This window comes from Xyrauchen texanus, chromosome 23 (assembly GCF_025860055.1).
Source record: "Xyrauchen texanus isolate HMW12.3.18 chromosome 23, RBS_HiC_50CHRs, whole genome shotgun sequence".
NCBI lineage: Eukaryota > Metazoa > Chordata > Actinopteri > Cypriniformes > Catostomidae > Xyrauchen > Xyrauchen texanus.
The window spans coordinates 11,881,372-12,025,550 of record NC_068298.1 but is presented as its reverse complement, the minus strand read 5'-3'; the positions used below and the strand labels follow the sequence as shown (position 1 = coordinate 12,025,550).

Here is a 144,179-nt window from a genome sequence, read left to right as displayed (position 1 = left end):
TAACCACATTTGAAGATAGGCTTACTTTGTCATTTAGCAGACATTTTATTCAAAGTCACTCACAAATGAGAGAGACACAACGTCCATAAAAATTATATTAAAATCAATTATGTGCATAGTGCAAGTATTGGACACTTGATGATTTAAATTATAGTTCTGTGTGTTTTGCAGTATTACTAGTTTAATTTTAAAATAATACAGTTTGATATATGCAACGTTTACTTTTGACCCACTGCCCTCAATCAAGTTTGATTTTTGGCCCTTCATAGGAGAAATATTGTGCACCTCTGGTCTAAGCATTCTCTTTTCAAACTAACCTTTTCAGTCATACCAGTATTGTATAGTATTGTTGGTCTGAAAGATAAGTCATCAACCTTTCAAACATTTAACAACAGGAAGGCGTTTATACTCTTCCACTCTTCTTTCTATTCTTGTCATCAATTCATTCATCATTACAATTCAGAAAAGAGCCTGTTGCTCAGAATCCTCAAAGTGTTTTAAAACATGATGTAGACCTACATAAATAGCTTGATTTGTTCATAGAAAATTAAAGATTATCTGTGAAATACAGACTCATGCACAATCTCCAGGACATGCGACTGGACACAATAAAACCTAATATTGTGAATAAATGCATATATAGTTTGCTTAAGTCTTGGAATTATTATTTTACTTTTTTCTCTGCTGATGCTAAGATAAAATTATGTAGTACTGAAGCATCTGCCTGTTTTCTAAGAAATGTTGTTATCAAACAATGTCATTTCAGCTTTCCGGAAACAAAAATTGTTTTTGTTTGTTTTTTCAGCATAACTTGTCAATTGTGAAGCTCTTTCATATTTGGCCACCTTATATTGTTTTTTCTGCAGCAAACACCAACATTACCACTAGCCGTTAATTTAATGTGTGTAAATTTTCACTTTTCTTTGGATGAAGATTGTTCACCAAGTTTGTTCGCTTCAGATTGTGCGCTCTTTCTTTGCACCCCCATGTGTTTCACTTGCAGCCCGATTATTGGCTTGTCTGTTTTCAGAGGTCCATTTACGGGTAATACTAAATCATGGTCAGTTATGTTCTAAGATTGGTTCCAAAAAGCATTACCTCTGATTCTTCTCTTTAAATTAAATTCCATTAAATGTATTTCTGTTCCTGATTGTCTTATTTGTAGTTTTCAGTCACAGTACAACTTTACATTTTAAATCCTCTCCTGGCCTATGCAGTGCAATGCAATCCCTGTCTCTTACAACCACATTTAAGGATCTAAATTTAATTCTAATTCTTTTTCCTTCAAAGCTCGAAGCTTTCCCAATAAATGGTGCTAATAACTCTTTATGGTACTTCATTTTATGGTCTAATTGGTCAGTGTACCAAACTGTTTCTTCATTGTAAAGAATTTTTGCTTCTATTACTTGCATTGTATCATTTGGAGTTCACTGTCTTGCTTTCCTGTGCCACTGATAACCCATTTCGCGAGCATGCTCGAAATCATTGCTCCAATTGTGTTTCTGCAGAACCATTTCATTCAAGAGGAGCAATCTTTTTCACTGAAGTGTCTTTGAGATCCAGACTTGTATCGACGGATTGTCCTTCTGGGGACTTTTTGATTCGCTTTGTTCCTCTTTTCCCACTGATTTGAATTTCCATCATTTTAAAACCATGTCCCAGAAACTGACCAATGATGGTGCTCAAAAAGGCTTTGCTGTTGGCCGTGGCCTTCTGGCAGCTGCAGAGACTTTGAACTTTAGTATGGGTGAGGCACACTCGGATCCCTACAGCTCTGTTTCTCAGTCCCATAGTGGCATGGCTGGTTTAATTGGAGGGGAGGGAAAAGACCATGACTCTCAGCTGCCCCACCGAGCAGGCAACCACATTAGCAATACCATGAAACTCTTCTCCAGCCTAGGTCTGTCACCAACTGACCTGGATGCTCTCGCACAGATTCCAGAGGAGAACATCAGCGTGGAGACCTTGCCCCATCTTATCATGCAACTTAAGAACCGCAAGATGGAAGTTGGCCGCCGCATACCTGGCGATCCATCAAGACTTTCTTCAGAGACTTCCTACAGAGGTGGGCGAGAGGATTGGGGTGACATGCAAGGCGGAAGACTGGACCGTTCCAACGGCCAGAGTCAAAGCCGCTCACAAGGCGACTTCGGTTATAGTTCCATTCGCGATACATCTGGTCAAGGGTATGACATGTTAGATTACAGCAGCAGTGGCGGCAGAGATGGCCAATATTCTGAGCTTTCCCACGACTCCTACATTGGCATGTCCACATCATCGGCATCTGATGACATGTTCATGCAGAGAAGAATGGGTACCCCGTCCCAGGGAAAAGTGCAAGATTTCTTGGGAGTCATGCCTCCTATGTTTCCCCATGTGTGTGCCCTTTGTGATTTTGATGTTCACTCTGTCATGGTGAGTAATTCAAGCCACTTGCCTCTTGCACACACACACACACACTTCCTTTTCTTGTCCAAGTGTCCCACATGTTTGAGAAGACCTTTTCTTTTTAAATAATATATATATATATGTATATGTTGAGTCTTATTGTTGCTTAGTTAACAGTATTGCACTAAATGTGATTGAGGAGCACATTGGACGTCTATAGTATACACTTGTTAAAGAGTTTTGGTCTTTATTCTTGTCTCCAATTAGGAATCCTGTACCTTGTACATATTCCAGGCTCATTTCTGAACTCATTTATCAGTGGCACTTATAGGCAATAATCAAAGCTGATGGGTAGCTGAGGGATAATTTGACAATGTTCAACTTGTCAAGTTAGCTTTGATCCAATAGGATAAGGCTTTCACTTGTTTAGTTCTAGGATTAAATTTACTGTCAGATACAGGTCATTTTGTTGCTGTATTCAGTATATTTATTTGATCCTTTTCTGTGTTTGTGAAGGAATGGACTCGGCACACAACTGGGATTCGTCATTCCGAAAACCGCAGACTCCTTCTGCAAATGTAAGTGGACTGTTCTGTGAAAAGTGTCCAAATGTCCTGTTCAGATGTTTAAACCATGCTGATAGCGTTTAGAAACATTGTAAAATGTTACAATCCTAAACTGTTAATTATTCTGGGTTTTACTGTGTAATTGGCCTCAACTTCCAGTTATAGTATTCTTTGGATTAATCATTTTCTAATGGAGACTGTTCTGTTCATACTGAAATACATTTGGATTATCAACCGTAATGTATGATCAAGAAATATTTTCTACTCATATTCATATTTATAATATCTTTTGCATTTCATTAACAACAAAAAATATACATTTTAAGGTGAACTTTGAGATTTACATATAGTAAATGAATAATCGTGATTTCCTTGAACTTCGTAATCTTTAAAATACATAAAATTAAGTTTTGTAGTACTACTAACTCAAAAACTCAAGTACAAAACTGAGGTTGTGGGGAATACCCTGACTGCAGTTATTTTCTTTAAAACCACGGAAATTAAGTTGAAACAGCGATATAAATGTTAATTTGAACTTGCTCTTAGTTGCTAGATCATTTTTGTGTGACATACATTTTTAAGTAAACAAAGTTTACTTTTGTGTATATCTAAAAAAAAAAAATGGGTTTCTAGTTGTGCTGACATAAAATTACCATAAGTTTAATTTTTCTTAAAAGAGTGAGTCAAACATTTTGTTATTGTAAAGGCAGTTCTATGGAAAGGAGGAGGCGAGAACCGGCTTGACAATATAAATAATAGTTTAATGAAGAACTAAACCAAAAGACACAAACACACATAGGACGGACAGCTGCCCTTAAACATTCTCTCTCTGTTGCACCACCGCCTGGAGTCCGCCTTTATCCCTCTCAGAGGCTTGATTAGCCTGATAAGGGACCGGTTGTGTAAAATCACGACCCCGCCTTCCCCGTCACAGTTATATTTTAAGTAAATTCAACAGAAATGATTTTTTCAGTGCATGGTGATAACCAGAAGTGTTGTTTAATAACCTTCAAGGGACAATTCAACCAAAAATTGTAATGATCTTTTACCCACCATCTGCCTTTCCAAATCCAAATAACCTTCTGTAGAACACACAAGGAGATGTTCGGCAGAATGTTCATGCTCAACTTTTCCATTGTGTGTCCATGGGCTGTCGAGCTCCCAAAAAGACAGAAAGCCCCATAAATTTAGTTCAAATTAATCTTTGTGTGGGAAATAAAGCTATTATAATGATTATCTTTCCCTTCATTATAGCTCTCATATCTCACTAATGTGGCATATAAATAAATGCAAATGTGATTTAAGAACAAAAATTCAGTGAATAACAGTTTAAATAAAGAATTCCTTGGAAAGCCATTTAATGGTTTCAAAATACTTGGACACTAAAAAGAACCATAAAATTAGTCAATACAACTTGTGGTTATATTCCATCTCCTTTCACTTACATTTTATAAAAGTCAATTTTTCAGGAACAATGGGTTTGGCGCAGCATAATTTGGGATCAGATCACATTTGAAACTACTGTATTAAGTAAATCAAAGTTGAAGCTTACACTGAACTCTGTGCAAATTTGTATTCGTTTTTAACATTTAGAGCTCAAGAATTCTAAAGCAACTGCCAACTGTTTCCTGTTGTTTTACAGGTACCCGGACTGGGATCCTCACTTGCCCTCTACTCGCATGTATGTCACTGTCACATTCTCACATTCACTGTCAAACACTGCCTCAATGATTTTGAGACATTTTGCATTTTTGTTTACAAAAATTGCTTGTCTGTGTAATCTCCATGAAGAAAAGAGTAGTTAATCCTAGTTATGGGACAATATATTGAATTTCAAAATATTGCAAACCAAAATATATGACAAACCATATCAAAGCAAAAATTTCATGTTTTTAAATTTGCAGCATTGTTTTTAGTCCATATGATCATAAATGACTGTGCTTGAATTTAGCTTTTAGAAATTGAAGCACTGGAATACCTGGGAAATCACCTTGTTTTGTTAAGTCCTTGAAGGTAAAATGGAGCATTTTTTCTTTGTAATGTGTGTCCATCAAAGATGAGATCCACGCTAGGCACTTTCATAGAATAATGTCTTTTAATATCCATGCTATCCTTTACAGTCAAATGTTCATCAGCAAGTAAAAATTCTGAAAGTAATTTTTATCACAGAATGGATGCGGTAAAGAAACTGTGAAACTGTTCTCGTTAACGTGCACTAAACTGAAACACTGAGGTGCCAGCTGAACTGCCGCCATTCTTAAAGAGACTGTACCAATTAAGCACTTGTAATACAACTGAATGTAAGCTCCATAAATACTTGTAAATTGTGTACTTGTATTTAGCGCTGACCGCATGTGATCCGATCACCAAAAATGCATCTTTATACCAGGTGGAATCATGGTCGTGTCTTAAGTATTGTTAAATCAAATTGAGATTATATCGAATCTTGAACCTCATAACATCGCGCGATTAGTGAGAACCTTATTGTCCCACCCCTGGAAAAAAAAAAAACATTAAAATGAATTTCCCTTAGGTCGACTTCCCTTTCATTGGACACAAAGAGTCGTCAAGATGGATTGCTGGGAGCAGCTCCAATGGGTGCTGGTCTACAAAGATCAGGGATGAGCTCCAACTGGGGTAATAAATCTTTCTGAGAAAGTAGTCTGACAAAGCAAAATGTATTTTCTTTAGCAGACATCGTTTTTGTTATCTTTTTACAAAAGCACTGTTTTGCTGAATCAGCATTCCACTTTCATAAAATTGTCAAACTGCAGAATTTAGTGCAGTAGATTTCTGTGGATTTTCCTCATTCTGTTGTTAAAGCTCCACTAAGTAATTACATTTTTCTAATATATGTTTTAGCCCTAAAATTATGAATAGATCTTTTTGACAAATGTTTGAAAAAATGGACAATAAGAAGTCATATTCTACTTGCACCCAAACAGCTACCTTATCAAGAACTTGAAAATAACATACACTTTTCTTATGATATATTGGCTAATTTATATCACTCTTTTTAAGGGGCTGATTCCAGTATGGGAATGAAAAATAAAATGTCATCATATTCAGCGGCTCCTAAGGTAATAATTTACCAATATTTGTGCTGCTGAGAAATACTGACATATATTTGATTGGAGGGTATTCATTTGATTTCAATAATGGCATTTCACTTGTGCACTCATCAATATTTTTTCCCCCTAATTTTAGATAAGAAGTAGAGTGGTTGTGGCAAAATATGACAGGAAACCACTGTCACCAAATAGTCTATTTGCTTTGGCGAAACCCTTTGGTACCATCCGTGTGCATCTAGTGCTGAATAACAAGGTATTAGCCCATAGCTATATATATATATATATATCACTCTGTTTCAAGTCTGTTTACAAGCTGCTGTCGTTTTCTTTTCTTTGCAGTATGATTGCAGATATTTCGTATACAGTGACCCCTTAAAATGTATGAATCATTGCAGGCAAAATATTAACCAAGTGGCATCTACAAACAAAATGATGCTAGACCTTTTCTTAGAACTAACTTACCTTTTCTTAGCTACTTTTTAATTCCTTAATCAACTGGTCATTTTATTGGATGTATGAGGTCTGTTCCCCTCAAGTGCACACAGGTGCCCTAGCTGAGTAACCACAGATGTAGTTCATAGGATTTACTATGGACATGTTCCACTAAGATTAATAACCAGAAAGTGTCTGAACTTCAACTAAATACATTTTTATATTTTAAACATATTTTTTTATATTTTAAACATTCTTTGTTATATAATGCAAAGACATTCATACATTTTAATTGTGGTTTAAAGGGATGGTTCACTCAAATTAAAATTCTGTTATTTAATCACCCTCATGCTATCCGATGTGTATGGCTTTCTTCTACAGAACACAAAGATTTTTTGGAGAAAATCTCTGCTCTGTCCTTCCGTACAATGCTAGTAAATGGTGACCAAAACTTTGAAGCTCCAAAAAGCACAATAAGGCAGCATAAAGAAATCCATACAATTCCAGTGGTGTAGTCCATGTCTTCTGGAGCAATCAAGTCAGTTTTGGGTGAGAACAGACCAAAATGTAACTCATAATGTCACTATAAATCTTGACAGCAGTCTTCTTGGCGATCATGATTTCAAGCTTCATTACACTTCCTAGTGCCATCTAGCGCTCTGCACATGCGTCAAGCACTAGGAAGTGTAATAAAGCTTGAAATCATGATCGTGCCTAGAGACTACAATGCCAAGATGTACAATGAGAAAAGAGTGACATTTTGGTCTTTTTTCACCCAAAACCAATTGGATCAATTCAGAAGACATGGGTTAAACCACTGGAGTCTTATGGTTTACGTTTATGTTGTCTAGAGCTTCAAATTTAGGTCACCATTCACATGTATTGTATGACCCAACAGAGCTCAACTTTATTTAGAAAGCTCTTTAGAAACCACAAGAGTAGACCAAAGTGCCGTACAGAGATATACATTTACAACATTACAAGGAAAAAAGACAGATTAAAATAATTATCACAATAAATACAATTAACAATATTCAAATACTTATTCAAAAGCCAATGTGATTAAATAAGTCTTGAGGCCGAATTTAAAAGCACCAACGCAGGTAGCAGATTTAATAGACAGGCAAATCATTCCACAATCTAGTGGCTACAATGGAAAAAGGACAGTCACCCTTGCACTTCAGGTGAGACAGAGGAAACGTGAGGCACAGCTAGTCAATAGAATGCAAAGATTTTTGGGATTGGTGAAGGTTGATTAAATCTTTTATGTACACAGCCACCAAAGGCTTTAAAAATGATTAGTAGCACATTATATTGGATTCAATTTTAGCCAATGTAATGATGCCAAAACAGGTGTAATATGATCCCGTTTTTGGTATTTGTTAAGACGTGCTGCAGCATTTTGCACAAGCTGCAGGTGAGAAACAGAGGACTGACTAATACCTAAATACAGGGCATTACAGTAGTCCAAATGGGTAGAAATAAAAGCGTGCATAACTTTTCCAAATCTTTAAAAGAAAGGATAGATTTTAGCTTTGAAATAGATCTTAACCGAAAGAAACCATTTTTTCACAACAGCATTTATCTGCCGATCAAATTAAAGCAAAAAAATTACTCCTAATTTAGTTTTACATGAGTGCTTATTACCAGGCAATAAACCAAAGCTATCATAAGAAGTCGTCTTTTTCAGGTTTGAAATAATATCCTTTAAATGTGAAAAGGACAAAACGACATAAGTTTTAATAAACGGATTTAGTACTTTATTTACGGTGTCAAACTGAACTCCAGATTGCTATTTCATGAGATAATGCCTGAGAAATAGGTAGATCTAGCAACCTTAACTCTTTGATAAACTAATAAACATTCTTTCTGAATATCATAAAACACCTGTAATTTGTCTTTCAGCCACTTAATTTCAGCTTTTCCATGTTCTTGTCCAAGGGTCCGTCCGAGTAGTACCATTTAAGAAGAGGGCTTGTCTCTGCAACATTTAGCCATGTTTCAGTAGCAAATAAAAAAATCTAATTCATGTGAAAGATAAAAGAGTTTTGTTGACGAGATTGTGCATTACCAAAGCCATTTGCACTGAAGTGGATTGAAGAGGCAGATTAGAAAAGGTACCTTTTAATTCCGTCGGTGTTCCGCCACACAGAGAGCAAAGATTTGAGCGATTTACTCCTCTGTTTTTATTCCTTGTCAGAACAATCATTGACATAGAGGGAACTGGAAAGACAGGCAGCAGGTATGAGCATCTAAACATCATCTGCACAACAGCGCAAGCTCCCTCTCGTTTACCACATTTCCTGTGGCGTTTCTTGCTCAAGTATATGCAGCCAGACATACAAAAATAATGAAAACGTATCAACTAAACAGGGAGCAATGGCATGCCAACATATACAACCTGGCGCCATCTTGCTGCTTGGTTAATATAGCTCAATAGCTGAGATATTCTTCTAAAACTCTTCGTTTATGTTCTGCAGAAGAAAGTCATACACGTATGGGATGATATTAGGGTGAATAAATAAGAGAATTTTCATTTTTGGGTGAACTATTCCAAATAATTTTTGAGCCACTCTTTATTCCAATTTACATGGTGCAATGACCTTTTTTTTTTTTTTTTTTTTGTGCACTCATTATCTCTGGATTATTTTTCAAAGGCTTTCCTGGAGCTGCAGACACATGAGGAAGCTTTGGCTATGGCTAATTACTACCAGCGCAAACCTGCCATTTTACAAGGGAAAGAGATACAAATTTATTTGTCTAAGGAACTGATGGTAATAAAGGTAAGATGGCATAAAATATTTAGGGTTTCAAAGTCAGAAAGTAGTTAAAATCAACCTATTAGCTGTTAAATAGACCAATACAGCTTCTTTGGTTTTATCAATTCAGAAATCTGGAAGACCAGACAGAGACACTAAACCTGTGAAGGAAGGAGAGAGCCAGGTGGTGTTTTTCTCCAATTTGCCACAAGGGAGTGACAAGAAAATGGAGCTCCTTACAGTAGCTCGTAGATTTGGCACTGTTGAGAAACATCTTTTCCTAAATGCTCAGGTATGTTGCAAATACAGCATTTTTTAGACAAATATCATGTTTAAATGTGCTGCAAGTTATTTATTAAATTATTTGCAATAAACATCCCTATTACCCATTTTCCCTATTTTTTAAAGATACGTCTTTTTTAAATGATCAAGGCATGTTGTACACAATTTTATCTACTAAACAAATTGTTTAATATTTTTTAATTTCTATGCACCACTATAAATATTCATTAGCAGGAATATTTGCATGCAGATATTTTTTCCAAAACATTTTATTACATGTAAAATGAAGGGAAATAAACAATAATCGTTTGATGCAGCTTGCAGGAGAAAAGGCTCCTTACAATAATTTTGATATTCACAATTTTGCTCCACAATTAGCACCTCTAAATCTGAGGCCATGGTTCTCTCAGGTCATGAAGGATGGGTCATGACCGAAAGAACTAGGTTGCGAGTACAAGCGGCCGAAATGGGCTTCTCCCTTAGAGATAGGGTGAGGAGCTCAGTTATCCGTGAGGAGCTCGGAGTAGAGCTGCTGCTCCTTTGAGGTGGAGTCAGTTGAGGTGGTTTGGGCATCTGGTAAGGATGCCCCCTGGCCGCCTCCCTAGGGAGGTGTTTCAGGCACATCCAGCTGGGAGGAGGCCTCGGGGAAGACCCAGGATTAGGTTGAGAGATTACATCTCCACACTGGCCTGGGAACGCCTCGGGGTCCCCCAGTCAGAGCTGGTTAATGTGGCTCGGGATAGGGAAGTTTGGGGCCCCCTGCTGGAGTAGCTGCCCCCGCGACCCGACTTCGGATAAGCGGTTGAAGATGGATGGATGGACAATTTTGCTCCAGTTAATCATTGCAAATATATCATGAATTTTCAATTATATTGCCCATCCTTAATCTCTTTTCCACTTTGACTTGTTTTATAAAGGCTTTTGTTCAATTCCGCAATCATGAAGATGCAGAGATGTTGGTCAAGTACTACACTCTCCATCATTTGACTATCAGTGGAAGATCCATCCGACTGAACATCTGCACAAAGTACAAGACACTAACGTAAGTTAGTCTTTCCTGGGAAACCATTGATATCTTCAGAATGAAAATAAGCCAAATGTGTAATATGTTCTTTTGATATTTCAGGGTCCCACCAGGCAAAGATGGCCAAGGAAAGGAAGAACATACCCGCAAGAGCAGCAGTAGCAGCGGCACCAGTAGAACTGGTGACAAACCTTCATCAAGGAGCCAGAGATCCTCTAGCTCCAAAGCAAAGGAGAGCTCAGATGAGAAAAAAGTGGAATCAAAGCCTGAAGATGAAGATGCAGTCCAGGGAGATAGATCAAATGATGAAGAAGCTGATGTTATGGAAGCACGTGATGGAGACGAAGAGGATTTTGATGAAGGGCCCTCTGCAGATGATGTCAATTCATCTCATGATCCAGAGCAAGCCAGTACCCAGCCAGAAGATATTGACACCACCGTAGAGGATGAGGACCCTGAAGCACAGCAAACCAAAGATGGTACAGATGATGCAGAGACTGCGGAGAAACAAGACGACGTTAATGAAAAACAGGTTGAGACTATGCTGGAGAAACCTGTGGGATCTGAGGGTGAGCAGGAGGAGATTACCGCTGAGCTTCCTAAAGAGCTAGAGGAACAAAATGATGAACAACCTGAAGATGATGTTGCTGAAGAGGACAAAACAGAGCAGGCAGGACCTTTTGCACATCAGCATCTACACTACCCATTTATTTCTTAAAGGAAAAGTTCACCCAAATATTAGAATTTCTTTCATTTACTACCACTCTTGTTGCTCAACCTGTATAACTTTCTTCTGTGGAAAACAAAAGGAGATTTCTTTTCTTTTTTCACAATGTTGAGGCAGCTCTTTTCCATACTGCAACATATTGTATGGAAATATTGTGACCATGACTGTCAAGATTAATAAAGGTGATAAAGTAGTCCATATGACTTGTTCTCAATTTTCCAAGTGTTCTGAATCTGAAACCATATGGTGGCTTTGTGTGAGAAACAGACTGAAATTTAAGTTGTTTTTCGCTGGTATGCTCATTTTCAAACTTTAAACCAACTTAGTTCTGTCTGTTTCAGCACAAAGCTGTCATGTATCTTCAGAAGACTTAATGGTGTATATTAAGAGTTGTGTGGACTTTTTTTCAAATCTTTTTTCCAACATGACAGCACTGGTCATTATTTTTCCATTGTATTGAAAAGAACAGCATCATCAACGTTCTTTATGTTCCACAGAAGTCAGAAAACAGCACAATGCTGCGTAAATGACAGAATATTAATTTTTGTGTGAACTATTCTTTGAACAATAATATTGAACTGTTCTGACCTGCATTTCTGTTGACTACCTGTCTTATACTAGGAGGATCAAGGTGAAACTGACTTCCCTGAAAACATAGATGAGTTTGTTACTCTTGATGAGATAGCAGAAGAAGAGGATGCTGAGAAACAATACTCCAAGTCCAAAGCTAAAAAATCAGGTAGTGCCTTTTAAAGATTATCAGCCTAACAGCCAAACTGTATTTATAAAATGTTTATTATGTAGGTCTTAGAGGACAAGCAAGAATTTTCTAAAGTCAGTCCATTAAACAAGCGCCCTTGTATATCTTTTCTGTTTTAGGAAGCGCCAAGGAAAGCGGAGTAAGTGAAGTTTAATTTATTCGTTGCTGTGTGCACTATATAAAATGTTTACACTATTAATTGCTTGGCGCATTTATATACGCATATGCTTTTAAACCAGTACTAATGAGGGTTTTCTAATTGTAGGGGTTGAGAGTTGTCAATGTTGTTGGGTTTAAACGTGGCTACAGTTATCTTGATGAACTCCTTGCTCTTGCGAAGCCATTTGGGAGAGTGGTCCGGCACCTGATCTTGGATGTGAGGCCTGAGGTAACTTGGATATTCCGCTGCTTAAAGGTTCAGCACACTGTGTTTGCAATGGCTTAATTGTAATTATTAGACTATCAAACTAGGTCACCGCTGTGTGGTAGGAACCTTTTTTTGTAGGAATAATGTGTGTATTGGCAGATTTTTATCGCCACAACTACTGGGCGATCAATACACACACACACACACATTATTATTGGTGGCAAATGAGGTGCATAATATTGCTTGAGTACAATGAGTTGATTTCAAGGTATTTGTATAATTTATTTCAAAGTTCACTAAAAAGAGCTCAAAATTGGTGTGAATCGTAAACCTTTCTGGGCAAAATGTGTTTTTCTAGGGCTGGGAATCGATTAAAATTGTTTAACTAATTAATCGCACAATTTTCTGTAATTAATCGCGAGTAAATTATGGTACATTACAATAAACATTTTTACATGAATATATTTACTAAATTATGTACATGTTCAAATGTTCCTTTTTTCTTTTTTTTTTATCTCTTCTGCCGTTTTACAGTGGACTTTGTTTAATAATAGGATCAAATGGGCAGATTCAATTTAATTCAAGCTTTATTGGCAAGATAAGCTTAAGTGTACTGTACGTTGACAATGCATTATTAGACACTATACATACAGATATAAACCATATTGAATGCTGAAGTTTAATTTGCTGAAGTTTAAAATCTCAGAACTATTATTTTCTCTAGCTGCCATTCCATCTCTACAAGTATACCTGTCTGCAGCTGCCTGAATGGACAGGTCCTTCAGTCTCTATCACACGCACACATGGGGTCTCTCTTTCACGGTTCCACTTTTGAAACTGGTTCAGACAACAGTAGTTGGGCATTTACAGGCTTGTATCTCTTTGTGTGCCTGGTTCACGTGAAGTCTCCATGCAGTAAATCCGCTCCCGTGTTTATTATGCCCGGGAAATGCATCGCGTGTAACTAAGAATGCACTGCTCCACACAATTAGTTTCTGTGTTAAGACGTATAGTCATGTCGAGTGTGTACCTCCTGAAAATGTGTATATGCCAATTAACCACAGAAAGTGGGGAAAAACATCAGTTTCACATTGTACACAGGTGACTATTTTCCAGGCAAGCAGCAGATGCTCTAACCCCACCACCACCCTATTCCTAACCATATGGAGCCTGTAAGGCAGAGTAGCCTGCCAGGAACAACTAGGCTCAGGAAGGGGGGGGGGGCATACTGCATTAATTGTGTTCTTTTTTTTTTACATGTTAAAAATATTGATCGCAGAAATGTGCATGTTAAATTTCCCAGCCCTAAATATTTCTTAATTTTTGTTGTTGTGATCTGTGTTAAAGGCCTTTCTTGAGCTCTCCAGCGAACAAGAGGCAAGAGCAATGTCTAGTTTCTACAGTGGAAATGTCATCGCATCTGTGTGTGGAAAACCAGTGAAAGTTTACCATTCACACACCTATCCAACCATCCAGGTAAGACCTGTTAACTCACCCTGAATCAAGTGCTTCTGAATCTACAAGGATTAAACTTTCTAACTCCCATGTTTATGCAACATCTGCAGACTGGCAAAGTTATCTACGTTGGCAATGTTCCACCTTTTAAAACATCAGATGCATCCATTCTGAAAATCGCTGAACCATTTGGAAAAGTCAGAAGATATTTTGTTAATCGATTACGCAATGAGGTAATGGATCTGTTTCTAAGGGGTGCAAAAGGAGAAAATAAATGATATAATGCAGTATTTCTTGCTCTTCTGTCCTACAGTGACAGTGTCAGAAAAATCAGATTTTACCAAAGTTTGCATTCAAATTTGAATGTATTGTGTCTTTCTCTTGTGTTGTTTTTCTGGCTTTAAACAAAACAAATATGCAGCCTGACCTCTGTATTGATTCACAAATTACCCTTTCTGGCCGGTTCTCATAATGAATCAGTCGAAAAAACACATTAAAGAGCAGTTTCTTATTCTTCTTCTCCTACTTAAAATGAAACAAGGACTGTTAACTTGGTTTGGTTACTTAACCGTTCATGGACCACATTATGAAATATGGTTTGTGAGACTTAAATATTTATAATTACTGGCTTGTTGTTTATATAATAATCATAGGCCTAGTTTAAGATACAAAATCTAGTTGTTTTTTAGTTTTTTTTGTAATGAATGGTTATTGGAATTTTGTAGATAACAATGTTGTGATGTTTATCATGTTTGTTCAGTGCTTCATTGAGATGGAAAAAGGGGAAGATGCTGAGAAAATGGTAGAGGCCTACAAGGAAAATGCACCTAAATTTGAAGGCAAACGATTACTTGTCTACAAAAGCAGGAAATATAAGCAACTTAAACATGGGTCAGTTTGACATTCAGGTCCTCTTTTTTTGCTTGAAAAATAGCTGTTGTCTTTGAGCATGTGTCTTATAGTTTTGTCTGTTTTACCAATATAATCTCCTCTCTTGCAGACACAGACCTCCATCCCCAGAAACGGACGATAAAAAGCCATCCAAGAGGGAGCGCTCTGGAGATGCTGAGGCCCAGAGCAGCAACTCTGGCAAAAATAATGGCAAGAAAGAGGAAGAACCCTCTGCCAAGAAGATCAAAGTGGAAATTCCTGCCACAGATAAACCTGAGGTAGAGAACCAGGAAGAAAGTGAAAGGCAAAGTGTTTCAGAAGAAGCTGCTCCTGAGGTGGAGAAAGAGCCAGAGGAGGAACCAAGCAAAGACACAGCAGAGGTCCAAAACATGGAGACTGAAACTGTGAGTGGCCTCATTTGATGAGGATGGCATGCTTAGAGATCCCATGAAATGTAATTTTGACTTTTAGTCAAAAGCTTTGAGGCCATCTGTAAGCAAGTGTACTCCTAAAAGTTGATTCAACTTTTAGCAGGTGTATGCTTTTAAAATACTCTCTTCCAGTAAAATGAATCAAAAATATTAATGACTCATCTTGACAAAGTTTTATCTGATAAAATGCTGTCTATTATAAAAATTTCCCCCCTCCTAATACCATTTGCCTCCAAATAGCAATAGTAAATCAAGATTCAAGGCTGTCACGTAACCTACATTTTGTTGGCTTTTTGAAAAATTTACTAACTATTTTATATGTTCTTTGCAACAAAGGACAGAAAACTAAACTTATCTAGCAATATCATTCGGTCATTAAAACCCCCTGGCTCATGCTTGTTAATATAAGTTTATCACTTAATCACAAGTAAATGTAAAAAGATACAGTACTATTACATTGCCAACCAAAATGCACCTGCTTTATCCAGTGATTTCCTGTGCTGTTTTTTAAACAGGAGGCTAAAGATGAAGAGGCTGTTGCCACTCCACCTGTTGTTGAATTGGAGAAGAGTATGGAGACTGAGGAAAAAGCCACTACACCCACACAAACACCACCACTGTCTGAAACTAAGCTTGAAATGAAGCCTGAAACTGAAATTAAGCCTGAAACCAAGCCTGAAACAAGCCTTGCTACTCTTGGGGCACATGACCCTAATGTCCCAGTAGGTAAGATGACTTGAGGTGGTCTTTGTGACCCACTGTATTTTTCTTTAATGGGAAACTGTTGCCTAGTGCAGTGTAATCTTTAAAGACAAATTTTTACTAATAAATCACATTTAACATTGTTTATTCATTATTTTAGGTGTGGAGTTCGTAAAGATGGGATACTACTGCAGAGTCTGTTTCCTGTTTTACTCCAATGAGGATACTGCTAAGAAAGTTCACTGCTGTAGCCAAGCACACTATGATAAACTTAAGGTGACCCCATTTCTCCAAAACAAAGTTACTTTCATTTAGTTACTTGTAGTACTGTGACTGTAAAAGCCATACCCCAAGAACCATCACTGGTTAGGGTGCTTATCAAGTTGTCAGAACAGGATTCTGATCTGTGTAACATTGGAATTTCTGTATTACATCTTCATGATACCTTTATGATTTTGTTTAACCTACAAATTTAATAATATCAGATCAGATGCTAAATGGTGAGGCTACAGCAACTCTGCAAAATTGTTATTTCCCACAAGGCATTGTTGTGTTGAAATGTTTCTTGCAATACAATGTGATTCTCAAACAAATATGTTCTGTTTTTCTCACCAGAAACATCTGGAGAAGGAGAAGGCCAAAGTGCAGAGTAATGTGACAAAGAAGTGAACCATTAACGCTGGAACATCTCTCGATATGTCTGTTATGCTATTGACTTTCATCTACTTTTAGTATGACCTGAGGGATCGCTTATGTGGTAATTAGAAAGTTTTTATGTAGTAAAACTGACACATCAGTAATACTTAACTGTTTAGTTATCTTAATGTAGATGTGCAGTTATTTTATGCCTTTATTGCTACTACGGTGTCCTTCTGTTTTCCCTTTTTTTTTTTATTAAACTAAGAATTCCTCAGACTCTGCCTGTTGTCATAATTTTCTCTTGTGATTTTTTTTTTTTTTTTTTTTTTTATAATTCTCTTTGTAAAAGGAAAATAAAATTCTTGGCCTCACAAATTCAGTGATATAATGTAATATAGGAGATTTCTACAGGTTATATTTAGGTCCTGGAAATCAAATGTAATAAAAAGGGAGGGTTATCACAGGTTTAGAGTTTAAAACTTCTAGCCACAGTCTTTTTTTTTTTTTTCCATCTGCACTTGCAGAGTAATGGTATGCTTAAGGCTTTGGAAATTTGGCAAGCTTTCTTTTTGGACCACTGACACACTGAATGTCAAAAAATATATCTAGATTGCTAATATTGGACTTGGTTCCCCAATTTCTGTAAATCAATCTGATCTGTAAATTTTGGGTCTTTTTATTTTTTATTAATTTATTTTCATCGCCTTTTCTCACAAATTTGGAATGCCCAATTCCCACTTAGTAGGTTACTCCCCAGTGGTGGACAGTAACGAAGTAAATGTAATTCGTTACTGTACTTAAGTAGCTTTTTTGCGTATCTGTACTTTACTGAAGTATTTAAATTTGGGGAGACTTTTACTTTAACTCCACTACATTTCAAAGTCAAATATCTTACTTTTTACTCTACTACATTTTCAAAATCAGTCGTTCCTTTTTATTTATGAGTGTATAAAAACGTAACTGGTCAAACGAGCCACCAATCACAGTAGCCTACAGCGCGCGCGCTTTGTTTTGAACTTGCCTTGGCGGCATAGTAAGCGCGAACCAGGGGTGCGTTTCCCAAAAGCATCGTTAGCCAACTATGGTCGCAAGTTCCGTCGTTATCATCATAGTTCAAGGAGTCGGTGTTTCCCGAAACCATCGTTCCAATGAACATTCGCAAACAGCATCACAGAGTTGTGTGGTTAGAAGCAGAGTTTCTTGTTATTATAACATGTGGGCTTAATAAATTATTATCTTGAGCCAAATTAGCAAGATGACATTCAGTACAATCAGTATCTTTTATTTAGAAGACATACAAATGTCCTTTAGTTTGTCAATAGTTCCCTATCGAGAGGTCTCTCCTATTGCGTAAGTAGCTTACGCTATGGGAAAACTCCGTTTCTCGAGAAATATTGAAGTCTTTATGTAAAACGCATTGCAGCTGCACAGCAGACAGCGATGAGCGAGGCAGCTCGGTCATTGGCTGTGCCGCGGCAACTGCTCGAACCAATGACGGGGCGACTCTGGTCACGCGCCTCGCGTTCGCGCGCTCAGAGCCTGCCGAAATTAGCATAGGCAGGCTATATAATGGGCACCCCATCATGCGAGTTCCTTTAGATTTAATCTCCTTCAGCGAAGGCCTTCTCTTCGCTGGATCCTCCGGATTGTTGGAGTCTTTCGCCGCCGTTGACAAGCTTACAGCGGGACTGCTAAGAGGACGCCGGCGCCTTCAGCCGCCTTCGAAGCCTTCTGCTACGCCATCCGGCGCGCATCGCATATCCTTTACTGCAAGCGCTCGCCCCCGCGACGCTTTTAAAAGTAAAAGAGTAATTTTCCAAGGCGTTGTTTCAAATGCCTTCAGCCTGCGCCTCGTGCAGAGGCCCTCTTAACGACGGAGATCGGCACATCATCTGCACTCGCTGCCTGGGTCTGGACCACGCAGAAGCTGCACTCATTCAGGGCGGATGCCCCGAATGCAACTCCTTGGGCCTCGCCGAGCTGCGCGCTCGCTTTGCCGTTTTCACCGCAAACGAGCCGGCTTCCACTGTGCTGCCACCTCCGTTCGAGCCGCGCAAGAAAAAGCGCCGCTCACAGAGGCAGCCAGAGCACGTCGACTTCGGTGACGTCACGCCGGCCCAGTCCCCGCGTGCATCACCGCTACCAGAAATCTCCCCGCCGCCAGTCCATTTCACGAGAGCGGACCTGCACCCCTCCAACAAAGCGGTGGGTCTCATCTCGTTCAGCACATCAGGGGATGACGATGGAAAGGATGACAGCCTCTCTCTTGACGCTGCATCCGACGACTGGCCGGGCTCGTTCGACCCCGCGCCATCGACATCAGCGGACACGAACGCGGGCACCAGCATGGACTCGGAAATCGTCCGTATCCTGTCAAAAGCCGTGGAAGACCTCGGGCTCGACTGGTCTTTCCCGGAAGAACCCGCCCGCAGCCGGCTGGACGAGTGGTTCCTGCAGGGGCGCCGGCAGGCCCCCCGACAGAGACCCTCTCCTTTCTTCCCTGAGGTCCACGACGAGCTCACAAAGTCGTGGAAAGCCCCGCACTCTGCTCGCCTAAAGCCTTCTTTTTCTTCCTCGCTCTCCTCAGTGGACGCGCGAGAGAAAGAGGCTACGAGGCAACTCCGCCCCTCGAGGAGACCGTGGCCAACCATCTATGCCCACCCTCCACCGCTGGATGGAAGGCCAGAGCTTCTCACCCCTCGAAGCCCTGCAGAACCACCTCAGCTCTCGCCGGTCATGCATACACCGCCGCCGGCCAAGCTGCGTCAGTGCTGCATTCGATGGCGGTCCTACAAGTTTTTCAGGCCAAACTGCTCCGCACCATGGACGAGTCTGGACCTGAACCCGAGGCTTTCAAGGACCTGCGCAGCGCTACGGACGTAGCCCTGTGAGCCACAAAGGCCACCGCCCAATCCATCGGCCGGGCCATGGCTAATTTGACCGTCCTTGAGCGCCATCTGTGGCTAACGCTAACGGAGATGAAGGACGCGGATAAGGCACCATTTCTTGACGCGCCTGTCACTCCAAGTGGCCTGTTCGGACCGGCGGTGAGAGAATTCACTGAGTGCTTCACTGAGGCTCGGAAGGATTCGCAAGCTATGCATCACTTCCTGCCCAAGCGCTCCAGCTCATCTCAGAAACCGCCCCAGCAGCAGCTGCGAGCCAGGGCAGAGCCGCCCGTCTCCCAGCCGAAGAGCAGACCTGAAAAGGACGCTCGACGCCACTCGCGTTCCGCTGGCCGAAGAAAGCCGCACGAGCAACGAGGTCCTCGGCCCAGAATCACTCTGAACACGGAGCCTCGTAAGTCTTCCTAGCAACAGGAAGAAAAAGAGAGAGTACGTGTCTCGCAAAAGCCGGACCGTTCTCTCTCAAACATCTAAAACATTACCCAGTCCCCTTACAGGCGGCTGGAAATGTCTATACAGCAGTCAATGGGCCAGTCATAAAACTCACTCACCTGCAATCAAACGCCGTTTTTACGGCGACACACAGAAATCACGAAGAGTCATTTTCTGCCTGTGTCACTAAGGGTTCACATGTCCACACTAAAGTGCGCATTCCCACATGTCAATACTGTCCAAACAGTGCCAAATACCTCCCCAGTTCAGGCTGGATGTCCCAAAAATGTAGATCGTGTGCCTATTGTCATGTATGCACCACTACACACAAGCACTGTTCCCACAGTTATAAACACTTCCCCAGTAAAAACGGGAAATACTATAAGTGTAGCGCGTGTGCCTGCTGTACTGCACGCACCCCTACACACAGCTACCCATACAGTTTCAAACAGCTCTCTATTTCATGCCGCAAGCATCACAGATGCAATGCGCGAGCAAAGAAACTCCCCGCTAAATGCGGAAAGCTTTATGAATGTGGCGCGTGTGCCTATTATGATGTATGCACCCCCACCCCAAAACACTGTTCATACAGTTTCAAGCATCTCTCCAACTCATGCTGTGAGCATCTCGGAGATAGCGCACGTGCCTGTACTCTCTCACGCACCCCTGCACTCGGCACTCAATACGGCTGCTCAGCACGCACCTGCGCCTCTGAGAGCCGTAGACTCGGTGTTAGCACAAAGCGATTTGCCGGTGGGGCCCATACATCACTGCGACGCCCCCAGCCAGCATTCAGCCCATATCTGTGCGAGCAGAAGCCTGGGAAAAAATCCCTGACATGCCGAAATGGGTTTTGAACATAATAAAGCACGGATACTCCCTTCAGTTCGCTCGCAGACCACCCCGCTTTTCAGCGGTGGTCGAGACGAAAGTGAGAAAAGATGTGTCACATGTTCTACGCACCGAGGTGCTCAAACTGATAGAGAAGGGCTCTATAGAAACTGTTCCTCCCTCTTTGAGCGAGGCGGGTTTTTACAGCCGCTATTTTCTCGTCCGAAAAGGACGGTGGCCTTCGCCCCATCCTGGATCTCAGACATCTGAACAAAGCTTTAATGATTCGCTCGTTCAGAATGTTAACAACCAAACATATCCTCGCGCAAGTTCGCCCCGGGGATTGGTTTCTATCAGTGGATTTGAAAGACGCTTACGTTCACATTCCGATAGCGCCTCATTACAGGCCCTTTCTGAGATTCGCTTTCGAGGGACAGTCATACCAGTACACAGTACTACCATTCGGCCTATCATTGGCCCCCCGTACATTCACGAAATGGACGCGGCACTTTCCCCCCTGAGACAGCGGGGAGTGCGAATACTGAATTACCTCAACGATTGGCTAATCATAGCACAATCAGAGGACCAGTTAATGACGCACAGATCTTGGATTATCAGCCATCTAGAATGCCTGGGTCTGAGAATCAATTTTGCAAAGAGCGTGCTATCCCCCAGTCAGCATATCTCTTTTCTGGGAATAGTGCTAGACTCAGTGCAGATGACAGTGCGCCTCTCATCAGAGCGCGTGCTCTCTATTCGACGCCTTGCAACATCGTTCAGAACGGGCGCGCACGCCCCCGTCAAACGATTTCAAAGAATGCTCGGTCTCATGGCCTCGGCATCAGCTGTACTCCAGCTAGGATTGTTGCACATGCGTCCTCTCCAGCGCTGGCTCAAGAGCCGTGTCCCCACTCACGCGTGGCGCTCGGGCCACTTTTTGATCAGAGCGAATCACGGCTGTATAAAAGCCCTGACGCCCTGGAAAGCCATCAACTGGTATCAAACCGGCGTGAGTCTGGGCGTGAGTACGCGGAGAAAAATGATCATGACAGATGCCTCCAAAATAGGATGGGGGCCCTTTATGAGGGCAGGCCTGTCTCCGGGTTTTGGTCAAACCCGAAAAGCTCTACACATAAACTGTCTGGTAATGAAAGCGGTCGCCTTGGCTCTCAGAGCCCTGCTTCCGTACCTAAAAATCGAACACGCCCTGGTCCGAACGGACAACATGACGGTAGTTTCAGTATATAAATCGCCAAGGTGGACTTCAGGTCGAGCTCCCTGCACTCTATGGCCAGGGAGCTCATCCTATGGTCACAACACCACCTGCACTCACTAAGGGCAGCGCACGTGTCAGGTGTCCTGAACCAAGGAGCGGACATGCTATCCAGAGACAAGGTTCTCCCAGGAGAATGGTCTATCCACCCTCTGATGGTTCAGTGGTTATGGCAAACCTTTGGCGAGGCAGAGGTCGACCTCTTCGCCTCCAAGGAAAACGCCAGACTGCCCTCTCTTCTCTCAAAAGCACGGACGCGCTCGCCCAAGTTTGGCCGAGCCGCCCTTGTATGCTTTTCCCCGATCGCGATGCTACCTCAGGTCATCAGTCGGATCAGGGAGGTGAAATGTGCAGTGCTCCTGGTAGCCCCACTCTGGAAAAACCAGACGTGGTTTCCAGAACTGATACAGATGATGCAATCTGCCCCATGGCCGATTCCGCTGAGGCAAGACCTCCTCGGACAGGCCAGCGGGATGATTCTTCATCCCCGCCCCGATCTGTGGACCCTCCATGCATGGCCCCTCAACGGGTTCCAGAGAACCTCCCCAGTGGAGTTTTGAGAACCATTACTGAGGCGCGACGCCTCTACGAGGCGCTTGTATGCCCGAAAGTGGAAAGTGTTCAGTGACTGGTGTGATACCAAGAGTTTGAACCCCAAAACGTGCGAGATACCAAGTGTACTCGCCTTTTTGCAGGAGCTGCTGGAGGCGGGCCGCACACCCTCCACGCTCAAAGTCTATGTGGCTGCCATAGCGTCGTCACACAATCCTGATAAAGGACATTCATTAGGGAAAAACGATCTGATCGTTCCTTTCCTAAGAGGCTCTAGGAGGATGAACCCTCCTCGCCCACCTTCGGTGCCAATCTGGGACCTGGCCACGGTCCTGGACGCACTCAAGGGTGCCCCGTTCGAACCTCTCCGAACCGTGCACCTGTAGCAGCTCTCGCTCAAAACCGCGCTCTTGCTGGCGCTCGCTTCAGTTAAAAGAGTGGGCGACCTGCACGCGCTGTCATCAAGCGCTGCTTGCCTGGAATTTGGACCTAACGACTGCAGAGTTGTCCTTAGGCCAAAGCACGGGTATATTCCTAAAGTGCTCTCTACACCCTTCAGAGCACAGGTGATATCTCTGGCAGCCTATCGTCCCCAGCAGACGAAGGCGACGCAAATTTACTCTGCCCGGTCAGGGCGCTCAGAGTATATTTGGAACGTTCTGCCCTGTTCAGACAGATGGAACAATTATTCGTATGCTTTGGCGGCCGAACTAAGGGTCTCGCTGTCTCAAAGCAAAGAATATCAGCTGGATAGTGGATGCTATAGGCTGGCTTATGGAGCCAAGAGCCTTCAATGCCCCTTAGGCATCAGAGCTCACTCTACGAGGAGCATGGCCTCCTCGTGGGCGTGGTCGAGTGGGATACCCATTGAAGATATTTGTGCGGCGTCAGGCTGGGCCTCGCCTTCGACATTTATCAGGTTTTATAACCTACAGGTCCCCTCATTGCATTTCAACATTCTATCAGCCTGACTATAGAATGGAATAAAGTGTGTGTATGCTGGGCATCACCTCCTCCCTTATAAGGTCCGTCTCTGACCGACTTGGAGGATTTATTATGCGTACCAGTACATAAAAAGCTCAGTACATAAGATGTGTGCTTGTGTTTGTACAAAGAGCGCCCCGCCTTGGGCAAGGACGCTCTGTAATATCCCAGTATATAGCTCGCCGTTGGCCGGCTCGGGGAATAATCACTTTGCTTTAAAGCTCAGGCACCTGCCTCTGGTTTTATAGAGCGAAGTCAGCATGCACAGCGTTTTACATGGTGTTCCCATAGCGTAAGCTACTTACGCAATAGGAGAGACCTCTCGATAGGGAACGAGTCGGTTACTAGCGTAACCTCGGTTCCCAGCGTAACCTCGGTTCCCTGAGAGGAGGGAACGAGTATTGCGTAAGCTGCCGTGCTTGTGCTTGGTCAGTTCGCTTCAGTCGATTGAACCTAAAGGAACTCGCATGACGGGGTGCCCATTTTATAGCCTGCCTATGCTAATTTCGGCAGGCTCTGAGCGCGCGAACGCGAGGCGCGCGCCCATTGGTCGTGCGTTCAGAATCGCCCCGTCATTGGTTCGAGCAGTTGCCGCGGCACAGCCAATGACCGAGCTGCCTCGCTCATCCTGCTGTGCAGCTGCAATGCGTTTTACATAAAGACTTCAATATTTCTCGAGAAACTGAGTTTTCCCATAGCGTAAGCTACTTACGCAATACTCGTTCCCTCCTCTCAGGGAACCGAGGTTACGCTAGTAACCGTGTCGATTTAAAGCACCGTTTTTGAAGAGTGCGCATGTGTGAACGTGATCTAGTGCGTAAGAACGAGCCTATGATTGAATCTGGAAATAAAGCAAATAACTGAGAAAAATATGAGATAGTCCTCAGATGACATGTCCGTAATTTATAGCAAAACATCTAGCATTAATTCGATCGCAAACAGATTCATTAAAAGTAGTTTTTACTCCTCCACATGTGTGACATCATTAACCAACGTGGTTGAACAACCAATTTGCGACAATACGGTTTCGGGAAACAGTCGTGACTAGCAAGTTGATTTCTTCAACAGTGCATCGTACTACGGTAGTGGAGCAGCAAGTTACGTCGTTGTACGGGAAACGCACCCCAGAGCCGTTAAATATGAGAGTTGCGAAACATAGACGGTTGCGACAGTGATCTCGCCGCCGCGCGGTCACGTGATTCGTGTAGCTCTCAATAGTTCCAAATAAATTGCGTTGCCAATGATTTTAAGCAGGGCAGAGAGCAGCAGCTATTATTGCAGCAATTATCAGTAAATATTGACACATAATGTACATTGCTTATTATGTTGACAGTAAAATGACTTGCATATAATAGCATTTTTTTTCTGGGAGTAACAGAAACACTGCATTAATATGTTTTTGTGTTTAATTTTGGAGGAAATTGGCTGCTCCCATAACATAGAAAATATATATATATATATATATATATATATATATATATATATATATATATATATATATATATATGTATGTGTGTGTGTGTGTGTTATATATATATATATTTAATGGCGTTGTGCAGGTTTATGTGAATGTATCATAACATTAGGATGTTAATAATTATGACCATAGACACTCGAGAAAAATATATACAGTACATACTGTAAATGTATTATAGCTTATGGGAACAGTCCCCTTCCCTCCAAAATTAAACACACAAAAAATGTATTCAATTCAAATATATATATATATATATACACATCTGACTAATTAATGTCATTTTATTAATAGATTGGTGTGCCAAGAGTGACATTAGTCTTCATGTAGACTGAGTTAAGCAAGAGTCTTGTGACAAATTATAATAGGATATTATGGCCATAAAAAATCATAGTACTTGGATACTTAAGTACATTTGAAGGCAAATACTTTTGTACTTTTACTCAAGTAAATGTTTAAAGGCAGCACTTTTACTTGAGTAATATTTTACCTTGAGTATTTTTACTTTAACTCAAGTACATGGTATGTGTACTTTGTCCACCACTGTTACTCCCCTCAATCCAGGTGGCGGAGGACAATTCTCAGTTGCCTCTGCTTCTGAGACCGTATCTGCGCATCTTATCACGTGTCTTGTTGAGCATGACATACATGTGGAAGCTCATGCTACTCTCGGCCCATGCTACTCTCAGCAATCCACGCACAACTTTCCACGCGGCACATTGAAAGTGAGAAGCACTAATCGGGACCACGAGGAGGTTACCCCATGTGACTCTACCCTCCCTAGCAACCATACAATTTGATTGCTTAGGAGACCTGGCTGGAGTCACTCAGCATGCCCTGGTCTCCAGGGGTGGTAGTCAGTGTCAATACTCGCGGAGCTACCCCAAATGCGGGCCTTTTTTTAAAAGATATATTTCATGTATTTATTGGATGGAATGATAACATAGGCATTACAAAAATGTACCATGGTAACCATAGTTTCTGGCAAAAACAGTAGTTACTACAGTTGTTACTAATCTTAAAATCATAAATTAATACGGAACTTTCTACAATTAGTATATGTAGCGATTAAAACCAGCATTTTTCACCTTTTTTTTTTATTGGGCGAAAACTATGGTTACCATGGTCAAGTTTTGTTCGAGAGTATCACTGCGCATTAAGGTCATTCTTAAATGCCATTTTTTAATTTAGTGTAATGTTTTCTTGCTTGAAATAATCACATTGTACGAACGACATTTTCTGTGTTGGGGACTTTTATTTTGAAACATCCGGTTGAAGAAGGGGGAAATGGCTAGACTACAGCCGCTGCTTTACATTGGTGATCAGATATTTTACATCAGCTTGTGTTGGTGAGTTACATAGCTGAATATAAATATGTTAATAATAAATGTCTATAATTTGGTGATACTTATTTCGACGGTTATTACATGTGCGGTGGTATGACGGTTAGCATGAGGCCCAAACAGCAATTCACCATAAGCCGAACAAAGAGATTAATCTAATATTTACCGTCACCTTTAACTTTTGAAACGGGGTTTTCCTAATTTCTTACACATGTTTATATATTTTATATTTGTAACTTCATATATATTTATATGAAAACGCCTATTTGTTATTTCATAATACATTTGTCGCACTGCTGAACCATTTAAAATGAATTCGTGAATGACAAGGTTTTTTAAGAATGATATACTTAAGATTCACATATTTCTTTTAACATATGTGAACACGTTAACCTAAATTATTGCTGTTGAAACCTTTATGGACATGTTATATAGTATGCCAGCAACGCATTTATTCAAGTTCCACCGGCAATATTTACCTGCTATGTGTTAGGGGTGGGAATCCCAAGGTAACTTGCTATATGAAATAATATCGATATTTTGGTCACGAAATGATATTATTGCGATTCTTTATTGTTGGTGTATTGCAATTCAAAACCTCGATTTATTACGGTATTTCCGGATTTAAGAAAACTGCTTCTAAATCACCAAATGCTTTTTGATAAATTAATATAAAAGTGCCAGTTTACAAAACAAGGCCAGTTTATTTCCTAATATCTAAGTATGTATAACGCAAAGCCATAAGCATTAAATACCATAATGCCTCCCTATTTCTGTGGTACGGTCAATGTAGCTACTTTTTCTAAAAATACAATAGTAGCCTAAACACTTAAAAAAAAAAATGTTTTATTACAGCACAAGTATAATAGATTTCACCTAAAGGGTTTGTCTATTTTATATGATACAGTGAAAGTACCTCAGTTAAAGGTGCTATATGTCATATTTACTGTACTAAATAATAAAATGACCATAATGTGTCAGAATTAAGAAACATGCAAAGTTGAATTATTGGCTTCTCTGAAAACAATGCTGCAGCCAGAATATTCTACTTTGAAGTTTTCATTCCGGGCTGGAATTTCTGTTTGTTTTGGCCTGTGTGATCCCACCCACTGCCCACTCACCAATAGTATTTCAACACCGCTGGGTTTTCAGATTTGAACTGCAGCCATGGAAGCCAGCAAACAAACTGGGTCAGAGATAACAGATTCCACCCAACCTAAAATGCTCACCATCTGTCTAAAACCAGCATGATCAGAGGCGTAGTAAAACAAGGATAAATATTGGAGAACCCTTTGGAAGATGGAGACAGCTTAAAGCCCAGAAATCCTTTAAAACGGATGCTGAGTTGGCTAATTTGCATGTCAAAATTCTGGCAACCCCCATGAGCTTGGAGTCTGGGGTGAGGCAGACAACTCTCCAATATTTTTAATTTGGACTGCAGTACCCATTTCAAAGGCTTGTTGTCAATCTTACATATAGCACTTATCATGTTACTACTGTAAAATCATTTATAAAAAATATAGTAAGGGAGTGGGATTGTGTAAACCATGATTTCCCATTACCACAATATTAATGTGGAAAAATGTAAATAATAATATTGACATTTGGCATGTAAATATCAATACAATATCACAAGGAAAAATATCACGATACTTTCACATATCAATATTTTTTCCCACCTCTACTCTTTGCCCTATTGCTGGTGTTAAGGTTTAATAAACCAACAGACATTGCAGCACATCCACCAAGTGTGAATGATTTGATTTCTCATCTCAAGGTAAGATTGATCAAGACGACACCTCATTGGATTCACCGGCAGACTTTCCACCTGAGGCTGATCTCTTCAATATTATATTATCAGTATAAGGAGAAGATATTCTCCTTATTCTCCACCTTTTTGACAGGTGAACAGTTACCATTATTGCACAGAGCTACGTTGCTTGGCAGTGCCAGAAAGGTCCTACACACCTTGATCATCGTTGGATTTGTTTTCATACAATTATCTTGACTTTCGAACATGTCTTACAATCATCCGTTCCGAAACCCACCAGATAATATGTACTCTGACTCACAACGTATGTATCCCCGAGAGTCCAGCACTTACAGGTCAAGAATTAGGACCACATCTCCAGATCATACTCAGTCCTCTTCCGAAGCCACTGTCCTTCCACCTGGTAAGGCTTTGTCCTTTCTACACAGCTGCGGACTAGATGCCGAGGACCTTAAATCTCTTGCCGAGCTCCCTGAGCATCTCATCACATCTGAGACACTTCCTGACCTGCTTGCACAGATCAAGAAGAAGAAAGCAGCCAACACAACATCATCCAGGTGCAGTTTATCAGCTTACTCCTGGAATGATAGGAGCGACACTCAAACGGTTGAGTGTCCGGTGGATTTGCCTTTCCGTCAGGCATATCATCGTGAGCAAGTAATGACTTGGGAAGACCAATGGGGAAATGTCCAGAAAACCAGCTCACCAACACGTTCATACACCAGTTCTGAGTCAAACTATGTAATTGAGTACAACCATCTGAAAAACAAAGAGTCTATTTATTTTGATAAAGCAGCTTATGCAACAGAACCATCAAGACTGAAAACATCGGTGGTCTCGCAGTCTTACACTAACTACAGCAGAGATGATAGTCAACCTTCATATCTGTCCAGCAGAGACATCGGTGAGTCCACAAACCGGTCCAGCAGAGACCTCAGTCAGTCCACAAACCAGTCCAGCAGAGACATCAGTCAGTCCTCTATCCGGTCCAGCAGAGACATCGGTCAGTCCTCTATCCGGTCCAGCAGAGGCATCGGTCAGTCCTCTAACCGGTCCAGCAGAGGCGTCGGTCAGTCCTCTAACCGGTCCAGCAGAGGCATTGGTCAGTCCTCAATCCGGTCCAGCAGAGACATTGGTATTCCACCACTCCTGTCCAGCAGAGACATTGGTATTCCACCACTCCTGTCCAGCAGAGACATTGGTATTCCACCACTCCTGTCCAGCAGAAACATCAGAATTCCCCCACTCCTGTCCGGCAGAGATGTTAGTCAAACCTCACACATTTCAAGCATTCCCCCACTCCTTTCCAGCAGAGACATAGGTCAACCTGCACATCACCGGAGGACTGAGATGGTTCATAAAGTACCTACCAGGAAGGAGGCGTCAGATTTCCATGGGAAAATCCCACCAGTGTTTCCCTATGCGTGTGTACTCTGTGAAATCACCGTCCTCTCTAACAATGTAAGTAGCCTTTTCACTCTCACAGATCTTGCCTTACCAGCTGTTTGACTCTTTTCAGTGAAATACAGATGGACGTATTGTGGCATATGAGGTAAGTCAAACCAGCATGTTACCCATGTATTGATTTATTAAATTAATATTTTACAAATTATTTTAATTCTGGCTTCATTTCCGCCTGTATGACTTATTCTGATTTTCATGCTTCTATTTTTTATGCTATGAAAGCAGACAATGAACATTTGTTATCAAGCTGGTCAAAAAAAGCATCATAACAGTGGTCCATATGACTTGATTGCTGTTTTCTAAAGCTATATAGTTAGTCTGTGTTAGGAACAGACCAAAAATGTAAATTTGGACTTCTGTATATTAAAACTTAAAAATCTGTGTTTGGTTATAAGCACGAGAACCAATGTTGTTTGGTGGTATTTATGGCACATTTACCATAACACGGCTTGCATAGTTGAATTTGTGCATACGGGAATGAGAATTGAAAGCTATGACAGGAGAAGATTTTCAGTGAATTACTGAAATTTTGCTCTCTACCTCACAAAAATAATCTATTGCTTCAGAAGGATGTATTGAACACTTTGCTACTTTTATGGTGGTGTTTTGTTAGTTACTGTATGCTTTTTTATAATGGAAAAGAGCAGCGTTCATATTCCTCAGAATTTCTCCTTTAGTGTTCTACAGAAGAAGGTCATATTGAGTTGGAAATTACATGAGGGTGAACAAATGATGACAGAATTAAAATGTTTGTGTGAACTATACCTTTAATAGAAAGAATAGCCAAAATTCAAGAAGATCCTTAATTTGAATTTACAGACTTCTGCAATTGGAGAGCCTGTGGTTTCTCACTATGAACTCTGCTGTTGTCTGTACATATAACGTTTGTAAATGCTTAAAAGAATTGTAATCATTTGGACTATAAACTGCAGGATATGGACTGTGTACTATAGGCTTTCATACTATAGATTTAAATGTTGAGTTATGAATACATTTTGAGAGTTACGTTTTTAAAAAGGGTGATTCTCTTGTTATAGGACTGGTCTGTGCATATAAATGGAGCTCAACATGCTAACAGTCAACTCAGTCTTGTGGAAAAGTAAGTTATCTTTAGTTTAGTTATTTTAAGATTTATTCTTAAACTTCAAAAACAACCTTGTGCTGTAATTGTTTCCAATGACTATGTGTACATGCACAAGATAATCCCAGTATTATTCAGAGTTTGATAGTATTCCAGTTCTGTATGTGTCATGTCAATGTGTTAACCTTTGTAAGGCTATTATTCTGTAACACTATTCTGTGTTTTATCCCTCTTAAAGAAAAGCTTGCGTAGCTGTAAAATAAGTGGAATTTGATGTCACTTAAACATTTCAGAATATTCACTGACTATTACATAATAGTTATTTATAACGCATAACCAGATAAATATTTTGGGTGCTGCTATGTTTCAAAGAATTGGTAAAAGAATGTACAGGTCATAGTTTATTTGTGCAATGCTAAATATCATGTACAGGAATATTCCTATAGCTGTGGATCATGCTTTCCTTTAGTTTTTTTCTAGAATAAAGAACACCAGATTATGAAGCTTAATTAGAAAATGATGTGCATGTAAATGCAGTAACAATGAGCAGCTCATATTTGGATGTTTGTTTCTGAACTGATAGCGCTAAACCAGCACTGTCTAGATAAAGCATGCTTAATTTTAATACATTTTACTCTGAAGTAACTACTCTGGATACATTTTCTTTTTTTCATTGATGTTTTATTAATATTAAATGTGTACATTCAGCCAAGTTTTACACAGATATACTTGTCATTAGGTATCCAGAATGGGATCAAAAGGTCCGGTCTGCTCGAAGGTAGAGTGATTCCAGTATAATATCATTTATCAAACAGCACATTTTCATTAATTTTATGTAACATGCTAAATTGATTCATTGTAACAGAAATGAGTCCGTTCCTGAAAGATCACAGCCTAGAGCCACGCAGGAACGAGGTAAAATCTTTCTTTTTCATTGTAATTTAAGCATTCTCTGTATGAATTTTCTTGTATTTTGACTTTGTTGTATTTAATCTTAGGTGGAAAATCAGGCAGTAGAAATGGATCGTCAAGCAACAGAAGTGGATCGTCAAGCAGTAAAAGAAAATCGTCGAGCAGTAACCAGAATAAAACTGAAGCAAGCGAGAAGGTCAGGTTTTGTCATGAAATTTACTTTCTGCTGTAATATTTATTTTTCTATAAATTACATTGATGATAAATTTATAAATTTCAAATGATTAATTATATTTGAATACAGTGCAAAGTGGTGTGTGTGAAGTTTGAAGCAGTTGAAGTTGATGAAGCATACCTGAAAAAGTTGCTTGGCCAATTTGGACCGATTGTCAAAATGATCATGTTTCCTAAACTGGTATGGCATGTTAGATTTTATACTTAAATTATTTAAATGGGGTAATACTTGTAATTTATTGTAGATAAACGCTTAATCCTTGTAGGCTTTTGCGGAGATGGGATCAGCAGAACAGGCGGAGGATATAGTTAAATACTTCTTACACAACCCCTTGAGGATCAAAGGACAAATCCTAGATTTCACACTGTCTTCAGCGTTCAGTTTTCTACAGGTGAATAATGCTCATTAAAAATTTGATTAATTACATTTTAAATGCTCGGCATCAGGAGAAAGATTAAAGGTGACTTGCATTCATTTGTTCGTTTCAATTTAGATCGATGTCTGTAATACAGATTGAATAATTTCTTGTATTTTTGCATGTTTTAGAGTTCCAGTGTAGTGAGCTTTTCACCATTGCCTGCTGGAGATAGCATAAGCTCCGAGTTGATGGCCGTTGCTAAGCGTTTCGGATCAGTAAAACATTCCCTGTTTTTACCAAGCCGGGTAGCCAAACTATTTAATCATAATCATGCAGATATTTTCTCGGCTATATAATGTAATGACTCATTGCCTCTTTTGCAGGGTTATGTGGAGATGGCCAATCCGGAAGAGGCTAGCAAATTGGTTGAGCATTATTCAACCAATTTACTCAAATTAAAAGGAAAAACCATTAATGTTTGCTTCTCATCTGAGTACAAGACACTTGGGTAAACCTGTTCTTCTGATCTTGTGTTTACTTATAAAGACAATTCTGTTTGAATTATGTTACAAAAGGTTCTTTATTGAAGATAATGTTTGTAATTGTTTTAATGCTGAAATATATTCTCCTATACAAGCTTGAAGACTCCATGAAATATCTTGATGTGTGCACAGTTTCACGTCATACTTATAGAAATATTTTCATATGCAGAGACAACTATAAGTAAGCCATTCATAGTTTGAGTCCCCCAGAATGTGTAACCCTGTGTCTCTGTGGCACTATCAAAATATTGTTCCGTTTGTCTGAGCATCTCAACCAGTCCAACACAGCAATATTGAGTCAACCAATGGCATGAGTTTGTAGCGAAACTATCTGTATGTTGTTGATTTTGCATTTCTGTGGTGCAGAAATTACACACTTCACCTTTAATTAAATGTTCATTCTGTTTTGTTTTTTCATTCTCCTGCTAATATTATAACAAGTTTGAAATTTCTCTTCATCTAGTGAAAAAGAAATATCACCAATACCTCAAAGCAGCTCCAGAAGGAGGAGGAGGAGTGCAAGCCCACAAAAGAGATCCCACAGTTCTCGAAGAGACTCTCCCAGCCCCAAACGAAGATCCTCAGAAGAGAGATCCAGGTCTCGCAGGAGTTCAAACTCTAAGAAACGAGATGATGGGCAACGATCTAAGGAGAGCTCTAGACGAGTGAGCTCTAGACGGGACAGCTCTTCCAAAGCTCATTCCAAAAAGTCTTCTAAAGACCAGAGCAAAAAAACAGATGAGAGTGCGAAGAAGATTGATGAAAACAAGGATCAGTCTGACACCATGGAAGATGATACCATAGATCAGTCCAAGACTATGGAAGATGATACCATGGATCAGTCCGAGATTATGGAAGATGATGTCAATTATCAGTCCGACATTATGGAAGATGATAGTGACCTTGAAGGAGTGGCAGTTATAGCAGATGATGGTGAAGCGTTGAACTCAGAAAATGAAGAGCTCAAAGAAGATGCTGAACCAGACCATCAGGTACAAGATGCCTCAGCAGAACTTACTCAACAAGAAACATCTGAGGAAATGCCAAATGTGGAACAGTCAAATGACCAAACTATATTGCAAGACATGGACGCATCAAACAAACATCCAGAGATGTCAGAGCATGTTCTAGATGCTACAACTACAAATGGATCATGTGACCCTAAGGAAGCCCAAGAACTTAAACAAGAAACCCTAAAAGATCAAACTGTGGCAATGGATGAGGTAAACACAATTAAAAGTAAATGTTAACTTCATATTTTAGTGTTGGGAATGCAACAGAACAAAAATCATGTTCCCTGATACCATTTGTCTCGCTCTGTTATATATTTAAAAAGTGAAAAAACAAACAAATCCACCCTCCTTTGTTTGTGTAGGAAATTGAAGATTTTCCGAAGAGTCTAGATAACTGCATCACCTTAGATGAATTTAAGGAGAAAATGGTGGAAGAACATGAGACTGAACAAGGTATTTCTCTAATGCAGTTCATATAAAACTTCTGCTGTAGATTTTTCTAGAAGTCATTCTTTATCATTTATTTTTAGTCATAATGATATTTCAAAGATAATCGAGGTACCAAGTTAACATTTTCCATTTTATTTTAGGTGATGACCAAGAGATCTTAGCTTCAAGCACTGAGGTTCGTCTGTTTTCCCCTTCAAAGTTTGTGAGTGTATGTATATGAGAGAAATGCAAAGAAAATTATGATGTCTATTTTTTTATTTGAGAATTAAATTTTTTAGGAAAAGTTTGGCAAAGTCCTTGAGGTGATTGGTTTTCCTGTGGCTAAAAAATATTCTGAAGCTGATTTGCTGAACATCGGGAAAAAATATGGAGATGTGACCGACTGTTGTCTGGTTCGCAACAATGGAAAGGTAAAGATTTAAGCATTTCAACTACATATGCAAAGTGGTCACAAAAAACTTTTTGGACCACATTTACACCTGGTATGATTTGTCTGCAGAATACATGCAGGAGTTGGGCACTAAAACAATTCTAATCTTACTTTAATTGCAGGTGGAGAAGGCATTAATTGAGATGGTGAATGCTGCTGACGCTGCGAAAATTGAAGCTGAGTCTAGTAAGAAGAAAATTAAACTAGGTGGCAGAATCTTGAGGATAACTGTGTCAAAGACATACATCCAAGTGAAAGAAGGGTAACATAATTTATATAGTTTTTAATGTGCTCAAGTATTCTGATCTTACAGATCATGTGTGAAAAACACAAGATGATGTTTGAATGATTCTATTCCAGGAAAAGTGTTGACTCTGAATCTGGAAAAGTGGAATGTGAAGAACAAGATGATGAGATTAAAAAGGAGTTCTTACACTCCGAGACTTCCTGTGAGGAGAATTCAGGAGTGCTTGAAGAGACCGTAAAGGCCTCTGAAGAAGGTGCTGAAGCTTCAGTGGAGAGCAACATGGACACAGTCATGCAAATGTCTAGTGATGAGGAGGTAACATCAAGAAATAATTGTGTTATTGAAATAATACAAGGCACAAAATTTATTTTTGGCCACACCTGTCAATGGTGGGTGAATTTAGGAATAATTTTCCAATTGGTACCCGGTTAGAACTAAATAAAACCACAGTTAATAGCGTTCTTTAAAAAAATAAATAAAAGTACTCTGTGATAAGGGTGGGTGAAATAACAGTTGCAGTGTTGCCAAATCTCACAAGAGAAACAAGTGACCTGTTCTGGAAAAACAAGCCCAAAATAAGCCACTTGCCTCACTTGTAAATAAGCAATTACAGTTTTTCCTGTGGTGGATTTATCCACATAGAAATCATAACAAGCATACAATGAATTCAATTCTCATTTTAATTACAGCTCTGCTTCTCGGTCAAAACCCGGCTGCATTAAATCTGTATTAATGCATCATTACATTTACATTTATGCATTTGGCAGATGCTTTTATCCAAAGTGACTTACAGTGCATTACTTGTATACATTTGATAAATTTGTGTGTTTCCTGGGAACCAAACCCATGATCCTGGCATTGCTAGCGTCATGCTATACTATTTGAACTACAGGAACAATATCATATCGAACAATAATTCCGTGAAGACTGAGACTGAAGACTGTACTTTTCACTTGTAAAAATATTTTCTTGTATCTTCAATAGCCATGCATGTATAGTATATGTAGTAATTATACATAGTTGTAAAAATGTCTTCATTCAGAGAAGGCAATATCCATAATGAGCAATTAGGCAAAGAAATATGTTATGAAGCTATTTCCTTCAGGTAATCACAAATATCACAAAAGTGATAAATCCTTGGGCATTTGATTTCATGAAAAGTTATCTGAATGAAATTAACCGGTTATAAATGGTTACCAGAATTTAAAATTTAAAGTGATGGAAAATGTCTTTGTTCCCATTTACGTTCTGCAAATAGTTCTGTTTGTTTTCGTTTTTCGTTCTGGTTCCTTGAAAGAAAGGAAAAGCCCTTGCTTTTCGTCATACATTTTTTTACTGGCCACGAAACTGTATTTTGTATTATTTGTATTTTACAAACTTTATAGGCTATATACTTTTGTCCTTATGACAATGGGATTATTTGGATTTTTTTTTGGTTTGTTTGATTACATATTTGAAATAGATTTAAACCAATTAATGTTGCCTGTCCTAATAAAGTGAACTGGCCTGTAACTTGCATATTTGTACTGCATTTGGAGCTTTGCGGGCATAATTTTGGGCCCTGACTTCATGTTAATATGATTTCACATGTGTTTTTAGCTGAATATGTGTGTGTCTTGGTTCTTCTGGGAGCAAAACATCTATTAACATGACAGTGTTTCTCTTGATTAAAAACTCTAACACTGTGTTTTGCCTCTTTAAAATACTTCAGGAAGACTACGGCAAAGTTCTCTGGATCAGAAACCTTCCACTGGCTAATGAATACAGTGATGCAGATTTTCTGAGCATTGCAGAAACGTACGGGAAAGTAGCACGCCATTGGCTGCTTCGCACCCATCGAACGGTTAGTAGATAAACTGACATACATATATAATGCACATTTTTAGCAAAGATTAAGTGGTTCCAAATAATAATATCTGGCAACTATCTTTTGTTCCAGGGACTGATTGAAATGGAAAATGCTTCTGATGCTGAAAAGGTTGTAGCTGCTGCCAACATGAAGGAAATTACAATAGCTGGAAAACATCCTATGATTGCAGTGTCAACAAAACACAGACATTTAAATAAAAGGTACTGGGAAATAATTTTTGCAATTGCTCTATTCTGTCTAGAACAATCCTTAAGGATCTCCATAAGAGTTTGTTACTTAATACATATTGCGAACATTGTAACCACTTTGAGAAACATGCTGTACTTGTTAGTTATTTGGATCTGATCTGATTCTACCTTTTTTTTTGTCAGCCGTTATTGTTTCCTGAATACCAACCGCACAAGTTACTTTTTTTTATTGTCTCCTAGGTACTTTCACCAAGGATCCAGTGATGAAACTGTTCAACAAACACTTGCTGAGTTGGAGGCTGCTGAGAATGGATCCAAGACACACAACAATATTTCTGACCAGTTGTCAGAATCAGTCAAGGTAAATTTGGGTTTGGCACTGTTTGGCAGGAATTTTGCAACTAAATTTGAACAGAATGACAAATTTCAGTGCTACAGATGACTTTTAGAGAAATTACTCTAGTACAAATTTCAGTATACCAGGAATTAAATATTAAAATATACTGTATTTGTAAGTCATGTTGGATAAAAGCTTCTGCTAAATTACTAAATGTAAATGTAGCAATACAGTTCTTGGATAAGTAGCTTAATGACAAATTACACTGATTTTAGGAGTCCTCTAATGATGAACAAGATATCAACTCAAAAGGGGATGAAAAGCAGCTTTCTGCATCTGATGACTTAACAGAAACGATGGTGGAAAATTCTGACAGTTCAGAGACACAGACACATCTAAACGATCCAGCAGGTAAGAGCGTATTTCACAGCTCTCAAACGAGCAGCAGCCCTCTGAAATCATGATAAGAGCCCAAGTCTGAAAGAGTTGTACTGTGTTTCCACAGTCATTGAAAACCTAGAAATATCAGGGCTATTTAAAACTGTGGTTTCCAGGCAAGTACATTTCTGTACTGAATTAAAATTGTGTTTTTACCAACAGGAACGGAGTTTATTCGACCTGTGGTGGGCTACTTTTGCAGCTTGTGTAATGCCATCTATGCCAGTGAGGAAGAGGCCAAGAATGAACACTGCAGAACTGTCATGCACCATCAAAAGCTAAAGGTAAACGGTTTCCTGATTATTTGCCTGAGTATTTACTCTGGCGGACAATAGTTTGGAATAATGTACAGATTTTTTTGTTTGGGAAGGAAATTGGTACTTTAATTCAAAGTGGCATTCAACTGATCACAAAGTATAGTCAGGACATTGCTGATGTAAAAAAAACAGCACCATCACTATTCAAAAAAAGTAATTTTTTATTAAATCTAGACAGGCTCCATTTCCAGCAGCCATCACTCCAACACCTTATCCTTGAATAATCATGCTAAATTGGTACTAGAAAATCACTTGTCATTATATCAAACACAGTTGAAAGCTATTTGGTTCATTAAATAAAGCTTAACTTTGTCTTTGTGTTTGTTTTTGAGTTGCCACATTATGCAATAGACTGGCATGTCTTAAGTTCAGTATTAGTTCAAAATTGTAAAAAAGAAACGGCTTTCTCTAGAAACTGGTCAGTCAATCATTGTTTTGAGGAATGAAGGCTATACAATGCTTGAAATTGCCAAAAAACTGAAGATTTCATACAAAGGTGTACACTACAGTCTTCAAAGACAAAGGACAACTGGCTCTAACATGGACAGAATGAGATGTGGAAGGCCAGATGTACAACTAAACAAGATGATAAGCACATCAGAGACTCTAGTTTGAGAAATAGGCACCTCATATGTCCTCAGCTGACAGCTTCATTGAATTCTACCCGCTCAACACCAGTATCATGTACAACAGTAAAGAGAAGACTCAGGGGTGCAGGCTTTATGAGAAGAATTGCAAAGAAAAAGCCACTTTTGAAACAGAAAATCAAAAAGAAAAGGTTAGAGTGGTCAAAGAAAAACAGACATTGGACAACAGATAATTGGAAGAGTGTTATGGATCTTCTTATGTGAAAAGAAATTCACATAATTGTTTTAGTAATTTTTCACGTTATCAATGTTCTGACTATACATTGTGATATGTAGAATGCTACTTTGGTGAATAAAAGTACCAATTGCTTTCCATAAGAGCAAAATTTGTATGTTATTCCAAACTTTTGGCCGCCAGTGTAGTTTTTCAATTTTAATGTGGTAAAAGAATACTGAACTGACACATCTTATTCTCTTTCTCCTAGGAATGCATGGAGCAAAAAAGCTCAACATAAACCTCACATTAAACTGCCTAATCCAGAATTGATTCACAAACCTTAATAAATAATTGTCCTTACATAGTTAATGTACATTGTCGATTTTAACAGATAAAACTTTTCAAAATAAATTCGCTTAACATAAAAAATGTCACATTGTTTATAAGTAGTAATTTGTCCTTGATATATGAAACTCCTGGTTGTAGTAAATAAAACATGTTCTGTGTTTTACTGTATTGTAATACATATAAACAGTCATATAAATTCTGACCAAATAAAATAATAATTCAACTCCCAAACTGCTCGTTTCTTGGTGTGTTCTGTTTGGACTTCTGGTGGTTGTTGCCGCCCGCAGATTGCCGTTTCCATGGCGATCCAAAATGGCGGCCCCCGGTAAGCGCTCTTTTTACGTAGTGGAGGGGATTTGTCCGTAACTGGTGTCAATTTTAGGCCGAAATTGTAAAAGACTAGCTTGTATTTTATGAATAAGGATTATGTTTTTTATTACACCAAATTAAGTGTCCCGCGAAACCGCAAGCAGTCAAATAATTATTTAGATTCGGAATAAGGTGAGAGCTCTCTTGGCTAATGTTAGCCAGAAATGTTTCAACACTACCGTCTTTTTGTTACACAAATAAATATGTAAGAATAATCTTGAACGGTAATTGGTAGCCCTTAAATGAATTCGAAACATTAATTTAAACGCACACTTTAGGTTACTTTTAAAACCACGTTATGTTAATTAATTTAATTTCGCTTTTCTTTCAGGACGGCAACCCATCGTATCCTTTCATACGATATTTCTTACCTAAATTCATGCCAGCTTCCTTAAACTTTAATGGTGGTGTATTATTCTGTACGGTTTCTTAACAAAGTCTCAGCTGTCTTCCACTCCACTGCAGATCCTGTTATATCTGAATGGCTGGTATTTTGCTGCTTTCTTCATCGCGGAGATTCTTATGTTTGTATACAAAGGTGAGAAACAGGGTCATGAAAAGATCTAGAAGTTTAGTTGTATGTCTTTCATATGGAACGTAATCTCTCTAACGTTTGTAGGAGTGTTACTCCCATACCCTCAAGCAAATCTGATATTGGATATTGTTCTGCTGATCCTCTTCTTGGGCCTTGAAACCCTCAGACTCTTCTATGGTATGTGTGCTGATATGTAGAATGCTTCTTGCTGAGAGATATATATATATATATATATATATATATATATATATATATATATATATATATATATATATATATATATATATATATATATATATATATATATATATAGATTATATATATAATTTCTATAGGTGTTAATTCAAACATTCTAATGTTTCTGGAACACATTGTGTATATGATGACATGTTCAGGCTATGGGTAATTCAAACTTACAAAATGAAATGTGGTATTAAGAACTACACTTTACTCAATTTGGAATTTATTTGGATTTAGTAATTTTTTTTTACTTGAATTCTAATTCGAATTATACATTTACATCCTGTTTTCTTTCTCAGTTAAATTCTGGAGCTGACATTTAAAATGCATTCTCAATTTAATTTTGAATAGGGGAATGTGGCCATCCTTTGATTTCATCAAAAGATTGATTACCCTGTTTGTTGTGTAAATTTGTACTTAAATAATGTCATGTCAAATATCACTTTCAGGCTATAAAGGAAACCTTTGTCAGCACTCTCTTGCACTGTGTGTCAGTGTTGGTGTTCTGGTGCCCTGTGCTGTGCTGAGTGTCTACTATCTGCTACTCCAGACCTTTGTTTTGCGGCTTGAGTTTGTACTCAATGCTGTGTTGCTCTGCTTTTACAGCATAGAGCTGGTTCTGGGGCTGATGACTGTCTCTGTTTTTTCAAGGTAACTTGTTTCTGTTTTGTTTGTTTCTCACCAAAGTTTTCATGTTTATCTAGGGCTGCACAATTGATCAAATAAATAATTAACTGCCACAATCAACTAATTGTGAAAAGGGTCAATTACAGAATTCCATTTAGATCTACTCCAATTCCATACATTTTCTAATTCCTTTTTTTTTTTTTTTTTTGAGTGGTTAAGAAATGTAACCAATCACAGAAGTCTTGATTTGTGTATAATTTACACTGATCAGACACAACATTAAAACCACTGAGAGGTGAAGTGAATAACATTTATTATCAAGGGGTGGAATATTAGGCAGCAAGTGGACAGTCCTTTCTTGAATTTCATGTTTTGGAAGCAGAAAAATTGGCTAGCGTAAGGATCTGATTGACTTTGACAACGGCCAAATTGTGATGGCTAGACGACTGGGTCACAGCATCTCCAAACTTGCAGGTATTTTGGGGTGTTCCCGGTATGTAGTGGTTAGTACCTAAAAAAGTATCAAAAGTGGTGCAAGGAAGGACAACTGGGTCAAGGTCACCCAAGGCTCACTGATGCACGTGGGAAGCAAAGGCCACCCCGTCTGGTCTGATCCACAGAAGAGTTATTGTAGCACAAATTGCTGAAAATGTAATACTAGCCATGATAGAAAGGTGTCCGAACACACAGGGCATCGCCGCTTGCTGCGTATGGGGCTGCATAGCTGCAGACCCCTGTCCACTGCTGAAAGTACCTTCAGTGAGAAATGTGAGCATCAGAACTGGACGATGGAGCAATGGAAGAAGGTGGCCTAGTCTGATTAATTATGTTTTCTTTTACATTTACATTTATGCATTTGGCAGACGCTTTTATCCAAAGTGACTTACAGAGCCATGTAGCAACCTGGAGTTAAGTGCCTTGCTCAAGGACACAATGGTAATGGCTGTGGGGCTTGAACCAGCGTCCTTCTGATTACCAGATTATCAGTTATGTGCTTTAGACCACTACACCACCACCACTCCACTCTTTTAGATCATGTGGATGGCTGGGTGCATGTGCATCATTTATCTGGGGAAGAGATGGATGCAGGATGCACTATGGGAAGAAGTCAGGCCAGCAGAGGCAGTGTGATGCTCTGGGAAATATTCTGCTGGGACACCTTGGGTCCTGGCATTCATGTGGATGTTACGTTGACACATACCACCTACCTAAAGATTGTTGCAGACCACGTACACCCGATGGTACACATGATAACGGTATTCCCTGATGGCAGTAGTCTCTTTCGTCAGGATAATGCGCCCTGCCATGCTGCATAAATTGTTCAGGAATGGTTTGAGGAACATGACAAAGAGTTCAAGGTGTTGACTTGGCCTGCAAATTATCAGATCTCTATCCCATTGTGCATCTATGGGATGTGCTGGACCAACAAGTCCAATCTATGGAGGCTCCACCTCACAACTTACAGGACTTAAAGAATCTACTGCTAACAACTTGGTGCCAGATACCATGGGACCCCTTCAGAGGTCTTATAGAGTCCATGCCTAGATGGGTCAGAGCTGTTTTGGCAGCATGAGGAGGATCTACATGATATTCGGCAGGTGGTATTAATATTGTGGATCGGTGTATTTCAAACTTTGTATAACAGTTTTGTTTATCATGCTGTTAAGAGTGCCAATGTGAAATTGTCCATTTAGAAGTTGTCTTGATTTGATGATGTGTAAAACAGCATTCAAGTAATTCAGAAATGGAGTTTTCAACAAGTTTTGGATGTGCAAACTTCATAAAGATTTGGACAGTATTTTAATATTAATTTGATAAAAAAATTAGTGCCATTACAATATTAAGGGAAATGTCTATTTTTGTCATAATTGTGCAACACTATGTTTATCCCATATAAACCAATAAAAGATAGTATCTCTCAGCATGTATACAGTATATGGAATAGGTATTGAATAAATTAGTAAAAAGTGGAATTTACAGAAATTAACAATGGGGGGCAACTTTTATTCATGTTACTTTTTTAATTTATTTCTCGTTTTCAAAAATGGCTATATGTTTTGTTTGTTTAAGGTATTGGGGGAAATTAGTTAGTTCTATGTCATAATACTTGCTATTTATACTTAACATTTTTTTCTACACTCTTTCAGGGCCAGCATTTATTGAGTCCATCTGTGAAGCTATGACAAGCTTTCCTTGATGTCAAGATAAAAACACCACAAACAAGATTTGCTTCTTTTTGTAATACATAATGTACAGTGTTTATTGTTGTTAATATTTTTTCTTTAAATAAACTTTTCATTTGTATTTGTTAACAAATATGTAAAACACTTGTTTTATGTAGTTCTTAAAATGTGATGAAAGATAAGTTCATTTAGCACTAAGATGTACATTTGTTAAAGGAATAATACACCCAAATTGTTTTATTGTGATTACTTACACTCATGTTATATCAATCCTGTATGTCTTTCTTCTGTGGAACACAAAAGATGTAATGCAGAATGTTAGGGACTGACAGCCTCAGTCACCTTCCATTTTCAATGAAAGCACTGGGGAATTGAATATCCTGCCTAATACCATTTGCATTCCAGGGAAGAAAGAAAGTCAATGTAAAGTAAATGAGTAAAAGTGTAAACGATTATAGAATTTTTAATAGGGTTAAACTATTCCTTTAATTGCAAGTGTGAAATGCAAATGGTATAATTCTTGAAATGTTCATTGTTTTTGTATGGTAAAATGAAGCAAATTTTAATTTGTCTCCTTTTCAAACCTTAATGCTTTAACAGTAGATTTGCATAGCACAAAAGAGAAACAAATATAAATCGAGAAAGAAACAGCCTCTCATGAAATGTTACAATATAACAACTACAGGTATTAATTTTCGGATTTTCAGATGTTCTGAATGCATTTAACTATCAAAGCATATCAAGGTGTGACTGCTGTCACATGAATGTCATAATCCCAATTAAAATTGTATGCAGGACTATGTGCACACACAAACCCCTCTTTAAAACAATCTCCAATAATACCATATCATCTTCAGTTTCTGTTGCTTAGGTCCATAGTACAGCATAGAACTTTTTGGGCAAGTGTAAACCCACATAAGAAACTCTCTTCAAGAATAGTACCATTTCATTGACGGCTAACAAATATGGCTGCAGTGGACAAGGATGTGGCTGAGACGTTTTTGGACAGTAATCCAGTGTTTGTAAAGCAGCACTATGACTACAGGTTCCAGATGAAAGTCATCTCCGACCTGTTGGTGACCACCAAAAAGACAGAAGTGGACTTCAGCTTTTACCATGACCTGAGCTTTATTGAGGAGTGCGAGATAATGTTTGATATGGTGCGAGACATGCAAGAAAATGTGCATATGGATAGGGCAGTGTACAACCTTATGAACAACGCCATCTCACTTTCATGATGCGAGCAAACCATATGAGTCTCTTCATGTACCATCAGAAGAATGGCATAGTGGAACTGGCCACATGCCTTTTCAACGTCCACAAAGATGCCGCACTGTAGGAGTGTTTGGGTGCAGATTTTGTATCCACTGGACTGGGGCATGTGGCTACCGTCAAGAAGACCGGTAATGTACATGATGTTACTCAGGTAGGCCATGAAGAGGAATGGAAATAAGTTATTCAGTCTTTTCCTTGGACGTTAATCTCTGTGCATTATTGAAACAAATGTGCAATTCAAATAATGACCTTTAGAGGGCAGTGCAAGGCTACATTTTCATGCTTGTATTTAATAACTGGTGCAATGTCATCATGATCAGGCTAAAAGAGAAAAGATGCATTAATGGATGCATTACTCTTCAGAATCGTAATTTTTTTTAATTTTGTAACAGAATCAATTATGTCCTACCCATTTCCATTGAATTATGTTACAGTTGACGGTTAAAACAGTTTTTACATGTGTACACTGCAAATATGTTTTATGTTAAATAGTATTGTCATAAATAATTTTCTATTTTAAGGATTTTTTTTGTTGAGAATATACATCTATTACCACTGAGGATAATTTTGTGCTAATTATTGGCACCTCATAATCATTGCTGTTTTTGGTGATAAAAATGTGTAGAAGATGTTTCTCAGACAGATGTGAATGGCTCTATGTGCTTTGCAGAGCCATGAAACCATCCTCTCTCTTTGATTAGAAATTACTAGCCATTTTTTTAAGGAACAGGCTGTCTTTGGCACAAGTGTGTCTTTACTGTCTCTCAGGAAGCAACATACTGTCTTCTGTTGAGTTTATCACTTATAATTATTATTATGTTTAATGGTGTTCTCAATCTTTGTCAATGGGGTTATGTGATTGAAATACCAAGTAGGTCTGAACCCATCTCAGTTAAAATAAAATCCACTGGCCTCCAGATTCTACTGGAATTTAAATTCTGTGCTTCACTGTAGTCTATTTACCTCATGAATATGGAATGATGGAGCGGGATTAGGGCAGGTTGCTATTCTTCCCCAGTGCTTTATGTTACTAGGCCTGGAGGGAATAAAGCCCTCTAATCTCAGTTGATTTAGAGCGAACCTGGATTAAATCTAAAGGTCGGTATTTTATGCCATGTTTCGCATATCAGCAGAATATCAGTGCTTGCTTTCACTCTACATTTTACTCTCCTTTTATTTCCTATTAAGTGATAAACGTTATCTTCAAATTTGTGTCTGATATTGACCCATGAGAAAAGCACTAAAATATTTCATTAAAAGCATTTTTGATATTTTATTGAGTACTTTAACTCTCAAATTACACCCAGTGGTCCAATTTCACCCAGTAGTCAAAAGCTTTATGGGAAAACCCAGTTTGCAGTTTTAGCACAATATTATTACATTCACTGTAAAAAAAAAAAAAAAAAAAAAATGTTAAAGCAATAGCTATACTAAAATTTTAATGTGTTTTTAGTCGTATTTATTTTAAGAGATTTTTTTAAAACATAAACATGTAATGTGCATAATAGTCCTTACCATGAATAAATGTGCTTTACAACACAGGATAGCCACTTTAGTGACTTTGTGGACACCCTCACTGAGTACAAGACTAAGAACATCCTTGTAACCCCCATCATGAATAGCAAGGACATGGTGGCCATCATGATGGTGGTCAAAAAGATTGGTGGCCCCCATTTCATATGATTCTCTAGAATAGAGTTTAAAGCATGACCCAACAAAGAATCAGCCTCAATGGGATGCATGGTGTGGAAGCTACACTCCAAAAAAAAAAATATATATATATATATAATTTTTACTCCTTGTTGATTTTTGTTATTTAAAATGACACAATTCTTGAATTGTACTTAATTTCATTGTGTGCAATCAATTTAAAATTGTAAAATGAAAGTTCACTTAATCCATATTTATACTTGGGTATAATAATTTTCATTTCCGATAACCAGATGCACAGGTGAAGTCAGAAGTTTACATACACCTATAGCCAAATACATTTATACTAATTTATTCACAATTCCTGACATTTAATCATAGAAAACATTCCCTGTCTTAGGTCAGTTAGGATCACTACTTTATTTTAAGAATGTGAAATGTCTGAATAATTGTAGAGAGAATTATTTATTTCAGCTTGTAATTCTTTCATAACATTCCCAGTGGGTCAGAAGTTTACAAACACTTTGTTAGTATTTGGTAGCATTGCCTTTTAAAATTGTTTAACTTGGGTCAGACATTTTAAATAAGTTGCTGGAACTGAGTCAGGTTTGTGGGCTTCCTTGCTCACTCACACTTTTTCAGTTCTGCCCACAAAATTTCTATCTGAGTGAGGTCAGGGCTTTGTGACGGCCACTCCAGTTCCTTAACTTAGTTATCCTTAAGCCATTTTGCCACAACTTTGGACTATTGTTGGGGTCATTGTCCATTTGGAAAACCATTTGTGATCATCTAATTTGTGAGGTGCACCAGTCCCTCCTGCAGCAAAGCACCCCCAAAATATGACACTGCCACCTCCATGGTTCATGGTTGGGATGGTGTTCTTCGGCTTGCAAGCCTCAACCTTTTTCCTCCAAACATAATAATGGTCATTATTGCCAAACTCTTCAATTTTTGTTTCATCAGACCAGAGGACATTTCTCCAAAAAGTAAGATCTTTGTCCCCATGTGCACTTGCAAACTGTAGTCTGGCTTTATTATGGCAGTTTTGGAGCAGTTGCTTCTTCATTGCTGAGCTGCCTTTCAGGTTATGTCGATATAGGACTTGTTTTACTGTGGATATAGATACTTGTCTACCTGTTTCCTCCAGCATCTTTACAAGGTCCTTTGCTGTTTTTCTGGGATTGATTTGCACTTTTCACACCAAACTATGTTCATCTCTAGGAGACAGAATGTGTCTCCTTCCTGATCGGTATGATGACTGTGTGGTCCCATAGTGTTTATACTTATGTACTATTGTATAGATTTTTGATATTGTAGTTAAATAATACACTACAGTTACAATTAAAATAATTGTAATTAGAATACATTTACATTTAGAAAGTTTTTTGATTACTGAAGAGATTACTTTGCATTTTATTGTCATTTGTTTCATTTAATATTTAGTCCTTTCAGATGGAAAACATATATATATAAATGATGCGATCCAAAGAGCATTTGATCATTTATACGAGCAGACAGAGAAGTAAGTTTGGAGCAGAATAAATAGAACTAAACCTTGTGTAAATTGTCAGCTTTATGCTAAGCTAAAATGCTATTTCTAGCCATTTACATGCACATGTTACCAGGCATGATCATATTTTTTTTTTTATCAAGAAAATTCCTGTTGAATCCATATTTCTAGTAAGGCCCTTGATATTAGGGCAAAAATCATATTCTTGATGATAATATTTGTATTGTTTTCTTGTAAAAATATCTAAGAATCCTTAAAATGAGTCATGTTTTAGAAATAACACTGCATAAGATATTTATGTTTTTCAGAGAATGTATTTTTAACATGTGTATTTTGTCTTATTGTACTGTCAGAGTTTTTATAATCAAAACAAGTGAAAAAATCTACCAGTGCTGAAGAAGTAATCCAAAGTATTTAGAATATGTTACTGACCTTGAGTAATCTAACTGAATACGTTACAAATGACATGTTACAGCATGTATACATTTCAATAGTAACCCTCCCAACCCTGTGTTTCAGTGTAAGTCCAAGATAACACAAAGACAATAGTTACAGATCGCACATAATTATTTTTATTGCAGTATTTGCACTAGTGATGTTGTGTTTGTTATACCTTTGGGGTTTGTGTCATGTGAGTGCATTTCCAAAAATATAATTGTAGAGTGTTTCTACAGTTCCTGTAAAGCACATTTAAATAGAAAGAATATTGATAGAAGTTGGTTAAGTAATTATTACAGGAATAAATTAAGATTAGGTATATAGTAAAGCACAGTATAGTAAAGTATGGCATAAATTATATATGAAGTGAATTCATTAAATATATATAAAAACATTTCAAAACAATTCACAACAATAAATGGAAGGTATAAATGAAGTAGCTCAACGCAATTAAAATGATGACTTAGACACATTTCTATCTAGTATATGTGACCAAATAAAGTTGTTCATACAACAAGACTTGAAAAAAACAAATTAATTCAAATAAATTAGCTTTTGATGAAAAACTTGTCCTTAAAAATGTTAATGTCCTAAGGAAAACCTTTTTTTTTTAAATATATATGTATTATATATATATATATATATATATATATATATATATATATATATATATATATATATATATAATAATAATATTGCATGACAGCTATTGTGGCAGGACTATGAAGCTGGACTTTTCTGATACAGAAGCTGACTTTTCTCATTTAACATTTAGTCTTTTGCTTGTAGGATGTTTTTTTTATTTTGGCCTATATTAATGGGAGAGGTGCCCCCATATAGTGTACTAAAGACCACAGGTGGCTGTGTGAGTGATACACTGTATATATAAGGAAAACATCCACACCCACGGTCAAATCATCATGTCAAGTTAATCATGTCAGAGGAACACAAAACTGCACAGAATTTATCATCATAAATTCTGTTGCATATTTTGTGTTTGACTTAAGGAATTGAATTCTACTAAATGATTGATTGCATATTGCACGGAAAGGAGGACATTAAAGTAATACCATAAGTCACTGCGTTTTTATTGCATGTTAAATTAGAATATTTACCACCACTTGCAGTTTAATTAAGACCCAGTAGAGTGTACTAAACTGGAAGTCAGTGATCAGTGTCTTCAGACATGATTAGTTATTCACAGCATCCTGAGACGTCATATGCATTTATACATTATATGCATTATAATTATTTTACTTTTTATCAAGCAAAACTAATTCTAACATCTTAGGTGAAAGAATTTTAATATTCTTAGCAAAGACTGCCTATTTATCTCTATAGACCTCCTAGAAAAAGAATAAAAAATGTATTAAAGTAATCTACTGTATTGCTCTGATCAGACGCATATGCATTGTTGTTACAGTAATCCTCTGGCTGACCACTAGGCATTAGTAAGTGGTCTTCCCACCTACGTTGTAAAGAATGGCCTGGTGAGAGTCTAATCTTCCATTCTCCTCCACTGCTACCACACAAGCAGAAAGCTATTATGGTTTTAATGCTCCTGTCATGTGCACATTGAGGGGGAATTTAATGTGCTTCCACACCGAAATGATGGATAATTGCAATTCTGCAAACAGTAATTAATCGGCAAGCGATATGAGCGTGACTGCTCATATCCCTTCACTCTATCTTACAGATCTGTAACATCTGAGGTTGTTACCCATCCTACCAACCACCCGAGGGAGCCCGCTCTCAAATACTGATCTTCACCCATTTCTTCACTGCTCATTTACTGTTTACCACATGTATATACACTCACCTAAAGGATTATTAGGAACACCTGTTCAATTTCTCATTAATGCAATTATCTAATCAACCAATCACATGGCAGTTGCTTCAGTGCATTTAGGGGTGTGGTCCTGGTCAAGACAATCTCCTGAACTCCAACTTGAATGTCAGAATGGGAAAGAAAGGTGATTTAAGCAATTTTGAACGCGGCATGGTTGTTGGTGCCAGACGGGCCGGTCTGAGTATTTCACAATCTGCTCAGTTACTGGGATTTTCATGCACAACCATGTCTAGGGTTTACAAAGAATGGTGTGAAAAGGGAAAAACATCCAGTATGCGGCAGTCCTGTGGGCGAAAATGCCTTGTTGATGCTAGAGGTCAGAGGATAATGGGCCGACTGATTCAAGCTGATAGAAGAGCAACTTTGCCTGAAATAACCACTCGTTACAACCGAGGTATGCAGCAAAGCATTTGTGAAGCCACAACACGCACAACTTTGAGGCGGATGGGCTACAACAGCAGAAGACCCCACCGGGTACCACTCATCTCCACTACAAATAGGAAAAAGAGGCTACAATTTGCAAGAGCTCACCAAAATTGGACAGTTGAAGACTGGAAAAATGTTGCCTGGTCTGATGAGTCTCGATTTCTGTTGAGACATTCAGATGGTAGAGTCAGAATTTGGCGTAAACAGAATGAGAACATGGATCCATCATGCCTTGTTACCACTGTGCAGGCTGGTGGTGGTGGTGTAATGGTGTGGGGAATGTTTTCTTGGCACACTTTAGGCCCCTTAGTGCCAATTGGGCATCGTTCAAATGCCACGGCCTACCTGAGCATTGTTTCTGACCATGTCCATCCCTTTATGGCCACCATGTACCCATCCTCTGATGGCTACTTCCAACAGGATAATGCACCATGTCACAAAGCTCGAATCATTTCAAATTGGTTTCTTGAACATGACAATGAGTTCACTGTACTAAAATGGCCCCCACAGTCACCAGATCTCAACCCAATAGAGCATCTTTGGGATGTGGTGGAACGGGAGCTTCATGCCCTGGATGTGCATCCCACAAATCTCCATCAACTGCAAGATGCTATCCTATCAATATGGGCCAACATTTCTAAAGAATGCTTTCAGCACCTTGTTGAATCAATGCCACATAGAATTAAGGCAGTTCTGAAGGTGAAAGGGGGTCAAACACAGTATTAGTATGGTGTTCCTAATAATCCTTTAGGTGAGTGTACAGCCATGCAGTTCCATTGTTCTCTGTGAAGTATTGAAGTGTTTACGCTGCCTTACTGAGCGTTTTTTTCCACTGTCATTGTTTCATGTTATGACCATTGCCTGTTTTTTCTGGATTTACTGCTTTTTGGATAAGCCTTTGTTTTGCAGGCATTCAATGTGAGTCTCGCCTCAGGCTATCACCCCAAGCCAACGGACAGTTGGAACATTTAAACCAGGAGATTGGCAGATATTTTCAGAGCTACTGTATCCATGAACAGGAAAAGTGGAGCAACTTCATGACCATTGCTGAATATGCACAGAATTCCCTCACCCATACCTCTACGAGACTAACCCCGTTCCAATGTGTGCTGGGCTTCCAACCCCTGATGTTCCCTTGGTCAGGAGAACCATTTACAGTGCCAGTGGTGGACTATTTGATTGGGCAGAGCGAGAGGGTGTGGGACAGCACACATGTCCAGCTACAGCGAGTGGTCAAAGCGCAACTCTTTCAGGCTGACCGGTGGACGCACCCTCACCCCAAATATCAGCCTGGACAAGAGGGTCTTGTTATCCACAAGGGATCTCAAGCTGCGGCTATCCTACAGGAAGATCAGTCCAAGGTATGTGGGTCCATTCAGAATTATCCATCAAATAAACCCAGTTACTCACTGATTAGAACTTCCTGCTAACTACTGCATCTCTCCTTCCATGTGTCCTTGCTGAAACTGGTCCACCCAGCATCAGGCCCTGGAATCCCAAATCAAGAGCCTCTGCCTCCATTGGAAGTTGATTGAGCACCAGTGTATATGGTCAGACGGATCATGGACCCAAGGCGACGAGGGAGCCAGATGCAATACTTGGTGGACTGGGAAGGCTACGGACCTGAGGAGAGATCGTGGGTAGCCACCAAGAACATACTGGGACCCGTCCCTGATCCAAGAGTTCCACCAAGCTCATCCTAATTGTCCAGTACCACGACCAAGGGAACATCCCAGCCGAAGAACACCAGGAGTTGTTTGTAGAGGGGGGAGTTCTGTAACCTCTGTTGTTGTTGCCCTTACAGAGCATTTTTCCACTGCCATTTGTTTCTTAATTTAAGAATATGACAATTATGACCGTTGCCTGTTTTTCTGGATTTACTGCGTTTTGGATAAACCTTTGTTTTGTTTGCCTGGTTGGACTGTCTGTTTGGTTTATTGGATTTATCTGCCTGCCTTACGTCTCCCTGCCTGTTTTTTTTTTTATTATTTTTTTATTTGCTTGTCTCTTTAAATAAACTTCCTGCACATTGATCCTAACACCATCTCCATGGCCAGTTCATTACTGTAACATCATGAATATACACTTTCTATTACGCTTCCAAATTTGGAGCTGTGTGTGTGTGTGTGTGTGTGTGTGTGTGTGATGTCTGCGCCATTAGTGTGACCAAATGGAATTGTTTTCAAGCAAGTTTGCCAACACTTCCCTCGCCTGCCTACACATGGCTTATTCCTAGTTGTCTCTGCATGTTTAACAAGGATAGGAGAACACATTTTAACAATTGAAAAAATGGGACACTTTTTTTTACCTTGTCATATTGTGTATCTAATGAACTTAATTAGATTTTAATTGAAATTTTGCAGAACTGTATATTGATTTAAGGTTTATTTTTGTCCTGCCAGAAAGCACCTCTGGATGCATCTGGTTAGACCATCAAAAATGTTCTCTCCTTGCCCATCATCAACAAAGAGGAAATCATTGGTGAGGCCACATTCTATAATAGGAAAGATGGAAAGCCTTTTGATGAAATGGACGAAACACTAATGGAGGTATCTGACCAGTACTGCGTTATACCTTTATAAATGTACAGTAATGGACAGATCAACAGACTCTGCATTATTCATCTGAGAACTTTCTTTCCATATAGTGTCTTACTATTGAAATTATGCCATGTTCTCAATTTATTATGCTGAGGTTTGTTGGTTCAACTGAACTGCTGAACCAAAGCTTCAAAGATTATATTTTACCCCACAGTCAAAATAAATTTTAATTGAGTTTGACCATGTTCTCTGTGGGGACATGATTTATTTATTTTTGAAGTTTTCCCAGTTTCCATCTGATTGTTTGAATCAAGCTGAGAAGCAGAATGTTTTTAATATTCTTATTCTTTGGGTAAATCAGCCAGATTCACATTCAAGTAGCTTTTATCTGAATCTGATACAAATCTAATTCTGAATCTTATTTGAATTTTATTCATAAACAATGTCTGATCCGATTCTTAATCTGAATATTTTAGTCACTCAGTTCCTGGGATGGTCAGTACAGACACCTACAACAAGATGTTCAAGCTGGAGAATCGCAAGAACATCCTTCAGGACATGATCCTGTATCACATCAAGTGCAGGAAGGATTAAAGTCAGAATATATTGGTGGGTTTCTCCAACTTGACTGCTTAGTCCCTAGTGTGCACAAATCAAGAAACTTACACAGGTGAAAAAGATCTTGCTCATGCCAAGCAATAGTGCTTTCGTCTATGATTCTGATTAATTTATTAATAAGAGTTGCATGAACATGGAAGAATCTTGGAATATCAACATGGTGACACTGGGGGACCTAGGTAGCTCCGCGAGTAATGACACTGACTACCACCCCTGGGGTCATGAGTTCAAATCCAGGGCGTGCTGAATGACTCCAGCCAGGTCTCCTAAGTGTCCAAATTGGCCCGGTTGCTAGGGAGGGTAGAGTCACATGGGGTAACCTCCACCCTGTGGTGTGCGTGGTGAGTTGAGCATGGATGCCGCAGAGAATAGCTTGAAGCATCCACATGCGCTATGTCTCTGAGATTGAGGTGAGTCACTACGCCACCAGGAGCAAAATAAAAAAGAAAAGGTGACACATATTCAGAACACACATGAGGTGTATGGAAAATAACTTGATGAATGTGAAGAGGATGAGCTGGAGGATATTCTGGTAAAACACTGAAAAATCCAGATAGTGTTTAATGCCTCTTTGTTTTCTAGCTGTGTGTCTCAATGCTGTTGTTCCCTACAGTATGAGCAGCTGCCTGACTCGGATCAGAGATCTTTGAGTTTCACTTTTGTGATTTTTGATTTCTCCGATCTGGACCTTGTTAAGATATACTATGAGCTGGGACAAGTTCCATATTCCATGTGAGAAGAGTGGTGATAAATTCTGCTTGTATATTTTGCCTGATATATCAAACTAGATTTTTTTATATCCTGAAGAAAATGTCAGTGGTGCTACTCGCCTCTATGATGCTAGGGTGTTGTGGGAGGATGCCAGGGTGTTATGTGATTGCTAAGATGTTCTGAGTGGTTATAGCATGTTGCTTTGTGGTTGCAACGTGGATGTCTTCTGGCCTATGTCGAAACTACCCACCTACAAGTCTCTATGGAAAGCCGCTTACAAAGCTAATGTAAATGCCGATTTTGAGCTTAAAGCAGCTTTCTTGCAATAAACCGCTTTCTGGTGTCCATTTATACGTAGTCACAGCTTCATCTTGTTCAACAAAGGATAATACAATCCTTGCTATGAATAAATGTACTTTTCTCTGCCAGCAAACAAAAAAAATAAACAAACCAGCCCTGTCAGACCAGAAGTCGAGCAATTGATGATTTTCCAACTCTCTTTAGTGGATGCTACAGCCGTGGCCCCCATCCAAGGAATTGGCAGACGGTTCCTCCTTATTAATCAGCCATGTTTAAACCTGCTCCTGGTTCAGTCATTTGTAATCACAGTGAGCTGGCCATAATTCAGGCAGAATGAAAGAAAAGCAGTCCAGGCTGTTACTGAATCTCGCTCAGCACTACTCTCATGCTTCACTGAGTCTAATGAACTCTCACTAGCTTCTTGGCCTATATGAGGAGGGGTTGTGTCTTGAGCAGGCTCCACCTTAAAGTAAAAAAAAAAAAAAATTACTACATCTTAGACAGGTAACCTGAAGCACTACTATACGGATCTGGAGGTAGTGAAAATGATGACTGCTGGACATTGATCAACGTGGTACTAATAAACTCTTCCAGATGTGCTCATTATTAAGAACCGTCAATGTCACACTGGTTTCTTACCAAAGATGTTATATGAATAGTTCACCTACGAATGAAAATGTACATCTTTTACTAACCCTCAAATTGTGTCATACCAATAAGACTTTTTGAATACAATGAAAGTGAGGGGTGACTGACACTGTCCTGCTCCAACAGGGACAAAAAAGGACCATAAAAGTTTTCCATATGACTTGCCAGCTATGTTCTAAAACTTCAGAAACCCTACAATAACTTTGTATGTGGAACAGACAGAAATTTGTTTTGATTCATGGCCCTCTGCCATAGCTAACAAACCTCATACATGTATTCCAATATTCAAATAGGGGTTTGTAATGACATGGTAACACTTTACAATGAAAGTTCCATTTGTTAACTTGAGTAAAAAATGTATTGTTAATTGTTTGCTCATTATACTTAATGCATTAACTAATGTTAACGAATGGACCCTCATTGTAAAGTGTTACCAATGACATGAGTGTGAGTAATTGATGATCACATTTCCAGGGAACTAACTGATTTTTAAATCATTGTTATAGACCACCATTGAAATTCGAGATAACTTCAATCATCTTAAATGTATGCAAACTTGTATATTAGATGCATTACACACATTACATACAATTGACATTCACTCTTAATGAACAAGTAATCTTCTGTGTTTAGAAAATTACATTCTGTGTTGATTTTGTCAGGTCTGGGAATCCACTGGCAAAGCTGCATGGTTCCTCCATCCTCGAGAGGCACCATCTGGAGTTTGGAAAGACTCTGCTCAGAGATGATGTAATGCTGAAAAAGAAAAAAGAATCATTTTTCAATGTAGACCATTGAAAATATGCATCCACTTGCTAAGTGCCAAAAATAACTACGCTCTCACTCACAGCCAGCAGTTGCTTTCATCAGATTATATAAATCCTTTTCTCCAAGGCCTTAAATATCTACCAGAATCTTAACCGACGACAGCATGAAACATTTAATGGGCATTGCTATCATTGCAACAGACCATACATTTTTTGTTGTTGTATTTTTTGGACACATAGTGGCCTCAAAACGTTTTTGGACACTTAAGCCACACATTTTTATGTAAAATGATATATAATAAAAATGTATTAGTGTCACTGCATTAAATAACAATAATATATCAAACCAAGAGGCATTTATTTTAAAGACAGATATTACAAGCATCGTTTTCAAGCAAATAAAATGTCTTTGTTAGTTTTTTTAAAAGAGAAAATATATGTCATTTAATATTAATTAGAACAATATTTGAACCCTTTCTGGTTGTCAAAGTGTGACTTAAAGGGATAGTTCACCCAAAAATTATTTATCTAATTTGCTCACCCTCGTGATATCCCAGATGTGTATGACTTACTTTCTTCTGCAGAACACAAATTAAGATATTTTTTTAGAAAAATTTCTCAGCTCTGTAGGTCCAAACAATCATGTGAATCTCCAAAAATCACAAAGTCAGCATAAAAGAAATCCATATGACTCTAGTGGTTAAATCCATATTTTCTGAAGTGATATAATAGGTGTGGGTGAGAAATGGATAAACATATAAGTAATTTTTAACTATAAATATCCACTTTCACATTGTTATTTTGTTTTTTTGGTGATCTCTTCTACTGGTTCACCATCTACTGGCCAGGACTGATCAAAGGTGGAGGTTTATAGCAAAAAAGACTTGAATATGGATCTGTTTCTCAACCACTCCTATCATCACTTCTGAAGACATGGATTTAAACACTGAAGTCGAATGGATTCCTTTTAAGGAAGTCGAATGGATATGGTTTTTGGAGATTCAAAGTTCTGGCCACCATTCACTTGCATTGTGTGGACCTACAGAAATGAGATATTCTTCTAAAAATCTTCATTTGTGATCTGGAGAAGAAGGTAAGTCAGACACATCTGGGATGGCATGACTCATGAGGGTGAGTAAATGATGAGAGAATTTTCAGTTTTGTCTAAACGATCACTTATTGTCTATATACTTTCCGAAGTCATAGTATGCTTTGATTTGACTGTGAATTAGAGTTTGTCTTTTGGTTACAGGGGTTTCCGGGTTACATACGTGTGATCAACATGTATTTAATTGTGCTGTTTGCCTACAGGAACAGGGCCATGTTTCAAAAAAATTTTAATTAGTCCAAGCCCTATGAGAACTGGGAAGACTGGACAAAATACATGATGTAACATGTCAACAACTCAGAAATAAATTATAATGTAAGTTCTGTGTGGAAATACAGTTCACGATAACCAGTGAAAAGCTAAAACCACCCATAATAACTGTTTGGCCAATGCACTGATTAACAATATATACAGTACTTTAAAGAAATATTAAATTATATGTTTCAGCTTGCATTTGGATCCATTTACATTTCATAAATATGAATTCACCTTATGGTTTTGGCTTCCCTCAATGCAGGGCTATGATGATGACTGCCTGTGATTTGTCTGCCATTGCAAAGCCATGGTAGATTCAGAGCAAGGTTAGATATTCCTAATGCATAATGCAATATCACATGCAAGGCCTGATACTGCAGCAATGTATTCAAACATGTAGGGCAGCCAAGGGTGTGACTGCAAGAAAATTAATTGGCTGGGCTCACAGCCAGCATAATGAGTCGCAAACTCCATTCATAAGATAATGTTCTCATGGATGGGTTGTTTACATTCATTGTTTAACACTTATTACTGTATGCATTCCTCAGTGGACAGCACTGTAGATCATCCCCTATGTGTGAGATTATATTGTGCCAAATGTCAGGGAATTAAAAAAATTGAACATTGTTTTATGAGCTTCTTTTAGATGTTTATTTTCTGGTAAGGTTATTATTATATTCATAGAATGTGGATCCAAGAACAATGACGTTAAGGCAGAATTGTATAACTGCAATGGATTATGTGCCAGATCTGCCTCAAATTGTTATAGATAAATTTTTTCTTGGTTGTGCTTAGGTAATTAATTATTGTGATGAGGAGGAGGGCGGGGCCAGGCTGGGGAGAGAGAGAGAGAGAGAGAGAGAGAGAGAAAAAAAGTCACATGCAGCTGCCATGTGTGCATTAAAATTTGTATGTCTTTTTGTTTAAGTTCCTATTAATATATTACTTTGATTGTTCAGCCAGTTCCTGCCTCCTCCTTTCCCTTTTCTAACCTTGTTACATTGGTGCTGACTCTGCTCCGGGCTACGACCGACCTGTTGCTGGATGGTCTTTTTCAGATGATTGTAATTAATGAGGCTGGCGGCGGGAAGTTGCTGTGCCACTAGCTGCGCCTCCCCGAAGAGTAAGGGCAACAGGCGGGCCGCCCACTTATCATTACATACCTCGGCTGTCCTCACGTACAGGTCGAGGAAGGCCTCCGGATCATCATTTGGCCCCATTTTCATCAGGGCCATGGGTGGAGCAGCACCAGCAACCTCTCTGGCGATCAGGTTCCAGATCACCTGCTGGTCCTCCGCTTGTGCCTGGAGCAGGATTGGAAGCACTGTTCCTGCTCCAGGCGTATGTCCATGAGGGCCTAGTGTTGAGTTTGCTGGATGCTTGACTTTTCCCAGCGGTGAGTACTCCGTAACGGCGTACTCTTCCAAAGCCGGGTTTTCGGGAACAAATGTAACAAGGTTAGAAATGGGAAAAGAGGAGGCAGGATCTAGCTGAACAATCAAAGTAATATTTTAACAGGAACTTAAACAAAAAGACACAAAAACATAAACGCACACATGGCAGCTACATGTGGCTCTCTCTCTCCCGAACTGCCCACTGCACTTATCCCTCTCCTCGGCTGATTAGCCCAATTGGGGGATGTGTGTGTAGTCACGGCCCAGCCCTGCCCTCCTCCTTGTCACAATTATCTATAATGCACAGTTAATATTGTACACATCTTGTTAAACATACAATCTATATGAGTGTCTTTCCAAATGTATTTATAAATGGAACTATGAAGCAAGGTTGTGAGCTATTCAGAATTTAACTGATAATGTCTTTTAAATTCCAGTTAAAGCAGAGGTTGAATTGAGGTAGTAAACAGGATGCAAAAATGTAATAGAAATTTTTATATAAGGAAGTAGAATTAAAATGGTGTGAAAATCATATAAATTCCTATTCAAATAACTCATACTATATATTATTCATACACATTTTAAAATGTAATTTAATTTTTAATAATACATTAAAAATAAAAAATAAAAATTCAGGATGAATTCCCCATTAACATGCTATTATTCAAAATATGGGGAATATTAGATAGTAATAATAATTAATGTTAAAAATGCCGCCTGTAAACAGTTTAGGTTATATTTAATTATATTAATAAATTAACTTCAATATCCATATTGTTGTGTTAGAGGAAAGTGTTTTGTGTCTGTGTTGAAAGGATCCATGCTTAATTTCAGACTTTTGCCCAACCCTGCTACATGAACAGCATATATCTTAATCTTAAGATTGACAGTAGCTAAATATGCACTATCCTGCAGGTGGCGCTGTCAGTTGTGGCAGAATTCTGGGAGCAAGGTGATGTGGAGAGGACAGTGTTGGAGCAGCAGCACATTGTGAGAGATTGCCTGGAATGAAGGGGTGGAATGTGTTGGGAGGTGGGGTGAAGAGAAGGAAAGAGAGAAAGGGAGTAAAGAATGAAAAGGTTCCCATTGGTCATGTAGTAATGTACTCCCTATTATGTGGTGCAGTGAATCAGAAAGAGTGATCACAATGGCCCAGTCAAACAGACCGCTCCCAAACTCCCCCTTTTACACAACTGTGATTGAAAATGTAAGAATATAATGTCAGCTTTTCAAAAGCGCCATCAAACTTTCCAGTTTAGTTGCACAATTCTTTAGAAAAACTACTGTGCATTCAGTGTGCACTTGAAGGTTTTTGTGTTTCATTTTAATACAGAGAATACATGATGTTTCTTCCCCAGCCCATGATGGACCGGAACAAAGCGGACCAACTTCCCAAACTGCAGTGTGGTTTTATTGATTTTGTCTGTTCTTTCGTGTACAAAGTGAGGTCCTTCATTTCGATTAGTAAACAAAACTACATATGGGACTTCATTGATCTATTCATCTAAATGCTCATTGCATCCAGCCAGGAGTCCATCAGGAAGCAAATGCATAATCATCAGCAGAAATGCACAGAGCACATCTTGATCAGATGTCTGTCTACTTGCATTTTATTGACCAAATGTAGAATTGTGTGGAATTAGAGGTGTCTGGGACACTACGTATATTAAAGCTTACACTCACCGGCCACTTTATTAGGTACACCTGTATATCTATTTATTCATGCAATTATCTAATCAGCCAATGTTGTGGCAGCAGTGTAATGTATAAAATCATGCAGGGTCAGCAGCTTCAGCAACTTCAACAGAATGGGAAAATAATGTGATTTTGACTATGGCATGATTATTGGTGCCAGATGGGCTGGTTTGAGTATTTCTGTAACTGCTGATCTCCTGGGATTTTCATAAACAACAGTCTCTAGTGTGTGAAGAGAGTTGTGTGAAAAACAAAAAACAACCATTGAGAGGCAGTTCTGTGGCTGAAAACACCTTGTTGATGAGAGAGGTCAATGGAGAATAGCCAGACTGGTTGAAGCTAACAGAAAGGCTGTGGTAACTCAGATAACCCCTCTGTACAATTGTAGTGAGCAGAATACAGCTTGCACATGTCGAACCTTGAGGCGGAAGTGATACAACAGCAGGGAGGGTAGAGTCACATGGGGTAACATCCTCGTGGTTTGTGTGGTTCTCGCTCTCAATGGGGTGAGTGGTGAGTTGTGCGTGGATGCCACAGAGAATAGTGTGGGCCTCCAAATGTGCTACGTCTCCACGGTAACACGCTCAACAAGCAACGTGATAAGATACACAGATTGACGGTCTCAGACGCGGAGGCAACTGAGATTCGTCCTCCGCCACTAGGATTGAGGTGAGTCACTACGCCACCACGAGGACTTAGTGCGCATTGGGAATTGGGCATTCCATATTGGGGAGAAATGGGGAGAAAAGAAAAAAAAAAGAAGTGCTTTTCTGCATAGAACCTTTGTAATGGGTGGTTATTTATGTTACTGTCAACTACCTGTCAGCTTGGACCAGTCTGGCCATTCTCCTCTGATCTCTGTCATTAAAAAGCCATTTTCACCAACAGAACTGGTTGTGAAAAACTTATGGAGTTTTATGTTCCTTACCACAGGTCGCCTTCATCTTACTCACTGGGGTTATAAATACAATTATTAATTAATTACTTATTTTTAAACACGATTCACAATCATATTTTATTTAATTACACAATGATGACTCATCGACATTATAGACATTACAGTTGTATCTTCTGCTAATGCCTGATCTTCTGTAAAGCTGCTTTGAAACAATGTGTGTTGTGAAAGGCGCTATACAAATAAAATTGACTTGACTTGGTGTGAATATACTGTATGTACGTACAGAGTTTAATACGTATACACATGAAATATACATGTTAAATATTTTGCAATTAATATGTAGCTATGTATAAATGTATAAATAAAAGATTAAATGAGGAATTTTATAGCCAAGCCACTTTTTAAAGTTTTGTAACTGTTGCTGTGCAAAATCATTCTTCTGCCTCTTGGATGCAGTGCACTCTGTTATGTGTGTGTGTGCTTGTACTAAATGTCCCACTGGGACATACATAACCGTCTTACAAAAGCATTGGATAACACCTAGGGGGTGTTGGCATACACGAATGAGATGGGTAAGAGCTGATTGGCAGGGCAGCAGAAGGGGGCAGGCTCAATGCAGCATTTACGTCATGTCACAAACGCAGTCACTACACGTCAACAGACTAAGATGTCACGTCTTATGCTACATTTACATCACGCGCACAGCATAGAGGTGGAGCAAAGAAATCTGCAACCACCGCAAAAGCTAAAATTAGCTCTGACGTGACAGCAGTGCACACACACAGCTTTAAGAGCAATATGCTGTAGGGAATTATCATTCTGACATCTGAATCATAAACCAGTAGAGCGGCAAATTGCCACCACTGCTCCAAATGACTGCATTAACAGAGGTTTCATTCTGCATGTTCTGCTACATAACCTCAGCAGAAAGAACTGCCACAATTAGCTTCACAATCTAGATTCCAAGACAATCTGCATGGATACTAAATAGAATGTGATTCGCTATTGGCTGTGATTTCAGTGCAGTATCCAATCAGATAGATTTCTGCTGAGCTATGCAATGCGTAATGTCACTAGAACATGAAAAAAGATTGTCTTAAAGCAGATGCTGGTGGGATTTTCTAAATCCTCCTCTTTCTAACATGCACAGATGGCTATTCAGCACTCGTTCCAAGAATTGCGGCAGAAGAACAGATTAATTTCTGTGGAAGGTATTATTGCAACATGCAATATCATGCACAATGCATGCATTGAATATTCGTGCCAGAACACAGAGTAACTTAGCACAGGAATGCATCACAATGTTAAATGTTCATTATGGATTTTATTTTTTGGAGGCAAAACAATTAATATATGTACTTTTTTTTTTATTTATTTATTTTACAGTATATGAGGATCAGTTTCTAGTTTAATAATGTAAACAATCTCGAAAGAGAAATGTGTTCAGTTTAAAAGGAAGCCATTGTCTTCTTTTTTAAACTATTTACATGAATTAAAATATAATTTATGACATCAAATCATTTCTGCTATATAGATACTTTGATCTAGGAAACTAGATTTTTTAACAATTTAAAAATACTGAAATGTCTCCACATTCTCAAGACATGACATCACACAAAGCCGAAAATAAAATAAAACCAACACCATTTAAAGACATCCAACCTAAGTGGCATATAAATAAAAATTCAAAATAAAACAAATATGTAAAAATATAAAATCTTACTAGCAGTATTTACCAAAAACTATGTTAAAAATATAAAGGAAAAATCATAGTCAATTTGATAGTCATTAGATGTAAAGAGTGAAAAATCAATAAAAACAAGACAATGAAGAAAACAACGTATGCCTTTTGATATCGGATTTTGTTTCCACAATAGACAAGGTCTTAAAGCAGCAAGACAATGCAACATGGATGTGCGATGACATCAGAGGCATTTCATTAACAGATGCTCTAGCACCAAAATTACACATATGCTAGATCCACTTTTTGATAAAAATGACCCAAGGTTTAGTACAGACAATATCAAGATTCCTCTTGCTGACTCAGTGGGCAAATTCTGTCTGATATTGCAAGAGCATGTACATTGTGAACAACAAATTGCAGGGCAATAGATGTAGTGAATTAAATGTGATCTGAAAAGATGGGAAGAAAGAAATCACATGCACACACTCACGCCTGTACATTTAAGGGCCAGGCCAAACGATCATGACATTCGTGAATTGGATTTGATGTGGTACCACACTTCTCCTGTATCCAAACATCAAATTTACTTTTTGGTCAACTTGTCTAGTGATTGCTGAAATGACAGGACTGGAAATATGTATTGCATTTAAAGAAGGTTCCCTTTGGATTTTTATTTTGTGTGTGTAGTATATTGATTTGGATCATCTGTACATTCTATATTGACAGTGTAAGTTGAAATGTTTTGAAGTGTTCTGAAACACTGAATAAAATGGTCTATAACAAATTATAGCATCTATATATTTATCTACACAAACACACAAATATATATTTATGTATATATATATGTATATATATAATCATATATATGTATACACTTTTTATAATATGGCTGTATTGAAAAGGTTTAATTACTTCAGTAATTAAAAACACATTGTATTGTAAAGGAGATCAGACAGGACTGATAGCTTTGTTTCCCCCTAAGGTTTAAGGCTCTCCTTGTGAAACTGGACTGTCTGTGTATATTTTTCATAAATAAAAGTCCTTCTCGGCCAGTGATCCTAAACATCAACCTTCTTTTTGAATTATGTGAGCCATTTCATTGTCTTTCTACAGCAATCTACAACATACAGCACTGTTTTCAAGAAAACAACCAATCTCTTAAACAAATCCTTCCATATATGAGAAAGGCTCTCTTAGATTACTGGTATTGCATCTCAGTTGCATAAAAAATAAAACAATCAAACATATTAATGTCGTTTAAAAAAAGAAAAATTCTAAAGTTATACTCTATACAATTGTAATCGACTTAAGAAGCCATAATCAATTAAAATTCCCTTCTGTAGCTCCCTGTATTGCTTAATGCTGCATCATCAAGTTCACCTCTTTCCCCTAAAAACATATTAACAGATCAGACCCACCCTTAAAACCACACGTTACTACATCGCTGTACAGCACATAACCATACATCTCAAGTTTACACAAGACACAGTGCTATATACACATTATACAGCTCTATATATTTATATATCATGTAAACCAGCACATTCTCTCACTTGTTTAGTAGTATACATACTAAGCACAAACACTCATTCAGGTGTTTTTCTTATTGGGTGTTTTAGAATAGGCCAAAAGCATCTGTAGTATTCAAAGTAACTGTTCGGTACCTTAAGAGGGAAAGCCAGAAAGGCACGTCCTGATTAGGGTACTTTTAACACTGAATAAGGCGTTCTATACTTGGTGTGTGCTCTAGTAAAGTCAAAAGAGAATTCAGTCATGTAAACATTCAGGTTTGGGGTGTTTCAGAGGAGGCAATTGGATAAGGGGAGAGGCAGGGATAATGCGAGAGTAAAGGGAGGTCTAAAACCATCCATTCACCAGCACACACATGCACCCACACAAACTCACATGTGTACTTGATCAACAGGCCGAGAGTTCAAGGGGAGGAGGGTGACCCCGCTGAATCAGAGCAATAGGTACGAGTGAACATACTTCAACTCCCAGAAAATAATAAAGGGCAAACCCATCCCAAGACCCAGTAAAAGACACAGACGCAGTTATACAGAGGTACACGTTTAGACTTCAAAAACAGACAAAGAGGACAAATAGAGAATTAGCCACAAGGTAAGAGCTTGAAAAAAACCCCGCAGATCTTCCCTTGTCAGATAGAAGAGTAAAAAAATTTAGTGTTTGAGCTTAGAGAGAGTATGGGAGTGACATGTAAACAAAGCAGAGATACGACTGTATCTCTAATTAGATTGAGCTCTGGAAATATCTTCCTCCTAGCTTCCCACTACCCTTCTCTCAAGTACAGTGAACAGGAGCACTTTATTGAGTCAAATCCAGGAGAAAGACTTGTCTGATGTCTCCTAGGGCTATGCTGCTGGAAGAGTTTGACCACTAAACTGTTCTTTCAAATTAAAATCAGAAGGATGGACAGGATGGTCACTACAATCACATTTGTGATGGGTATATTCCATTCCTTGATATATATATATAAATGTATAAATACATTTTCAGTGAAGGTTTTAAGGATTTTTAACAGGATAGGTTTATGATCTGACAAACACAACTAAAACACATAATTGGTAAGTTAAAGGTGAAGCATGTAATTTCTGCATCACTATCGGCACCAAACGGATTTGCAAAAATTCTCACTGTTTTCAAACAGGTTTCCTGAACACTACCTCCATTTGCCATTATTCTAAAAACAAATAGTCGCACAAGTTGAGCCAATGTTGCTATTTCTCAAACAGAGCAATGTTTTGATACTTTACAGTACCAAAGTGTTTACACTTTTTGGGGAAATCAACATACGAATAACTTACTTATAATTGTCTCTACATATTAAGCTGGTGCACGACAAAAGTATTTCAACAATGAAAAAATTATACACTACACCCTTTAAAGGAGCTGTAAGCAATTTTAGCCATTTTGCTAACCTTCGCTAGACTAAGCCACTTAATTAACCCCGCCCTCTAAAGATGTCAACCAATCCGTACACACAAAAATCACTTTCTGCTTGACTACATGTGATTTCTCAGAACACCTATTTCAGTGATATCTGTAAGGTTGTAGGGAAAATTTTATGTGTAGTATTCCAAAAACAATCTGTGACATGAAGGAGGGCTGAACTGGACAAATCAGCCGGAGGGGGATAAAGACGAGCCGGTGGCACCAGTTAGAGAGAGAGAGAGACACATGCGACCGCTGTGTGTGTCTCTATGTGTTTGAGTTTGTTGATTCAAGTTCATTTATGTTATTAAAAGTTACATTGACTGTTCAGCCGGTTCCTGCCTCCTCCTTACCCACCTTTACCCAATTACATAATCGCTTAAGCACCTTTAAGGTAGTATATTATCAGTTGGTTTGGACAATAGACTCATTGGCTTGGTTGTCTCTGGCAGCCAGTAGCAAAAGCCTCTTCTAGACCAGAGGAGGATAGAGGCAAGACGACAGAAGCACTACCTCGTTTGAGTGCATAGATGAAATCAAGGAAGCACTAAAATTACAAAAAGACAATTTTTTCTTTCCTTTTTGAATTGTAAACTCTAACTTGTCAGGATTTTTTTTGTTTGCCTTTTTTTTTTTATTCCACTCTTAATCCACTTTTCATCGTAACACACCCACACCCACACCCACACACACACACGCACACACACACACACAGAGTTGAACATCCACAAAGTTTTGCTAGTACAAAGCAATTATTGTTTATATATTTGTACAACAAAATGGTGAAAGCACATTGCAGGACTAAGATGAGTGACAAAGGGGTACAAACACACATCACAACAACCAACGAAAAAGATTGCAGTTTGCTACGAAGCCCGAGCCGCTCGCAACGTCATGAATGGTGTCAAACACGAACACACACGAGAAGCAGCACTTGTGTCTGGTGTTGTCAGAGCTACTTCTGTTCGTTTGTTCACTGGTTTTTGTCCTCCTGCCCCAATGTCCTCCGATCCTCAGTTACAAGCGACAAAGTCCATTTTTTTTATTCCAATGTTCAAAATGTAAACATAAAGAGGTGCCTTGGTTGAGGTGCTGAGGCAACTCTCGGACGGGGCAGCAATTCTGGAGACGTGGTAAGGCGTGTCAGCGATGCAGGCTTCTCTGGGCCTCCTTCAGCAGAGAGTCAAAATCCAGTGCATCATACTTGCTCTTCACCGGGCCGGGACCCGCCTCATCTAAACAGTGAAACACTGAAAAGTTATTCACATCACTCGAGTATTTTGAAAATATACCTGGTCATAGACCAGTATATACAGTGATTGACCATTATAAACAGCAACGGACCAATATATAAAAGCAGCTGACCGACATATATAGCAATAGACCAATATATACAGGGATAAATCTAATATATATATATATATATATATATATATATATATATATATATATATATATATATATATATATATATATATATATAGTAATAGATCGATATATACACTCTTGATTTATGTACTCTTGGCATTTTCTCAACCATCTTCTTGTGGTATCACCTGGGATGCTTTTTAAACAGTATTGAAGTTGTTCCCATCTATGTTGGACACTTATTGGCTGCTTTTCTTCATCCATTTCAAAAACTTTTTTATTTTGTATTTTTATTTTAGTTTTGTAATGAAATAAATTAATATGGTGGCACAATTATATTTTTGTCTACAAAAGTCATTTCAAACATTTAAGCATACACCTTCAGATCAAAAGATTTTTAAGATCATGAGAAACATTTCAATCAAATGACCCCAAACATTTGAACGGTAGTGTACAGGGATAAAAATAAATATATATACAGTGATAGACTAATAAATATAGTGATAGACAGATATGTACAGCAATAGACTGATATTTACAGCATTAGATAGATACAGTAAATACAGAATTATATAAACACATTTGTTTAGTTATTTGATTAGAATTAGATATCTGATTAGTGAATTCTTTTTTTAATCCCAGTTTTTTAAATTTTGTCTTTTGGACACTATTGTATCGTGATGCGTATTGTTTTGTGGCATAGTTGTCAATTTCCCACACTTTATATCAGCATTGGCCACTAAAAAAAACCCATATCGGTTTACCACTAGTGAGCACAGCATTTTTGTAATCTCTTAACTAACCAAAATTTGATATAGAGTCTGACTCAGCTCACTGTCTTAGATGAGTCCAGTTACAAATGAACATATCATCAAATGATCAAAGAGCAGCTTCTTCATTATTGCTGTCTGGAACTGACTTCACAAATTGATTAGTCTGTCGGTTTGCTGCAATAGCTAAGAACCGAGGCATACTGGCCTTTTTTCAAATGAGTCAACCAAGAATCAAAACCATTTAATTTTATTAAAATGCAAATTAAGCTAAACTAGGCCATATAGTAGTTCAGGAATAAGAAGACACCTTCCTTTGACTCAGAACAAAGCATCAGACGTCTGATGCAAAGGCCACATCAAAGAGACAGGAAGCTCTCTGTTCTCTTACCCAGATCTATGTAACGCTTCCTGCCAAACCGTCGGCTGCTGTTCCCCCTGCTCAAACCCAGCGAGTCCCACCTGTGCCGTTGGGTCTGGCCACTCTGCGCGGACCTCAGTGTGATAACTCCACAACGCTCCCTGCAAAGACACACAAACACATTGATACATCATTGCTCCTTATCCCATTCATGCTCTAATGTCACAACAATGCCAGAGTAGACAGAAATGGAACCCACTCGTTTTTGATGACAACTTTACAGTCCTCTGGTTGACCGAAGGCCTCGAATCGCTTACGCAGCATGAACTGAGTGACGCTGCTCGGAAGGTTGTGAATGTAGATCACTTGGCACTTGTTCTGGAAAAGCAAAGGTAATTAGAAAAAATATGTTCAACAGCACTTAAAGGGATAGTTGCCCAAAAAAGAAAATTCTTTCATTAAAAAGAAAACAAGATGAGATGCATCTATGCCTTTGGTAATAAAGTCAGTGCTGCAACTACTAATACTGTTTACGGTAATAAACAGGATCAGAACTGAGGTTGATTGTTTAAAAACATGGCCTACCACATCATTCTCTTGTCCACACTTGCTGTTTGTTTCTGTTGCTTCGGGGCATGTCTCAGAGCACTCATCACTGAAAGCAACATACAGGCTGAGTTACACAAAATGGCCAATCAATGCCAAAAGAAATGAGTTAGCATATTGATGGCACACAAAACTGGCAAGGACTGGCTAAAACCAGTTCCAATCTGACTGCCTTGAAACAAAGTCATGTTTGCAAAGTACCGCGTTTATTCAATACGAATTTTTGAGGAACAACTACTGTAATCACTGGATCCCTCACAGCCTCGTTTTTACTTCCATCAAAGATATGCTGCTGATCTGAATGAGGCTCATTATTGTGGTTCGATCTATTTAAAGGCACGTAAGCACAAAACAAATTGTAGTTTGATACTCAAACTGTCTTTTTCTGTCTTAAAGTGAGGTTTTTGGCTAAAATAACCTGCAATGTGAAAAAGACTTTTTTTCTGCAAGTCAAAAAACACTAGCATCTTGCTTTAGCACCTCAGCATAGGACATATTCCGTACCTGAACGAGAGCTTGCAGCTGGGCGAGGGGGGTGAGCAGGACACTGGTGACTGGGCGTCCAGCTCTGGGGAAAGAGAATGGATAGGAGAGGGGTCGCTGGTCTGCTCTGGACTGGATGTAGGTAACTCTGCAGGTGAGTTCATCGACTGACCCTGCTTGCTTTCAGTTCTCTGCTGGTCATCTAGGGCTTTCAAGATGAGCCTCTCCTCCTGTCCCTCCATCTCCTCGTTGTTCACACCCCTGTTCTCCTCCTTCCCTTGCACTTCCACATGGCACTGCATGGCCACTGGTCTCTTGCGACTCTCCCCCAAGCCCAGTAGGCAGTAGTCATGGTCCCCGTATGCATGTGGTGTGCCGCCCTTCAAGTCTGTATTGCCCATTTGGCCCATCCGGCGCAGCTGGGCATACAGTTCCGTCTGCTCTGGGAGCTTGCGTATGTGTGTTCGTGCCAGGCACGAGTTCTTGGTGGTAAGCTCAGCTTTGCCGTCTGGTTTGAAGAGCTCGTCCTCCACTGGTTTGTGAGGGGGTGTAGTGGGGGGAGTGAGGCCTGCGGACACACATGCTCATTAATCACTTTGAAAACATACACTAGGGCACCACAAACGAATGCACTAGAATAATATAATTAATTCTAAAATAATGATAAATCAAATAATTCTTCCTTTTTGTTATTAACAATTTTTATTGATTCATGCAGCAAATCAAATAGACACATAAAATGCAAAATAACTCACCCCCCAAACATTAACCTCCCTGACACAAACATGCACCCCAGCTAACTGACAAAGACACACAAATAGACAATAAAACTGCAGAAAATATTTAGAAACATAAAAAAACCCACTTGTCTCTCTCCGCTGCCCCTCCTCGAGAGCCTTACAGAAAGACTAAATAGCTGCCCCATTTCCAGCTGTATCAATCTAGGTTGCCTAGCCTTCTACATGCATCTCCTCAAAAGCCAATACCCTGCCCAACTCGGTGCACCACTCACAAAATGAGGGCGCATCGGTTGACTTCAATCCCCTGAGGATTCCCTGTCTGCCAATCATCATGCTGGTTAGGACCCAGCTTTTTATATATTTATCCACTATACTCAGGAAATACACAGTCTGGGGCTAAACGAAAACTGAGTGTCCACTACATCACACATAAATGTCTGAACCCTCAACCAAAATTCTTGGATCTTAACACATCCCCAAAAAACAGGGTTTGTGTCCCCATCGTCCAATACAATCGATGCAATCTTAATTGCATCAGATGCACCCTTGTATCTCTAGATGTAGACTTGACGTTTTTTAGAATCCTAGCCCACAATCCCTCCTCCAATACCAAGTTTAAATATTTCTCCCATAATCTCTTGAGAGAAGTTGAAGCTCTGTCCCCCAGACTCTGAATTAACAGGGAGTAATACACTGAAGCCTCATGACCTTTTCTAAAGTCATTAATCACCACTTTTTTTTTTTACTGGGGTGTATGCTACCCCCAAAAATAGTACAGAGCAGGTGGCACAGCTTTAAATGCATAAAGAACTGAGATCTGGGAATCCTAAAATGTTGAACCATATATTCAAATGATCTCAACACTCCACTCTCATATAGGTCACCAAGAGTATTAACCTCCAACACAATCCATTCTGACAAGCAGAAAGGGGACTTATTAATACGTAATTTTGGGTTCATTCATATGCTTGAGGCAACATTTAAATAAATGTCAGAATTAAATACTCTGGACACTTTCATCCATACCGCTTGCATATGCGAGATAACGGGGTGTGACTTAATTTCTCTGGCTAGTTTAATAGAAAGGCTTTCCAATGGCAATATTGGGGCAAGAACTTTCGGTTCAATACAAAAATTAGGGAGGGGCTCTCTCAGGTGGAAGCGACCAATGAGCAAAATATCAGAGACCGAATGCATAATAATAAAACATAGCCTTGCCCACCTTTGTCAATTTGTCATTTATTGAAATTTATTCTGGGACGCTTACCATACCAAATAAAGGACTTTGCTATGCTATCAAAATGCTTGAAATAAGAGAGGGGGACATCTACAGGGAGAGACTTTAGCAGGTAGTTGAACTTTGGAATACGATTAATTTTAATAACCTTCCCAATCATAGATTGTAATAATAAATGTAATATGTAATAATGTAATAATTTTGTAGATTGTTGAGGAGAAGTTTGCTATTACTTTTCTATGTGATTAGGCTTACAATTTTCACCTGGCGAATGATGAAATGGGTTAAAAACTCTTATTGACTTACATTGATCAGAGCCATATTTATGAACCAGAATATCATAGAAACTAAGGGGTGGGCTAATCACCATTTAGGTAATTTAGACACATTTTTTGACTAAACTCTGAACCCTATGCAAATGATGTAATGCTACTGGAATGTGTGAGAACATAAGAGGTGGAAACAAGTGGTAATTGCTTCACAATACCAAGAATGGCACACTTCTAAAAGTCCCACTAACTGAGTGCGTAATATTACCTGCTGTGCCACACAGCTCCACGCAGAGAGTCTGCTCAAAGGGCTTGTCGGCATACTGTGCGTCTCTGATCAGGAGAGAAAAAAAGCATTTGCACAGTCTATTAAACTCTTACATGGGAAAGAGAAGCAGAAAGAGACATTGAAGTCCTCGATATACTTCCTACGAAATCAAAGAACGAACGGGTGTGACGTCATTTAGAACAAAATCTGTCCAAAAAGGTGTTTTTGAAATAGTTTCGGTGATTTTGTAACAGCTCGCTAAGGTGAACTTTTAGGGAAAATTATCATTGGCTGCTAAATACCTTACTGTCATTGGTCTACATCATCGGTAGGTGTGACCAGGAGCTCCACCTACCTTGAGGCCGATGGCTAATTTAGTTAACTTTGTTACATTTTCTCAAATACTCTCAAGTGCCCATTCACTCATGTGCAGGGCTTGGGAAGGATCTTTTGATATTTTTACATGAATACAATTCAAAAAGATTTTTGCCCTAATATCAAAGGTCTTACTAGGAAAAAAAAGAAATAATGATCCAACATGAATTTTCTTTTTTCTCTTTCCCTATTTTCTCTCCAGTTTGGAATGCCCAGTTCCCAATGCGTTCTAAGTCCTCGTGGTGGCATAGTGACTCGCCTCAATCCGGGTGGCGGAGGACGAATCTCAGTTGCCTCCACATCTGAGACCGTCTATCCACGCATCTTATCACGTGGCTTGTTGAGCGTGTCACCACAGAGACATTGTGCGGGTGGAGGCTTCCACGCACAACTCACCATGTGCCTCACCGAGAGCGAGAACCACATTATAGCGACCACATAGAGGTTACCCCATGTGACTCTACCCACCCTAGTAATCAGGCCAATTTGGTTGCTTAGGAGACCTGGCTGGAGTCACTCAGCACGCCCTGGATCCAAACTTGCCAATCCAGGTGTGGTAATCAGCGTCAATACTTGCTGAGCTACCCAGACCCCAATATGAATTTTCTTGATAAAAAAAATGTGATCGTGCCTGGTAACATGTGCATGTAAACTGGCTAGAAATAGAATTTTAGCTTGGCGAAAAGCTGACAATTTACACAAGATTTTGTTTAAATTTCTTCTGCTCCAAACTTACTTCTCTATCTGCTTGTATGAATGTATGACTGTATAAAATATGATATGCCTCTATCATCATTGTTTTATCTTTTTTGTGCACATTAAAACTATTATACACTCATCTTTGCAATAGTATCAGTGTCATAATAAATTACAATAACAGACTGTAACCAGCACATATTATGGTCACGTGTAGCATATTAGCGCATTAGTGTCAAGAATTCATAATGTAAACTGTTTTACTGCATATATATTCATTTAAATCATCATCGAGTGGTTAAAACATCTACTTTTACTGACCTTGTGTGAATTCTACTCAGAATGAGGCATAAAGTCATTGATAACAGATTTTTAATGTTTTATATGTAGTATCCTCATATTTCAATGTACTTCTAAATGCCTCCTACATCAGTGTGGCGGGTGTCTGAATGTTCGGAAACAGTATACCGTTGTTTGGCTGTTTAGAACTTCTTTTTACCCCTGAAAGAATGAAGAAGAACTTCTACGGAAGTATATCGAGACCTTGATACAGTCCGAACAACATAATGAATCAGATTTATTGCTTTATAGGGATTTATCTGGCATTTGATCACATTGGTACATTGTTTGATTGACCAGACTTGCTTAAAGGCACTCAAAAAGGAAAATTAAGTCATAATTTACCAACAAATATCCGAAAAGGAGATGTTAGGCAAAATCTTAAGTAATGACAGTTCTAATTCACATTCACTGGATGGAAAAGAATAATTCTACCTAACATCTCCTTTTGTATTACACAAAAGAAAGTCCAATGCTCCTTTAACTTTACACCAAGTCTGAGTTATGCATATGCATAGAAAATCTAATGACTATAATTGTTAGAAAAACCTCAGGCTATTTTTGGAATAGTGTTACTGTGATGGACTTGCAGAGTGTTTTGGGATGTGTAAGATACAGCAACTCTACAAGCCTCCTTGAGGCAATCTGGAAGATGGACAGAGTTCAACAGTGGTCTTAAACTTTTGGCCTGGAAGTGTGCCAGGGTTCTAGTCTAGATTAGATGTGAATGGAACACACACCCATTGGATTTGGAAGCAGGCGGCATACACAGACAGGCATGTTTCTCTGCAATCAAAACAACAGACAGCGTGTCATTGTCAGAGATATCAACAGCACACATAGTAAGGTAATTGAGTTGCAACTGTATATGGTTCCTTGGACATTAAAAAAGTGATTGATGTTTATATTTTATGTTCTTCAGATAAGGGTATTGGGTATCTTTTAAAATTTGTACCAAATACACAGAAAAGTAATTTTGAATGTTTTTGAAAAACTAAAACCATTTTTAACAAGTGGTATAACGATCAAGTAACAACATTGCACTTTTCAAATATATTTTTATAAAAAATTATTTTTTGCAAATATCATTAATTTCTAAATCATGATGTTTTCTTGGTGTTATTTAATGTCATATTACTATAAGTGTGATCTCATTTCCTGTTTTATGTATTCATTTGTCACATAACAACAAAATATGGCTTCCTGCAAGTGGGTTATACCACACAGACTTTTAAAAAGTTTATATATATATATACCACACAGACTTTTAAAAAGTTTATATATATATATATACATAGACTATTTAAAAGTATATATATATATATATATATATATATATATATAAACATTTTAAAAGTCTGTGTGGTATAATCCACTTGCAGGAAGCCATAATTTGTTGTTATGTGACAAATGAATACATAAAACAGGAAATGAGATCACACTTATAAATGTATGTATGTATATGTGTGTATATATATATATATATATATATTAATTTAAGAAAGTTTTATTGAAATGTATATTTATTGAAATTTTGATGTTCTGAATGTTTTTAAATATTATATAATATAACATATTATTTATTATCAGATTATCAAATTAATTAATTAATTAATGGAAAACTTAAATATCTAAAATTAGATTAGAAATATGTGTGTATACATACAGTATAAAGTGTGTGATATATATCTATATCTATATATATATTTTATTAGTATGTATATACTGTATATATATATATATATACACACATACCTGTATATATACATACCTGTATATATACATACATACATATATATATATATATACCCTGATTAAAACCACCTGCCTAATATCGTGTAGGTCCACCTCGTGCAGCCAAAACAGCGCCAACCCCGCATCTCAGAATTGCATATAAATATATATATATATATATATATATATATATATATATATATATATATATATATATATATATATATATAATCTTCAATAAAATTATTTTCCTAGAAAAGAAACACTAAATATTTTTAAATAAATAAAAGGAACTGAATAATAATAATACTAAATAATTTAAACCATCTAATTAACCTTTTTTCTTCATTACAATCCCAAAGAACTTATACCAGCTCCACATTTTTTACAAAAAATATAACAATTATTTTCATTCAGAATTTTACAGCATGTTCATAATTGGCGTGATGTGTTCAAGTCATTGTTTGTATGAATTGCATTTTTAATATATGTATATTTTTAAAACAAATGAATAGATCTGGATGCAAAAAATTAACATCACATCATTGCCCTAAAACTCTTATAACTTTAAGAGTAAACTTGCATTTAACATACCTATTTTTCCCATGAAAGTTTAAGAGGTGTCTTACCGTCATTGCAGCTTAGGTTTTGGGTTTCAGAGCTCTTGTAGGAGTTGGTGTTCTGGTTGCTATCAGATGGTGGTTCTGTGGGAGGATGTTTTATCCGATTCTCCTCTTCGTTGGACTGTCCAGCACTGGGCTCTGATCGGCCACAGTTCAAATGGACTCTCTTAGCAAATCGGCTGGGAAAGGAAGCCAGACGGCGAGAGCGTCTAACCGAGAAGGATCCTTCCCCTGGCTCAGGGCTCTTGAGGCGCTTTGCGGCCTTTTGCGAGCTCTCATAGTCTAAGTCTTTAGTTTCAGCTTTGGGCTGGCGAGCAGGGGAGGATGAAACCTCAGTCTTTTTCTCGTGGGTGGGTTGAGCAGCCCCTCTGCTGTAGGTATAAGGAGGGCTGTGCATTCTGTAAGGCTTGCTTACGTCAAAGGAACTGACAGCTTCTAAAAGATCTTTGAGCAAGGAGTGGGCTTTGATCTCCCTGCGTCTAGTGAAGGGTACTCTCAGCCTGGACCCGCTAATAGTTTGGGGGACCAGCTTGTGACAGTTCTGAGGAATGCTGCGGGGAACTGGGGGATTCTCAGGCTTGGCCTTGCGTGCCAATGCCTCGCGCTCCTTGCGATCCCAGCCGGCCTGTTTGCGTGTGGGCAGGCAGTATGTGTGCATGTATTTGATGAGCTCCACTACAGAGTGCAGTTCTTTCTCTGAGGAGAACTGAGGCTTCGGCGGCTCGATGCACACCGTGCTCTCGCATTCCTCACTGCTGGACTCCTCTTCCTCCTCCGAGTCACTGTCCTCTTCGTCCTCCTCGTTCTCCTCTTCGTCTGTGTTGGCGGAGAGTGTGTCCTCGGCCTCCTGTGCGGTGGTAAGGTGGCGATGGAGTTCAGTGCAAAGTCGACTGGCAGGCCGCACTGGTCGTGGCTTACGTTCCTGTGTGCTTGTTTTGTCCTTCTGCAGAAGAAAAAGGAGACATTTAATTACATTTTTTTATTTGAAATACAAAAGAAATATAATAAAGCAATAAGCCATGAAAGGCCATCCATTACAGTGATAATTGTTTTTCATGGTTAAGCCTAATATTGAGTAGGTCCACCTGATGCCACCAAAACAGCCCATCTAGCACCAACAACCATCCATGAGATTATCTAATCAGCCAATCATGTGGCAGCAGTGCATACAATCTAAATATATATATATATATATATATATATATATATATATATATTTACACACTGGCTTCCAAAAGTTTGGAATAATGTACAGATTTTGCTCTTATGGAAAAAAAAATTGCATTCAACTGATCACAATGTGTCAGTCATGTACAATATAGTCAGGACATTAATAATATGAAAAATTACTATTACAATTGAAAAACAAAAATCAGAACTTCTTAAACTACTTCAAAGAAAAAATCCTCCACGTGCAGCAATGACAGCTTTGCAGATCCTTGGCATTCTAGTTGTCAGTTTGTCCAGATACTCCAGGTTTCACCCCACGCTTCCTGTAGCACACTGTCTTGTTGGGCACTTCTCACGCACCTTACACTCTAGCAGATCCCACAAAAGCTCAATGGGGTTAAGATCCTTAACACTCTTTTCCAATTATCTGTTGTCCAATGTCTGTGTTTCTTTGTCCACTCTAACTTTTTCTTTCTTTCAAAAGTGGCTTTTTCTTTGCAATTCTTCCCATAAGGCAACTGTAAGTTTTCTCTTTACTGTTGTACATGAAACTGATGTTGAGCAGGTAGAATTCAATGAAGCTGTCAGCAGAGGACATGTGAGGCATCTATTTCTCAAACTAGAGACTCTGATGTGCTTATCATCTTGTTTAGTTGTACATCTGGCCTTCCGCATCTCTTTATGTCCTTGTTAGAGCCAGTTGTCCTTTGTCTTTGAAGACTGTAGTGTACACCTTTGTATGAAATATTCTTTGGCAATTTCAATCCTCAAAACAATGATTGAATGATGAGTTTCTAGAGAAAGCTGTTTCTTTTTTGCCATTTTGAACTAATATTGACCTTAAGACGTGCCAGTCTATTGCATACTGTGGCAACTCAAAAACAAATACAAAGACAATGTTAAGCTCCACAAACCAAATAGCTTTCAGATGTGTTTGATATAATGGCAAGAGATTTTCTAGTACCAAATTAGCAATTTAGCATGATTATTCAAGGATAAGGTGTTGGAGTGATGGCTGCTGGAAATGATTTGATAACAAATTAAATTTTTTGAATAGTGATGGTGCTGTTTTTTTTACATCAGCAATGTCCTGACTATACTTTGTGATCAGTTGAATGCCACTTTGGTGAAATAAAGTACCAATTTCCTTCCAAAACAGCAAAGTCTCTACATTATTCCAAATGTTTGGCCGCTAGTGTATATACTTATATATATATATATATATATAGATAGATAGATAGATAGATAATGTGTGTTTGTATATTTACATATACTGTATACACAGACAAATACACATAATTATTAAATATTCCTTAATAATTCATTAGCATACCTGAAGGTAATTTACGGCAACGTATCAATTTTGCACATTAATCTGAATTAAAATGATTAATCTTGAATATAAAAAAAATACAAAAAACTGTTTAGATAATGGATCACCCAGTCAGAATTTAGAGCCTTTTTTCTGTTCTCTGTGATAAACTTCACTTGACTTTGAATTTGATTGTACAAGCAACTAAGTGTGCCAAATAGTTAAGTACTTTGACAAAACAACACATAAAACTTGGATACAGATATAGTACTTAGCCTTTACTCATGACTGCCATCTATGCGGAATGTAGCAAGCTATCTTTTGTAACATCCTTATGACATGCCCAAATATCTGAGCCATGTGAGGCAGCTCAACGCCCAACTCAATGTCAGTGTGTACTATGTGCTAAGGTTACTGAGACAAATGTGTAAAGTTTAGTTGCGAGATATTCCCTCGGCATCCCGTGAACTATTGCTGGTTCTTTAAACTCAACTTTAAACTTTTAAACTCAAATTCAGAGTGAGCATTGCCCTTTATGCCTGGTAGAGGCTGTGGCTTTGGCATGACAGATGGCTGCACTCAACCCTAATGCAACAGTGGCATTAGCCATTGTGCAATGTGCTAAATTGGAGGGAGTGAAAGAGGAACCACAAGCTTCACAGGCTTTGGAACTTTGAAGTGAAAATCCTTAGTGTGGTTTCTAAAGGCTGACATTAGCTAATTAGGCATTAGTATTGCAGTGGGAATATGCTGCATCATAAATGTGTAGTGAATGGTGTATGTGCTCACACTAAGGAAGTTAAATACATTTCCTGTTAGGGGAATGAGTCATATGTTTTAAACTGAGGCTACAATCAAAGTGTGCAGAAGTTTCTCCCACCTTTAGCGCAGGCTTCACAGGCTTGACGTGCTGGCTCCTGCTGCTATGGCGATGCACGCTGCCATTTTTGTGCGAATCGTGGCCTACAGGCACATTAGGGGGTGACAACAGGAGTTTCTTTAGCTGTGGGGAGAATGAGAGGTGAAGGGGTTACAATTTGCTGACTCTTTAAAAATACAGACATAACACACTGCAAACACGCCGCAAAATAATCATTTTCTTAATCACTATTTTTGTCTTGTTTTCCAGGAAAATGGAGGGAAATTATATAAATATCCTTTAAAATTAGATATATTTATTTCATTCATTTATATACTTACACAAATTAAAGTTTTTACAATTTTTAAATTGCTTTCTTATTCTTGAATTAAAGGCATGGTTCACCCAAAAATATAAATTGTAATGTAAACTGTAAATTCTCAAAAACAAATATTATTTTACACAACAGATGCTCAAGTAACTTTATCTGGTAAGATATTTTTACTGGAAAACAAGACAAGACTTTTTTTTTTGTAGAATAAATCTCTGCTGTCTGCTCAACAAGACTGAACCGTCAAATCTCTGAAAAGTCCTAGAATGTTTGGATTTTGACATCTGTTACTCAAACACAAACACCAGTTGATGAAAAAGTTTTGTTCCCTTTGTAGCCACTGGAGTTATTGGACATGTAAGAAAAACGAAGCAAGTCTGTGTGTCCTAAGCACCCAGCACTGGGTGAGCAAAAGGGAGAGAAAAGAGAGTCCTTTAAGCGATTGTTAATGTGCCAACTTGGCAGGTCTGTCCATGCCTCTCAGTGTCCATTGAGGAAACTTAAGGGGCACTGAGAGTTTCAGCCTCTGTGTCCCAATCTGTTTTGGCATGCAATGGCCATCTGTGCCATGAAAACATGTGCTCCACTGTCCCTGATCCTGGTGCTTCAATGCACCCCTTGTTTCGCACACAGACTGGCCTCATTTAGGGGTTGAGGTGTAACTGCAGCCATTGCCAGTAGAGGGGGCTCTCAGCTCTCGGGCAAGATGAGTTTATAACCAGACTAAACTCTCTCACGGTGGGATTTAAAGATGAAGCCAAACAATACTAGAAAAATTCCATTGGTCCCTGAATTATCTCACATTAACTAATCTGTTTAGACTTGTAACATACAGAGTAGGAAATAGACTTTAAATTCCTTTTTAAGAGGCACTTTTTAGATGTGCAGGTTACATTTATGAACATGACACAAAAGGGTGTAAAAAAGAATAAAGGGAAAGTTCACCCAAAAATGAAATTTCTGTAATCATTCAGGCACTTTCATGTTTTTGAATCCCATATGACTTGGGACACAAGAGAATATATTTATAGTGCAATGACAAAGCTGCACTTTTTCATACAATGAAAGTGAATGATGACAGTCCCTGATCTCATCCACTTTCACCGCATGGAAGAGAGCAGCTGAAGACATTCTGCTAAACTTCTTCCTTGGTGGTCCACGGAAGAAAGAAAGGTATAAGGGCCTGGAGTAAATGAATTGATTTTGCGTGAACTATCCCTTCAACAAACTTCACATGCCTCTTTTTAAAAAGTTTCGTTCAGAACATTTCTGATGAGCAAACTTAAAAACTGTTACTGGTTTGTATTAGTGCCTTGTTAAGTCCTAACGGTACCATAAAAGTACTATTCTTACTCCAAGTCAGATATAAGTAATTTTCTTCAATTTACGAATCATTTGTCCCTCTTTCAGGCAACTGTTTATAACTTGTATATAACTTTATCCCCTCTTCCTGTAATTTTGTCTTTTCTGCTAATGCTGTAACAAGACCAAAAAGAGGCAGCGGCTATGTTGGAAATCCGCTTGTGCCTTTCAACGGCGTCAAACAATGCGATCCTAGACCCTGAACGATATGAATTGTCAAGAGTATTGAATGAAATGTAAGTAAGTAAATGTAAGTAACTACCAGTTTCTAAATCACAAAAAGGACATGACAAACAGGAAAGACTACATTATTATGCAGGCTATGCCAACCAATTGTTCAGCATTACAGGTATGAGAAGTGAAAAGGAAAGACAACAAAGGAAAAGGAAAAAAATATAGAACGTTTTAGAACGCTGTTCAACAGATAATAACTGTTAAAACTGGTTTCACAATGTACGCAGATGAAATAGTTGGGTTTGTGAGCTGAGGAGCGCAGATAAGAAAACAGCATCTTGTTCCAGGAAGCGGCGTCTTTGTGAGATGATTGAAAGAGAGAAAGGTGCTCTCACACAGAGGTAGGAAAGATAGAGAGCGCTTTTGTAGATCGGAAGTCCATTTTGTCACCAATGGGGATGAAAGATTCAGAAACCTGGGAAGTAAATGCAAGTATGCCTTACAAAAAAGTACTATGGTATTACCATCATTTTGAACATGGTGCCATAGTAATACCATTTTTGGAGTTCCATTGGGTGTCATGCAAATACCTTATATGAGTACGGTAATCATACAAAGCCATAGTATAATACCAGTGGTTCTCAACTGTGTTTTGAGAGGTGTAATACTGGCTGATAGCATGAAACCACTGAAATTCAGAAGATACTTCGAAAATACACTCAAACTATAAAGAACTGTTCATGGTAGAATTAATAAATTACCACTAATACATAAATACATGTATTACTACATATATTTTCCATGCATTAAGACATTTTTGTTAATGTTTATATGATAAATAATTTTGATAATTTGTTGTGTTGCCACTTAATGTAAAATCAGGGTGCCTGAAGCAAAACCAATTGAGAACCACTGGTATATCTTCACCATGGAACCACAGTACTTTTTGTAAGGCTGAGAGAAATAGAAGAAAACAAGGAAGTGTGATATGTAGGAAAATGAAAGGCTAGGATAAAAGCTAAAAGTTTGAGGTCCATATAAACTGTGACCATGGTCCATATTCCTGCCTGTGAAGAGGATTCTTGTTAGAGCGGTTGCTTAAAGCCCAAAATGAGAAAAATTCAGACCTGTGTTGCCTATCATACCCATGCTGTGGGGTAGTCAGAGGCCCATCCAAATCCACCTTAAACAGGATAGAAGGGTTCTTACTAGAGACGGGTCTTCTGTCTCTGGGCTCAGAGAGCCATGGAGGGGCTCACTGTCCAAGGAGAGGTCATCTTCCTCCTCCTCTTCACCCTCTTCAGGGTCTTCCCCCAGCGAAGGGAACACAGACAGCCCCCCGACCCCATCCTCAACAATGCTGTCCAGGCTGTCTGTGAACGCAGCGAGCAGTGCCGCATTCTCTTCCTGAAAAAAGGAGAAATGTAAGAGTAAAAATTTAATAGCATACCTCTTCTAGACAAGTTGCATGATTTGAGGTATCATAAATTTTTTTTCATGGCCTATGTAGGCAGAGTTACACAGTAATAATAGTGATTCTTGTCTTCACACAACTAAATGGCAGAAGATTAGACATATGAGGGATCAGTGTTAGAGGTTCCCACCTCGAATAGCTCGGAGTCTCCGGCACTGTACTGTATGGAGGCAGGGGAGTGATCCGAGTGCTCGTTGCACCAGTGCAGCTCACTGAGGCAGTTCACTGAGTCAAAATCGCTGGTGTCCAGCTGTGAGAGGTCAAAGTCAGGGAAGTCAGCATCAAGGCGGTCTGAGCAGACCTCCTCTTCCCCATACTGAAAAAGAAAGAGAGAAAGAGAAAATAGTTAGGTCAAATGTCTACATCAGAGAGCATGGCCACTTCAGACACATCTAAAACCACACTCTGGGAAATCAGAAGACAGCCGCCTGTGACAATGGAGATCTTGAGCTCATAACAGTAATCTGTACTTGTACTAATGCTCAGCACAACTTCATTACAACTAATGAACAGATTTGAGAGAGGACAAAAAGCTGGATTAAGGAATGGTTGCACATCTTTGAACAAAAAAGTCAAAGCAATGGATTTGGGGTTTGCTGTGCCGAAGAAATGGGGGATGAACATTTTGTCTACTCAAGTATTAAATCAATCAATAAATCAGCTGAGTACTTCAGTATTTGACACAAATTGTCTGAGTACTCGAGTATTCAACAAATAATTCAGATGAGTCCTTGAGTATTCGACACATAAATTAGCTGAGTACTTAAGTACTCTTCACATAAATTGGCCAAGTTCTTGTGTATTTGACAAATAAAATAGCGGAGTACTTGAGCATTTCACAAATAAATCATCTAAGTACTCGAGTATTCGATAAATAAATCAGTCGAGTACATGAGTATTCAAGAAATACATCTGCTGATTACTTGAGCATTCAACAAATAAATAAGCAGAATATTTGTTCAAGAGCCGATGTCTTACACAATATGTATGTATTCAACATACAAATCTTGAGTATTCGACATGTACAATGTTTACACAAATGACTGTCTAATGAATTGGACCACAAGGTACCAGTGAAAATTGCACCATCATAAACCAAATTAAAAATGTGTCACTAGATTTTTATCAGTGTAATGTTTTAAGTTGAAAATGAAAATCATGTCACACTTTGTGTCTTTTATGATCGATCATCACTGTTACTTTGTATTCGTATCCATCCCTAGAGGGAACTTCAAAGCAAGAATAATTTTAAATGTATGTTTGTGTGAGAGAGGAGATAAAGAGTGTGTGTGAAAGACATAAAAAACGTGCATGTGTGCATCTCTATGTCAGTAAGTACTGTGAGAAGGGAAGTGGTTTAAACCCCAGGGGTAGAGCTGAAAGACATGCATGCCTTAATATCTCCATGTGAGCGATGAAGCTTTGCATTTTGTACTAGAATCATTCCCCTCTCCCACCTCCCCAACCCATCTGTACCTGTCCTTTCATGGAGAGGATACCTGGAGGACACCTGGTGTGATGCTACCTCGGTTTACAGGAGGCCAAAGCATGAATATTCTACAGGGCTACTGCAATGCATTTTTGATGACAGCTTGCATGAAATCTGCCCTCTCTATTTCACAAAGCTGATGATTGTGCTTATTCAGTTCCCTTTATTTCCTTACACCAGGTCTGGTGAAATGAGCACAAGTACATACAGGCAACTGACACAGCACCATTAGAGTTTGTTCTAAAATGCAATGAACCGCATCAAATAAAACAGCAAAGGTCTTAAACTTTTAAAGCACCTATTACAGCTGCTGAGCAGATGAATTGAGGTCAAATGCTGTATCCCATACCTCTGCAACATTTTAGCCCAATCTTTTTATATCTGCTGCTTTTTAATCTGTTGGCTCACTGAGCTACTGTTCAATTTGAATAACAGCATTAGTACTGGTTGAATATTAACAGGATATTCATGATGATTTTGCTGGCGATTTCAAATGAAGAAACATTGTAAATATTGTGTTTCTCCTTGTCTCATGACGTGCAGATATGAGAGTTTCTGTGTGGCAGTGTTTACATATCAAGTTTTGCCTAAAATCTTTTGTATGTAAATATTGATGTTTATTAATATGTAATGTTATATTGTTGAATATGTATAATTAATTTTACTGTATTTTACATCATACATTAAACATTACAAATCTGCTTTGCAACATTGGCAGTGTGGTTGATGATAGTTCCTCTGATTAAAAAAAATGAAAATCATCCTTTAAGCCATTTCAGAGCAAATACATAAATACATTTCGAATACGGCTAAGAAATATTGAGACACAGTATATCACCTCACCATTGAGTATATAACATTACAAGAATTTGTTATGGAATTACTACACTTTTAGAATAACCTCAAAGATATCACAGCGATTATGTTTATTCAAATGCAAGAAATTAAACAACAGGATATCCATCTCTGCCTGCAAAATTTGAAAGCTGTCTCTTGGGATGCCCTGAAGGTGATGTGCACGTACGTGGATGTGTATCAATCCAAATGTAATGCAGGTGCTCACCAAGCACCCAATACACACATACAGCATGCAAACATACAAGCTAAGCCTCATTTCATGCCACTGACTCATCACTGTCCTTTCAGACCCCCACCCCAAGAGCTCAAGAGCCCCAGCTAATCAATCTTTTTTTCAGTGTTTTTGTTCTCTCCACTCCACTCCTCTCTCTCTCTCTCTCTCTCTCTCTCTCTCTCTCTCTCTCTCTCTCTCTCTTCTGTGTTATAGATTGTCTCAATATCAATCAATAAAAGCTCCTTGGGATCTAAAGTTTTAAGGTCATACACATAGCGTGCATGCTGCAATTGTAATGTGCACACGGATGTGAGCTGAAACAGTTGAGCTCCTCTTATTGGGCATACATACTTCAGGGAAAAGTGCAGCAGAGTTCACACATGCTGGAATCCTCTACATAATTCTGTTTAAGCCACTGGTTCGCTCCCCATTAACACATTCCAATGTATAAAGACCTTTCAGCATGATCACGTTTTTATGAGGCGATAATATGCAGTGGATTAGGGATGTAAAAATAAAATAAATTCTGTACAAAAATAAAACAAATGTAACAATACCAGACTTCTCATAGCTCTGGTATTACCAAGTAGGCTACCGACAACCTCCATGCTGACAAGTGGCCGCTTTTGAACACATTTGCGCACATGCTCGTGAAGGTAAGTTAAAATGCATCTCTTGGTATAAATTCACAACTAGGCAAGATATTCATTTAGACACAGTCGTTTGTCTTAAGTAAATGTAAACATATGGGACAAAACATAAAATCTGTGCATTAGATCGTTCACTTTAAAAACAGCCTAAACCTGCTGCTCTCTAATATGTTGTTAATAGTATTCAAACTACAATATTGACAAGAAAAAGAGAAAACCTCTATGGCAGTTTAACTGACTAATCACTTGAGACAACGTTTACTTTATTGAGAAATATCATTTGTCAATACTTAAGAGAGAAGGCTACGTGCCATGCTATGGAAACTGCTATTGATTTCAAGTACTGAAATTTCGTTATCATGACAGCCCAACAGTGACAGTCACATTTTCAATGGTCTAAAAAGATACATCCCACCAGTATCGCTAGATTGATGCTATTAAATAAGCAGATGCAAATAACTCAGCGGCAAAGACTAATCAGTGATCCGTGTAGTCAGAATGACTATCATTCTCCATTAAAAGTCCTTGTGGTGGCGTAGTTACTCGCCTCAATCCGGATGGCAGATGATGAATCTTTATCTGCGCCTGAGACGTCAATCCGCGCATCTTATCACATGGCTTGTTGAGCACATTACCGCAGAGACATAGCACGTGTGGAGGCTTCATGCCATCCATTGCAGCCTCCATGCACAACTCACCATGTACCCAACCGAGAGCAAACCACATTATAGTGACCATGAGGAGTTATCCCATGTGACTCTACCCACCCTAGCAACCGGGCCAATTTGGTTGCTTAGGAGACCTGGCTGGAGTCACTCAGCATGCCCTGGGACCACGCCCTCGCAAACTACAGGGGTGGTAGTCAGTGTCTTTACTCGATGAGCTACCCTGGCCCCCGTTATTCAAATTTTTTATAAATTGTACACAGTACAACTGATATGCCTTTAGACTAGTTTAAACGTGTCAGATTTGCATTCCTTTACATTCATGCGCACAGTACAACAAAATATGTTTAAACTTTGGAGCAATGGGAGAACACCTAAATGGAATGCTGTAATTGACAATTTTCACAGTTACATTAGTGCAACAGCTATAATTGTAATCTATGTTATTTTTTCAGTTAATTTGGCAGCCCTACAAGAAAGGTCATTAAACAAATAAATCAGGCAGCGAGAGGTGATTTGCGTGGATACCTGATCCAAAGTCTGACCAAGATAACACTCAAATATAACCACATAACATTGTAAACACGTAATTGGTTGTAAAATCTTTGCCGATATATTACCTCCATGTTCCTCTGCGGCCAGTACTGGAGGATTTTACATTGGGAATGGCTTTGTTATACAGAATAACAGCGGCCCCTAGAGGTAAAATAAAAACAATCACTCACACCTCATGGGGATTTGCTATTACTTTCATCATAGAAAATATTCATCCAAATGTTTATCCTCACTTCAATGCATATTTTGTTGTTTTTTAGATAATCAAATGTTATAAATAAAAGCGAGTGCATGCAAACAAAAATGTGAGAATAATGGATACGTGCCCCGGCAGCACATACATACTTAAAATCTTGAGAATAATACTACACCTTATTCCTCATTAAACTTAATCTGGTGAAAAATATATACAAACCCCTTCATTTGGTGAATTTATAGGCTATAAAAAGCTCAATTTGGTCTCCTTAAATCTTTAAATAAAGAGCATTGTAACAGAACCAAATCTCTGCCATTTTAAAATAAGAGTAACCAGTGTGTTTCAGGCTTGTTTATTAGTTTAAACTCCCACGTTACACACCAAATGTAATTTTTTTCTGGTTATTATTGGGATTTTTATTGAACAATAAGATGCATCTGGGATTTTATTTATTTTATAGCATTTGTGCCTGTAGTTAATTAATCTTTTATCGTTTTTTTTTCCAACACCTTAGTAACCAGTATCGGCAAAATCCATTATCAGTCGACCTCTAGTTCAGTGACAGTAAATTAAATAATTAATGGGATATTGTTCATATTCATTGTTGGTTTCACATTGCAAGAGCAGAATATAAAGAAAACGCTAAAGAACCTGTAACACAGTGCTTGGTAACTCTAAAGCTGCATTCACACTGCCAGCGACACGCAGAAACAAAACAACCTCGTCTCATTCATTTTCAATGAGAGCTGGCGACTTCCTGCAACATGAGCGATGGCGACCGCTGGCAACACAATGTGGGTGTGTCCAGCAACACGACAAAGTTGAGAAATGTTTTATTTTATGCAAATGAAGAGCGACTTTCGGGAGCGACAGCCAATACGAGAGAAGATGTAGAGCTCACAGGATCCTTCTCTCTCAGCTCCTGCAGTGGCGGAAAGATGGAGGAAAGGCTAATCCTTGCTGTTAGCAATTTACTATATTGTTATATGATATGTCTCTGTCTCTAGTGACCAAACCGTCAGCCACTGGCGACATGCAGCGACAAAGTAGCTGGCAGTGTGAAAGCAGCTTGAGGCCCTAATCATTATTTTTGAAAATGTATTGATTTCACAACGTTTACTTCCCTCATCCACTCTAAAATTACATTTTCCTCCACCGAAAATGGAGCATTTAAAAAATGCTCTTCATTACCATATACTTTGTAAAACTATGACAACAACGGGTTTGTGTTAGTGTGCCTTAAAAGAGCTCTTTCCACAGAAGTTCTTGTTATATTGATGCCATATTAAAAATACTAAGCATTACAGTACTTTATTGATCATTATGGATTGATGGATGGATGGACAGATGTATAGACGGATGGATGAACACATCAGTTCTACCAATATTGTAGTAAATCTGCCGGTTAGTCATTCATTCTTTGCACTTGCGAGCTAATAGGCTCTTATATACTGTAGGTGCCCTCTCCTCTTTGAGCCTACTGCTATCTAAGATGTTATATATAGCTGTTATCCTCAGTCTCATGACTGGCTCTTACACAAGCTTATTATGTAGGGCCATGCTTTAAATAATGCCCATGCCAAATGCAGATGGGACTAGTGCCTCTCTCATAACGACATGCAAACAAGTGGTCCCTTTGAGACATGACCTGCCTATACTGCTAAATGGATTCCGTCACCACTCAAGAAAAGCTCAGGCATAGTAGCTAGATGGCTCCAAACAGGAACGATTTTGTCACACCAACTCAAAGAGCCAGACCTCCAGGCTGGAGCATGTTCAGCTTCTTTTAGAATAGTAAAAATACTATTAGAATTTCGCAAAGTTTTGCTTTGCAGTCCATATATACAGTGAGATGCATGTTAAATCATGAACACACAAACAAACTGGCAGTTATAACAGAATGCACTGGGTGGCACTGTTGAGTGTGGACACACGTTGATCACATTTGTTGAGCAAACGGTTCTGTCAGTATGTTCAGATGGACACCGGAAAAAGCGGGTTATTGTGAGAATGTGGCTTACTGTGAGAAAGTTGGGTTCCTGTTTAAATGTACTGGATAAGCGGTGTACACTTTACTCAAGTATATGTGCAGCTCGACAGAAAGCAGCGTCCCCATAGCAAAGTAATCCCTGCAACGCTTCTGTAAACAACAAACATGGCATCCAAGAAAGACTATGCTAGCTGAGGTAAGGGACCATTTAGTTCATCTAAATGCTGTCTAGGAGAAATAACTGAGATATTACAGAGATCTCATGTGCGATTTTCTTTTCTACTAGCACAGTTGATGTCCACAGTAAATCTGTCAACATTCAATGCATAGCTTTCATTTAGTGAAAAACAATTCTATATCATCTTTGACAACTCTGGAGGTTGTGTACTGGTTTTCTGAGATGCAACCCAATAGCCATTGAGCCCAATTATAATCCTGCTTAATTGTTTCCAGATTAGCTGTCAAACTCAGTCTACATCTTGTAGGCTGAGACAGGTATCAAATGCAAACCAAGGACAATGGTACTGTCTGACTAAGACGCTATTATGCAGGATGTCTGAGAGCTAGTTCTCTCGAATGCAATCCAGCATCAGCCAGGTAGGACAGTAATGAGATCTGATTAGAAAATGGATTCAGCACTAAGAGACGGGCCTTTGATAAGAGTGCCAGTTCAATTGTGACTTTAGGTTTGCATGGGAAAGGAAAATAGGCTTATTGTTTAAAGTCTCCCTGTCCAAGTTGCACTTGGAAGAAGATTTATGTAAAGTGCCATTATACAGAATATGAATGGATCTGCATTTTATTTTAAAATATAATTCTTCTAATCCAATCAATGAGCCATAATAATCAAGTTCCTTAACTATATTTAATTGGGTTTATTGGTACAGTTTCTCAATTTTTTCTGCCACGTGTGTTGTAAAGCATGATAATAATTATTTCAGTCTAATTACTCTCAACTGGTTAATATATAACACCATAGCCTTTTGCGTCTTGCATACTTTAATATTGTGTAAATCCTCTGAGCCACATTAGGCATACATTTATAACATAATATATTAAACATTCCTAAAAAAGAGGTTTTCAAAAATTACCTTTAAATACAGTTGCTGCAGGAAATTAATCAAATGGCTGAAAAACTGTATAACATTTATAGAATGCATGCTTGCTTGCATAATGTATAGAGGAAAAAAGCACTGTTTCCATGCTGAAACCAGACAGCAGTAACTTCAAATTCAAAAAAGTAATTCAAAAAGTCAGAGAGAAGAATTTTATGCACCTTGATCATAAATTACTAGACTTTGGTCAAGATGTGAATATGAAATATGGTAGTCTCTTTGGTTTAATAGGAGGGGCTCAACAATAACAATGGTATGCAGGGCAAAATATTACTAGTTTGTTTCACAAATTTTCAACACATTCAAACTAATGCTTCACCATCACCAATTTAATGTTCAGATTATTTATTGTTATTAAGTTAGCCAGCAATACATAGTGTTACCTTGGTAATGTAGGCTATTTAGATCAGTAGACATGGATGGCTTTAATTAAATAAAGATGCTTTTCTTGCTCACTCTGCTCAAGCATGGGCACAAAGACACTGTTAGGAAAATTTGGAGCAGTCTCGAGTGACCTTTCCTTGCAAGCTGGGAATAAGGTTAAGTCGATCCTGTGCTGTCCTTGTGTTATGCTCCATTATGCATGCTTCTTGTTCTGTATTACTAGAGGTTCACTCAAGAAAACACCCAACCCCCATATGGAACCTTGCACACACTACTGCAGTGTTTCATGCAGTCCTGCAGTGACACGGTGACTGTACACACTACAGATAATATATGTTGCATGAAAGGTGTTTTGTGACAAGATTGGGGCAATAGGATTACAGGCCCCCTGTTTCCATCTATTGTGAAGGTTGCAAGTCAGGGTCAACCAATAACACCCAGAATAACGACCGCCACTTGGGGCCAGTCGAAACCCCCAAATCCTCAGTAAATGGAACCATGCAAACAACATGTGCCCTGACATGATGGAAAACACTTTATAGCAGTTATATATAGATGCTTGGTATCCATTTCAGAGCATGCACATAAACCTGCATGCAGTGTCAAGGAGACATCCATGGCTCATAGTAAGTGGCAGTCTCTCGTTTGTCTTGGCCTCAGGCTCTGCCTAAGTTCCACCAATACTTCCTTTGACTGAACCATTAACCAAGTGTGCATCTCTAAGACTAAATATGGAGAAAAAAATTACTACAGTAGTTTTGAGGTTGCTCTCCTGCTCGCCCTTAGGAGAATTTTCCAATGCAGTGAGATGGAAAAGGGGAAAAGAGTTAGACATTAGTTCCTCATGCAAAGCACAGCATGGTGGGTATTCAACATGACAAAGGGAGAAGGGTTGGAGCGTTGGCACTACAAACATTGTAGTACAAAATGCCATGGCTACCACCATTAATCTTGATCTCCAGTTTCACTCACTGCTGTTTAAAAGCTGGTCAAGAAATCAAAGTAAAGAATATTCCCATCTCTATTTTTTTTTTGGGGGGGGGTTGAGTCTGTCAGCACAGGGTTTGTTTTGAAATCCAAGAATAGACTGAAATGCTGAGGTGACCTTTGCGTCTTGCATCCAATGGTTTAAAGGACAGTGCTCAGACACAGCTGTTCAAGTTGCACACGGAACTGCGCAGCAGTGATCTGCTGTGGGAGGTTGTGGAGAATAGAGATACAGCAATACATACAGCTCTAGCTACAAATAAAACTTATATACACTATAGTGTGTGCTATATAAGTCATCAACAAGTCATGCTTTGTGAAGTCTCGAATGGAAATATTGCTTTCCAGAAAAGGTGAATGCCTAAACAGCTGCCTAGAGGGGATTCCACTTAACTCGCATCAGCATTGCTAAATACATTGCATTATAAAATGAACCTTGTTCTCTTGAACCTTGAACTCTGACCTTGTTGCCACTGACCTTTCAATGCATAAGCCAATAATTACAATAATTCAGATCACAATTCATTACATGGGTGATATCAGTGCTAAAATCAAACAAGCCATTCTCTGCATTACTTTCAATGTGGAGATCAAAATGTTGCTTGATGCTGGGATTGAATAGTACATAAAAACCATGACGCAAGTCATGAGAAAGCCTCTTAAGGTTTAAAGATGTAACTTTATTTAAATTCTAACAGTTGTTAAATTCTTTAACTGAAACCTAGATTTCAATTACAAAAAAAATGCTCTTTACAAAACATAAGGAGATAGACAAGCAATCTTTAGATGCGCTTAACCTTCTTCCCAAATACTCTCTATTGACTTTCTGAGTCAGCACTGCTGCATGAGGTCTTCAGGCAAATCTCGTGTGGTCCACGATGTGGGCTTTATGATGAGCTTTGGAATGGGAAGATGACTCACCCTGAATTCCTAATGCTCAAACAGAAGGCAAAGCCATCTGCCAGCCCTCATCTTTAAGCCATTGCTTCAGAGGCAAGCAAAGATTGTAAGTGTGCAATGTTCTGAAATATAATGTAAGCTAAGTGTGGCATCTTCTGGCCTTCACGTGCTCTGTTGTCTACAGAGAAAATATAATCAGTGCTCTACTGATGCTCCATTTATTCCAATAATGGTTAGGTTGATATACTATACAGACAGCAAGTGATTTTTTAAATTACATTTTCTGTGGCATTGTAGGTGTTTGACTGGTTTATAGGGAGAGTGGTCACAGAAACCTGCATTTGGACCTTAATGTATTAAGGTCATTAAGTGTAATTATGGTAGGGTGATTCTTCTACTTCAGTTTCCCTCTGCGATAATGCGAGGGAGCTGTCATATCAAGGACATTTCACCAGCTTAACACATGTGCTAGGTGCAACCCGCCGAATAGAGGGGGAAACTGAAGGTTGTGACAGATTGGCTACAGCACTATGAATTGGCCCATAGGAATACCACTGGCTGCTTTCTGGTTTTAGATGCATTTTTACTAGGTGAAATGGCAATTTCACTATCAAGACTGCTTTGGTGGCCAAGGGTTAATCGGTTTCCCAGAGGCTTTCAAAACCATACTACTACACTGGATACAAGATATTGTGTAGAACCATGAACTTACAGTTAAAGGGTTAATTCACACAAATTAAAAAGTTCTAATCTGGAGATGTCCTTAGGAGCAATTTCCCCTTTTATTCCCCATAAAGACAGAAATTCCAAAAGTATTACCATATACATATTGTGACTGTGACAATTCCACAATTGTATTTCCATTACAACTATAGTAAAGTCAAAAATATTCTAGAACTCTTTGGAACTCCAATTTGTTTTTATGATGTGTCCAACATTCTATCTTCAGATTGAAACACTTATATTTACCATTTGCCTTTCATTCCTTATTCATTATTTGGCAGAGCGGCAGAGCGGCTACATGAGTAGTGCCCAATCTGAGGGCCCCTCATTGCATTTACACTCTGTTTCCTCAACAATGACAGTTCAAAGCCACACTAATTCCAAGTGAATAAATTGCTCCCTTTGACACATTATTATTCATTCTCCTCTTGGTAGCCCACCAAGACAAACCATTTGGTTTTCCACCACACTACATTTCTGTAGTCATTTGTGTAGTATTGAGCAGATCATGTTATCTTCACTGTTATAAATCAGTTACTTTAGTGAATGAATTTGTGTTTCAAATTAGAGAGGCCAAATCTTTTGGGTACATATCAACAAATTATATGTTAATGAGTATAAATTATGATAGACGTGCTAAATGCTTGAGATGAAAGTTGCAAGACATCATTTTAAAGGCAGACTGTTGGTTTGCCATCTGCACAGTTACCTCAGTGTGAGTGGGAGTACATCGGATTTGTACTGCATATCCCTTGACAGCCTGCAGTGTTTGTCTCAGCATCCCTCCTTCCTAGATAAGGTCAGGCCTTTTGGTGCAAATATCAGGATCTCCAGCATGGGACAACACTGATACCCCAAATGTGTTGGCAATTCCAGAATTAGGGTGATAATTCATGGCTTTAAGTGTAAAACCCCACCAATCACATTTTAAAGTCCACTGTGGGCAGTGTCAGATTACCGTAATCACCTCTGGCAGTGCTCATAAATAATAAAACCTGGAAGAGTAGGGACTGACTGCAAGATGCATTTTAAAAAGTAAAAACATCTACGTATTGTGCAGCACTTAGGCCACATAATAAAAACTTTTAATAGCTCCAAATGCTCAGATGATTCAGACTGGGCTCTCAAATGGAAACAAAGACCTTTTTGTTGCACTCCTGTTATAAGAAACATTACAATACACAAAAAATCTCCTCAGAAAAGTCAAGGAGTAAGTCCTCAAAGGCCACCAAATGAAAAAGAAAAAACCTTTAATTGGCTTTGAACTTCCTTGGCAGCTTTTCAGTTTGGGTGGCTTTTCTGTACTGTAGTGTAATGTAGTGTAGTGTCTGATAATAATTCAATGAGATTTTGTGCATTTGGCTTTCAGACTTCACTTCAGATGTCTAAATATGTTGCTTAGAATCTGAAATAGGCTGATGTCAAGCCTGGTAACAGGTTTAGACACAAAAAAAACCTCTGCACCATCCACAATGATGATTAAACTTGAACAAAACAATCTCGACTCAGAGAAATTCAGATTGAACTTTGGGCTTTCTTGCACTAAATGTGCCGTTTATTCCCACCTTTTTCTAAGCCGTGAGGACTGTCATGTGAAAAAGAAATATCACGAAGGTTATAAAACACACATTTAAAATATTATGCTGTCAGTACAGTGATCTCACTTCACATTATTTGAATGCTGTTGAGTACATGATGACTAAGTGAAACGTTATTCGGTGAGGTTTGGGCCAATTCCCTGTAGCTTTTGCAGTCACAGATTTCGGAAGGGACTGCAGGCTTATGAACATTTCATCCATCTCTCAACTACCATCTCACCAACTAAGTTGGAGAAGGAATGTGTCAGTCATTGGCTTTTCCTCTTGCCTAAATTCAACTCCTTCAGTTTCAATGAGAACGAATAAAAGGCTAGAGGCGGCGCTCATGTCCTTTGCTGACCCACATACACGTGACTGAAGAGAGAGCTACTTGAGGCAGAGGTACAAGAGAGTAGGGGCAGAGGGAATTGGTGAAAGAACAAATGCTAAAAGAAAAGAGAGTTCACCCAAAAAATGAAAATACTGTCATCATTTACTCACCACCATGCCATCCCAGATGTGTGTTACTTTCTTCAGCAGAACACAAAGACTTTTTAGAAGAATATTTCTTTATAATAATAGCTCTGTCGGTCCATATAATGCAAGTGAATGTGATCAGACCTTTGTGGCTCCAAAAAGAACATAAATTAAACATAGAAGTAATCCATAAGACTCCAGTGGTTAAATCCATATATAATAAGTGCAGGTGAGAAACAGATTTAAGTCTTTGTTTTACTCTAAATCTCCACTTTCACTTTTACTTCTGAAAGTCTGAAAGCTGCCTGTTTAGTTTCACTTTCACATTTTAAATTGAAAATTAAGTAAAGAATTACTTGGATTTTCACCCACACCTATTATATGGCTTCTGAAGATATGGATTAAACCACTGGAGTCATATGGATTACTTTTATGTTTCCTTTATGAGATTTTTGGAGCTAAAAAGGTCTGATCACCATTCACTTGCATTGTATGGACCTACAGAACTGAGATTTTTTTCTAAAAATCTTTATTTGTGTTCTGCTATAGATGTATACATCTAGGATGGTATGTAGTGAGTAAATGATAAGAGAATGTTCATATTTGGGTGAACTATCTCTTTAAGGGATACAGAAGCACATCAGCAAATAGGGAAGCAAGTAGGCCCAAGCAAATATTGGATGGTTTCTATTGTGGATGGGTATTCTGGTCATTTTGTATAACTGAGTACTAGACATTATGTGGGGTGGGGTGTTTTGGACTTTAAGTTGTTGGTCTATGTACATATGTATCAGAATATGCCTCTGGCTGTTGCATTAGATCTCATCATGATGCTGTATCAAATTGTTCTTTTAAAAACCGTGTCAGAATAATACTCAAAATCATGTCTCAAAACCCTTCTATTTTGTTCCAGTATAAGATATTCCAGAACAAAAAATTTATAAAAAAGCGAAATGAATATTTAGGGAGTACTCAGGTACTTGTGCCCATCCCTACATACCATATTTTCCTCTTCCTTTATCTTTCTTTTTTCCCTTTTTCAACCTCTCACTATATATCGGCACCATTACAAGGTGCATCACGTTTGTTCTTTCACAGCTCACTGCTTCTGTTTTCTCGCCTTCCCTTTTTTCCTCCACAACTCCAATCTTCCTCGCTCTCTTTGGCCACACTGTGACAGTATGTGAGCTGCTATCTACAGAGCTTCTGTTTAACAGACAGCTGTTGCCACAGGTTACAGTAGATTTCTGCTCTATTCAGGCTCCCAGCCCAAAGCAGGACATCACCTCCCAAAATTCTGCTGACAGGCAAAGTAGCGAGGGCAAAGCAGCCCCCTGTGCAAGGATGCTGTATGCTCTGTCGTGCCACAGCCAGACCAGCATTACCTGTACTTCTGCTGTCTGGTAAGTTTTCCTCATCCCCCAAGGCCTATTGGACTTGCACGGCCCAAATTCATTCCATGAGATTCTCATGAGCGCGGCATGTTCTCATCCCATTTAACTCTCTGGACACGAGCCAAAACAAATCCGTCAATGTGATTCATTAATTTCTTCCTCCATCATGATTATCAATTACTCCATTGGAAGTCACTTAATGAATATTAACACATTGCTATACCTGAAAAACTATGTTAATTGGACAGCTAAATGGATGGAGAGTGCCTGGAGGGCCCTTAATAGACGAAAACAGAAATTGTAGAAGGCTCACGGCCAGACTTTGCATTAAAGCTAGCAACGCTGATAATGCATATGACTCTGTATTTACCATACCATTAAGTGACTGAAATGTAAAAATATGAACTTCTTAAAACACCCTGCTGTGGTCAAATGTCTTGCAAAAAACGTAAGTAATTTGTGTGCAATAAATCCAGTGGCTGCCATGTTTGGAGAATGCCACAAGGTCATAGCAGATGCTGTTCTCTCCTCTTGAGCACATTCTATTTATGCCTGTCAAGGTCTGGTCTGTTGACACGCAACAGAAGCAATGACTCTGTCCACACCCCCACTCACTGTCCACAATGAATCCACTCAGACAATGGCAGTCTCTCTTAGCTAATCCTTTAGCAACCTGTAACTGCCGTTTTAAGGATCTTAGCGTCTGTCTCAAACCAGTAGTTATTAACCGAGAGCTGTTGAGAGATAATCTTGTGGTTGCTATCTACTCAAAACTCAGTATAATTACTGTATCTGACTGATGATTGTATGGGAAATGCAAACATCCTTATCAAAAACAGAAATTATCAGAAATAGCTTTATTTGTTTAGGATTACAGCAGCTCTGTATACTTATGGCATATATTACAAATAAAAGAAAATGCATAACAAAAATGTTGTGTGTGCAAATTAGGTATAGTACATTGAAATAGTACATTGTAAAAAGTGGTAACCTGCAATTGTAAATTTAAGGAGACACTTCTACCTGATCTAATCCATAAAATCAATCCCCAAATCAATGATGTTTTCAGGTCGATTTAATGATGTTAAATAATATTTTTGACTCGACTAAAACCAGTTAATTACGATATCAACATATGAAGCACATTTTTAGGTAAAAATGTTCAGTGTATACAAAAAAAATTATTAATTTTTTATGTCAATTAAAAAATTGCAGGTAACCACTAATTTCAGTGTATACAGTTGCCAAATACATTTAAGAACATTGCATTGTGCATAAGCCTACTGGTACCTGTGTCTGAATGTTTTGTTGCAGTGCTTTATCATTTTCTGTGAAGTTAACTTTAGCCTTTAGTCATTGGATTGTGAAAATTCTCTTTTTACTATTTCACTAAACACTTGCTGGGTACAAATACAAATCACAATGCGCTGTTGTGTCACTTGAGCTTTAACTCGCACACAGCAGGAGAGATTTCAGTTGAAAATGTGCTCAAATGACAAGCCCTCAAACACAAGCCCCAAAGCCACTTGCCAACGTGCAACTGGGCTTCTGCCAGCGCAATCAGCAGAAATGTCCTTGGGAGCCAAACACGACTTGAGGAATGCCTCTGTGACACATCATCACCGAGCCGCCAGGTCATTACTCACCTCTGTTAGTTCTGCACTCATCATCTCAACCTGGTAAATCAGCACCTGCCCACAATACGGCCCACACTTACAGCCCTCTCTTACTTACTTACTTGCCATAAGACCCTCGGCAGTCGTGAGACATGGTCAATGTGTAAATAAAATTCACACATAATTTACACACTCGTGACTTGAGTTACAGCCCTACAATTTCCATCCTGGACCCAAATATTCCTTGTTACAGCTTTCTGTGTCTGTATCTAAGAGATAACACATTAAATGAAGCTTGGTGGTTGACAATCTGCCTGTTGCAGGAGGCCTTTGTAGCATATTTAACGGCATCAGCTGGCATTCGGCTGACATTTGGGTGTTTCTCATTACCAAGATATGTGGAGTGATGCGCTCCCTAAGATTTACAGCACCACACATGCCTGGGAGGGTGGGGGATGTCAATGATGACATATTTACAAAATGACATTATGTGGTTCATTACATGTATTGCAGCGGTTCAGAGGTTAAATGTTCACTGTGGTGCTAAAAGTGAGTTACATTTTCTCTCAAACAAATAGTATTTTTATGGTAAACTGTCTATCAAGTTTTAAATAAACAAAATCTAACTCCCTACTAGGGATGGGCTTTATGTGATATATATATATATATATATACACTCACCTAAAGGATTATTAGGAACACCTGTTCAATTTCTCATTAATGCAATTATCTAATCAACCAATCACATGGCAGTTGAGACAATCTCCTGAACTCCAAACTGAATGTCAGAATGGGAAAGAAAGGTGATTTAAGCAATTTTGAGCATGGCATGGTTGTTGGTGCCAGGCGGGCCGGTCTGAGTATTTCACAATCTGCTCAGTTACTGGGATTTTCACGCACAACTATTTCTAACGTTTAAAGAAATGGTGTGAAAAGGGAAAAACATCCAGTATGCGGCAGTCCTGTGGGCGAAAATGCCTTGTTGATGCTAGAGGTCAGAGGAGAATGGGCCGACTGATTCAAGCTAGATAGAAGAGCAACTTTGCCTGAAATAACCACTCGTTACAACCGAGGTATGCAGCAAAGCATTTGTGAAGCCACAACATGCACAACCTTGAGGCGGATGGGCTACAACAGCAGAAGACCCCACCGGGTACCACTCATCTCCACTACAAATAGGAAAAAGAGGCTACAATTTGCAAGAGCTCACCAAAATTGGACAGTTGAAGACTGGAAAAATGTTGCCTGGTCTGATGAGTCTCGATTTCTGTTGAGACATTCAGATGGTAGAGTCAGAATTTGGCGTAAACAGAATGAGAACATGGATCCATCATGCCTTGTTACCACTGTGCAGGCTGGTGGTGGTGGTGTAATGGTGTGGGGGATGTTTTCTTGGCACACTTTAGGCCCCTTAGTGCCAATTGGGCATCGTTTAAATGCCACGGCCTACCTCAGCATTGTTTCTGACCATGTCCATCCCTTTATGGCCACCATGTACCCATCCTCTGATGGCTACTTCCAGCAGGATAATGCACCATGTCACAAAACTCGAATCATTTCAAATTGGTTTCTTGAACATGACAATGAGTTCACTGTACTAAAATGGCCCCCACAGTCACCAGATCTCAACCCAATAGAGCATTTTTGGGATGTGGTGGAACGGAGCTTCGTGCCCTGGATGTGCATCCCACAAATCTCCATCAACTGCAAGATGCTATCCAATCAATATGGGCCAACATTTCTAAAGAATGCTTTCAGCACCTTGTTGAATCAATGCCACGTAGAATTAAGGCAGTTCTGAAGGCTGAAAGGGGTCAAACACAGTATTAGTATGGTGTTCCTAATAATCCTTTAGGTAAGTGTATATATATATATATATATATATATATATATATATATATATATATATATATATATATATATATATTAAATAACCATGTTGTAATGCCTACTTTTGAATAATCTAATTGAATTAAGTAATTTATAAATGAAAACAACTTTCTCTTTTATAATTATCTCTTTATTTGGAACTTGACAAACACAGTCAGAGTAAAAAGTTAATGCTAAATTTCACATTTTTCCATATTTCAGTCTGATGTTGCAAAATGCACCACACATGCCCCTATGCCTATTCACAAACTACACATTTTGTGCGTATTAGAATGCTTGTATTGCTCTAAATTGTTTGTTAGAAAATTCCATGACTTTTCCCAAAACATTCATTAACATTAACAGAACGTGATAAATTCTCTGACTTTTCCATGACAGTAAAATCTGTAAAATCTATCCGTTTTACTTTACTGTGATTTGAGTGAAATTGAATAAATAGTACTATTGTTATAGTACATATAGAGTTCATTTCACCAGGAAACTGCCATGATACGTACAACAGCCACATTTTGGAAAGTAATGTGAATCACTAAGACCAGGTTGCAAAAGCTAGCATGCAATATATGCTTTGCTGCAATGAACGTAAACCCCGACCCCTGGATTTACAGTATGCACGCCTATTTGGATGGCTTACTTTGTGAACTGGGCAAAAGGTCAGGCAGAATCAATCAAAATAGAAGCTGTAAAGGAAGATTAACCAAATGTGAGGAGATAACCAGTACTTAGTGGTTAAGCTCTGGCAGTTTGCAGGGTTAGGAAGTGTTACGCATTACACTAGCCTTTACCTAACCTGGCCTGTTCAGGGCTGTTATCCTCTCTGACTGACTCTAAATTGGTAGTTTAAATTCCTTTTAAAACATTATAGCAAGTGGGTAAAGATTTAGTACAAATATTCATCTAGCACAAATATACTTTGTCCTGCATAGGCAAACCATACATAAAAGTTAGTGTTAAAAGCAAAACTAATAATGTTTCAAAACAAGATGGGAAAACTTTGCTGTTTATACAGTAAAAGAACCCTGTTGAAACAGTAGTCACTTTGAGAGCAATGTCAATGATCTGTGCGGTTGGCGTGCACATGACCATTGAGTTCACAAAGCAATGAGTCCATATTTGGAATAGTTAAGTACTGGATTGAGTCAAATAGAGACAAGGAGCATTAAATGTGGGCTATTGCCAAGTTTCTCAACATAACGACTAAATAGCCTCACTGGTGAAAGTGGAATCTGAGAAATATTGTGTCAGCTTGAAAACAGACATCAATGATAAGCTCTATTTTCTATCGATGCATCTGCTATCTAATCAAGCACGAAGGCACATGTGTTCTTCCATATGAGCAGCAGTACTTTGAACTTCACAGCTGTCTGATCAAAGGGGGACGTTCTTTTGAGTTTCCACAAACAACCAATTCCCTGCTCTGTTGTCCCAATGCTAGCCTTCAAATTCAATCACGCTAGATTACATCCTGCTATAGGGAGCCATAACACATGTAAATATAATCTGTCTGACAAAAGTGTAATGGTTATGAAACACCTGTTCTTTTTGATGGAGCTGCCCCCTCATTCAGGGATGACAGTCTAAGATGCCCCTTTTCATCACAAGCTTGCATCTGAAAAATGATGATAATTTGGCCTTGAAAGAGTGTGACCCTGGGGGAGGATGGGAAATGTCCACCTCTCTATCTCCCTCTGTTCACAACCATGAAACTGGGTAAAACTGGCATTTTCAAGAGCTCTGCAGTAAATCTGACAGGCAGGTTAAAACTGGATCTGGCTTTGCAGTAAATAATACATCATGGCTGTGAGGTGCATCCCTTCCATCTCATGAGAGACAGTCCTCACCGTCGGTCAATACCTGACATCTAGTGGGTGTTTTTCCTACTCGATCTGGAGTTGTCTGGACTGCTCAAAGAGGCTCATCTGCTGGGTTTATTAGAGTACAGGCAAGTGTCGAGGTCTGAATGACCCAAGAAAATAGAATTTTCCAACTTCTTTGACCATTGGTTACATTCAAACAGCTGCAGAACATGGTTGTCAATACTGTTTTAGAGTGTTATATACGGTTCTTTTTATACAAAGTTTGGTTATAAACAAGATGTGACAACCGCATTCTATAACCAAACTTACTCGGTTAAAATTGTAAAACTCAAACTGTTGAACATTTTTATGGAAGTCGCCATCTTTGATGTTTCCTTTAGTCATTGTCAATATAATTGGTTTCTGCCGTATTCACAGATATAAAGTGCAACGGTTCTCTTCCACTTTTCAGCCGACTTGGTTAAGAAAGTAAGTTTACAATAAATTTTTTCCACTGGGATTTCATAAAATCCTTCATAAAGGTGTCTAAGCATTGAATCAAACCAAACAACTCTGAGATGAATTGCAACATTACAAAATCTGATTTAAAACATAAATTAATTAATTATTTTATACTGGTACAAGACTGTGTACTTAACGTGTTTAATTGCGGAAACATTGCGAATGATGTAATCAATTTAAGAATGATTTAAGAAAAATTTAACTATTGATATAAAGTTGCTGATTATTACCATAGAATCAATATATTTAAAGTGTATTACAAAATATTCAAATATCTACAAAGTTCTAAGTAATTTTAGGGAGACTTGATCATGTCATTCACAGAGTGTCATGTGTAGTGTTGCCACCTTCTAAGTTGAAGACCACGGGACACCCGAACGATTTTGCTGTCCGACCAGTATCCATCTGGACCTGGTTAAAAATACAGGATTATTTATCTTTAAATATAGGACGATCTTATATTTTACAGGACAGGTTGCTGCATATTGGATCATGGGTAGTGTTGTTCTTCAACACAAATTCTGTTATTAAATAAAGATTTTCAGTTTGAGCTGCTCCTGTAAACTGTTCTTTGAATAGAACAATTTGAAAGTAACACCTCTTATTAAATATACTGTTTCCAATCCCAAACACTGAATGTGTGAACACAGCCCATATTTCTGCATAAAAAATGTATCGCATTGCCCCCACATCACACCACTTACAGTGTTTGAACATGTAGTAATGATATGGACTCTTTCCCATGTCTATATAAGAGAAAAGAGCAGTTGCAAAGCAGTGCCAAGTTGTGAAAGCCCTTTGAGACTTTGTGCCATGCGAGCAGAAATCGACCAATGAGTAATTCATCTCCAAGGTTTCTTTACTCTTTCACCCCACTCATCTGCAGATTACCACACCCAGCTGTAGGTCCCTTTTTTACCACAGCCACATAGACAAGTTGTCCTCTGCATATAACCCATGTTCCGTTCAGGCCTGGCTGAGGTAGACGTCTGGGGCAGATTTTCTCCGGTACTAACAGCACAGCCATTCTACTAATGGCTCCCTCAGGCGCCTGCTACTGATGGCAGTGAACTGTGCATGTCTATTCTCAGCTCCCTGCATTTAATGCTAGAAAAGAAATGTCTATTACTAAATCCCTGCATAAAGGTTTACATATTAATGTGTTTTACATGCTGTAATGAAAGCAAAATAGCCCCTCCAGTGCTGTGATGCTCATTGATACTCCGCCGAACGGTCCCAAATTTTTTTTGTAATCTCTGTGTGTCACCTTAAGAGCAACTTGTGATGTATTTCTGGAAGTGTGTGGGAGTTTACATCTGTCAGTGTAAATTAGTGAGCATTTGTAGAGAATTGTGGGATGCACTTGTGCAAGCCAAGAGCTCTGCAACTGTAGAAGAGGGTGGCTTTTTTAGCATTTATCATTTGCACACAGACATTTCCTGTCTGCATTTAGAACTACATTTATGTAGATGTCTTTTTAAATGGAATCTCATTAAAAACAGAATTGACTTTTAAATGTCAATAAAGAAAAGCAGTGTCTGCAAAGAAACATTGAACCAACAATGATAATGCTCAAAAACTACTCCAAATCTAGGGGCCATTTGCACCATCCACAAGTTACTTAACTGTAGTATAAATGGCACTACATTACAACTTGAGTAGCAACACTAAAAATTGTTTAAACCCCATGTACAGTAAAACAAAATTTTTATGAAAACCTCCCATCAGAAATAATGGTTGGGAATAAAATGGCAGATAAATGTATTATGTAATGAGAACAAGGTTTGCCTGACAGGCAGCTTTTTGCAGTTTAATTTCAGCACAAAGCACATAATAATAATAATAATAATGAAATACCAATTGTTACAGTTTGAGTCTAAGTAGTTATTTAAAGACCATAAACTTTTATACTTCAATATATATTTTTTCCCATTCTTGTAGGTATTTAATGTATTACTATTGACAGCTATGCAGGGCTAAAACAAATATCTGAAACATCAACCATTATCCATGGGCTTTACAATACTATAACAAAGTTCATGATGGGGTGCAGGGAGTAGACAGGAGACAGCGAAATCCAACACAAAAGGTAATTTTATATTAACATTTAACACACACTCAGGGTTTCATTTTCAGCAGAACTTGTTTCTAACTCACAAACATGCTGAAAACCCATCTCCACTCTCACTGCAATGACAAACAGCTGTTAGAGACAAGCATTGCCAGGTGATGATACTTACCGGTCTCATCTCCTGATCTCGCTCTCCATTCCCAAGCCGGTGCTCAACCACGCCCCCATCCACCACAAATACGGTTTCCTATTTACAAATTGTAGGCTGCTTATTGGATCAATAAACGTAGACATGATATTAAGCCTGTAGTGTGAACTTCATGTTCCAATTTCAGGAAGACCTTCCTAATGATTAGGTCCAAAACAATGTATTCCAGATTTATTCAGTTAATGTGCAACTTTGAGGTCCCTGGAAGAAACAAATAGTGTGCTTCACCCATTCTAATGACTCTTCCGTAATAGACGCCTTCAAAAACATTCCGGTCACTTATGGCCAGCCACAAGATCAACAAACAACTCTGTTGTGATGCTAGAAAAACAAAGCCATACACTCCACATGAAAGACCATCACTACAAGCCCTTCATGACCCGACTCCTAAGTAGGCGGAATTATATGAGCTACGACCAGCTGGCAAGTGTCCCATGTCATGTGATTGGCCTCTCGAATCCCATCATGCTGGCTGCCAGAGCATGTGGGCATTTATAAAGTGGGATTTCTGCTTTAAAGTGGAGAGTTTAACTTGAAAGCCACATGTTTGTCCATTAACACTCTACATAGTTCAATTACTGTGGTACGAAAGCGGAAAGCACAAGTTTGCTAGGACAACATTCTAACACTTGAAATCACCTAAGAAATGAGGACAATACAATTCAAGAGACCTGTCTGAGGGTGAACTGTTTTCTTCTGGTGAAATAACCTGAAGAGGAATACATTCAAAGAAATCAATAACCCATCACAGGCAGGTTAACTTCCAATATGAACTTCCAGCACTGTTTAGCTGTGTCCCAAATGACACATTATACACTTTTAAAATATACTATGCACTCAGCCATGTGGTGTATGAATTTTCAAAGTGCAGTATTGTCACAAATGGAACACCATTTAACAGCTGATGGAAGTGACATTTGAAACCCAAGCGTCGTGTTGCTGCTAGCTTTAGAGTGCTATCCACTCTCAGTTCAACACTTACATTGAAATAATATACATATTCACACAGCATTGTATGATGGTAAAGCATTTAACTCACTTTTGTAAGGTGCTGTCTTCACAGAAGTTTCACTAGTTGTCATATTCTCCATTATTTACAATTGTTTTGCCAGATCACCATTGCTGCCGGTCACTCAGCCCCTTCAACCATGTATGGCAAGCCGTGTGCGCTGAGTGCACGGAGTGTCCAACATTCCACACTCCGTTTTGACGGTTGAAAAAGTGCATCATCCTTGCACTCGTAGTAAACTTCTTTTGTTGAATTTTCAGAGTAAACATACTACTCGCACTACCTACACTTCAAAATTATGTAAAAATTTGCAGAAGTGTGAAGCTTGGGACATACCTTCTGCCTTCCACATGAGGGTCTGTGCCTCAAAAGAACAGAGACTTCTAGTACATTCATGATGTGAAAACTTCACATGTAAGCTTAATATGTCTGGATTCAGGTCTGGTTTACCCTTGGTACATATTTCATACCTGGTGCCCAAAAGGATTTAGACACAAGTTTTCTTCACCAAATAGGTCTGCTGCTGTGTTATATTATGGAAAGACAAATGTTCAAATGAATGTAATGAAAATGCTAATGCAACCCATTGAGATTACTTCTGCTTTCGTCTAGAAATAGGGTCACACACAGCTGCATCGCATCAGGGGAGAATCTGAAAAGTGCAGAGTGTACTGCAAAAGTACATGAAAGGGCTAATGGACGAGGGAAAAAAAACACCCTGTATAGTGGGCAGACTTCAAGTGTTTGATACAGAATAAAACTGACTCTGAAATTCTCTCTAGTCCTTGCCAAAATGTTGCCCTGTGGCAATGAACAACAACTGTATCCAAAGCTTGTCTTGAACATTTTAGCTCACTCTGAGAAGGGCTGCCTCACCCATGGAAACTGTGCTGTTGTTAAGAAAATCACTGCACTTTTGAATGAAGGAATTTTTAATGTACTTATCATAACAGAACCTTGCTTTAAGTCAGCATTTAAGGAAAGTCATCTTGACATATTTTGAGGAATGTTTTGGGTTCAATAGTTAAGCTATTAAGTTAAGCTCAATTGACAGTATTTGTGGCATAATGTTAATTACAATATACAAACATTTTGACTTGTCCCAGTTAAAGAACTTACAAGGGAAGTGAATGGGGCTAGTCCATAACACGAAAATACACATGGTTTAAAAAACAGCCACTTAACATTATTTTAGTGATTTTCTTTTTACATTTATCCCATGAACTTTCAAATATTTTCTGATACATACTGCTCATAATGCAAAATAAATGCTGTAGGGTCTTGCTTTCACATATATTTCATAACATTCGTTATTTCAACATGTCTGACGCCTTTAATTGGGAATGTCTACAATCAAATAATTTGCAAGCCCTCACTAGTGAAAGGAATGCTATTGTTTCAGAACATCCTAGTCTTTGTACTCACATTTGGCACGTTCAAAAACAAGCCAGAATGCGGCACAGGGTGGATTCTGGTTCCAGGATTATAATACTATAGTGGAATAGCAGGAAGGAGAGCTAACAATTACAGTGGCATTAGAACAAGACTTGGGGCCAGTTCAAGTTCAGTTTAACAGGTTATAGAGCAAATATGAAGAGTAAAGGTGAATTAAATGGACAGTTGTATTTAGAAATTGTAGCTGGGATCACTGCAAACTATTAGTAAAGCCAGCTAAAACTGCCTAAGAATGACAATCTCTGAAGCAGCAGTCACAAGTTGGCAACACTTGACAAACCAAGGTTCACTTTTGAATTAGGTCACAGTAAAAGTGTGTTGCAGGTAGTGGAGACGCAGGTGAGAGCTTGTGAAACTCAGTTCACCTGCTGTTCTGCATATCTGGTTAACACCCACAATTTTCTAGAGTTTCTCTATGGAGAATGGAGATGATGGAAAGTTACAGATTTTCTTAAGGGTTTGTCAGAAGGATGAGAGTATCAGGCACTCGCTGAACGACTAGAGGGACAGAGAGCCAATAAACAGTCTCTTTTGGCTTAGTTACTGTCCCAAGCCTGTACATTCTGTGGAAGAACACTGTGTATCATCAAAGCTGTCATGGGAGGCAAGAGTCTCCTTAGACTTTGGTTACTTTCCTCACCTATTACCTCTTACATTTTCAATAGCATCAGAGCTAGCTGTCTTAATGTTTTAATTGTTGGCAGTTTTCTTAAACGCTGTTATGTCAAATGCTTATAAATGTAGCCCTCATCTTTGCAATTCTTGATCTTTCTTCAGTCTTTTTGTACAGTCCTGTTGGGCAGGATTCTCTTCTAGTGTGCAATCTGTTGTGAATGTCTAACATTTCATAAAATATGTAACTAAAGTTGCAGATAGAGGATGACACAACAAATAACTAAAATGGCCTGCAAAAACTGTCATAGTAACACTTAAAAGGCAAGGAACTCTGTCAGTTTGGTGCATTTTTGGTCCATTGCTGACAAATTTCCTATTGAAACAGCTACAGTGGGACATATCGAGGGGCTTGTTATTGTTTTTAAATAGTGAACAGCCTTAAGTTAGCAAAATATTTATTTATTATATTATTGCCGTTAATAAGCTGCAGCTGCAGTATTGATCCATAAGTTTACAGTGCAAGCATGTAAATCAGAGAGCAAACCCACCTAAGGCCTATTTAAGTCTTTCAAAATGCATAAGGGTGGAGTGATGCTCTAAATATAGACCACAAGTTTTCGTCCTGGGTTCCCATAATCCTGCAGATTCATTTGTATATACCTGTGTCGTGAGGTGCAGCTTGGTAACAGCACTTAGTTATTATCATATTCCAATTAGGAAGGTGAAAAACCAACAAGAAGTCAAAACAAACTAAATGTAAGAAGACCATGAAGAAATAGAGTGTGCGCCATATCCAAAATGCAGGCTGGACGGACACACCTATAACGAGCAGGTCTGCATATTTGAAATGAGAATCAGGTGTTACCATTGTTTCATCACCTGACTTGTGTTTTTACAATGTTCCACATTGCCCATGTGTGAGTCTCTGCAAGTCTGAGCTAGCCCTTCCCTAATGTCATGTTGGCAGCCCTGGTACACTTTTTTCCTATTACAAACATGGGGAAACTTCCTTACCCTCACCTGATTTCTTTAAACATAATAGGCCCATATCAAATAAGACATCCAATTCTTACATAGTCTGGGATTGCTTTACAAAATGTAATCACTAATTTAAATATTTAAAAATTATAATTAATTAATTATGTGCCATCTGAGAAATCTAACAACTTAGCCCTACTATAAAGTAAGTTACCAAGAAATAAAAGAACAACCAGGGGCAAATTAACAAGACTGCACCAGACTACCTGATTTGTAGAGATGCACGATATGGAATTTCTGGGCTGATTGCAGCCAATACTGATAACTGATCATTTTACCTTTTGAGTTTTAACCCTTCAAACTGGAGCTGCCAGCTAATTAATTAAAAACTTGAAACAAAAAAGGTGTGGGTGTGAAACATCAATATTTTCGACCTTTTTTTACTATCAGTCGCCAACTCTGACATTCAGCCACCAGTAGGTGTCTGGGTAGAATGTCAGCAAAAAATAACTCAAATATTGAGCTGTTTCTCACCCATACCTATCTTATCACTTCAGAAGATATGCATTTAACCACAGGAGTGTTATGTATTTTATGCTGCCCTTATGTCTCTTTTGGACCTTCAAATTTCTGATCACCATTCACTTGCATTGTGAGGACCTTCAGAGCTGAAATATTCTTTTAAAATCCTTATTTGTATTTAACCAAAATGAGACAGTAAGAGATTCAGAAATCATCTGCCACAAGCAAATAAACCTCTGCAAAAATACCACTAATCTGCGCGATAATAATATTTAGATTTTCGCAGTTATTGGCTAATAATATATTAATAATTTGATATATCGTACACTCCTACTTATTTGGATAATTCCTTCCGTGAATCGGGTGCTAAACATGCAGACAATGGCAAATAATCAATGCTATTACAGGACGCATATAATTCTTAGCACCCTTCCCCACTTTGTTTTATAGTCACTTATATTTGATGATGAACAGTAGACTGTGTGCTATATATATATATAAATGCACTTATTGGCAAAAGAACATTCTGCATCCAACTAAAAAAACTGTGCTTTTATTTTCACCTAGAGTGCAGGTGGGGAATGATTTGATATGAGAATAGCACACCTGCAAATTTGTTTAGCTTGCAAATACAGCCCAACACAGTCCTGTTTTGCAAATGATGACCAATGCAAATAGTGCCTGCAGTTCCCCTACTAAACTGCACATTGACTTGCATTACAAGCCTAGCGTGCTAACCTGCATCATGTGAGAGTTTCAGAGATTTGGATATTAGGAAATAGCCTTACGTCCCAGAGCACAGGAGTTGCATCAATTTCTTTCTCAGGTGAGTCAGATCAAGTTATGAAACCTGAGTTTTAATAAGTATGTTCAACTGCTGCCACTTAATATCCCTTAATATAACACAACAGAAAAATAATGTTGCCATTAAACATCTCCAGGATGCCTAAGATGCTGCTAAAGCTTTAATGTGTGTTTAAAGAAAAAAAGAGATATAGAAACTACCGAATAAAACGAAGTGAGACACTCCCAAGGCTCAAACAATCATTAATGCAGAGCGGTGTACATGAATGCTCATAAGTGAATGCACATCTATAGATTGTCCTCCCTTACAGCACACTGACAACTTGTGTTACAGGAAACTGAGGATTCTCCATACATCCTATTCTTGGTCCCATTAACTCAATAAGGGTTTGATGCCAGTTCAGTTCTCTTAGCTGATGAAGGATTAGCAGTTTATTATTGATATGAAGGCCCCATCTTTCCACAGTCTACCCCTTTCAGTCAAAAACTGACATTTATCTGTTACAGAGCATTCCCAGACTTTCTCACATCCCCAAAGAGAGATGGAGGAGACGGATAATGGACCTCTAGGGCTTTAGAAGAGGAAACAGCCTCGTAATAAACACAAGTGTGCCGTGAGCAGGGAGAGACGGCGCTATCATACTTTAAAGTAATTGGAGTGAAAAGAGCAAAATATAAACCGACTATCTAGAGGCTGCAGCCAATTTATTGAGCCACTTACGTAGCCAAAAACTTTCTCTGAAAAAACAAACTAAAAAAAAAAAAAAAAAAAAAACGAATCAAATTATATTGCGGTAATGTTTTATGGTATCTCATATTACCCTGGCTCCCAGTGGATTTCAAATGAATAGACTAAAAATTTGCAATTTCTTCAAAATCTGACACCAAGTAAGTTCAAACTAGCAATTGCCTTCCAGAACACAAAAAAAATCTTCATGTTGGTCATCATTTCATTGCCAATGATTAGATTTTAAGGTTCAACTTCACAGTGATAAAGAAAAATGATTGAGATAATGCTTTAATAAACAAGCAGACACAGAGGCGATTATCTGAACCCTCTTTAAAGTTCATGTCAACCCTGCATATTTATGATTCCAAATGAGCATAAAATTATGAGTGGAAATGAGGGGAAGCACAGCTGACTGACACCGTGCTGAGGGGGAGAAGAGTAATTTCATGGTGTAAATACATTTGCCTGACTCTGTCAAGTTAGGTGACTCAGCCTATATCACGGAAGCTAAACACATACCACTGCAGTGCCACACATCACGACAACTGTGAGCTTGTCTAAAGACTGTTGCAGAATGATATATTTCATAACCCTGTATGTTCAGATTTTACTCAGTGAAGGTGTAAATTTCAACATCAGAATGTAAGGTTGCTAAGAGGGGGAATGCATTGAAATGTGTTTTCTTTCCATTTGTGTTCTTCATAACACAAATATGATAAAGGATACGTTGTTTAATGGAAAACGGCTCTTTTCTAAACCCAGTTAACTGCCTTGCTTTATACTCTTTACATAGGCAGCTGCCTTGCATCCTGACCTCCATACACGCATTCTTGTTGCACATCTTGATGCAAATAATTCCAGGCACATCGGCATTCTGCACGTTCAGAGTACGTCAGGCTGCACGCGTTCAGTGCTTGAGCACACCGTTGATAGCAAAATTTGCGTTATGAGACCTGTATGTAGACACCTAGTGTTAGTGTCCATTCCTCACACATGTCAAATGGTGCCTCCACTTCCCCTACTAAACTGCACATTACATTGTCTTACTTCACTTAATTCGGATTAAACAATCCTAGCATGCTAACCTGCATCATGTGAGTGTTTCAGAGATTTGGAGATTAGGAAATAGATTTACGTCAAAGACCACAGGAGTTGAATCAACTTCTTTCTCAGACACCTGAGTTTTAATAAGCATTTGCAATTGCTGCCACTTAATATGCCTTAATATACCACAACAGAAAAATAATGTTGCATTTAAACATCTCCAGCATACCTAAGATGCTGCTAAAGCTTAATTCTCTTCAGGAGTTTAGACCCATATAGATGTCTTTATATTCTTTCAGACTCGATTTATACAAATGCAGGTATCTCCTGACCTCCACATACATGCACTCTTGACGAACAAGTCCAATGTTGCTGTTAAGTATCCTGATGTTTAAATGGCGACAACACATTCTTCTAGCGTTGCTTTGTTACAACAAAGGCTCAGTTATGAGGGTTGCTGCCCTGTGGACCCACTAATTAGTACAAATAATTCCAGGCACATCGGCATTCTGCGCGTTCAGAGTACGTGCGGTTAGAAAAATAAGGCAGCATGTATTCAGTGCTCGAGCACTGTTTGAGATGCCAAATGCATTGCCTTGAAAGAAGACGAGAGAAGATGGCAGCAGTCAGTGGAGGAGTGAAATACGTGTTCTCAAGTCGGACAATTCTCACATCTCGTAGTGGACCAGACACCTACAAGATCAAAGGCAGATATCGCAGGATTCACATTCATGCGCTCTTGCTGATAAAGTGGATATAATTAAAATTCTGTCAATTCTGTTGCTTTATAATGAAAATAAATATTATGAAAGACATTAAATGCACATGTTATTTAATTTTTTGTTTAATAAAGAAACATGTCAGAAATATAATAATATGAATGTTGGGAATATTCACATATAATTTATACACATAAAACATGATATTAGAGATACATTTTTATTTTTTAAATGTTTAAAAGAGAACGAAACATCACAGTTGTTTAATCCAATAAGCATTAGGCTGTGCCATCAGCAAGTCATTTCCCATCATGTTTGTAGTTTGCGCAGCTGGAAAAATCCAACTGTGCCACCTGACTGCTACAACTGCGCTTGCTCTCTCGAGACTTTTTGGACATACCACAAGGGCATATATTCCAGGGGGGATGGGGGGGACCATATTTATACCATGATAAATGGAAACATGTAAATGCTTCATGATGCAACCCCACCCCCCAATGTTCGTCACAGCAAGTCAGACAGATTTCTAACCAACATGCACCTGCTGCTGATCAACGGTGATCGGTTCTGCGCAGAACTTGCTCATCTCAAATGAGCCTCTAATGTTCGTGTCTGTTCCTCACACGTGTCTAATTCATAGAAATGGAACATCCAAAAACCAATAGATGTAGAAAAGGAAGTCCCACCTTACAGGTAAATGAGTCAATAGCCTTTTTTTGATACAGACATCACCAGTCAATCAACTCGAGAGCGTGCATGCGCAATTGTGCATTGCCTGGTATCCATAGAAATAGCTGCCTAGCCTGGCCAGGAGCATTCCAAAGATGGCAGCTAAGTGAACTGACTTGCCTTGAAAGGGACTTTAATAGGTAGCAAATCTGTACATCTTAAAAATAGCGTAAGCTATTTATAAGGGATATTTGAATCACAATTTATTTTAATAGTTTAGCTTTAGCATGTTGCTAAATAACGACATTCAGGAGCATAAAAATGCACAACATAAACAAATATGTATTATTATATAAAAGGAACACCGCCCACATTTTTTTTATTATATATTTTTTTACGTCCATATGACCATATGGCTATTCCAAGTCTTCTTAAGTCACATTATTAGGGTTTTGGAAACTGACAATCCCTTGAATTTGCTGCCCATGTAGGCAGCTCACCAGGTTTTGGAACAGAGCCGATATTTAGTCGTAATGCATGGCTTACATTTATACATAAATAGCCTACTGTTGATATATCCATAAATCATTAAGGTGCGAGGCTGTTTACATCTTCCCAGAGAGGATGGTGAATTATTAGTCGTATAATGTGATTGTCAACTGCTCCACTTTGCGCAGCAGCGGCAGGCAGTCAGTCAGTCACATGCACGCCAGAAGGAGGGAGTGTGTGGCTGTCGAGGACGCGCGTCACCGGGCCCGCCTCCCTCTCATTCTACTACGAAAAACGACCGTGAGCACATGACTGCAGTAACTCGGTTCTATAACTCCAGTCACGAGGATGGAGTACTATTACACAGTCCAGACAGCGGGCGCTCAACCAAATAACACGAAACGGGCATAATTTCAACGCTTACGATATTCCCGCTGACACAATGACATCGGCTAAGCACCCGCGAGGACTTAAAAAGCATTTTCATGTTTGTAAGCTGTTCGAAAACGAGTTATAACCTTTTCATTGACATACCTGACATATTGTATATGATCGCGCGACATGTAGCCTAACATGCGCAACTGACGATTTAATTCACTCTTCGCCCCCGTTACGAGAAACATCCGTTCTTGAACATTTCGTGCCACCTTCTGACTTCAAAACAAACCTGTGCCAATACAGTCTTCTCCTCATCTGTCTAAACATCATCAGTGTGTTAATATCCTTTCAAGTGTATTTCAAAAGAAGCGAAGCTCTTCTGCGTGTAGGATTGCCTAGCTATAAATATTACACTTTGCAGACAGTGCGACGTGAGCCTGTTTGACATGACAAGCACGAAAGCGCAAAATACAAAGCGATTAATATCAACAGCACGCACTGGCGCTTGATGCAGGCATCGTTTGACCAGACACGGCATCAAACTCCTGTTCATGTAACATGCATGACTTACGCAAACGCTTACGAAAACGATGAATTCTTTCAATTGGGCAAACAGTTTCATATTACAGCTGCATCATTGTTCATGAACTTTAATACAGTGGTATAGTGCAATTATACACTAACTATTATAATGTTAGTGTATAAATAGCCTACACTTATTGAATCATCTAAACACAGATCACATTTATTAACAGCATTGAAACAATGAATAAAAAAAAAAAAACCATGCACCCACAATTCCATGTGATGCAATGCATTAAAAATGACTGGAAAAATAAATACTACCCGATAAACACAACAGTTCTCCAACTACGATTATTATATTACCACTCAGCTTCCACGTTCTGAATTCATTAAAAAGCAGCATGCTTTAGCTGTACTGAAACTATAAGATCCCATTGTCAAGTTCACCCAACGCACACACGTGTCACACTCACACACATACCGGAAAATTAGAGTGATTTTTGGCAAACTGACGAACACATATTAAGTTATTCTATATAGCCTAACAGTTGCGTTCAGCATTGACCTACATATAATCGCTATACTTTTAAAGCATCCCAAAAAGAATAGTTATTTATTGGTCTATTGAACACTTTTGGCATATATACATTATTTCCTGTTAACTCCACGTGAAGCGCAGACGTCAGAGACTCAAGACGCCGGCTGAGACCCGCTGACAGCATCGATTACATTTTACCACACCACAGACAGTAACATTCAAAAATACACCCGGGGTAAAATAGCCACGATTCTGCACTAACCGAGATGGCGCATGGCTTACCTGGCTCCCGGAGTTTTCAGTCAAGTAATTGAAGACAAATGAAGAGAGCTCCTCGTCTAACAGTGAAGCGCAGTCCGCCATCTTCTAGAGAATGAGATGAGAGGAACCGGTGAGCGCTGCTATACTGGTCTCCCCGCATGTAGTGTGGATCTCTAACCGACCGAGGGCGCTGTACAGAGGTCCCTCAATGCTTCTCAATCATTGCTGGATTAAAGAATATTGTCAAAAGTGTAATTATCGGAAGGTGCAGAGAAGCACTTTTTGTTGAAGACTGAAAAAGGATGCCCCCTAACCGTACTGAAATTGCCTACATTACCATTACAATGTCTATGACTCATTTATGTGGCTGTGCTTTATTTTCCTTATGTCTACGGTCCACACCAGCTACATGCAGATAATAAACATGCATGAGCGTCATACAATATACATCAGAGTATCTCCAAACCTAGTTAGCTGCCTACACAGACAACATTGTTGGACATCATATAGGCACATATGGTGTTAGACAGCTTACTACCTCACTGCCATTGTCTCATTTAGATATATTGTTAATATTTTATCTGTGTCAGAGGGTCTTTGGACTTTTGATGTTGGGTAAAATATGACTTATCTACATTCACAGCCCTAAATTAAAAAAGAAATTTTTTTATAACGTAGAGCGGGTGGGCCACTAATCGCAGGGTTGGCGGTTCGATTCCCAGCTCACATGACCCCACATGTCCTTGGGCAAGAAACTGATCCCCAAGTTGCTCCCAATGGCAGGCTAGCACCTTGCCATTGGTGTATAAGTGTGTGTGTGTGTGTGTGTGTGTGTGAATGGGACACAGTGTAGAGTGCTTCGGTAACCTCTAAGGTTAAAAAAGGCACTATATAAGAGCAGACCATAATGCTAAAGAGCTGGTGCTGCCTGGTCCTGAACCAGCTGAAAATAAAAATTTATGTGAAAAAGTTTGATGTATACTGTAAGTAAGACCTTCAAATCTATGTAAATAATTAAGGTAATTACCCTGTAGATGTATTGATTGACTCTTCTCAAGTGTAGTTTTCCTTCAGTCATTCTCTAGCTTTCAAGCATAATGTGGAAATTTTGACAGGTCTGGGTTATCAGCACATGACTTGAGGTACATAATTGATAGTCTTTACCTTCAAAATGGCATCCACAGGTTCATTAGATCCCACTTATTAATCAAGAGAAGAGGCAACTCAACTGAAGGAACTGCCATATTCCCATCAAATCCAGAAATCTCAAAGTTATTAAGAGGCAGGATGTGATGGTCCTTCAAGGGCTTGTAAATTCAGATCTATTCATTGCATGCCGTTCAGACAAATCTCAGTCAAATCAGAAATTACCCCAAGGCCCCATCAGTCTATTGAACTTTGTATCGACTAGCAAATTATCGACCAAACATGCTGTTTGAATGTTTTAGGTCAGAGTGAAAGTTTCATTGTAACCGTGCCTCTTTGAAAACGCAGTGTATTTTAGATGTTGGAAATAAAACCAACTTTAAACTGTCTAAAATGGACACAAATATCTAAAGTGGTGCCTTCATTATACCTCATGCCTGAGATAATATCTCAGGAATATTCCGTGTTCAATACAAGTTAAGCTCAATAAACAGCATTTGTGGCCTATGTTGAGTATCACAAAAATTAGTTTAACCTTGTCGCTCGAGGTAACCGTGACAATTACAAACAATGGAATGAAATGGGGCCAAATTCTGTAGGGTTTAATGACAGAAACGTGAAGCATATCATTTTATAAAAGCACTTACATTAATTCTTCTATTTTAAAAAAATAATCTTGTCCCTCCTTTTATTTAAAAAGAGCAAAAATGTGGGTTGTATTGAGGCACTCGCAGTTTCAAAGCCACAAGATGTAAATAATATAATTTTAGTGTGATAAAATTGCTTACTAACCTTTTCTGTGTAAAGTTATAGCCATTTTTACAACTTTGTTGCCATATTACGTTTTAAACCCTCTTATTACGATTAAAACAACTTTACAGCTCAAATAATACACAAGTAAGAGAATAATTAATGTAAGTGATTTTATGAAATTATAAGCTTCACGTTTATGCCTTTAAACCCTCCAAAAATTGGCCCCATTCACTTCCATTGTGAGTATGTCACTGTCACCTTGATTTTGGATTCTTCAATTTTTTTTAAAGAAAAGGAGAGACGAGTTGAAATCAACATTATGCTATAAATGCTGTTGATTGAGTTAGCTTCCCTTAGACCTGAAATATTCCTTTAATGAATGGTGTGTGATTCATGATCCCCTTATCATGACGCAAACAAAACATGGGTCTAGTGACATTCAGGGCTCATTCCAAAAGGGGTCTGTCAGATTGTTACTAAGCCAACATGCCCACTTCCATAACAGTGTGAAAGGTCACAGGACTGATTTGACAGACCTGAGCGTCTGGTAGGTGTCTCTGACAGCTGTCAGAGTGGAGAGGTTTGGTCTATGTTGGAGTTATCAGTTAAGAGAAGAGTCCATTTCATCAGTCATATAATTTAATTGATTAAGCCCTGATGTATGGAGGTCAACATCATTGTGCCTTCAGCTCCAGTTGTCCAAGGACAACAATCAATAGAGTTCACACATTGTTTTCCAAAGCTGGTGCTTACACGCCACTCTTGTGTTTCCTTTGCTATGATCAATGAGATGGCATGTTGCTCTTGCTTGTTTTGGAGTCCATGTGCACACTGAAGGCATCTCTCACGATGCTTTTTGATTGGAAGGTGATTTATTGGGGGCTTCGGTGTGAATGGACAGGGCACCGAGGAGCCATTAATCAAAGAGCACACTTGCATAGTTCTTATGAAATCTGTCACATATATTTTAAAAAGCACAGATTTACAAGAACAGCACTGAGGGCTGTTACAACAAATGTATGAAGATTGTCATGTAGGAACATTGGGTTCGGTTTCAGAATGAAACTGCCTGAGAGTCCCAAAGTTATGAAATTACTTTGTTGTGCTTCCACAAGAAATTGCGCATTAACTTAATGCTCAAGAAAAGCAAGGCATGCATTGTGAAGTATTTTGAACATCAAAAAACTGCATTGTAGGAACCAATTAGATAAAAAAAAAAATTAATCAAGATAATCAAATACAATTTAATAATTATTATATGTAAATCGCCTACAGACTTTCCTCATTACACTTAACCTCAGAAAACACCATTAAACACTGTTAGTTTTGACCAGACTGAAAGGTTTGACATATCCGTTCATGTACACAAATGGTTTGGCTCACACCTGTGTGTGTGGGGGGGTTTTGGTGGCTTACGAGGAAAATTTTTTAGGTTACAAACTGATAATTACGACGACTTTATGCTATAAATGTTGTTTATGAGGACATTTCTAGTGTCCCCATAATTCAAATCGCTTAAATAAAAATAATAAACAATGCAGAAAGTTTTTTGTGAGGGTTAGGTTTAGGGGATAGAATCTATAGTTCGTACAGTATAAAAATCTTTATGTCTATGAAGAGTCCTCATAAGGATAGCCGCACCAACGCACCTGTGTGTGTGTGTGCTGTTAGACTGGACTTGGTTTAATCGATTGGTTATTCAGTCCGATTTGTTCGTTGGATAAAGTGGATATTTACCTACAGTCAACAAAAGACTGCCTTTTTGAGAGGTAATTTAAGAAACTTCCATTGGTGCTGTGTGTTAATAAGGGGTTGTTCACACCAAACATGTTGTTGAGTCCACTCATGGAGTTGTTCAGTTGTTTTTCAGTGTAAACATGCTAAACAGATGTCTTTGACCATTGCATTATGTATTGCTGTGTTTTTGGAGTCTCGTGCTGTAGCGCCACAAAAAACATGTCACAAGACACCTGTGTTTTACTCTTTTCCCTGATAGCACATGCAGACATCTATTTGATGTGTGTGTTTCCATCTGGAAGACATCTATTTTATGTTGTTTGCTCATCTGCATATTAAATAAGTATGTCTTGGATGTCAATAAGACATTCTGCAAATGAGACGTTTATGATTTAGAATGATTATAAATCAGATATTTTTAGAACATTTAGCAGATGTTAGATGCTTTCCAGATGAAAAGATCTAAAACAGACATCTTGGAGATGTACGTATGCTATCTGGGTTTGTTGCACCACCTCTAGTCTTTTAGAAATGAAAAAAATAAAATAATAATAATTATTACTTGACTTACAATGAATGAAATATAGTAGTGCAATTGAGGAAACTGTTAATTACTTTCTGCGTAAACTTTTGCCATATTTGGGTTTTTCTTAGGCCCATTTAGGTCATCGTACAGTTATACTGTATTTTATTTAGTAGAAACCTTAAGTGTTAAAATAATAAATTAGGTTTATTTTTTTGTGCTATATTTCTTTAAACTATTTAATACCTTCATAAAATGTTAAAAATTAAGCTCTTGTCCTAGACTTTAGACCTTCACTGGTCTCTGTCTCGACTCGAACTTGGCCCCTACTCTGGTCTCAGACTGGATTATGACTCGGATGAGCTGGTCTCAACTACAACACTGTGTGTGTGTGTGTGTGTGTGTGTGTGTGTGTGTGTGTGTGTGTGTGTGTGTGTGTGTGGAGAATGATCAGCTGGTTAGATTTGTCACTGCAGACATCCTGGTGAATAATATTTTGACTTCAAACACCTACTGTGAGAGAGCACAAACTGCAGTGTTTATTCAGTCTTGTCTAATTCCATTTAGTGTCTGCAAGACTACTGTCTATCAATATGAGACTCAATATATTCCCATTATATTTCTTATTTAATTTCAAGTATGTCTAAAAATAAATACGTGGCAATACAGAAAACTGCTTTAGGGCATAACTTTCAAGTCTGTTCAGTCCTGTTAAGTACAAATTTGCTTAAGTCTAACATATAAGTTTAATTGAGTTTTAATAACTTAATTGTCTAATAATATTCATAGTGACTAATAGTTTTAATTTTGTGAGTCCTAATTGTTTTGATATAATTGTTTTAATTTAAAAATGTGTTTAAATTAGTTTCAATTATCCTTGATCAGCAATTTTACACCATTTCTTGGTAATTTATGGGGAATGTTTATACTTTAACTTTGTAAGATTATGCAATCAGCCCCCTAGAAGAATGCAAGCTGATCCAACTTCAAAACTACTGGACCATTTAACTACAGAAATATGTGAATTAATTATATCCCGAAGGATAAAGTCTAACTCACAGAACAACCAAGTTACAGTGTGCCACTGTGCTCTGCAGCAGTTGCAAGCAATCTGAACTACAAAGGTATGGTTCAAACACAGCTGAGCCGTGATTGGAGAAAATACCCGGGACACTACAGATATGCAAAGCATGCATTGTAGAGCATGCTATGATTGGCTGGGCCTCCTCTTGTCGCTGTGCATAGTAGGAGTGAGAAGAGTAAAAAAGACCAGGCTGCATTACAGACCCGCTTCCCTGAGCAAACACGTGCCTGCTCGTCACATGACTCCCTTTTCCATTGCCCCCTCCTAACAGTGCATAGTGCTTACACTTGCCATGTCAGTTATGAAAAGAAAAGGATGATTGCTCAGGTGAAAGTTGAAAGAAAAATCTAATCTTACAAAAACACACAGGAACAAAGGTGTCATTTGTTTGACCACCCTGATGACATTTTGTAAAATTTTCCAAACATCCATTTAAATTGTATGCCTATTAATAAATATAAAGTGTTAGGTATTACCCTTTTTTGTGGCTGCATGTGCTGTATATGAGAGATATATAGAGACAGAAAAATACTTTAACTATCCAATTTAAAAAACAATTATTAAAAATGCACCAATATTTTAAGGTATTCATAAAAAATATATAGCTTAATTAAATTAAAATGTAGAGTTTTTGTGTGGTCCCTGTATCTGAGGTTTTACAGAAGATCACCATCAAATACCACATTACCTCTCACATCATTTAGGCTATATAAACCTTGGTTGAGAGAAATGTGAATGAAATATTGACTTAAAAGATGAAGCATCTCTATTGTGGTGTATATTGATCTTGAGCGAACACACACATCCATCTACTAATGGATAATACGTTTAAACAAAGGGACTTCTTCATGTGTAGGATAAAAGATGATGTTATAAGTTAAGAGAGAAAAACAATGCTTAAAAATATGTCCAACACGTAAATCTCCCAGGTAACAGGTAAAAGCCAAATGGATATCTGGAATTCCTGATTATTCCAATGCATATGAAAACAATGGGCTGATTTGGACAAAGGATAGAGGCCTTTTCTGTCTGGGGATTTTGGGCGTGTGACCCGTGGGCTTTGGTTCGAGTGGTTTGAGTGTCTGAGCCTGAGTTACCGTAGCATGTGTTTACACTGCCACATGTGTGTCATTCCATCACTAAACCTACATAGCACACTGTTTTCGAAAGGTTTGCAAAGATGGCGCCAACAGTTCCTTCCCATATTGATAAAAGGCATGGCTAATTACATCAGATTACAATATAGTGTATAAGCCATAATAATGGCCACCTCCTCTCAACTGGCCGCACTCTGGCCCCATCTCAAACTGCTCTCCATGCCAGCTATCCCAGGCCAATCGGAGTACCCCGGCATTGCAGTATCGTTAAGTTTAGGCGGGATTCTGACTTCATAAGTTCAGTCATAATCCCACAGAGGGTAGCTTTACACCAGTGGCTGCACAGCCAAGCACTCACACCAAATATCTGAACCAGTTCCTCTCGTACTGAGCAGGATTACTATTGCAACAACACTTCATCAGTAAGGTAAAACTAACCTGTCTCGCGACGGTCTAATCGTGTTTCGCCCCATAGTTACAAATCTGGCTCATAAGAGTCATTTGTCTGGGCTGTGCTGCTGTTGAATAGCGTGGAATGAAATACTGTCAATGTTGTCATGGACTATGCGTGACACGAATAGGTTAAGCTGTAATGTGAGCAGGGTCTGAGTTGGTGTGGCAAAGCTCATTTTTAGGGTGGCAGCTGCCCCTTCATGACACACTTTTGGTCATGCCTCTGGTTCTTATTAAGAGCCGGTTCTCAATTCCCAACCCTGGCTACAACACTTCTTTAAAATTTTCAGTGAAATCAAACCTAGAAATGGCTTAATTAAAGATGACTCTGCATCTAAAAGTGGAAATTGAGAAAGAATTTGTAACAAAAATAATACATCAGCTTTAAACACTCGTTTTGAAATACTCATATCAAACAGGGTTGATTTGGGTCTCAACTAGGTCTTTGTTTAGTGGAAGATCTAGTGTTATCAGGGCATTGGAGAGGTTGAGATATAGTCTGTGCTGATGGCCCACCTGCTGAAGTGCTGAGTGCACAACCAGATGCCGTCCAGCTCGTGTATTCCAATTAATTTTGGAAGTAGTGTGCAGTCTAGAATTCCTCCGTTTTGGCTCTGTATGGCCCAGCGTTTCGTTACTCAGCCTCCCCTGAGACGTGCTGATTTAGAAGGCATGAGCACCGAGAGGGACAATTTACTCTAATCCCGACACAAATGTTTCACAAGATGAGCGACAAACATGTTTAGAAATATTGGAAAAATGCTTAACAATCAGAGTCATAAACATTGATCCAACTCAATGAGATTGAAAACCTTGAATTGCAAGCTCTTGGGCACACATGCGATCAAACACACACAGAAGTGCACAGCAAGGGAGAGCTCACACTGACATCCATGTGTGGTAAGCTCAATAAATCACCAGGATGCAATAATGTTATTTTTGAAGAACATTAGATCGGTTCTCTAGACTGTCACGTTATAAGGGAAAAAGAGAGCGAATGCGAGGTGAGATGGGAGGGAGATGTGTTTTTTATTCATGCAATCTTTAGAAGCCTGGGGGCATATCTGGAGATGTCATGGGCATATTGTGACATTTACATGATGGAGAATTATCAACAGCACAGGCTTGATGGAAGGCGAAACAGCGCAAGGGAAACCCTCTCCACATGTGGCGCTCAAGACAATTTTGCTTAGCTCACGACTAAGCAGTATCGCATTACTCACAATTATAATATCCACCACCAGACCAGCACTTTCAAAAACATTTAACACAAATAGACTATGCAAATGAATTACACACAATTACCAGTTGTTACCGAAATGCTTAACTACTTTGAGCTGGTCCCAACAGGATGAAGTGCCCCTCTCGGCACTTCGATGCCAAATCAGAGCCTACAAATGCAGGGCTTGATAACCCAACGCGCTTATCACATAACCACATTCCCTCAGTGCTGAATGCATAGGTAATTGAATTATGCACAGGGCTATTTGTTTGATGGTGGATGGTAATTAAAAAGCAGACAGTCAAGTGGTGACTGGGTGTGCAGGCTTCCTCTCTAAGAAAGATGCTCCTGATTCCATCCTTGCTGCAGTGGTTAGTCATGGGGATTATACAACAGCTACAATTCACTTCATTCCACCTTGTGCTCACTGAGCAGGAACACAGAGCTAAATATAAGTGCAGACGGCAGCATCTCTGAAAAAGGTCAACAATACATTTGCAGCCATGAAGATTTTCACATGCAAATGTGAATTAGTTGCAGCATTTAACACAAAATACAGATGGAAGCCATGGATTTTTCATAACTCTGTTACATAAGAGACTTCACAGATTAGTTTTCCCCTAAAGATGATCTTTTTCCTCTCATTCACGTCAAAGTCATTATTGAAGATCTTAATGTGTAAATGTCGACTGCAATGACTGGCTCCTTCATAACCCCTTTTACTGTAATGATGAGATAGTAAAGCTTGATACTTGAATCTGTGCATTAGGTGAGTTCTATGAAATGCTGTCTGACATATCTTACAACATACATTTAGTTTCTGTATTACAGTCCCATGTCACTGGCTCTTAGATAATCCTTGACAACCACAACAAAGCCTCATGTTGCCACACGCTGTTAGTGTTTTCACCAGGCATCTGTCTCTCAGCAACTCAACACAGCCAGTAATTAGCGGTGCTGCTAAATTAACTGCATTTTTTTCAATAACATGACAGTATTGTATTTTCATAATAGTGTAGATTTTCCAGTAACATTTAATTTTGTAGAGTAGTGTTGTCAAAATACGAAGAATTTGTCACACTGCATTAATCCAGTTGCTTAACTTGGGTGTTACAAGCCTCAATGCAAAGCGCTCCAATCAAACATGCTCACCTAAACAGTCCTTTCTTGCAGTGTTACGAAGTCAAATACATTAAAGGGAATTGGTTTGTTTGAAAAGTTCATGTTTATGAATTGGTTGAAAATGATTCACCAATTCACATAAATTAAGGCTAGGGAAGTCAATTTATAATGAATCAGTTCGTTCGGATTGTTTGTGTAAACAAAATTGGTTCAAATAAATTATTCCACAATTCACTTGAGCCCCTGCACAGTCACTTTGCTTCTTTTTTGAAGCAAAATATTTAGTTAACTGCTGCTGTTCATCAAAAAATGTTCGACTTAGTTATATAAAATACTGTTTCAAATTGTATTTTTTGTATTTAGTAGGCCTATATTTATATGTTCAATTTAATGCTGAATCAGAACAGTATTTATGTGGTGCACAAGCAAGCAATCTTTATAAGATGATATTAATTGTAATCAGAACTTAATAAATATACTGTGAAAGACTTTCTTCTTTAAAAGCTTCAGTGCAGTTAAATAGCTTCTACTTGTTAGGAGCCTAGCTTGCAGTGCAGCTTACTACTTTTTTCAAAATAGCAGCTTGACTCAAGTTTTGCTACTTTATTAGTAGCTTGTAGTTTTTGAGAAGCTACAGTACAGTTTCAAAGTAGCTTCGCCAACACTGAACACAGAACAGGCGTCCATATACACAGAAACACTTATTGAGACATGTATCTAACCAAGAGACTCAACTGGTTGTAAAGCCAAACAAAGGGATTTCCATTGGGATTCATTGTACGCCTGTTCCATAATTAACACAGATTTTTTTTTGCTTAATTGAGAATAATGCTGCAATTAGGAATGGGTCACTATTCTTAACATTCCATATGGGAAAAGATGTCTCTTAGCAATGTCAGTGTCTTCCTTTCTCTCTGTTCGTCTCTCGGAAACAGCTGTTGTTGGAGGTGGACCAGAACACCAGCTTACTGAGTCTGCTTAATGTAAGCACGGCTCGATTGGTTGGGAGGAGGGGCCGTTGATTCAACCATCATTTCATCCTGCACAGAGGATGTCAGCAATCACTATGTAATTAATGTGTATTTGCTCATCCGTTAAGATACATTCACTGACCATAAACATCTTGGTGTTCTCCCTTCCAGTTGGCCAGAGAGGTTGGGGCCTGGCTAGTGGAAGAATGAGATGGGATGAGAGAAGAAAGGAACATGGGATGAAGCAAAAGAATGATGCTAATAAGAGTGGGAGAAAACAGACTTGTTGCAGAAAAGCATTAGACTAGTCATATACTGTACTACCACCCTTGTTTATGCTCCCATTCAAACAAAGCTTTGTTCAGCAGAACTTTTTGTGACCTGCTACAATGAGATGAGAGCTTTTGCAATTACACAAAGATTATAAACCACATGACCAACTGAAAAACTCCCAACCGCATAGAATCTGTAAAAACCAAGCTAGCACAGAATGCAAAATATTTGTTCTGGTTTGAGTATTTCATAAAAAGGAGACAAAATACAAGGAAGTAGGAGTTTCCCTCCTGAGGGAAGTGTGTGACTTAATCTGGCCAAGACAGGTCTATGACAGCACATTTCCTCACAGAAGGAAGTGAATCCTGATTCATCTGTGGAGGAGGAAGTTCAGCAGGTTTAGGCAAGATCATCCCTGCAAAGCAGACATTGCTGTTATATACTTTAGTATGGTTGATACACTCTTATTCCGCTCTGTTCTGAATTAGACGTGTGAGGATTTACACAGAAAGCATAATTCTGCTGTTTTTTCTTTCCCTTCTGTCAAATAAAATATGGAGGTACAGTACTGTATATATAAAGCATGGAATTTGACACAGTTAAAGAAAGAAACTGACAGTACCTAACAGACAGCCACCACTTTCCAATATCAGTGCTGTGTATGTACTTCATGTCTGTTTTTACAGTGCATGAAGCAAGCACACATCCTTAGGCAGGTTGCTTGACCTCTAGTTAATGTGCCAAACCCTTTTCAAGAATTATAAAACCAGAAATTATCTTCAGTGTGGCAGAATACTTATCATTGTGTACATACTTATACTTATAAAATGAGTTTAACATAGATTTTGAATGAGGACAAAGGTTAAAGATAATGTGTGCCAATCAGCAAACCAACAGAGTGTGTTTCCATTATCTTTCACGAAAATTGTGCTATGCTTGTGCCAGATATAAAAATGGATTTGCAAGGAAAAAATAAAACAGAAGAGAACAGAATATCATAGGAACATATCAAGAAACAAAATAAAATATAAAATAAATCAACTGCCTATGCTATACTCTTATAATTTGTATTCCTTGTTTTATGATGCTGTCTGAGACAGGAAAAAGACTAAAGAAAGAAAGAAAAGAAAAGGAGGAGTGTCTTGATTTACAGTAATTTGTGAACCAAAACTCATTAGCAACCTTGCTGTCTATTACCTTCATGGTGCCTTTAAAGGTAGCATCCTAACTGAAAGGGAACTTCATAAGTGACTGCCCTGAGTGTTTTACAGGCCATAAGTAAAATAAAGCCCTGCCTCTTATGAAGCACACACGTGGTTGCGGCTCACAATTGAGTCAGTTGAAATTTGATGTTAGCATGTTGCTACACTAATGACATGACACTCTAAAAAGTATAAACAGGCATAACATAAAAATGCATTGCACAAACAACTATTTGTCAGATATTTTCTAAATGCATTTTTAAATAGATTGAGCTGTAATTTTATCAATAACTTTTAGTGTTATAATAAACAATTATCTTGATTAGCCATTTTTGGATTTAATGGACAACAATGGATGGTGGCAAATTTGCCAGGAAACCTTGATGAAGCCTGAAAAATGGTGCACTTCTTGGATAAGCCTTTGCGTTGAGATCAATGTTTTAAAAACAGAGCTGTCTGAATAATTAAAATGATCCATTCTTATCCCAACCTATTGAACTATATATTTCTCCCTGTCCCTTCTCATACTTTTTTACTACACTTTTTTTGTTTTGTTATTTGAATTACTACTGGAGTAACTGGTGTGGCATCATCACTTATTTATTGCCCCTCTAAGGGGATTCAAGGACAGCATTGATTTGGCCAAGTCCTGTGATATTCAAGCCTGCCAAGTTCTCTGCTGCCCTCCACAGCATTCAACCTCCATGACTTGGAATGTTGCATTAATTATCTTATCTAGCCCGGCCTTTATCAATCTGGTGATAAGTGGTTAGGCATTGAGGAAACACTGCATACATTACAGCAAATACCAAACTCATAAAATGCAGTTGGTTATTGTGTGCGAAAGGAAGTATCACACATGAAACGATGCTCTAATGCTCTAATTGTTTTGCTTTTATCTGGAGATGTTTATTCCTTAATACTTTACTAATTTCTGGATGAATACCTCCAAGAATCTCTGATTAAGAAATCATTTCACATCGTCCAGAGGTAACGGACACCTGTGAAGGTAATGACAGTAAATCTGGATTGCTTAAACTCTGTTATCCTCTGAACTCCATTCCAGATGAGCGATTGAGTGTCGCAGTAACTGCACTGGTATTTTTTATGAGGGCACCAAATCACAACTGTCGAATTCTCTCAATTCAGAAAGGATCAAATTGAGGTTTAAGAAAGCGCTTGTGTTTTTTCTGAGGCTTTTTGTTCATTTAGTAATCCTCCCTAGCTGAGGTAGGCCAAACGTCAGCCAGCATGATCTTACAACACAAGAAAAAGGCATCTGTCAGCAACCCAAGCTCAACACACTCTTATTACTCAAGGGCAACTGCCACTAGTAGAGGGTTAGTTCCACGTGAATGGCCCAACATTCCAGGGGTGTCACTCCATTTCCAAGAGTCAGCTGCTTGCCCAGGGTGACCTCCAAGCACCATTTACATCTGAGTGTTGCCCGGCCCCTGGATAACACGTGGCAGTTCTGTTTCTATGCTGGCAAGAATCAAGATCTCTTTATGGAACAACCCTCTCCTTTCCTGAAGTGGCTCCTCCATTTCTCCCAGGGAAAAGCACTCAGAGAGACTCTTGTTTAGGTCAGTGGAGGAGCAGCGCACAGATCAATTGCTGTGCTCGGTCATATGAGGGGGAACCAGCTGAGATGATAAGCTTCCATCTAATTACACGGCAAGGCCATTTCAAGGCCGTTCAGACACTTATTCAGCACACCTCCGAAGGAATCAGCATGCATTCTGATACGGTGAAGCAGGTGCTTTATCAGAAAGCTGGTGTAAGCTTCACAAATACATGGGAATAAAATCAGAGCACGACCTGTGAGAACTACATTTTTACAATTTCTCGCCACTGCGATGCAAAGGTGTTGTGGATGATTGCCAGGGCATTCCGATGCAGTTGCTAGGGTGTTTAAAGTGTTGTTTAGAGCATTGTTATGTGGTTTCTAGAGTGTTCTGGGTGGTTACCTAGGTAACCTTCTGGGTGGCATTGATCTGTGGTTGCTTACTTGCCACACTGATGCGATGCACCGCAACGGCTTGAGGCTGTCTATACTGGACGCGTCAACACAAAGGTTTTAAACCCTTTAATTTGTGTAGGAGGGCCAGCAGCACAAAATGGAAATCGACACCCGTTTATTGTCTTCACAATGGATGCGTCCTGTGTAGACAGCACCATTGACTATAATGGGGTTTTATTTTTCAAAAGTCAAAAGAATCCCTTCCCAAGTCTGTAAGATATTCTTTTATATTCCACAGATATTGAGCCTGATCTCACGAAAAAACTGTGCCAAAATTTTAGCAAAATGTTATTATGTGGCTCCTTACATGTGCTGCATCACATCAGATCCAAGGCTAAATGTCTAATTAATGCCGCTAAAAGTAAGTTACATTTTCTCCAAAACAGGTAATATGTCGTGATTCTCAGAACTCGCAACTTGGTCCTTTGGATCGCAAGTATAATACTCTGTCACTTGAGCTACTGCGCAATTTGATAACACTCAAACAAGCTAGTAGTAGTTGTTATGTAATGCAAATATTTGTTACGTATACCTTGTCTTGTCTCACTGTTGCCCTTTGTTTGTCATTTTTGTCACTTTTGTAGTTCCTTAGTTTTCACTTTTGTCACCCTTGTAGCTCCTTAGTCTTCTTGTTAGCCCTCGTGTTCGCTGTTCATTGTTTTCACCTGCTCTCGTTAGTTTCCCATTGGTTTCTGTTTATCACCTTGTCATCTTGTTTGAGTTCTGTTTGTTCATTGGCTCTCGTTTTCCCATGTCCATGTATTTTAACCCGGTTGTTTTCACTCCCCTTTGTCAATCGTTGAATGTTGTTAAGCCTGGTATGTGTTCCCTGCCCGAGTTCTCAGTTTTGTTTCATCGTGTTTAAGTTTCCTGTTTTCCCATTGTGGGTTTTTCCTTTGTGTTTATTTGTTTGTTTGTTAAAATAAAGTTAAGCTGCAAATAGATCCGCTCTCCTCGTCTGCCTTCGCTGCCTCATTCGTTACAATATTAAAATGTATCGCCCTACAAGTCACTCTCTGTAGTAAAAATGTTTAATGTCATAAGATAGCATTGTGTAAGGAACAGGGTGAAAAGTGTAAAACAAGCCATAAATAAATTATTTTGCACAAATATATGTATAGTAACATGTTTCTGTTAGAATTTTTAATCAAATTAATTACACGGTGTCCCGATTAATTAATCGCGATTAATCGCATATACAAATATTTGCTGAAAACCCCTCATATAACAATAATTCAATATATAATGATGAAATAATTCTACATAATTATCTTTAAATATAGGCAGAAGAGTTAATCATTGATAAGACAATACAAAAAGCGGCTTTAGAATACAATGTATTGTTTACTACCATATTATTGAACATAAGTCAATCATTGGCTTACAGTTCACAGCAATCCATTTTGCAAGTGAATTTGTCAATCAGTTCGAGATTTATTATGCGGGCTTGTTTAAGGACACGTCAATGTACACTTGCGTCAGACATGCTTGTGTAGCGTATCGGGTACGTTGCGTCATAAACATAACATTTTTAGGTCACTGTGTCAAGTTAAATATAGTTTAATACTTAGAACACATCTTGCGATCCCTTAGTTCGAATTTGCGCTCCATCAAATGTTTTGAATGCAAGAACATAACGAATGTCTGTTTTGTGCTGTCTGGTTGTTTTCTTCACTGTATAAACTACGAATTGCCACACAGCTGAAATTTCAATTACTGCCCTCTGGAGTAAACAGGTGGTACTACAAGCTTGCATTTTTCAGGAATCTTCCTTATTATGGTCCGGGGGCATTACGATTAATTGTGTAAATTTTTTTAACGTGTTATTTTTTATACAATTAATCACACTGAATTAACGTGTTAAATCGACAGCCCTAGTTTCTGTGAGAGCGGGTAGCAGATATGGCTTAAGTCCCTACTTTATTGTAATTCTACGTTTTTTTTCTCTCGACCAACTGATCATCAGCCAGGCATATAATCAGAAATCTGACTGCTTAGAAAAGTAATAGAATACAACAACAAGATTTTAGATAAAATATTTGTCTGTAGCACAAACACTGGATAATTGACATGCCAAAGTGCTGAAGATCACTAATTCATAATAGTGATGCTTGTGCTTTCTTATAAGCTTAAATCTTTATGAAATGTGAAATTCTATCTTTTCTCTGGACATGATCCCAGCCCCAACTATACTTTTTTTTACAAATGTGTCAAACCAGAGCCAGTTGTCAACTTTCTGGGATATTTGGACAGTTGGAGCAGTAGAATTCAAAACAAGAGCGTGGCGTTCCCTCAGTGAAGCAGCATAGCCATGCCTTTTCAGCCAAACCCCCTTCCACTCCAAGGCATTACTCTCACTTGTTATCATTACGGTGTATAAAGGTTAAATCAAACATTGTCTGTTTAGAATGTACACATGATTGGTGGAATGGAAAACTTAACTCACACAATCTTCAAAGCTTTTCAGGTGTAACAGGCCATACTGGTTTTGGGTGTGTGGGTAATGCCTGCCTGAGGCAGCTGTGCTTGTGTTGGGCTGATTTACAAACCCTATGGGGGTTCCATCATGGTGTGAGGACAGAGATAGTGACCCGACCGTTCACATGATCTGCACTGGTGATCTGCACTATGACATGGACAGTTCAGCTCACACCGAGTGAGATTTCTGTTATTAATTTTGACTCTCTCTGTGGGGGGGAGATTGGTTGTGAACTGTTTCCCTGTGAACTGAGTAGAACACAAAACAAAGAAAGAACATAAACACATGGTTTTGCACACATGTACATTCACACGTGCAAAAAACACATAACAGATGCAGCTCCATTAGATTAGCCCATAAGGCAGCAAACTGCTGGTAAGACCTGTTCATTAATACAAGCTTTGCATCTCCGTGAAGTCAGGCCTGTTTCACATCACACACACAAGCAGGTTTGAGTTGTTTTTTTTACACTGTGTATGTTTACATGAGCAGTTATCACAGTGCTACAGCAGGTTTTTGCATATTTGAGCTGCAGTCTTCATCTGTATGTCCAAGTATATGTGACACAATATGTAATTGGATATTTGAAGGAAAGTCATTAGATAATGAAGTGTTTAATACATTGCACATTAGCTCTGAAAAGAAAAACTGAATGGGACTTTTACTTCTGAAACTAGACTAGTGCATTTGTTAGGTTCTGCGCTGAGACTACTTTCATTTACACTTTTGCTTTGCTCCTGATATATAGCACTGCTCTTCATAAACAGCCACTGTGAATACTGTAACCTGTTAACGAAATACATATGCACCGCTTTCATGTGTGGTGTGAAACAGGAGTCAGGCCAGGTGGGGATGGTTGCATGCATGTGAAGGGTGGAAAACACTCAAGTGCGTTTATCACAACAGGAATAGAGCGGTCTGAGCAGCTGGGTGTTTGGAGAGTAAGAGCATCTCACGCTTCAGGATGCATTTTAAGTTTAAACACATCCAAGTGCATGTAGATTGGCTCCAGTCTGGCTGTTATTAAACAGAGAGTGGAATCGAGGGGTGTCAGCAGGGACATGCAGGCGTGCCTATTGTCATGTCATGTGATCTACTCTGGAAATAGCTGCCTGTCACAAAGGAGGAATGGATTTGTGTGCCCTCTCTGGCATGGTGGAAATACATCTCCCAAAGGTGAACCTCAGCTCCCCCCCCCTTTACTTCACCCCATTCCTCTGGTCCTAAAATAACCCATGTAATATCACTGTCCTGCAAAACTGTGACATAGAGAAAGAAAAAGGATGGTGGGGCAAGCGGGTGAGTTATGTGTGGGAAAGAGTGCGACAGGAAATGTGGTGAGACGGAGAGAGTGATACGTTTCGGCCTTTGGTTTCAGTGCATGAGAATAGATTCAGGCCTTGAATGATTCAGTAGTGCTCTGATGTAGCAGATTGAAGGGAGGTAGAGGGAACATAGTCCTACTCTACTGCATGTGCGCTTGCTCTGAACACCTGCAAACATGTGCAGCTGTGATTTTTTTAAGGTGGGTAGACTAAACCACAAGAGACAAGCAAACCTATACGTCATACCCGAGCATAACAAAGTACCCAATTCTGAATTTCTGTTCAAATCTGACTATTATTGTGTGAGGTCATTTACTCATGCCTTTCCAAACCCCGTTGTCTCTCTCTTTCTTCCATGGAATAGAAAACTGAAACAATTGTACTGGTCTCCCTTTTTTAATAAAATTACAATAAATGGGGTCTGAGGCATTTAAGTTTAAAAATAGGGCACAAAAACACTGTGATTCATTCCTCTGAAGTTAGTCTCCTGATGGCATATGAAAGTTGAGTGTGAGGAACAGACTGAAATTCATTTTACAAAAGTAATATAATAGAAAATCTTCCAATCAGTGAGCTTGCAACAACTGAATCATTGAGTCAATGAGTGGAACAGGAGATCCAGATAACACTGATTCTTTAACAAATTATTCAGATAGGTTTAATGAATTGGATTAATTGATTCATTGAAAACATTCAACTTAAAAGCATGAGTCGTTTACAAATCAGACATCGATACTTCACTAATGAATGCACAAAGGAGAGCTAGGGCGGTTGTCAAGATTTTCAGTGCCGAATTACATAAATTCTAGTCTGTTTCTCACCCAAAGTTATCGTGTGGCTTCAGAAGCCCTGAAAAATAATGCACTAGTTGTGTGGACTACTTTTCAGATATTTTCAGTGTTTTGTTTTTCTTTTTTTGAGACTTTGGAGCTGGAGTGTCCCAGTCCTCATTCACTTTTATTATATGGACAAGAAGGCACCTTTTGTGTTCCGTGGAAGGAGCTACGTGATTGTGAGTAAATAATGACATCATATTCTTTTTGGGTTAACAATTCCATTGAATCTGGCCGATTTTAAAGACTGGTCTAAACAGGTGATACTCCTAAACTGAATGCAGAAAAGAAACTAGCCTGGCATGTTCATAACATCAACAAATGTTATAATATCACAGAAACTTTTATCATATTTAGTTTTTATATGAAGTTAGAATGGGGATGTGGTGATGAGACACCTAACATAAGAAATATAAGAAATGGCACTTCAAATGAAAGGTTGCAAACCGTGCTATCAATATTTTTTTAGATATGATGAAATCATGCACTTGTGGCTCACCAGCTGCTGCAAGGAAACTCAAAAGTCAGCATCTTGTTCACACTCCTCCAAGTTTTCAACCTGCTAGATTCAATACTGTGACTTTGCAGGCAAGCAGCTGGAGCGATGATGAGCCACATAGACTTGTGGATGAAAAATGAATGTCAGAAGATTGTGTGAGAGAGAGAGGGAGGGAGTCCATCTTTTCCCCTGCCCTCCCTGTGGAACGGTTTCTGTCAGAACAGACTGTCCCTGCATTAGCACACTGCTCTATGCTTCAAGCTAGCACAGCGAGGTGCACAGTGTAGTCCAGGCAACTCCTGTCACTCAGACACCTGGCTGTAGGCTTCTCATTAGGAGCAGTTTATGCCATGCACCTGTAAATCAGAAGGGAATGGTTGCTGGAGGGCCATTTTGATAGCTTAACAGATAAACATACGTACACCAACTTTGACAGAGGTTTGATTAAAGGTGCATCTGTGCCACAAGAATCAGTGAAGCGAAGAAATTAAATTTAAGTCTGGGATGACACACAGCCATGTAACTTTAGTCTATGTACTGTATATATACCCAATTTTAAATAAAAAAAGAAAATGTATTTTGTTTATATTTAGTACTGCCCTGAAGAAGCTTCTTTGACATAACAGATACTCACATTCTATATATGCCACAAGACAAAATAGTAATTTAATTTACACAAATGATCCCATTCAAAAGTTTACATTCGCTTGGTTCTTAAAATGGTGTGGCTTTATGATATTGACATACAGCTTATGATACTTAATACAATTGATGGACTCATACACAACTATTACAAAAAGTGCAAAGGGTCAAGTAGGCAACACAAGAACAAAAGAGATGCAAAGTTTTGAACAGGATGATTTGTGTATATTAGAGTAAATGTGGTATTATGTAGCTTTTGAAGGGCAGTACTACATAAAAATATGATCTTTTATCTCTTATATTTGTATACATTCTAAACGGGGTTTTGAAAACTTATAAAAACAAAAGGCTATGCAAACTTCTGCACTTAACTGTATAGTTTGTGAAAATGTTCTCGATGTAACCACATTTAAGCTTTTTTAATGTACAACTCCCATCCATATGTTGTCATATTGCATGTGTAATTATGAAATGGTTTGTCATGTCTGGTACTGATTTTAACACAAAATTCAACAACACTGAAGCCTAATTTTAACATACAATCCCCACATCTCAACATTTATGTGCCTGTACTACGTAAAAAGTGCAGTGTAGCTGTCTGAATGACATTGTTTGCTTTACCTCCGTGCACGAGGGGATGTAAACAGTGACAGCAAAACACATCGCTTACATTTACACGTGTCGCAGGAAGAAATGGATTTGCTTCTTTTAGCTCGTTGTTGAAAACGCATTTTTATTCGGCCATTTCTAACTTGCGCTGACTGACAGGCCGAGCGGATGACGTCATTGCCATAGTAACCAGATATATTTCAGAAAGTATCCACAAATCAACGTGCGACACATTTCAAATTTTTTTCTTCTCTCCGCAAACAATACCAGAGACAACAGCTAGGACAATGAGTATATTAAATGTAATTAGAAAAAAAATATGTTATCCTACCAGCTGAAATTTTTTGAGAATTGTCGGGACACCTGGATACACCTCATCAAACCCTGGACTGTCCTGGGTAAACTGGGACGTCTGGTCACCCTACTGCATCTTATTTTGGACACGCAGACACGGAACGTTCTCATGTAGTAAAAGACTACTATAGTCTGTAGTTGACGTATAACATGATCACACAAATCGAAATGTTGCTACCGAATTTTTCAGTAGCTACCCTAAAGTCAACCACATTCTGCCAAGACTGGCAAGCACCATATCAGACATTTTTGCATCAATTTAATTCTCTCTTTTTTTAATGTAATTTTATTTACCTTTTCCTGTGCCACTACTGATATGCATGTTGCACTGTGTTCTGGTCTCATGGAAACCACAAAGTGCTCATGTTCAGATTACATATGAAAGGAGAAACATATATCAAACTGCAGCTAGTCACTAAACTGCAAGTTTTTCCCCATTTCATTTATTTTTTGGCTTTCAATTTCAGTCTTTTAGCTTTGAACCCAATGCTAGTGTTTTCCTTAAAGTTGACAAAAATGTACCTTAAAGGGATATTTCACCCAAAAATGTAAATTATCTTATCATTTACTCACCCCCCTGGCATTACAGATGTGTGAATTTCTTTTTCTGCAGAACACAAATTAAGATTTTTTTTGAAGAATATTTAAGTGAATGGGTGCCAGAATTTTTAAGCTCCAAAATCCAAACAAAGGGTGCATAGTAACCCATATTACTCCAGTGGTTAAATCCAAGTGTTCAGAAACTTATGATAGGTGTGGGTGAGAAACAGATCAACAGTAATCCCTGTCCAGTAGAGGGTGATATGCATGAAGGATGTGAATCACCAAAAATACAAGAATAAGATTGAGAAAGTGAAAGTGGAGATTGACTGAGCAGGGAGGAGAATTTATAGTAAACATTTATTGTAAAAAAATATTTAAATATTGATCTGTTTTTCATCCACACCTATCAAATCGCTTCAGAATATATGGATTTAACTAACAGAGTCATCTGAAGTACTTTTAGTGGATTTTGGAGCTTCAAAAATTTGGCACCCATTCAGTTGCATTGTATGGACCGACTGAGCTGAGATAGTCTTATACAAATCTTTTTTGTGTTCAGCAGAAGAAAGAAAGTCATACACGTCTGGGTAGAACTGTCTTGATTATTAAATAACCATCTGATCGCGATATTTGTGACAACTGTGATTATTGTGCGTTCTAATTCAAATCACATTTGAATGCAAATAAGGGAATTTTAAGCGATTATACTGTACATATGCTATGAACGGGGCATTTCTGTGTCATTCTGATTAACTCCAAGTCCGTGTGTCACTGAACTGCACCGCAAACATCAACTAGCTCCTGCCCGGAAGAGCGCGAAGAGCTTCTCAAGCGCTCTACCTCAGAAAGTTTGTCGCGAGCCTATGCTAATAAACAACGCTCCGGTTTGACTTTATATAATGGCAAATTGTTCTGGTTCATACACGCAGTGACACAGAGGAATAGATGCACAGTTACTTTATTTCTGTGGAGTGATGAAATGATGAAATGAAATCTCCAAGGTTTTGCTTCATGAGAAACTTTGGCTCGAGGGTCTGATCAGAGCATTCATATGTTTTGAAAGCCTTAAAAAGACATCACATTTCCCTATTTTATTTATATATATAAAAAAAGTGTGTCATTTGTGTAAAAAAGCATGCCTTAAGAAATATGACAATTATATGACTATTAATCTTGAAAACCCGTAAAGTGACAATTAATCGCCATAGCTCTAAAACAGACATTTAATAGTCATAATCGCAATTATTTGTTTGTCAATTAAATTTAAGTAATTGTCAGCCGAATTTCATAATCGTGACAGCCCTATGTCTGGAATGGCATGAGGGTGAGTATATGAAGAGAGAATTCAACTTTGTGGTGAACTAACTCTTTAAGCATGTCTCAAATTTGCAGTCTTTCTCTTTCTGAGTTTATTTTTCTAGAATGAGACGGTCTCTCCCTCAAATAGCTGCTGCCACTGACTAGGGAGTAGCCACTAGCCAATCATTGTTCATGGCTGCGATGTAAACTAAAGCCTATTGGGTTTTAAGCCAATGCCTACACTATATCCCCTTTGTCCCCAAACCCTGTTTCAACAGTTTATATGTCAAAACTGGAGGAGAATCAACAATTAAAGTTTAAGATGGAGTATAGCATGTCACTTTGCTGGACATATCAACTTTCCAGAGGTATCAATTTACATACGTGAGAAATTAAGTTGATGTCTCTGTCGGCATAAAACTTTACCATAAAAGCCTTTACCTAATTTACTAATGGCAACATGAATATCATGCAGTGATGTGTCATGATAAATCCTTTAGCGTGACAGCTTGTATATGGCATACATACACGTAACTTTCTTTCACAGTAAAATGCATTTGCACATGTTCCTTCCTCCTAACAGACGCATGGCTCATCACCAAATCCATCATAACTGGAAAATCAAGAAATATATTCTAGTACACTACAGTTTGTAGTAAGAACTACTAGCAAGACAAACATTTCAATTGTATATGGGGGTTTTGATATTGAATCATCTCCTTGCTTCTTCAATAAAATAGTGAATATCTCTTTGTCTCACTCTTCCAGAGTGTGATTATACTGTAGATGCATATGGACGTGAGTATGTGTTTATGTGGTGCGTGGGTGGGAAGGCTACACTGACTCACTATAGCAAAGGAGACCAAGAACAGCCAAAACGCTGAAGACTAATGGAGAGAGAAGCTTGGGGCCTTTTTTTAAAAAAAAAAAAGGAAAGAGAGAAATAGAAGAAGAGGTGGGCTATGAAAAATGCATGTACTCCAAACCCTACACTGCCTACTTTACCTCAACTGCTGCATTTCTCATAAGAACATGGGAATGTATTATTGAGCAGCACAGTTCCGGCCCGCACATAAGGGTCACCACTTCAATGCAGTCAGCTGAAATAGCCAACAGACAGAGTGTACAAACATTCACATGCGCACCATGTTCACTCAGCTCAGAAACACAGTATCTCTTAATTAGAACATCCCTAAGAGTCATGTTGTCTGCATAAAAACTGCTCTTTAAATAAAGCTAGCATTAAAGGGATTTTTTTTTCTTCTCTCAAGCTCATTGTAGTAAAAGGGTTTGGCTGTGTGTTTATAGGATTTTTTTCTGATCTTTGGAATTGAATTACAATATATAAATGGAAATGTGTAACAACTTGTCCCAACCTGACATTTATAAAAAAATACCCTTGTCCTGTATGGAGTTATATATGTGCCAAAATTATGCATGTGCAAAATAGTATTTTGTGCATGCAAGATGATATTTTTTATGTGTAAGTTGATATTTTGAGTGCACAAAAATACTTTGCGTGCAGAAGATGATATTTTGAGCACACAAAAAATGTTTTGCGCCCACAAGGTGATATTCTGAGCGCACAAAAAGTTATTAGGTATGCTCTTGAACTCAGTTTTGTATGGAAAATGTACATTGGAAGCAATGTATCTTCTTGCTAAGATTAATAAATGTGCAAGATCTCACTCGTTCTCTCTCCTCGTATGCCATCCGCGTGCGCTCTGAACTTTAGAATGCTTGCTTGCTTTTCCAACCATATTCGGACAAGGCCTCCTACATCAGGATTGGCTATTAGAAGCTGCTTACAAGCACTTTGCGAATGGACAGTTGAGGTAGCTACAGTAACCATGAATACCTCAACTGCAATGCTAAGGATTTCTTTATACTTATTACTTTTTCAGCCTCAAACAATTGAGGTTCAATATACTGCACATTTAATTTACCCCAAACTATGACAGGAGACATAATTAGCCTCTTTTCCTTTTCTTCCATTTCTTCTCATTAGTCAATTTTGCCAAAAGGGTTGTGATAGAATGCATAAAATTCATAAAATCTGAATACTGAACATTTCAAGATAACCCACAGCTTTGAAATGCATACATGCAAACAACTTTTCGAATTTATTATTAAGAATAGAATGTTAATTTAGTCAATATTTACAATATTCATAATATTTATTATATGCAAGGCTGTTGAAAAAGAAGAGAGGACACACTAAAGAAATTGGACAAAATAAAATGTATTAAAGAAAATAATATTTCATCTAATAATATCAAAAAGAAGGTTCAGTGGTTGCTGATATATGGTAGACTGTAATATGGTCACATTTATTTTAATAAATTGCTGTCTCAGAATATAATTTGGGATAGATAGAAGTCAAATTAAGTTCCCCCAAAGTTACAATATTATGTTAGTCTTAAAGAGTTTAACACATGGGAGAGATTAAATTAATGCAATTTTAGATGAAAGTGGTAGCTAAAATGGCCAAGATAGTAGCTACATAAGTGTAACTTGGTAACCTAGATAACCAAATACTAGCCAAGAGAACCATACTAATGGGGATATCCACTGCACGGTACACCTTGAGCCGAGCCGATACTAAATTTGACGTCAAAACCTTGCAGATCACTGATTGGTCAGAGAGAATCGTCACTACAGGCGTCACTGGATTTGCAACACGGGACATGAACCCACTAGTTTTAAAGTTAGCAACAGTATCATTTGTTTACACGACTTTCGAATTGTAAAAGAAATGGCTGTGCGCAAAACCACGGCGTGGTCAATAAACGAGGTGCAGACGTTCCTCTCGTTAGCGACGAACGAAATGACGCAGAATGTTCATACTCCAGCTAGAGCGCTGAGATCCGCCAATCTCCTCCTCCTGGATGTACCTAGAAGCAGACTAAAAACCAGAGGTGATCGAGCCTTTAGTGTAGCTGCCCCTAACCTGTGGAACAACCTGCCAGTCCATATCAGAACCTGCCCAACTCTCGAATGTTTTAAATCATTGTTAAAATCTATTTTCTTTGGCATTTCCTTCGAGTTAAGTCTGTTATTTTCCTGGTAATTAAAATGTTAATATCACTATATATCGTATACTCTATATTATAAATGTTTTATTGTTGTACTTTTATTGTGTGAGTAGTGTCATGTTGTTGTATTTAACATGTGAAGCACCTTGGTCAACTTTGGTTGTTTTAAGTGCTATATATAAATAAAATTCATTGATTGATTGATTGAGAATGAAAATGTCTTTGAGGAAGTGTCTCAGCTGTTGGCCACACACGGCTACCACCGGACCTACCTACAGTGTAGCAAAAAGTTAAAAAAAACAAAACTTAAAAGTGACTACAGAACCATCAAGGACCACAACAGCCAGAGTGGTTCAAACAGAAGAAAGTGGAAGTGGTTCGACCAAATGAATGCTATCTATGGCAGTGGGAGGGAGAGCGATCTGGACTCGGCCACGGGGTTATTGGAGTCCACGATGGAGGATGGTACATTTTGTTACGTTAACTCTATATTCTGCTTTTAAGCTTCATTTATTCAGTTGACCAGCTACTGCTTGCTTCTAAATCAACCAGGCCAATTTAATTGTCACACTTGTGTGAAATCACCATGCAACAACTGTACTATAATCCTACCCACGTTGAGGCGGCACTAAACTGCAATGGAAAGCAAGCTCAGAAAAGTAAAGCAAGCATAGTTGAGTTGAGTCGAACCGTAACGTGTAGTGGAAAAGTGCCATAAGAAAGCTGGCCAGATAGTTAGCTAGCTGGTGAGCCTATTGGGAGTGTACAGACTAAAAAAATATTTCATAAAGTTAAATAAAAACAGTTAAGTCAACAAAAGAGCTGCTTTCATGTGGTCATAGTGTGTTACACATTTCCTTTCTTGAAAACAAACTATCCCCTTCACTTCCTTTTGATTTTATTAGCAGTATGATCTGTGGTCTAGCAAGCCAATCAAAATGTAATTTGTAACTACAATTTTGATTCAAAACTCAAAACCTTATAATTACTGAAGTACATGTGACAGATTCCCAGTGTTACAACTAGCACCTGTCTTCACTAGATTGTACTAGCTGCAAAAGTAGTCTGTAAACTTCTTATGCATGCTATTTTAATAACCAGAGGTCAGTCTTATCTGGAAGATGTAATCATTTACAGATTCTTCTGGCAGCCACAGGGTTCACCTTTGTCTTGCTAAGACAACGTTCACTTAATAGTTTGCTTTAAATTAACTACATAGTTTGCTGGTTGGCATTAGCATGAAAGGCAAGCAGGTGGAAAAAGAGGTCATGGAAGGCGTATAGTCAAAAAAATTGAACTTGTACACATTAACTTTGACTCTTCCTGGAATTACAGACCAAGCAAATGTTCTCTCGCTGGAGGCCTTGCTGTCATAATAATGTTATGAGCAACGCTAGCTCAAGTGAGGGAAAATGAAAATCATCCTTGCTTTATTCTTGCACATAACACATGACGTGAGACAGTGTCTGATGGGTCCTGGTGGGATTACACCGTGCATCAACTGGGAGCAAGAATTAGGCAGGATAAACATCTGCCTGCCTGCTTATCAGATTATATGGCAGTGATGGATGGACGGTTCAGAAATATTTAACATTAAGCATTCATTTTCTGGTTAAAAACTGAAGCTCATCGCTCTGCACACATTATAAAGCAGTGGGTCTCATTCACAAATAATTGCAAACAAGTTGTGAATTTATCAGGGCTGAATTGATTAGTTGACATTACAGAACAAAAATGTAGTTGTTGAATGTTTGATGTAATTTAACGTAATATGAGATCATACGAAACTCTAATGATGATGCGTGAGAGCAGCACTGCAGCTCACGCCTGACTGAGGAGACAAAGAAAACACAGTTCACATTCAAGATACACTCTAAAATTTCACAGCTTCAAGTGATGTATATCGCAAATGATGGAATATGCAGAGCCGGATCTGCCACTCCGCTGAAGCAAAACTTGTGTGTTGAGTGTCTATAAAGGAAAAAACCTAGCATTACATCTTTAATGCAGTTATATTTAATGCGTTATTGCTTTATTAACATTAAAATATTAAGGAAGCAGATCATGTTAATAACTACAAACTCTGAAGCGCAAAGTGTCCCGATCTAAGGAGGGGAGATTGAAACTGCACCCAGCTGATGCACACTCTGTCGTGGGATGCTTGTCCCTCGCTGCAGCCAGAGTATAACGTTATTGCTCATGACTAATTGTATCATAATACGGTAAATGTGTCACTGTGCATTTCTTATCGTGAAGAAAATTGGCAATATGCAGCTTTATTAATAAGATTAATAATAATGTTTTTTTGTGAGTTAAAGATGGATTGAATTGAACAGTAAGGTGAGAGAGGGTAGTCTTCGCCCCATTAAACACTGAAACAAAATATGTTTTTGATTTGTTTTTGTTTTGGCTTGTTTTTCAATATAACTATCTAAAACTCCTTTAAAACAACATATATTTACTTTAGCAGCTACAATATACTGCAGAAGAAAAATTGTTATCTGAGAATGTTGAATATAATATTAAAAATATCTAAATATCCTTTAGAAAAGATGCATTTACCTGAGAAGCAGCATATAAGATATTTAGACTTGCTTTTAGAGAATAGATCTTGAATATAAGTATATTTTGTCTTTACTGAACTCGCAGAAGTACTACCAAGTCAAAAAATACTCATACAAAATACACTAATATTTAAGATACATTCTCTTAAAGAAATTCTAAATATCTTATATGTTGCTTCTCAAGAAAATGTATCTTGTTTTTTAGACAATTTTAAATGGAAAACAAGAGAAAAACACTTGATAATAGAATTTTTTCATTGATTTGTTTTTCTGAATTAAACTGAATTAAAAAGTACTTTTTCCTTTAATTCAATGAATGTCATTCAGAGGTTTTTTAAGAGATTATTTTGTCTGCTTTATTGTTAGTGAGCATGTTTAATACAACCTTTTAAGTCAGGGCACAAGCTGAATGGTCAGTTAAGAGCTAATTATTAATCAATGCAATAATCGGCAGAATAGTTGAATAATCGTTCTAATTTTCGTAAGACGTCAATTATCAAATTTGATAGTTGAATAATCGTTCTAATTTTCGTAAGACGTCAATTATCAAATTTGATCACAAAAAACAGTTTTGTCGATTATTAAAATAATAGCTGAAAAATGAAAATTCTGACATCATGCAATTATCCTTATATTGTTTCAAAACCCTATGACTTTTTTACTTCCCATGGAGCACAAAAGGGGTTGGTAGGAAGAATGCTAGCCTCAGTTACCATTCAATTTCATTGCATGATTTTTTTCATTCAGTGAAAGTGAATGGTTACTAAGGCTAACAATCTGACTCATTCAAAATGAGGGTGTGTAAAAGAAGACATCATTTTTAGTTTTGGATGAACTACCTCTTTAAAAAATAAAAGGCCAAAGAGCCTTAAATGTTATTAAGTGTGCATTTGGATTTACTGTATTTAATATATATATTAAATATATTGGTTGCTATTAACTCAACCATAAAACCTCAAGAGTGGGTATTTCACAGATCTGCACACTCAGTCAGCATTAGATCAGAACCACAGGACAGCAGTGCATTCAATTCAGATAACCGCTTTGCCTTGTAGCGCATA

General features: G+C 38.5%; 4 protein-coding genes and 1 pseudogene across 7 annotated transcripts in view; 4 read left to right on the top strand and 1 right to left on the bottom strand.

Annotated features, from left to right (window-relative positions):
* LOC127617200 (matrin-3-like) overlaps positions 1–16,764 on the top strand; it is a 19,406-nt gene extending 2,642 nt beyond the window's left edge. The window contains exons 2-21 of the mRNA XM_052089126.1: positions 1,509–2,415; positions 2,905–2,966; positions 4,597–4,635; positions 5,488–5,591; positions 5,976–6,034; positions 6,162–6,278; positions 9,115–9,240; positions 9,347–9,508; positions 10,416–10,540; positions 10,625–11,192; positions 11,871–11,988; positions 12,129–12,148; positions 12,275–12,397; positions 13,724–13,852; positions 13,942–14,064; positions 14,592–14,722; positions 14,832–15,126; positions 15,669–15,879; positions 16,016–16,131; positions 16,471–16,764. Of these exons, the coding sequence (XP_051945086.1) occupies positions 1,654–2,415; positions 2,905–2,966; positions 4,597–4,635; positions 5,488–5,591; positions 5,976–6,034; positions 6,162–6,278; positions 9,115–9,240; positions 9,347–9,508; positions 10,416–10,540; positions 10,625–11,192; positions 11,871–11,988; positions 12,129–12,148; positions 12,275–12,397; positions 13,724–13,852; positions 13,942–14,064; positions 14,592–14,722; positions 14,832–15,126; positions 15,669–15,879; positions 16,016–16,131; positions 16,471–16,524 (3,444 nt within the window). The 5' untranslated portion in view covers positions 1,509–1,653 and the 3' untranslated portion in view covers positions 16,525–16,764. The remainder of the gene's footprint in view (positions 1–1,508; positions 2,416–2,904; positions 2,967–4,596; positions 4,636–5,487; positions 5,592–5,975; positions 6,035–6,161; positions 6,279–9,114; positions 9,241–9,346; positions 9,509–10,415; positions 10,541–10,624; positions 11,193–11,870; positions 11,989–12,128; positions 12,149–12,274; positions 12,398–13,723; positions 13,853–13,941; positions 14,065–14,591; positions 14,723–14,831; positions 15,127–15,668; positions 15,880–16,015; positions 16,132–16,470) is intronic.
* A 9,453-nt stretch (positions 16,765–26,217) lies between these two features.
* Positions 26,218–39,319, top strand: LOC127617264 (uncharacterized). Of its 3 annotated transcripts, none has more exons than XM_052089211.1 (22): positions 26,218–26,295; positions 28,067–29,521; positions 30,562–30,623; positions 31,345–31,383; positions 31,471–31,520; positions 31,604–31,713; positions 31,822–31,932; positions 32,018–32,143; positions 32,299–32,415; positions 32,494–32,618; positions 33,116–33,875; positions 34,028–34,118; positions 34,256–34,317; positions 34,394–34,525; positions 34,668–34,807; positions 34,906–35,107; positions 36,504–36,635; positions 36,732–36,862; positions 37,091–37,211; positions 37,463–37,598; positions 37,788–37,909; positions 39,015–39,319. In XM_052089211.1, exons 2-22 carry the CDS (start codon positions 28,307–28,309, stop codon positions 39,042–39,044), a joined length of 4,014 nt encoding a protein of 1,337 aa, XP_051945171.1. In that variant the 5' UTR covers positions 26,218–26,295; positions 28,067–28,306; the 3' UTR covers positions 39,045–39,319. The 3 variants fall into 3 exon arrangements, with proteins under 3 accessions (XP_051945171.1, XP_051945170.1, XP_051945172.1); XM_052089210.1 differs by having other exon boundaries at positions 26,256–26,295; positions 28,072–29,521; XM_052089212.1 differs by having other exon boundaries at positions 26,257–26,295; positions 28,072–29,521; positions 34,256–34,290.
* Positions 39,320–39,400: 81 nt separating this feature from the next.
* Positions 39,401–43,284, top strand: tmem216 (transmembrane protein 216). Of its 2 annotated transcripts, none has more exons than XM_052155037.1 (6): positions 39,401–39,595; positions 39,795–39,808; positions 39,908–40,001; positions 40,083–40,175; positions 40,688–40,889; positions 43,013–43,269. In XM_052155037.1, exons 3-6 carry the CDS (start codon positions 39,986–39,988, stop codon positions 43,026–43,028), a joined length of 327 nt encoding a protein of 108 aa, XP_052010997.1. In that variant the 5' UTR covers positions 39,401–39,595; positions 39,795–39,808; positions 39,908–39,985; the 3' UTR covers positions 43,029–43,269. The 2 variants fall into 2 exon arrangements, with proteins under 2 accessions (XP_052010997.1, XP_052010999.1); XM_052155039.1 differs by having other exon boundaries at positions 39,409–39,419; positions 43,013–43,284.
* A 672-nt stretch (positions 43,285–43,956) lies between these two features.
* Positions 43,957–60,092, top strand: LOC127663281 (rod cGMP-specific 3',5'-cyclic phosphodiesterase subunit alpha-like; annotated as a pseudogene).
* A 2,366-nt stretch (positions 60,093–62,458) lies between these two features.
* On the bottom strand, positions 62,459–115,432 carry LOC127663437 (peroxisome proliferator-activated receptor gamma coactivator 1-beta-like). Its single transcript, XM_052155036.1, has 12 exons — positions 115,352–115,432; positions 82,448–82,633; positions 82,053–82,250; positions 78,998–79,120; positions 75,642–76,578; positions 74,019–74,064; positions 71,869–71,933; positions 69,376–69,922; positions 68,851–68,920; positions 68,525–68,643; positions 68,296–68,426; positions 62,459–67,001 (listed from the first exon to the last, which is right to left on the bottom strand). The coding sequence occupies exons 1-12, from the start codon at positions 115,430–115,432 to the stop codon at positions 66,910–66,912; spliced, it is 2,595 nt and encodes an 864-aa protein (XP_052010996.1). The 3' UTR covers positions 62,459–66,909.
* Between the last annotated feature and the right edge of the window lie 28,747 nt (positions 115,433–144,179).

Coding starts and splice junctions, on each gene's coding strand:
- LOC127617264 (XM_052089211.1), top strand. CDS start 28,307: ATGTCTTACAATCATCCGTTCCGAAACCCACCAGATAATATGTACTCT. Junction 34,526..34,667: donor TGGTTCGCAACAATGGAAAG/GTAAAGATTTAA, acceptor CTTTAATTGCAG/GTGGAGAAGGCATTAATTGA. Junction 37,599..37,787: donor ACATCTAAACGATCCAGCAG/GTAAGAGCGTAT, acceptor TTTTACCAACAG/GAACGGAGTTTATTCGACCT.
- tmem216 (XM_052155039.1), top strand. Junction 40,176..40,687: donor AACCCTCAGACTCTTCTATG/GTATGTGTGCTG, acceptor TATCACTTTCAG/GCTATAAAGGAAACCTTTGT.
- LOC127663437 (XM_052155036.1), bottom strand. CDS start 115,432: ATGGCGGACTGCGCTTCACTGTTAGACGAGGAGCTCTCTTCATTTGTC. Junction 74,065..75,641: donor AAACCTAAGCTGCAATGACG/GTAAGACACCTC, acceptor TTTTGATTGCAG/AGAAACATGCCTGTCTGTGT. Junction 68,644..68,850: donor GTGGACAAGAGAATGATGTG/GTAGGCCATGTT, acceptor TTGCTTTTCCAG/AACAAGTGCCAAGTGATCTA.